The following is a 133,543-nucleotide window of genomic DNA, read 5'->3' as shown; positions in this document are numbered from 1 at the left end:
CAGGTGGCTGGACCCACAACCAAGCCTCGCTGCTGGATTAGCGAGCAGGGAGGAGGCCAGAGCCACACTGACCACCAGGCTTCAAAACTCAGGTTCCAGCAGGACGTGGTGGCGCATGCTTGTAATCCCAGCACTTGGGAGGCTGACACAGGAGGATCGCACAGGTTCGAAGCCAGCCTCAGCTACTTAGTGATGCTCTCAGCAACTTAGTGAGACCCTGTTTCCAAATAAAGTATAAAATAGGTCTGGGAGTGTAGCCCGGAGGTAGAAAGCCCCTGGGTTCCACTCCCAGTACCACCAAAAAATAAAAATAAAAAATGAAACTCAGGTTCCCATACCCCCAGCCCTGCCTGTTCCCCCGCTAGAAAGCCACCTTTCTGGAGGGCTGAAACACCTTGCTCCATGCCCTCTGACCGACCGGTCGCCTTCCCTGCGCTCTGCCCTGCCGTGGCCGAGCCTGCTCACCTCTGCCGCTTGTCTCTGCTCTCCGGGCCCTCACCCTGGTGCCAGCCAATGGACCGGGGGCTTAGAAGCAGGGCAGGGAGCCGGGGGTTAGGGCTTCCGACCCAGAGGTTGACGCCATTCATGCAGCAAATGTTTTCTGGCAGCAGGCTTCCATCCTGTGAACCAGTAAAACAAATATGGCAGTGCTGGGAAGAGGTTAGCAAGTGCTGTGCAGGCTGGTGGGAGAACAGACAGGGCAAGACCAACATTACCCCGGAGAGGGAAGGAGAGCCCTGTGACCAAGGAGGTGAGCTTTGAGAGGGGTCTTCAAGGGTGAATAAGAGTCTGGCATGCAAAGAGTAGGAGAAGTCAGCTTTTACTGGGGGGGTGGGGGTGGGATCCTACACGCTAAATGCTAAATGGGAGGCACCGGCCGGGCGTGGTGGCCCACGCTTGTAATCTCAGCATTTGGGAGGCTGAGACAGGAGGATCCGGATTCGCGGACAGCCTCAGCTATGTAGTGAGGCCTTCTGCAACTTAGTGAGACCCTGTTTCAAAATGAAGACTAAAGAACAGGGCTGGGAGTGTAGCTTGAAGGTAGATTGCCTCCTGGGTAATATCCCCAGTACCACAAAAATAAAAATAATAAAAAAAAAGAAAAAGAATTTTAAAAAACTAGGGCTGGGGGTGTAGCTAGAGGTACAATACCCCTGGGTTCTATCCCCAGTATCGCAAAATAAATAAATGAATAAATAAATAAATAAATAAATAAATAGGAGGCACATTCTAGGTTTAATCCCTTTCTGCAGATTAGAAAACTGAGGCTCAGCCAGGTGTGGAGGCACACTTCAGTAATCCCGGTATTTAGGAGGCTGAGACAAGAGGATCGCGGGTTCAAGGCCAGTCTCAGCATCTCGGGCACTGTTTCAAAATAAACAACAAAATAGGGCTGGGGGTGTAGCTCTGAGGTAGACTGCCCATGAGTTTAATAGTTCAATACCCTGTACCCCCCCAAAAAAAAATAGGTTCAGAAGGTGAACGTGCCCCACCCCCACCTGACTGGCAAGTAGCGGAGAAGCATTGCAAGTCCAAGCCTGTTCTGCCTCCCAGCAACCTCAGACAAGCACCTGGACAAATCTGAAGCACACGGATATGAAAAGGTGTGCCATGTTTGATGTGGCTCAATTATATGGTACCCAAGGGAGTAGATTAGAGAGGAAACAGAGGAAAGGGGCAAGCCCAGGATCATTAGGAGCCCGAGTGCCAAGCTGAGGAGGTCTAGGCAATGAATGAGGTTGGGACCCGAGATCACTGTGTAAGCTGAGTGTGCTGGCACACGCCTGTCATCCCAGTCCTGGTGAGGCTGAGACAGGAGGTAAGCGCAGGGTCGTCAAGGACAGCCTCAAGCAGTGAGACTCTCAGCAACCTAACAAGATGCTGTTTCCAAAGAAAAAATAAAATAAGAGCCAGGCGTGGTGTTGCACGCTTGTATTCCCAGAACTTGGGAGGCTGAGACAGGAGGATCGCAGGTTCGAAGCCAGCCTCGGCAACTTAGCAAGGCCCTCTGCAATTTAGTGAGACCCTGTTTCCAAATAAATAAAATAGGATTGGGGGGTGTAGCTCAGAAGTATAATACCCCTGGGTTCAATCCTCAGTACCGCAAAATATAAAATAAAATAGGGTGGCAGGTACGGTTCAGAGGTAGAACACCCCCTGGGTTTAATATCCAGTACAAAAGAAGAAATGAAGAAAAAGAAGGAGAAGGAGGAGGAGGAGATGGAACTGTCGGAAGAAACTCCACTGTATATAGCTGTACAGGTCACACAATGCACAATCATACATGGCGACCTGCTTAGGCTTCAACAAGCTTTTCAGCGAAGGAGTGATTGACCAGATTTAAAAGTATGGCTTTAGCTGGGCATGATGGCACTCACCTGTAATCCCAGGCTCTGGGAGGCTGAGACAGGAGGATCACAAGGTCAAGACAGCTTCGGCAGTGTGGCCGCTCTTAGCAACCTAGTGAGACCCTGTTTTAAGGTAAGACATAAAGCCAGGCGTGGTGGTGCTCACTTGTCATCCCAGTTTAGGAAGCTGAGACAGGAGGATCACAGGTTCGCAGCCAGCCTCAGCTACTTAGTTGAGCGCTCAACACAGGGCTGGGTTACAAGAACGGGGTTCATGAGAAAAGGGGCCCATCTTGTTCCCCAGTGAATTCCCCACACCCAGCGCAGCACCGGCAGGCATGAGACTCGGGCAAGTATCTGCAAGAAACTTTGCCATACGTAGCCAGACGTGGTGGCGCACACCTGTAATCCAGTACTTGAAGGCTGAGACGGGAGGATCGCAAGTTTGAGACTAGAGTCAGCAACTTAAAGAAGGCCTATTTCAAAACAAAAAAATAAAAACTGGCTGGGGGTGTGGCTCGGTGGTAGGACGCCCCTGAGTTCAATCCACAGTAACCCAAAAAGGAAAGAAAGAAAGAAAGAAAGAAAGAAAGAAAGAAAGAAAGAAAGAAAGAGAGAAACAAAGAGAGAAACAAAGAAAGAAAGAAAGCAGCAGCTTTGTGGTGTTATTTCATCTTGACAACACTAGCTGAGTACTATCATTTCTCCTCATTTGATGGAAATTCAAAGATGAGGTATATTTCCTAGCATTAATAGTGGAGTGTTAAGATTGACACCCAAGCAATCAGAGCCCAAAACCATGGTGATGCTGACGGAGGCCATCGCAGACCTCTGCAGCAGGGATCAGGTCCTCCCCCACTCTGTCCCTGGCCCCAGGCTGCTCAGGATATTGAAAAAGTCACCCTCTGTCTTTCTGCCTGGACACTGGCACATCTTCCCCGCAATCTCCTACCCACAGGATAGCCAAGTGTCGCTTTCCTGTCTCACTGATATTTCCTGTCTCGGGGAGGCTTCTCCCACCACCGGAGCTGTCTTGAGGACCCACTGAGACCAGGACAGGAAGCGACAGAAAGCTGCGCTGAGCAGAGGGCTCACGTCCTGTCCTGTCCCGTTGTGCTCTCTCTGTCAGCCCCACAGCCACCTAACACCTACTCTATTCATCTGGTTTCTTATTTACATATTTATCAATTCAACAAACATTCACCAGAAACAACTGTGTGCCAGGCTCCAGAGATTCAAGTGGAAATAAGTAAGACAGTCATGTGCTTAAAAAAAAAAAAAAAAACAGAAAAAATGACAATTGTGTAAAGATAGTGTAGAAATCAAACAAGTTTGATAGAAAAGTAAGGCAGAGGGAGACACTCCTATCTCCAAGCCACACCCAGGATGGCCAGGGACGAACCCCCAAGGGTGACCTTAGGCTGCAGCTGAAAGCTGAGGAGCCAGCTTGTGAAGAGCAGGGGCAAGAGTTATTCAAGCAGTAGGAACTGCATGTGCAAAGGCCCCGAGGCTGGCAGCACTCATAATAATGGAACTGGAGAAGAAGAGCTATTGACAGAGAAACGTATAAGAAGATGCTGGGCCTTCAATGGGAGCAGGGAGATCCCTTTCCCCTCCTTCTCCTGAGTCCAGCATGTACAGACCCCATACATACACACCCCGCTGCTGAGGTGTGTGGCCCCCGTGGTGCCTGAGTACTCACACATGTCCAGACCCCTCACATAGAGTTATGATTATTTTTTTCTGTACTGAGGAGCTGATTTTTATTCTTTATTTATTTATTTATTCTTTATTTTGAAACAGGGTCTCACTGAGTTGCAAAGGGCCTCACTAAGTAGCTGAAGCTGTTGGCGAACCACGTTCCTCCCATCTCAGCCTCCCAAATGCTGGGATTACAAGCATGCACCACTACGCCCAGCTAGAGTTATGGTTCTTCTGCACAGAAATTATGCCCCCTTCCTTCCTTCTTCCTGTTGGTGTGCTCAAAGACCCCCCCTAGCCGGGCGTGGTGGCGCACACTTGTAATCCCCGCGCTTGGGAGGCAGACACAGGAGGATCGCACGGGTTCGAAGTCAGCCGCGCTGGCTTAAGAGACCCTGTTTCCATATAAAAATAAAAAATAGGTCTGGGAGTGTAGCCCGAAGGTAGAAGGGCTTCCAGGAACCCCAGTACCACACACACAAAAAAAAAGACCCCCCTAGTCCCACTGAGAGACATCAGGGCAGGAAGACTGTCCTGAGTTCAAATGTGCATCTGCTGTCAGCTCACTTAGGCCATATGACCATGAAGTCTCAGACCCACCCTCCCCCTGGCTGGCTCCCCATCTTCTGTGTGTGTGTGTGTTTGTGTGTGTGTGTGTGTGTGTGTGTGTGTGGTGCTGGGGATTGAACTCAGAGGCTTCCTATCTCCAAGCCACACCCTCAGCCCTATTTTATTTTTTATTTTGAAACAGGCTCTCACTAAGTTGCTGAGGCTGGCCTTGAACCTGAGGTCCTCCTGGGTCTGCTAGAGGAGACCATGAAGGCTGATCCCAGCCCTAGTGTTCTTGAGGATCGAGGATGGCCTTTCTTGGCCACCTCCTGCTCCTCCCACACACTCCAGCATGACACTGCCCCGTGCTCCCCAGAGCTCTGCGCACTCCTCCTCCTCTCCGGCCTCCCAGCCTAGAACCTCCGGATCTGCCTCTCAGCAGCTTCTGCTCGCCCTTTGTCTGTACCCTCAGCCACTGTCCACTCTGGATTGTGCTGACTGCCCCTTCCTCTGCCAGAGCCCACAGTCCCTCGAGGCCACTACCTGAAGAGAGGAGGCCTGGAGGCTGGACTTCCCCAGCTCACGGGCCTTCTCCCCATCACAGGGCCCCCGAGACCATCTCCAGGCACAGCTGTCAAGGCCCATTCGCCTTCCTGAGCCAACCTCCCCTCCTCTTCCACTGGAAAAAAAAAATATATATATATATATATATATATATATATATATATATATATATATATATGAAACATTTTCAACACTTTTAAAACCTCTGTTTTTATTTCCATATAAACCCCTCTGGGCCTGTTGCCTCGGATTTAGAAATCAGCAGCCCCTAAATTCATATTCTCTTTCGGGGACAGGCAGCTAAGGCTGCCCAGAGAGGGGCCCACAGACCTCTCTGGTCTCTAGAACAGACTCCAAGGACTTCTGGAAGCAGGGTGGCCACAGACCCTGGGAGCACGCGTGCTGTGCTGGCCTAGCCTGACCCCTCACACGGCCGCCGACCCGGCCCGGGTCACCCAGCAGTCACATGTCACTTTGAATGAGAAGCCTTGAACTGCTGCTAAGAAATGAAGTTGGGAAACAGCTCAGCCAGAGGCAATTGGCCTTTTTTTTTTTTAATTTTTTTTTGGGGGGAAAAAAAACCCTCTATTGTCCAACTAACCTTCCACGATGCTGGAAAATTGCATCGATTTCCTGAGCAGTCTGCTCTAATTTCCCCTGGGTGGGGACGAGGCTGAGCTCCCTTTCCAGCTGTTCCAGCTTAGACACTCTGTCTCTGCTGACAGACCAGGAGCAGGAAGGGAGGCAGAGACCCCGAGCCCTGGCCCTGCTAGACAGCAACTCCACCCCCACCCAGGCGCCTCAGGCAGCCCCCTCCAGCCCCTGTAGGTCAGGGAAGCATTCTGGGGGATCTCCAAGTTTCCTTCTCATTTCTACTCTCAGCAACCCGGGTTTTCTGGGAGACTGTCTCTGCCTGTCCCCTGCCCGGCCTGGCTCTCCGTGCGAGCCCCTCTGTGCCTGCAGGCTCTCGGGCAAGCAGACAGACAGAGATACAGCTGTAAAGCGTTTGTGTGGCTGCCAGGCTGGGAGGGAAGAGGAGCCAGCTGCAGCCGGGAGCTGCCAGGCCGAAAATGACAGGAAACTTGGCCCCAGCCTGGCCCCTGTTCCTGCTCCACAGCCCCTGCTTCAGGACCCTCGTCCAGGACCAAGTAGACAGGCATGCAGCTCCCACTGGGTAACCTGCATTTCCACTGAGCTCAGGGGCCCACGAGGGAGGTGGTGGGGGTGGCATGCTGACTCCCCAGAGGATGTCACCTCAAGTTGGAGGACCACCCACCGGAGCCCCTGTGAGAAGCTTGTCCTCCGCTGGTCACCTGCCCATGGCCACCCTCCTTAAACTCTCAGAACAAGCTTCCAAGCCACAAGCCTGGGAGGAAAGAGTACTCGCTCCCCAGCCCAGCAAAGAGGAACCCCACACACCTCTGCTGCCCTCTGGGTTATCCCTTTGTCCCTCTTGGCGAGGGGTACTCGGTACATGGGCTGCTCAGACAGGCCTCTGGCCACAGCAACACATCTGGTTCCAATCACAGGTTCCCAGGTCACAGAGGCACATGGAGAGGGAAGCCGGAAGACAGGCGACCGGCCCCAGCGCTCCCTCCCCCAGACTGCAGCCCCTGTCCACTCCTGTCTCCCGTCACCTGCCGAGTGAGTTCCATGCAGGGCCACTGGAAGAGGAGTGAGGTGGGGAAACCTCAAGGGGAAGGGGCCTCCCTTTTCTACCTGTGCTCTAACCACAGACCCCATAGTTAAACCTACAAAAACCCCAGAGGAGAAAAGCCAAGTGTGGTGGTGCATGCTTGTAAACATAGTATTTGGAAGGCTGAGACAGGAGGATTGCAGGTTCGAGGCCAGCCTCAGCAACTTAGTAAGAGAGACCCCTCTGCAACTTAGTGAGACCCTGTTTCAAAGTAAAAAGTAAAAATAGGGCTTGGGGTGTAGCTAGGAGGTAGAATGCCCCTGGGTTCAGTCCCTAGCCTCACAAAAGAAAGAAAGGAAGGAAGCCAAAAGGGAAAAGAAGCTGCAAGAAGGAGAAACAGCGAGCATAAGTCCCAGAAACCATCAGATCCTAGCCAACTGTTTCTTGCACGTGGGGAAGCTGGAGTCCAGAGAAGGACTAACAGAACTTCCAGAACCAGCCCCAAAGCTCGGGCATGTGTTATACCACTGGTCTCCACTAGCCCCGCTGCGCAGATGGGGAAGCCCAGGCTCACAGGAAGGGGAGGTCTCACCTGCCCAACTCACAGGAGTGCTGAGGAATCTGGAGGTACCTGGTCTGGGTACCAAGCTGCCCTCCAGGAAGTCATCCAGGATCTGCTCTGGGTCCCCAGCCCTTGCCCCCTACCCAGAGTCAAAGGATACAGCTTGGTTCCAGCTCTAAGCCTGGCACTTGGGGGTCTGGGCCTCAACTTTCCCGTCAAGAAGGCAGACTGGGCGGTCTAAAACTGAGTTGGACAGCGAGGCAGTGGTTCTCAGCCCTCCCCCAATTCCTATCATCCCGAACAAACCTAGAGGCTTCCCCCTGGCTTGGGTGGTCTTTGGGAAGACGGTTCTGGCCCCAAATTCAGAGTTTAGAGTTGGCAAGGAGGCCAAAAGAAGGAGGGGACCAAGCCAGCCGTGGAAGCCGCTAATCTCCAACTCCCCCCCCACCCCACCCCCGGGGACTGCATTACCGCCTCCGCTGAAAGCAATTTGTCATGCCCTGAATTAAGTGATTCCAACAAGGGTTTAATTTCAGTTTAATGGCTCTGTTTTTATGTGTAATTAAATACCATGGCATGGCAAAAATATGTTGTTTGCACTTTAGAGACTGTGTAAAGGCCCCCGGGGAAGCCAGTCCCACCAAGTTTCTGCTCCCGGGCTCCACCAGCCCCTCCCCCAGTCTGGCTGGAATTATCCAGGTCCAGGGGAAGGGGGTTGGGGTCCTGAGGAAAGGCCTGGGGAAGGGAGGAGAGCCGTGGTCTCAGCGGCGCCTGCTCGCTCAGTAGAGCATGTTTTTAATTATCTGCGCCACCCTCCCCCACTTGTAGTTTCTGACCTCAACCCTCCCCAACTCCTGGGGCCTCAGACACCGAGGGGACAGGTCACTCTGATTAGCCCCTCAGTTGGCCAGGGTGATTTCTGCCCTCCCCCACGAGTGTGACCAATGCCCTCCGTGGTCTCCTCTCCACTTATCGCCCCCATTCCCATTCTCCTGGTCCCCCTGGAATGGCTTCTTCCCCACTGTCTTTCTCCCACCGGCATAAACTACGAACTACCCCTTTCCTCTCCCCTTCCCCAGGGGGACCTGCACCCCAGCAGCTGCGCCTCCATCCAACCCTTTCTAGATGCGCAGGTCAGAGGTGAGATTGCTGGAGTGCGCGGGCAGCTCCTCTGGCTGGGAATGTTCCAGGGTCATTAACCACTCAGTTATACATCCTCTTCGTCCCTGCCAGGCAGGGGGACGAGCAGGCACCCCAAATCCCACATTGCCTCAGGACATATCTGGAGCAGCTTGGTGGCAGGATCTGTCCCAGAGGGCAGAGGGGTTGGAACAGTGGGCTTCTCCTGGTAGGAACTGAAAGGGTAGCAGCGGGAACCTCTAGACCTTGGTGGGGGGTGGGCCGGGTGCTCAGCTAGCCCTCCGGAGATGACCCCGCTGGAATTCAATGCCAGAGTCCCTCCCGTCCAAGTCTCCATCTCCCCTCCCTTCCCCTACCCCTTATTCCCGCCAGTGGAAAACCCAGCCCCCAACCCTCCGGGACATCAGGGCTTGATCTCCACTAATGAGCTGGGAAATGGAAACCAAATGCTTGTGCAGATGAGCACCAATGGGCTAGGGGATCCCGCAAGGCAGAGGGGCCCTGGCCCCCTGCTCTAAGCCGGCAGGAAGGCAGATGTGGGGCTTCAATTCTCAAGTTCACCCAGGTACGGCGGCCCCACCAGGACAAAAGAATTTACCCCTTGCCCCTCTTTCTCATGCTGCCAGAGGTGCTGCTGACACCCGGCTGGCAACTGGAGGGACCTTTGGAGGGCGTCTTGAGGCCAGAGTGGGAGGGACAACTGCTTTTGTTTTCTTCTTTTGATCCCCAGACTCAGCCCAGGAGGGGAGTGATATTTCCGTGGAATGTCCCCCAAAGCACACATCCTCCATTTTCTGGTACAGGAAGGCCCCCCTCAAACCCTGCTGTGGGGGGGGACACCTAATGAGCGAGGGTCTGCTCGGTCACAGCCAAGAGAGAAGGGACACACACATTCACAACCAGACGCAGCACACACTCAGATTCTTACAGCTCACATCCACACAGCACAGGAGTGTTCCTGCATCTCGTCTATACACACCACACAGGTACACGGTCATCCCCCCGTAAAAGCCCACTCCCACATTTCAGGCTTCATTGTGCTACACTTGCCTCCATGCACGTGCACACACACCCCATGAACACACGTATATCACAAAGCCACACCCCAGGACACACGCACAGCTACTTGCAAATCAGCTTCCTGGGTGCCTGCGTGTGTGTTCGCACGCACATACGTGTGCATGAAGAGGGCATTGGGGATAAACCCAGGCCCAGTTCTTTTCAGAAACTTGTGCAAAAAAAAAAAAAAAAAAAAAAAATCTCATACAACCTTTTGCCAAGGGCTCAAGACCAGAGCTTTGGGAAGGGGACTGGAGAGGAGGGGAATGGAAAGAGATACTTCCCCTCTATTTGGCTTAGGGAACTAAAACTTAATCTTCAAGCCGCACCACTTACTGCTCTAGCATGCTTCGACCTGGGCCCCAGAAGGAGGGAGCGTTAAAAAGCGTGGCCAGGGGCCCAGAGAGCAACTCTCAGCGCCACTCTGTTCTTTATCTCCAGCGGCAGGCAGCAGCCTGGTGCTTCCAGGCTGATGGCTGCAAGGTGCACGGCTGAGATGAGCTAGAGACTTGCTAGGCTACCCGAGAGACTGCAGCCAGAGCTGGAGATGCGGGTAGCACAGGTGGTAAGGAAATCAGGGGCCAGGGAGCGCCTGTGGAACAGAGGTGCCGGGGCCCCTGGACACACACAGGAAGGTATCCCCCAGAAGGCAGCAGATTCAGCACATGGCGTCTCCTGGGTGGCTGTGACCTCTGCAAATGGACCCCCATGTAAGAGATCAGCCCGTTCCTGCACATACACAGAGGTGCCGGAGCCAAAGGGGCGTTAGGGGCCAGCCAAGAATCTGCATGGGCGCAAATTCCGAAATAGGGGCGGGCTCTAGAGTCTAGAGCCAAGTCCAGGGTATCCCCACGCCCGACCCCTCAGAATCAAACTTCAGCACAACTCCCCACCCGCAGTCAGCAGTCTGGATGTCAGAGCTGTGGGATGGTGTGCAGAGGAGACCCCCCCCTTTCCCTAATTGTGGGGAGTATTCCCCCCAACCCCCAACTAAATTAATAAATCAAATCCAGATACAAACCCAATGTGGCCCATGCCCTAGGAAACGCCCAGCTCCACACACCAGCTCCACACTGCTCGGCCCACCACGGGTCTGGGAACCCCTTGCAAAAGGCCTGAGAAGAGAAGGTTGGCCGTTCTCCGACAGGCAGGCAGGACTGGGGACCACGCAGTGCCCACTCCTCTCCACCCCCAGGGTCATCCTTATCTCTAACTGTAAATAAATCAGCCAAACACAATGATCTGGACAGTTTTTGGTTCTGTTTCGTTTTGTTAAAAAAAAAAAAAAAAGAAAAGAAAGAAAGAAAGAAAAGAAAAGACATCGCAAGCAATCAGAGCAGGTCCCTAGGTCTCCTTCCATCCAGCAAGCCAGAAATGCTCAGAGAAGTAGGGACGTATAGGGCGAGCAGTGTAAGGGAAGGAGATACAGAAAGGGAGGCAGCGCCACAGGCTGTGAGCCCCTAGAAAGAAGAGTCACTCTGGTGACTTCATGGCCGTGACCACAAACAGGCCAGACCCCCATCCTCCAGCTGCGGGGCCTCGGCTCCTTCAGGCATGCTCAATCCAGTCTTGCTTTCTCTCTTCCCTCCTGACTGCTCCGGGAGATGGCCCCTCCTCAGAGCTCTCTGCCTTGAAAGTCTTCCTGGGACCCCTGGCCCTCCCCCACAGAGGGGATCAGCAGACAGTAAAACACCTGGACCCCAAGGTGGGTCCCTGGGGTGGGTCTGTCCCCAGGTCTGTCCCTGGGGTGGGGTGGGGGGTCTGGGGGAAGAAGAGCAGGGGAACTGGGCAAACCTAAGCCTTGGGAGCCCGTCTGGGTCTCATGGCCCTTGAGCCATCTGCCACCTTAGATTGAGGGTGGGGGGACAGTGGTTGACGCTGATGTCTCTTTGTCCTCTCTGATTCCGGGAATGAGATTTCTTTTCTCCTACAGGCTTTCGCTCACCTTTTAGGAGTGGCTCACATGCCAGCAACCAGAGGAAATCAGAATGAGGGCTCCCAGGGCTGAAAACTAGAGCTGGCACGTAGTATGTGGCCAATAAATGTTTTTAGATGGCTGAATGCATGAATGAATCCAGGACTGATTTGGAAACACAACAGGGCTCCCTGTGGCCGCTCTTAGACCTCTTGGGCTATCTAGGCCCAGAGAGGACACTCGAGGCTCCGACTGACCCCAAGGGCATGCTCATGCCCACAAACACACACGCACGCACACACCCCACCCCAAGGGAAACTTCTGGGTCAGAGGCAGAGCTGGAACCCCGAGTCAGATTCCATTCCAGGTCAACTCTGCAGCCCCCAGAGGATGGGGGTGCAGGGGCCACTGAGCCCCTGCCTGCTGGCAGGCCTCACTCTCGGAAGCTGTCGGCCAGCTGGTGGCAGTCCAGCTCCCCCTTGGGCTCCAGGCTCCCCGGAAGCTTCACCCCGGTCTTCCGGTCCACACACCAGCACTTGCCGCGCTGCCCATCCAGGGCCGGGTGACACTGCCAAGACAGGGGCGTGAGGGGTCAGATCCAGGCAGGAAAAGCCATCCCAGAGACCCGCCCATCTCAGCCCAGCCCCTGAGGGCCAAGGCTCTCTCTAAGCACTAGTACCCTGAGCTCCCTGGAGCCAGGAGGCTTAGTCAAGGAAGGGACCACAGAGCATGGGGCAGTCAGGGCCCTGGGGTTTAAAGGGGTTTAAAGACACAGCTGGATGTGAAAGGCAGGGTTCATGTTGGAGATGTTTCAGGTGTGTGTCCGGACTGAGATGGAACTTTAGGAATGGGATTAGAGCCGAACATGGTGGTGCACGCCTATGATCCCAGGGGCTCAGGAGGCTGAGGCAGGAGAATGGAAAGTTCGAGACCAGACTAGGCAATTTAGTGAGATCCTGTCTCAAAATAAAATAAAAATTTAAAAAGGGCTGGCAACATAGCTCAGTAATAGAGTGCTTACCTAGCATGCACAAGGCCCAGGGTTCAAGCCTCGGTACAATAAAAAGAACAGAGAAAGCCGGGCGTGGTGGCGCACGCTTGTAATCCCAGCATTCGGAGGCTGAGACTGGAGGATCGCGGTTCGCGGACAGCCTCAGCTACCTAGTGAGGCCCTCTGCAACTCAGTGAGACCCGGTTTCAAAATAAAGAATAAAAAATAGGGCAGGGGGTGTAGCTCGGAGGTCGAATGCCCCTGGGTTTCATCCCCAGACCCGCAAAAAAAAAAAAAAAAAAAAAAGAAAAGAAAAGAGAAAGGGGGAAGGAAGGAGAGAGGAAGGGAGGAAGGAAGGAAGAAAGGAAGGTAGGTAGGTTATATGTTAAGAACAGGATACAAGTTGGGGTTAAGGTAGGATTAGGATGACTTGCAGTTGAGTTAGGAATTACAATTAAAGCTTGAGTTGGGTCAGGTCCTAAAGAGAATCAGGATAAAGATATAGGTCAAAGTCAGTACAACCAAAGTCGGGCTAAAGTTTGGATCAGAATTAAACAGAGGGAGCTGGGGTGTAGCTTAGTGGTAGAGTGCTTGCTTAGCATGTAATTCCCAATACCAGAAAAAAAAAAAAAAAAAAAGGCCTAACTGTATAGTAGCTCAGAGGTAGAATGCCCTTGGGTTTAATTCCTAGTAGTTAAAAAAAAAAAAGCAGTAGGGGTGGGGCCAAAGTACATTTCAGAGTCAGATTTAAAGTTAGAATAAAAGTTGGTTTAAAGATCAGAATTGGTCTGGGGGTAAAGGGTCAATTTAAAATTTTGTGGGGTATGGTGGCACAGGCTTATTAATCCCAGTACTTAGGAGGCGGAGACATGAGGATTGCAGGTTGGAAGACAGCCTCAGCAAGTAGTGAGATTCTCCTCAATCTAGTGAGACCTTGTTTCAAAATAAAAATAAAATAGGGCTGGGAGTGTAACCCACAAAATGCCCTTGAGTTCAATCCTCAAGACCACAGAAAAAAAGATAATAAATAGATAAATAAATAAACAAAATTTTGATAAGGAATCACAATTTGCTGGGCATGGTGACACATACCTGTAATCCCAGTAATAAGAAGGCTGAGGCAGGAGAATTGCAGGTTCAAGGTTAGTCTCAGCAATTTAGCAAGGCCCTCAGCAACTTAATGAGATCCCGTTTCAAAATAAAATAGGGCTGGGGGTATAGGTCAGAGGTAGAATGCCCCTGGGTTCAATCCCCAGTACTGTCAGGCATGGTGGGGCACGCCTGTAATCCTCACACTTGGGAGGCTGAGACAGGAGGATCGTGCAGATTCAAAGCCAGCCTCAGCTACTTAGTGAGGTTCTTAGCAACTTAGTGAGACCCTGTTTCCAAATAAAATATAAAATAGGTCTGGGAGTATAGCCTGGAGGTAGAAAGCCCCTGGGCTCCACCCCCAGTACCACCAAAAAAAAAAAAAAAAAAAAAAATCCCAATACCCAAAAAAAGTCACAATTTTTACTGTGATTAAAAATTGGGCATATGCCTGTAATCCCCATAATTCAAAGACGGAGACAGGAGGATCACAAGTCGGAGTACAGCCTCAGCAAATAGTGAGACTCATCACCTACCAAGACCTTGTTTCAAAATAAAAATAAAATAGGGCTAGGGCTGTAGCTCCAAGTTAGAATGTCCCCTGTTCAACCCCCAGCACCACAAAAAAAAAAAAAAAAAAAAAAAAAAAAAAAAAATGGGGAAGAAAATACACATAGAATAATACAACACAAAAAGTAAAAACTAAAAACTGATACAAATTCTGGACTTCAGCTAATAATAACATATTAATAGTGGTTCACAACTGCATAAAATATACCACGCTGATGTGTGGTATTGGTAACAGGGGACTCTAAGGTGAGCACGCAAAAATAGGAACTGTACTTTCTGCTCAAATTTTTACGCTCAAAAAATAGCCAATTTTTTTTAATTAGAAGGGAAAGATTAAAGAGCTGAGATGAAGATAGAATTTGTGTTGGGGTAAAGGCTGGGCACAGGCCAGGCACTGGTCTGGCCCTCCTTGTGCCTGCTGGGATCCGCGGACCCAGGGGCGGCCTGTGCCCTCCCACGGGGGCCTCTGCTGGCCAGGTGGTCCCCAGGGTGCAACTGTGTCCACAGCACATAGAGTGAGGGGACCCATGTGCTTATGCCCAGTAAAACTGGAGGAGACGCAGGCCGGGACTGCCCAGGCTGCACCCAGCACTAGTCACCCAGACACCTTGTCCAAAGACGCCACACTCTCAATGAGCCAGAGATGGGCTGCAGAGGCCAACCCTCCGGAACAGCCCAGCCTCCTGCGAGCTTGTCAGGGGCCGCCTGACAATTTTTCAAGGCCAGGAGGGAATACAGAAGCTGCTGCCTTCCCACCCTCTCGCCTGCCCCTCCCTCCTCTGCTTCCACTCAAGGTGCCTGTTTCAGATGCCAGGTCTGGCTCCAACTCCGTTCTTTTCTCTCCGTGTGTATGTGTGTGTGTGTGTGTGTGTGAGAGAGAGAGAGAGAGAGAGAGAGAGAGAGAGAGAGAGAGAGAACACAAGAGAGAGAGAGACAGACACACAGATAGACTGACTTGAAATTGAACCCTGGGGCATTCTTTTTTTTTTTTTTTGCAGATCTGGAGATGGAACCCAGGGGCATTGGACCTCTGAGCTACACCCCCTGCCCTATTTTTATTCTTTTTTATTCTTTTTTTTTTTTTTTTTTTTTTTTGGTGGTACTGGGATGGAACCCTTCTACCTCCAGGCTACACTTCAGACCTATTTTATATTTTTATTTGGAAACAGGATCTCTTAAGCCAGCAAGGCTGGCTTCAAACCTGCACAATCCTGTCTCTGCCTCCCAATCGCGGGAATTACAAGCGTGCGCCACCATGCCCGCCTTATTCTTTATTCTGAAACGGGTCTCACTAAGTTGCGGTGGGCCTCACTAAGTAGCTGAGGCTGTCCACAAACCTCGATTCTCCCGTCTCAGCCTCCCGAATGAACTCCGGGGCATTCTACCTCCGAGTTATACCCACCACAGCCCTATTTTACTTTTGCTTTTGCAGCAGGGTCTTGCCAAGTTGCCAAGGGTCACTCTAAGCTGCGGAGGCTGGCCTAGAACCTGTGATCCTCCTGTGTCAGCCCCTCAAAAGTGGGGATTGCAGGTGAGCGCCGTGACGCCCAACCATTCTTGCTGTGCCGCCGTGGTCCTGCCCCTCAGCCAAGGGGAGGGTGCACTGACTTTCCTCATGACTTGGGCCCTCGAGGCCCTGAGGAACTGTCAGACACCAGTGACAAGGAATTCCTAGGACTGCAGCAGGCTGAGAGGCAGCAAAGGCAGACGGGGAGTCTTTGGGGGAGACAATGGAGAGCAGAAGAGTGCTCTGTGATCTGGGCCAGCCAGGGGGCCCTCTGACTCCTCTCTGGGTCCCAGTGCCTCCATCTCCAAAAGGAGGGAGGCAGGCAGAGTAAACTGAGGATCCGAGGCTGGGGAGGCCGCAGGGGGTCAGTTTGGGTTGAGGACCTTCCCCATTCCTAAGATCTCTACCAGGGACCATCGGGCGCGGAGAGGCCAGGGACACCTCGGGAGGGGAGGTCAGGGCTGAACAGCCAGGAGACGGAAACCCACCTGTTTGGGGTGGAAGTTGCCGTTGCGATCGCAGTTGGGGATGGGAATGATGAAGAGGTCTTCGTGGGTGCGGCTCTGCGAGGCGGCCAGCCGCTCCAGGGCCCGATGCAGCTCACTCTGGCAGGAGCCCTGGGGCTGGAGAGGGGAGGACAGAAGTAACTACTCAGCAGAAGGGAAAGAGGAGGGAGGACCGGGGCTGGGGCTCACAGATAAACAGGCTGAAGGCCCCTAAACAGAGGGTCAAGGGCTAGAGGCGAAGCCATGGCAGGCCCAGAAGAGGCAAGGCAGCTGCTCAGGACTATGGGGCAATGGTGGGGAGAGCAAAGGGACACGGAGGAGCACTCTAGAGCCAAGGACCCTCCAGAGGAAGGGCATGAAGTCAGGGACCCGGGCGGGGGGGTCGGGGGTAGTGCTGTGGGGCAGGGGGATTTCTGAGCAGGAAAGCTAGACAAAATCATACAACTAAGGTCTTGTGAAACCCAGGCACAGGTCCATCAGAATCATGCATCCAAAAGGACATTAGCCAGACCCTGCAAGGCCCTCTGCTAAGGTCAGTGTTAACCCTTTTGTTACTAAGGTCTAGAGCGGGGAACCCAAAAGAAGGGCCTAGGAACACCAAAGGGCTTGGGACCCTGCCTTTTACCCATCACCACAGAAGCATTTCGGTATTTAACAACCATTTCGGCTGTACCAACGCATACAGCTGATGAGCAGGAAAGGGATTGAAAGGAAAAGAATAGGATTCTCTCTAGGCCCAGATGACGTGCACCAGCTGCATCTCGCACTCAACAGGCATCCAAGGATGTTTGCTGAAGGAACAGAGTTGTCTCTGGTGTGTGGGGGGTGCACTGTGTGGCTCAGGGTCCTCACCACAGGCCGGGTGTCCTCCCGAGGTGCCCCGATGACTTTCATCTTGCCCCCGCTGGAGCTGCGGTCCCGCAGTTTGGCGAAGTGCTTCTGTAGGCACCTGCGGTCGTGAGCACTGCAGGGGCTGAAGCTGTTGTTGGGGTGGTCACCTTCATCCTTGTCTGCAGGCAGGACGAGAAGGGCAGAGGTCGGCATCGGAAGAGACAGGGCTTCAACACCGGCCTTCTCCTTATCGGACATTCCCCAGCCTGGTACTGGAGAAAAGCGAGGGGGCCCGGAAGGCGGGAAGAAACCAAAGCAGCCCCCCGTCAACGCCCCACATCCCTGGATCTCCTCAGGAGACTATTCCTCTGGAAGCCCTTGACTTGTCCCTCACCCCACCCAGTCCAGCCCTCAGATGAGTCACCATCTACAGCTGCCCACATGGCAGGAGAATCCCCTCGGCCCTACAGGGAGGTCTGAGGCAGACAGGAGGCCCTCTACCGGATCTGGACCCCCTCTCCGTATCCCTCTCCCAGTAGGCTGGCTCTTCCTTTCTCCTTCCCAGCTCTTTCCAGTGCTTGGCTGAGCCTGCCAGGGGGGTCCCCAGGGCCAGAATCAGACTTTCCATGAGTGAAGAGAAATCTGGCCCCAAAGACTCTCCCTACTGCCTGGGTGGGAGTTAGTGTGTGTGCCTGCGTGGGAAAGCATGTGTGCATGTGTGTTTATGTGTGTGCACAACACCCTGTGTAGCCCTAGGTCCAAGGGAACAGCTGCACACATCCCTTCAGACCTCTACCTCGAAATGATCCATCCCTAGTTAAACTTCAGGCTCCATCGTCAGAGTCAGGGCACGGGGCCTCTGGAGACAGCAGTACCCCATCCGTGGGCTCTCCTGAAGGTTCTCTCTAAGCTCCAGAGAAACCCTATCCAGGGGACCCCAGCTATAACAAGTTCCTGCCTCCAAGCAGCCAGAGCTGGGATTCAGGGCTGATCTGGAGAAGGAGGCTGGGTTGGAAGACCTCTCAGCACATCAGAGCCACCTCTGAAATGCTCGGGCTTGGCAGCTCGCTGTGGGCCTGAGTACGGAGCCCCTGCCAGCATTCCAGATGTTGGCAGCCAGACAGGAGGTTACATCTGGTTTGCGTCAGGATTTTTTTTTTCCTAAGGAGCTAGCAGGTTCCTCCACGCGTGGCAGCCATCCCAGAGCTGCCTCTGGGTCAAATGGTATTTTTTCTGCCCAGTCGAAGTGGAGGCAGGGGTTGGGGGAGTGTTGGTTCTTCTATTTTCTTCTTCTAATTTGAAGGATGTGAGGATGGGGAGGAGCACGTCGACAAAGGGAAACCAGGCACGAAGAATCTAGACCATCAGAAAGTCTTTGTCAAGATCCCACACCAAAGGTTATTCGGCACCAAGAATGGAAGATTTTGCAGGCAAGCAGAGGGCTAGCTTGGAAAGAAGACTCAAAGGGAAGGGATAAAAGGAGCAGACAGAAAGAATTCATCCTCCTTCTGCACATGAAGCGGCCCAAGGACAGTCCTGAGACGATCCCAGCTGCCCAGCAGGGTCCAGAGTCAGCCAGGGAGGAGACGCTACAGCAAGACCACGGAGCCAGTACCAGCAGCACGGGGGAGACCAGGGCGTGCCAGGGGAACCATAGAAAGATGCACCCTGTGCCCTCAGCTAGGAGCCAGGGAAAGATCTGGAAGCCAGGCCCTTTCTTAAGGATCCTCTCTGGCCAAAAAGATTCAGCTGGCCAGCAACTCCTCTCTCTTTCTCTGTCCCGACCCTGCTCAAAGCCCTGAGAATAGAGTCAGACGGTTGCAGGGGTGTAGACTGGAGCTTGGGAGTAGACAAAAAGAGGGAACAAAACATCTCAGAAGAGGAGTACTGCCAGGCACGGTGGTGCACGCCTGGAATCCCAGTACTTGGAGGCTGAGATGGGAGGATCATAGGTTCAAAGACAGCCTCAACAAGTAGTGAGACTCTCATCAACCTAGTGAGACCCTGTTTCCAATAAGAAATAAAATTGGGCTGAGGGTATAACTTGAAGGCAGAATGCCTCTGGGTTCAATCCTCAGTACCACAAAAAGATGAGCACCGAATCTTTTAAGGACAGAGACCCCCGCCATTCCAGCTGGGTAAGGCTGGAGGAAATCTCCAACACTTGTGGGCCCCAGCCCAGGCGCCACGAGCCAGGGGGCACCCTTCCCACCCAGAGGCTTTGATTCAGCCTGAGTGTGCTTTCTTTTCCCCACCATGAGGGAAAGTGTGACTTTATACCAGGGATTCTTAACCCTCCTAGTGAATGGGAAAAAATATTCTTGGCTCAAGGAATTCAAGGAATAAGGAAACATTTTCTTTTTCTTTTACTGTGTGTGTGTGTGTGTGTGTGTGTGTGTGTGTGTGTGTGTGAGAGAGAGAGAGAGAGAGAGAGAGAGAGAGAGAGAGAGAGAGAGAACGGTACTGGGGATGGCACTCAGGGGCATTCTACTTCCAAGCTACACCCCCAACCCTATTTGTTTTTATTCTTCATTTTGAAACAGGGTCTCACTGAGTCTCAAAGGGCCTCACTAAGTAGCTGAGGCTGTCCTTGAACCACTATTCTCCTGTTTCAGTCTCCCAAATGCTGGGATTACAAGCGTGCATCACCACGCCCAGCTAAGGAAAGGTTTTCTAAAGAATGGGGTTGCTGCACGGGTTCAAGAGTCCCCCACCTGGGACAGGCGGCCCCTTGGCATGGGGGGAGAACTTTAGAGAGAGACGGAGCCTTGACCACAGCTGTGCTTTCCAGTCTTGCTCTATGAGTGGAGACTCACAAAGACCACCCCCAAGGGATCGCCCATGGGTACCTGGGATGTTCACTGTCAAGGCAGAGGGGAATCCTGGAAGCATAACCTCGGCTCTTGTGCAGAGATGGCCCACGTCACGCAGAGCGGGTTTATCTAGGCAAAGCTGAGCTGGTAGCCTGCCTGGCTTCCCACTGTTGGTCTCCCCACAACCAAGCCACCGATCCCTAGTTCATATCTAAGTGTAGAGCAGAACCCACCAGATTGAGAGAGTAGCTCCTTACTTACTGATCTGGGGACACAGGTATACAGAGTAAGTCCGTACCTGCCCACTTACACACAAGACAGGCTGGGACTCAAGAATCGCAGGTGTAGACAAACAATCATGTTTCCAAGACACACACTGGTCCACGCAGGCAGACACATGCACTCTGACCCTGTCTTGGTCAGAAACATGGGCCCAAAGCAGGGCACACTGACTTCCCTGTGTCTCTGTATCATATTTTGTTGACTTTCCATTTAATCTGTAACTTTTACTTGCCCAACCTTGCTTAACTGGCAGGCTAAGGAACCACCCCAGCAACCACCCCTAGGCACCAGGTTTGGGGAGTAAGGGTTATGGTGCTGGATGTCTTGAAAACATTAACGCCCCAGTGCCATTTGCCCTGGCTATGCCCTCTGCAAAAGTCCCAAGGCCCCGGGTCCCGTCTGTACAGGAGCTGGATGGAGTCAGACCCCTCCCTCTGAAAGATTTGACCTTTGAGAAGATTGTTTGAAAGATGAAACTTCCAGGGTCTACTCGATCTTCTCCAGACCCCTGCTTGGAGCCAGGCCAACTGCCATCCTGCCGTGGGAGAAGCCTGCTCCGAGCTCCAGCAGCAACAAAAACAAAGAGCCCAGAGGAAGAAGAGGCCGCACAGCTTGGGCATCAGCAGCTGCAAAGTTTCTGCTGTCTGATTCACCCCATGATTTCCACTCAGCTCCAGCCCCTGCTCCTGCGAGATACTCAGGCTACGAACTGGGTGGCCCCAAATACAGAAGTTTTAGCCATGATCCGTAGGGTCACCAATCTCCCCCATCTTTTCCTTCTTTCCCTGGACTCTGGCTGGGGAAGCCGAGCCCTCCTGTGCCAGGTGCCAGGCCCTTTCTTTTTTTTTTTTAAGATTTAAAGAAGTTTATTAGAGAGAAAATAGAAATACAGCCCCATGCCAAAATGGCATGGGGCGGGGGGGGGGGGGGGAGTGATTCAAAATGAATACACCCTCAGGCCCTTTCTTTGAGGTGTAGCTTAAGGGATGTCTCCTCACCGTTGTTCCAGATAAAGCAAGTGGCTCCACCCACCCCATGTATACCGCAGAAAGAGCCCCCAGATCAACCAGCCCTTCTCAATGCCTCGGAATGGTCCCCTCAACTTTGCTCCCTTGCCCTAGTGGCCCCCAAAGTCCCAGCAACCAGCTTCTTCAATGCCATCCTTATGGCTCCAATATTTGGAGCCTTCCATCCATGACAGCCACACACCCCAACACTGTGAGACAGGTCCTGTTCCCATCCTCATCCCATAGATGAGGATACCGACATTGCCTGCGTGGAGAAGAGGCAGCAGGTGTCCTCTCTGACACTCCTGTCTTTAAATGGAAAGGCTTCTGATAGCCAAGGCACCAATAATTTGGACTTTGCCAATCCTAAAGAAAAAAAAAATGCTAAGCAGCCATGCTCCTCCTTCTCCCTCCCCCAAGACACAGAATTTCTGGGAAGGCCCTGTTCCCATGACATGACTGGATTCCCAGTACTGAAATAGGGGAGGACAATATTTGCTGCGTTGACTAAAAATTAACCCAGCTCGCTTGTTCCCTAACCCTGTCCCGGAGGGACCCAGAGTCCGGCTTCAAAACTCCCCATGCCAGGCCTGGTCTCCCCAGTGGACACTCTGCCAGCTTCCACAAGTCAAGGGTCAGGACCAGGGCCCAGAGTTGTGGACTTCTGACGCACATGCCCACCCCTGGCTGTCTGGGAAAGAAGGGCAGGACTGGCTGGAGATGGGAGAGACCCCACCCTGGGGCAAATAGAAGGTAGCTGAAGCATGGCAGGTCAAGAGAGGGAGCGTGCCAAATGGTCATCCTCCCCAGCACCGCTGAAGCTCAGCCCCAAGAGGGAAGCACAGAACTACCACGTGAGCTGGGCCTGGTGGTGCACATCTGTAATCCCAGCACTCGGGAGGCTGAGACAAGGGCGATCCTGGATCTGAGAAGAGCCTCATGGTGGGACTCTCAGCCACCTAGAGAGACCCTGTTCCAAATAAAAAAACCAAAAAGGCTGGGGGTGTAGCTTCGAGGTAAAACACCCCTGATTTCAATCCCAGTATCACACATACAAAGAAAAGAGTAGGCTGGCACCCTCTATAAAGCTATTCCAAACCAGAGGGCCCAAGCCTTGGGACCTATGTGGGAGTCACTTGTTAGCAGTGTAAGGCTAAAGAGGATCGAGGGTACATGCCCATCTTATCTCACCCTGTGGGGCTGCTGCAGGTGCACTCTAGAGGGTGCCCCTCCCATGGTGCAGTGTGGCCCAGGCTGTGGCACAGGGGTAATGGCTCAGAGGTCAGAGGGCTTAGGCATAGCTGCCCAGTAGGTACCTATGTTCCCAGTGTCCTCCTAGCGCCCCCTTTTCCCTCTTCCTATATCTGCATCAGCGATCTGGGTGAAGGACAAGGCCAGGAAGGGGGTCACTAGAGACCTGAGTCCTGTAATCCCAAGCCACCCCATTCCTAGACTCTTCTTAAGGCCAGCTGGCATTATGTCCACAGGACAATCACAAACCATTCATGCCAGGCGATCCCCTGGGAGGATCCAGTTTTTCTTCACTGGGCTACTGCTACCCAGAGAAGACGCTCAGAGGGCTCTCCTGCCTTGTGTTCAAGTTGGTGGGAGAGAAGGCCATCGGCCCTCCTTGCCTGCTGCCGGATACTCGCTGGCTGGGGAGGGTGGAGAGTCAAAGGGGAAGGGGCCCTGTTGTACCCAGGGACTCAGCACTCACTCCCAATGTCACTGCCGCTGGTATCTCAGCCCCAAGATCAGCGACGTACTCCCCGAGATTCCCCTCCCCAAGAACCGCTGGGTGCCAGGCTGGCATTTCTCCTAGAATGTTTTCTGCTGACCCATCTCTCCCTGCCCAGGGTTCAGGAAGGGCAGAGAGGCCCGGGGCCCAGACCCCTGGAGTCCTCCTCCTTCCTGTTTTCCCTGCATCCTGCTCTCCTCCAGCTAACAAGCTACCAGAGAAATGAGGAAGTGGAGCCGTCTGTGAAGGAGGGCAGGAAGCACGGGGCCGGAGTCCCAGCATCCGGACTGTAACAATGGAAGCTTCAAGCACCAGGAAAAGGGAGAGACACTGGCAGAGAGGCACGGGGAAAGAGCAAAAGAGTCAGGAGGGAAGGAGAAGCAGAAACAGATGCACAAAGGCAGAGCCAGTCCGAAGGCAACAAACGGAGGCAGACACAGAAAAAGAGCGGGACGAAAGCGAGAGGAGTGGGCCTGCAGGGAAAGGAAAACAGAATAAGCTACAGAAAGAGAAAGAAACTGACCGTGTGCAGAAGACGCTGGGAAAAAAGAGAACTCAAGTCTGCTGTGAAACCAGAAGTTGAAAGGCACAGCAGGAAACAACAAAAAAGCAAAGGAAGGAAGGAGAGGGCTGGAAAAGGTTAGAGGGAGAAACTGAGAAACGGACAAAGAAAGTTTAAGGATGAGGTGAGGACAAAGGGCCTGCCTCAGCCTCTCTCATCTCCACTGCCTATCCTGCAACCCCCAGGTTTCTGAAACCCTGGGTTAGGAGCCATCTCTCCCTGCCCTGGGGCAGGAAGGGCAGAAAACATCTCTTCTGTCACCTCAGATGGCACCTGCCAGGAGAAAGAACGAGAGCCTGCCTGACACCAGGGCAGTGCGGGAGGCTGGAGATGGAGGAGCCAGGCTGGGGCAAAATACCCCTGTCCCTCCACCCACCACGCCCTCTCAAACAGCAAGGGGGCCTGGCCCCAGGCTTTGGGGAAGGGCAAGTCTGGCGCCCCTCACCCCCAAAGTCCCTCTGATTTGCAGGTCCCACTCCACCACAGGATGATGTGAAAAAATCCCATTTCCGGCTCCTGGAGTTCCACCTGTGGCCAGGGAGAGGGCTGGGCCCCTGACCGCTGACATGGCTGGACCAGGCCACTAGATTTGTCACTCTTGCACCGGCAGCCAGGCCTACCATTAAGACTCAGCTTCCCAAACAGGCACCGCGGGAGGCTTGAGGTGGAGGGATGCCACAAAGTTCCCCTTGACGGTGGCAACCAGCGGCTGGGAATTCAGTAGCAGTTTCCTTGGCTGAGTCTGTCCCAAGCCAGTAGGGCCCTGCCACGTACCTGCCTGTTCCTCAGTTCGCTGGGGATTTTCAAGGGCCTTCCAGGCCAGCCAGAACCGGGACGAAGCTGCTGGAGGGACAGAGCCCTAGGAAGTGCGAGGGAGGGCAGGGAAGCCTTACCAGAGGGCTGCAGGCTCTCCTGGATGGCCTCGATCTCCGCCAGCTCCATGCACACGCCTTGTCCGTGCATCAGCGTGTGCAGGGGCTTCTCCACCCCCCGGGGAGGGTAGCATCGCAGGCCGGAGCCGCAGCGCGGGGTGTACACCCCGCAGGGCATCCCCAAGCCCAGGGCGCAAGTGGCGCAACAGCCGCAGCCGGGCTCCCGCACCAGCTCGTCGCAGCCCACGGGGGGGCGGCAGCGCGCCAGCTTCTCCTCGGAGCAGGGCGGGCAGTGGATGGCTTCGTCGCCCAGGATCGGCCCGGGCCCTGCGGCCAGCAGCAGGGCGGCCACGAGGCAGAGGGGCAGCATGACGGAGCGGGGACGGGGCGCGGGCGTGGGGCGCGGGCGGGCGGGCGGGCGCAGCGGGAGCTCGGGGTGGCGGCGCCCAGCGAGCCCGGAGGAGCCGACCCGGAGGGCGCGGGCGCGGGGAGACGGGGCGGCCCGGCTGGCGGGCAGGGGCGCGGCGGGGGAAGTTAGCAAGCGCGCCGGAGCGGAGCGAACCTGGCCGCCGAGGCGCTGCGCCGCATCCTCGGCCCGGCCCGGGAAGGCGGCTGGCGGCAGGGGGCAGGGGGCTGAGCGGCTGCCCGGGACCGGCTCCCCGGACTTTATACCGGCCCCTGGCCACACCCCCAGCGCCTTCCCCGAGGTGGGGGAGCCCCGGCGGGCGAGGGGGAGCGGGAGAGGCGGCCGTCAGGGGGAGGGGGCGCTGCCCAGAGCCGCCGCGCCGCCGCAACATCTCAAAGTCCTTTGCTCCGAAGAAAGACGCGGCGCCTTTGGGAAGCGATGGCGGGCTCCGGGCGCATCTCTGAACAGGGCCCAGGAAGGGGGACGGGGAGACGGACTACTGCTTGGTCCCCTCTCCGACCTCGGAGGATTCTTCCCCAGCCTTAAAGAGGCTGCCCTCCATCTCCCGCTAAGAACCTGACCTCCTAGTCTGGACACCAGCACCTGCGGTTTTTGTCTCCCTGACCAGAGTCCTTTCCACCCCATTCCCGCGCTTGCGGTCTCAACCGTTGGAGACCATGCTGGGTGAGGTGGAGCAGGGCCTACAGTCACCTAAGGAGGGCCACGGAAAGGCCTGGTGACCCTAAGACACTACTAGGCTCTCCCCCTTGCCCCTGAGAACCTCTCCACTTTAATCTCCCCAGGGCCCTTGGGATGGACCCGGGTGCATCCTGCCTCTCCAGGATGGAATCAACCCAGCTCCTGGAGAGAGCGGTGCCAAGCCTCTTCCTGGTTGGTTCGCTGAGGTCTTCGTCTACTGCCCACATCTGCTCCTAGAGGGAGACTGGCCTGGGAGGTTGCCCCCGGTGATGCCCAGGTTGCTTATTGAACAACTCCGGGGGGGGGGGGGACGACTGTCGTTGTAGTCATTGTATATGTGTGTAGTCGTTGCAACAGTTTCTCAGCAGGTAAGAGTCAAGGATTTTGAGGAAGGAGTGCCTTTTTCTAGCTCATCCAGTGCCACTCCAGTGCCACTCTTTGGGAGATGGTTACCCTGGCTCACTCCTCCATGAGAACATCCTGGTACCCATAACCCACCCTTGTGCCTTAGTCCTACTGGGATTGGAAGGAGACCTAGAGTAGCATTTGGAGCAGAGACCCAGCCATCTCCTAGCTGCCCCCTTCAGGTCCCCCGATACTCACCCATCCTCCCCCCGCCAAGCTTGCTGCTACCCTGGAGCTGGCTTCAAGGCAAGGGTGTTACCCACTGTGGATTTGTTTGGGCTTGGCCTTGAAAGCTGAGGAACTGCCAAGCTGAAGCGAAATTCATGGACTCCTTCCTGCCTCTTCTCCCAAGGTGGGGGTCTTTCAGCCCCACACAGGTCGGGACACCTCCTGCTTTCTGCAAGTGCAGGCTGACCCGGTGATTGGAAGAGGGAAGCTGGAAGTCAGACCTGTGCGAACCAAAAAGTTGCGAACTGACGGCACCTACTGGCAACTCTCAAGACTGCAGAGGGCCGGGGAGTTTAAGGCCAGGGGACAAGATTCTAGGGTTTGTAGGTGAAGTTGGGTCCATTCTGTCCCATCTGGCTTTGGAGAAGGGCAAGCAGAGCCAGGTTCCTCTAATCACTAGGGGAAGCACAATCCGTACCTGATTCAGAAAACTGGCCCCGGACCCCATTCCCCTCCTTCATCATCGCTAGACCCATTTCCATCACCAACTTACTCAGAGAACTTGGAGTTTGTCCCTAAGATGGAGGTAGATCATCACTCATTCCATCTCTTAAAGGTTTTTTTTTTTATTGAACACCAATCATACACGGGCTTTGGGCTCCATCCTGGGGACAGAGAGATGGCCAAGTCTACTCTGTGCCTCAAGGAACTCACTGCCTAGTAAGAGAAGACAGGTGTGGAAACCAAATGATTGTAAGAAGTGTGCTGTGGCCTGGGAGCTGTTCTGTGGGACACTATGGGAACCCAGAGATACAGTGGTTAGTTCTACATACAGGACTTGGAATGCCTCCATTGAAGAGGTGGCCCTTCTATGGCAGAGAAAAAGCCCAGGTGTCAGCATAGTCAGACTGGATGGGATTATAAACCCAGTTTTCTCACTGAGAAAATATTGGGGACCCTAAAACAAGTTAACTAAGGCCTTGTCTGGAAAATAGGACTTTGCAGTAAGAGAAACTTGTGCAAAGTGCCCAACACATGGTAGAAACCGAGTGTTTTCTCCCTTCTCTTCTTGTCTTGCTAGAAACTGTGGCTGGAGATCCCTGGTGGCAAACCTGTGCCCCCTGCACTGACCTAGAGGCCATCAGAAGGCTGGGCTTAGTGTCCCCCACCCCCAGCTTGGAATATTTGGGAAAGAGAATGAGATTTAGAATCAGAGGGCCTAGCCGGGCGTGGTGGTGCACGCTTGTAATCCCAGCATTTGGGAGGCTGAGACAGGAGGATTGCAGTTTGAGGACAGCCAGAGCTGCTTAGTGAGGCTCTTTGCAACTCATTGAGACCCTGTTTCAAAATGTTATCCCCGCACTTGGAAGGCGGAGACAGGAGGATCATGCAGGTTCAAAGCCAGCCTTGCTGGCTTAAGAGATCTGTTTCCAAATAAAAAATATAAAATAGGCCTGGGAGTGTAGCCCAGAGGTAGAAGGGCTCCATCCCCAGTACTACAAAAAGAAAAAGAATAAAAAATGGGGTTGGGGGTGTAGGTCAGAGGTGTAGGTCGGAGGTAGAATGCCCCTGGGTTCCATTCCCAGTACCACTAAAAAAGAAAGAAAGAAAGAAAGAAAGAAAGAAAGAAAGAAAGAAAGAAAGAAAGAAAGAAAGAAAAAATAGGGCTGGGGGTGTAGCTCAGAGGTAGAATGCCCCTGGGTTCTATTTCCAGTACCGGGGGGGGGGGGGGGGGGGGGAGGGAGAAAAGAATCAGGGGGCCTGAGTTCAAGTTGCAGCACTGCCACTTTAAGAGCTGTGTGACCTTGGACCTGCCATTTAAAATCTTGAAGGGTCATTTCCTCCTCTCCCCCTACTGTGCTTGGGCTCAAACCCAGGGCCTCAGCATACTAAGTAAGCACCCTACTACTTACTGAGCTACACCCCTAGCTTGTCCTGCCTTCCTTCCTTCTTCCTTCCTACCTTCCTTCATGGTCTTGCTAAATTGCCCAGGCTAAACTCAAACCTGGGGACCTTTTGTCTCTGCCTTCTAAGTAGCTAGGATTACAGGCATGAGCCACCATGCTGGACCCAACCATTTAAAAGAAAAAAAAAAAAAAAGAAAAAAAAATATATATATATGAATAGTTTTTAATATTTATTTTTGCCATGCTGGGGATTGAGCCCAGGGCTTCACACACACTAGACAAGTGCTTCCCCTAAAAGAGGAACTCTTTCAGAAAGAGTTCTTGTTGATACAGTTTCAAACCTCTGCTGGAACCAGGCATGGCAGACAAGCCTGTAATCCCAGCACTTGGGAGGCTAAGACAAGAGGATCTCAGGTTAGCAGCAGCTTAGCGAGACTCAAGACTCAGCAACCGAGAGAAATCCTGTTTCAAAAACAAAAAATAAAAAGGGCTGGGGGGTGTGGCTTGGAGGTAAAATACGTGTGGATTCCATCCCCAGTACAAACAAAAACAAAACTCTGCTGGGCTCAAGTTGGTCTCCTTAGAAATAGGAAAAAAGAGAACTAAGCCTGGGGGGGGGGGGGAGGGATGATTTCTGCCCTCAGGGAACCCCAAAAATGATGGACTTGCCTTAGAAAGCATCTTATCTGATAGACTGGAGTGACAGCACTTAATAAGCACAGATCTTGTTTTGTCACTTCAGGAAATAGCTGCTATCATCATCCTCTCTAGCCCGGGTGGGCGCACGCTTGTAATCCCAGAATTTGGGAGGCTGAGACCAGAGGATCGCGGTTCGCGGACAGCCTCAGCTACTTAGTGAGGCCCTCTGCAACTCAGTGAGACCTGGTTTCAAATAAAGAATAAAAAATAGGGCAGGGGGTGTAGCTCGGAGGTCAAATGCCCCTGGGTTCCATCCCCAGACCTGCAAAAAAATAAAAAATAAAAAAACTGAAAGGGAGACACAGAGAGGTACATAACTTATTCAAAGTCACACCATAAGTAAGTGGAAGAACAGGGATGTGAACCCAGGCACTCTGGCTCTAGAGTCTGCACAATTAACCCCCATGCCTTCCCAAACACCAAGAGTTAGAGGACTGTGACACAGAGTTCATGCTTGGCTTGGGAGTCAGGCCGAGGTGACATTGGTATGGGACTAGGTCCCAGACCTCCTCATACCTTTGGCTTCCCAGTCCTCTCCCGACTGCCCTGGGCCATCCGTTGTCTCCCTGAGGAGGGGCGCAGCTCCCCTCATGTCAGCTGACAGCCGGGTCCCAGGCAAGGCATCCCCTGCAGTGGTCCCAGGTGGGGACTGAGTGATTGCCCATCGGTACAGCCACCTTTCTGCCCACTGGGGTCTCATCCGGAGAGCCAGGAGCCCCACAGTGCAGAGGAGTGTCTGGCCCCAAAGGCTAAAGCCCAGGTCCTCCCTATAGGACTAGTGGCTCTAGAGCGAACACCAAAGGGGCTGGGGGGCAGGGGGCAGGAGACTAGCCCATCTGCAGTGGGGCTGGCCAGAATCTGTTTTCATATCTCCAGAACAGCCAGCTCCTCTTGCCGGCTTAGTGAATACTTCCTCTTCCTCGGCTTCAGTCTCACCACCTGCACAAATGGGGGAGGGGACCTTGCTCAACTGTGAAGCCCCTTCCAGCCTAGGAAACTGGGGCCTCTGGAGTCCTTTGCAAGGTGTGAGGCCCCTGGCTGATGTGGCTCTTAACCCCCCAGGGTCAGCACTATTTCCAGGATGACTGGCACCAGATACAAGCCAAGGGAAGAATGTCAGGCCCTGTGAGATCTCTGTCACTACTCAGAGAGGTGGCGAGGCTCACCCAAGAGCACACGGCTAGCAAGTATAAGCCCCCGGGACTCAGCCCTTCGCATGCCACCCCGCCTCAGCCACCAGAACCATGGACAGCAAGCTGCAGGCTCAGCTCTCTAGGAGTGGTGGTGCACCCTTGTAATCCCAGTACTTGGGAGGCTGAGACAGGAGGATTGCAGATTCACGGCCCACCTCAGCTACTCATTAGTAAGGCCCTCCCCGATTTAGTGAGACCCTGTTTCAAAATAAATAATAAAATATAGGGCTGGGTAGGATGCCTTTGGTTTCAAACCCCAGTACTGCAAAAAGGGGGGGGGGGTATCAATATACCAAATATACCAAATTTGTAAAAAATTTGTAATCTCACACATTAGTGAGATTGGTAATGATGCTTTCATATATGTACTTAACGTTATTTGTTTTGTTTTTGTGGTAATAGGGTGGAACACAGGGGCTTTTCTACCTCCGGGCAATACTCCCAGACCTATTTTATATTTTATTTGGAAACAGGGTCTCACTAAATTGCTGAGAGCCTCACTAAGTAGCTGAGGCTGGCTTTGAACCTGTGTGATCCTCCTGTCTCAGAGCCTCCCAAGTGCTGGGATTACAAACGTGCGCCACCACACTCAGCTTGGATTTAACGTTATTTGAACTGCTTCCTTCCTCTATCCTCCTTCTCCCCCTCCCCAATCCCTCACCCAATACACTTCTGCTATCCTATTAATCTCCTCGTTTATCTAAGGTCCTTTAAGTTTTCTACTTTCTCTCTAGCTTCCGTGTGTGTGTGTGTGTGTGTGTGTGTGTGTGTGTGTGTGTAAGTGTGCGCGCGCGCTACTGGGGATTGAACCCAGAGGTATTCTACCTTTGAGCTACACCCTCAGCCTAATTTTATTTTTTTTTTGGAAACAGGGTCTCACTAAGTTGATGAGTCTCACTACTTGCTGAGGCTGTCCTTGAACCTACCATCCCCCTATCTAGCCTCCCGTGTATTGGGATTACAGGCATGCGCCACCATGCCCGGCTGGCTCTAGCTTCTACACGTGAGATAAAACGTATACCCCTTTACTTTCTGAGACTGACTGAGCTCGGAATAATATTCTTTAGTTCCATCCGTTTTCCTGCAAATGACATAATTTTGATCTTTCTTATGGTTGAATAAAATCCCATTGTTTTACTTGTTTTGCTTTTAGTACTGAGGATTGAACAGTATAGGCATGAGCTACCACACCCAGTCTAATCTATGATTTTATTTATTCATTTATTTGGTTCTAGGGATTGAAGACAGGCATTCTGCCTCTGAGCTCCACCCCCAGCCCTATTTTATTCTTCATTTTGAAACAGGGACTCACTAAACTGCAGAGGGACTAAGTTGCTGAGGCTGGCTGCAAACCTGTGATCTTCCTGTCTCAGTCTCCCAAGTACAATTCAAGCACAACTCAGCTACTTAGAGAGGCCCTCCCGGATTATTAGTGTATACCACCATGCCCAGCTTATTTTGTATTTTGAAACAGGGCCTTGCTAAGTTGCTGAGGCTGGCTTCACACCTATGATCCTCCTTTCTCAGTCTCCCAAGTCCTGGGACTCTAAGTATGGGCCACCACACCCATCTATACTTTTTTTTTTTAAAGAAAAAACATTTGTTTAAGTTTATAGAGTGCTCATTTTTTAGTTGGACTGCCTAAGCTGGATTGCTGGCAATCAGCTCCAGATGTTAACATGTGCCTCAGTATCACCTTTTATTTATTTATTCGTTTATTTTTTTGTACTGGGGATTGAACCCAGAGGCACACTCGTAGCCTGATTTTTTTTTTTTTTCTTATTTGGAAACAGGGTCTCACTAGGTTGCTGAGAACCTGGTTAAATTGCTAAGGCTGGCTTCAAACCTGCGATCCAGATCCAGTCTCAGCCTCCCAAGTACTGGGATTACAAGCATGTGTCTCCACGCCCGGCTGATGTCATCTTTTATATCATGTAAACACCATATAGGGTGATACTATGAAAATTAAATGAATAAATGTGTGTAAAATGCTTTAAGTGGTGCCTGCCTTGTGGTAAGTACCCAATGAGTGTAAGTTATTGGCCCTGACCAGCCAAAATGCCTGCACTGACAACTGGTTTTGCCATTAACTTGCTCTGTGACTGGCAAAGTAACATCTAGCCTCTTATCCTCAAATGCCCTCAGTTGTAACAGGGAATAACGTCAGCCCAGCCTTACAGGACTGTGCAAAAACCTGCCAAGACGATGTGTGGAAAGCATTTAACACTGCTTGGCACCGATGAAATCTCAATACATGTTAGCCATTATGATCAGTGGACACCATGGTAATCCTGTAAAGCCATTTTATAGATAGGGTTCCGGGCAGTAAAGAGACCAGCCTAAGGTCACATGCAGCTAAATGTGATTTAAACCCATTTGTGAGACAACAGATCCTGTGCCCTGCGTTAGCTTTTTTCTTTTTTTCTTTTCTTTTTTTTTCTTTTCTTTTTGTCTCTAGGACTAAAGTACCTGACAAGAACAACTGAAAGAAGAAAATGTTTATTCTGGCTCACAGTTTCAGAGTTTTCAGTCCATAGGTAGCCAGCTCCAAGGCAGAAACATGCGTGTGTCAGAGCTTAAGAGAGGAAAGCTGCTCCTGGCAGCCAGAAATTAAAAAGAAGAAGGGACCAGGACATATAGATTCGCCAGAACCATGCTCACAGTGGTCTGCATCCTCCAGGCATGCCCTACCCGCCTACAGTTACCTCCCTAAAAATATATTCAAATTAGCCGGGCGTGGTGGCGCACGCTTGTAATCCCCGCGCTTGGGAGGCAGAGACAGGAGGATCGCGCAGGTTCGAAGCCAGCCGCGCGCGCTGGCTTAGGAGACCCTGTTTCCAAAATGAAAATAGGTCTGGGAGTGTAGCCCGGAGGTAGAAGGGCTTCCAGGAACCCCAGTACCACCAAAAAAAATAAATAAATAATATATATATATATATATATATATATATGTATATATATATATATTCAAATTATTAATCCCAGCTGGGTGTGGTGGCCCACATTTGTAATCCCAGTACTTGGGAGACTAAGTCAGGAGGATCACAGGTTTGCAGACAGCCTCAGCTACTTACTGAGGCCCTTCGCAAGTCAGTGAGACCTTGTTTCAAAAATAAAAGAAAATAGGGGTGGGAGTGTAGCTCAAAGGTAAAATCCTCCATACTGGGAAATAAAAAACAAAGAACTGAGTTCTTTTTCTCAGAAGTCGAATGCCCTGGATTCAATTCCCAGTACTAAATAAATAAATAATAAATAAGCAATTCTGAACATGTACCTTTGCATCACTGTGGGACTGTATTCAACTCGTAGAAGTTAAGTTACTGAGTTAAAAGGTGTACATTTAAAAAAAATTTTTTGGGTGATGGTGGTACTGGGGTTCCTGGGAATCCTTCTACCTCTGGGATACACTCCCAGACCTATTTTATATTTTTATTTGGAAACAGGGTCTCTTAAACCAGCGCGGCTGGCTTCGAACCTGAGGGATTCTCCTATCTCAGCCTCCCAGGCACGGGGATTACAAGCGTGTGCCACCACACCCAGCTCTTTAAAAAAATTTTATTATTTATTTATATACCTTTTTTGTGGTACTAGGAAAGGAACCCCGGGGCATTCCACCTCCAATCTACACTCTAGTCCTATTTTATTTGTTTGTTTGTTTTGTAACAGGGTCTCTCTTTATTTTTACTTATTTATTTATTTTTGTTTGGTGGTACTGGGGTTCCTGGAAACCCTTCTCCGGGCTACACTCCCAGGCCTTTTTTTTTTTTGCGGGTCTGGGGATGAAACCCAGGGGCATTCGACCTCTGAGCTACAGCCCCTGCCCTATTTTTTATTTTTTATTTTGAAACCGGGTCTCACTGAGCTGCAGAGAGCCTCACTAAGTAGCTGAGGCTGTCCGCGAACCGCGATCCTCCGGTCTTAGCCTATCGAATGCCGGGATTATAAGCGTGCGCCACCACACCCGGCTGTCCCAGACCTATTTTATATTTTACTTGGAAACAGGGTCTCTTAAGCCAGCGCGGCTTGCTTTGAACCTGCGCCCTCCTCCTGTCTCCACCTCCCCAGCGCAGGGATCACACGCGTGCGCCACCACGCCCAGCTCTTTTTTTATTTTTTGTTTTGAAACAAGGTCTCACTAGTTTTCTGAGGTGGCCCTCGAACCTGAGATCCTCCTGTCTCAGCCCTTCTCAGTAGGATTACATGCCTGACCGTTTCTGAAATGTTGATAGATACAGGTCAACCAGAAGCTGAGTAGATTTGGGGACCAATCTCTGGTCCTGAGGTATTTCTCTCCGCACCTCCCTAGCTCTCTCCGGTGGCCCTCCACCTCCCTTTGCCACCCAGAGGTTAAGCTCTAATGGGATATTTTAAGTTTTGCTGGTCTCCTCCAACCCAAGCCTGGTATTCGGTATTCCCTGTTTAAAAAAAAAAAAAAAAAGACTGACCAGGCCCTGCCAATGGTCAACCTCAAAGTAAACAGAGCCTCTCCATCCAGCCCTAACCACCTGAGTACCCTGGCGCTGGCCCAGCCTCATCCAGAAATCCCCAGTGTGGGCTCCAGTCTAGCCATCACCAAACCCCAAACACTGAGCCTAACTTCCAGTCCAGCCCCCTTGCTCGGTCCACAAGAAGGAGAGACCCTTTTCCTTCTCCGGAAGCTCCCAGATTGATGATGATGATGGAGACACAAGGCCTACAGGGCCTTCCCTCCTACTGCTGCGGAGCTGGGACACCAGAAACACTGGGGAGAAAACGATCAAAGAATACTTAAAAAAAGAAACTCATGCACATGTGCTAATTCACTCTGGTACACTTGAGTGAGTTTCCATGCAAGACTGTCAGAGAAGACACCCTGGAGAGGGGAATTTGGAACTGGTTTTGGAGGAAGTTGTGAGTCTGACTGGGAAAGTCCTGGAGGAGACAGAGGTAAAAACTGCAGCTAGGCGTGATGGTGCACACCTGTAATCCCAAGACATGGGAGGCTAAAACAGGAGGATCACAGGCTCAAGGACAGCTTCACCAATGCAGCCAAATTCTCAGCAACATAGTGAGACCCTGTTTCTTTTTTTCTTTTTTCTTTTCTTTCTTTTTTTTTTTTTTTCCTTCCTGTATTGGGGATGGAGCCCAGGGGCATTCTATCTCTGAGCTACACCCCCAGCACTATATTTTATTCTTTATTTTGAAACAGGGTCTTACTGAGCTGCAAAGGGCCTAAGTAGCTGAGGCTGGCTGCAAACTGCAATCCTCCTGTCTCCGCCTCCCAAATGCTGGGGTTACAAGAGTTCACCACCACGCCTGGCTTCTTTTTTTTTCCTTTCTTTCTTTTTTGTTTTTCATTTCTTTTTGGTACTGGGTATTAAATCTAGAGGCATTCTACCTCCAAACTATGCCCCCAGCCAGATTTTATTTCTTTATTTGCAGGGTTGCACTAAGTTTCTGAAAGCCTCCCCATATTGTTGAGGTTGGCTTTGAACCTGTGATCCTCCTGTTTCAGCCTCCTAAGTACTGGGATTACAAACCACCATACCTAGTCTTGAGAACCTGTTTTGAAAAAATAAAAAAAGGGGTTAGGGGTACAGTTCAGAAGTAGAATGCTCCTGGGTTCAATCTCCAGTACCACAAAAGAATGAATGAATGAATGAATGAATGAATGAATGAATGAAATAATTGAAAAAATATTTTGAGCTCTTGCTTTTAAGCAGGCAATGCACTAGGCACTTTATCTGTATTCTTTTACCCTAGGAAAAGGAGGTACTCCCATAATTCCCATTTTAGATGAAGAAACTGGAAGCCCAGCAAGACTGAGTGACAGAGCCACATCCCCACAGGTGGGGGGAGGGATGGGGCTAAAATCCTGAGAGCTACTTTGGGTCCCTGCAGAGTGGGAGAGGGGCAGTGGTGAGGATGAAAAATTTCCCTTCCCCCAGCCACAGCCCTCTGGAAGTGAGTCCAGTCCCTTGGCCCCCTCCAGGACTGGTATCCAGCAGGCACCTGGAATTCCCCCAGTGTGCAATGCCTCCCAGGCCCACCCACCTACTTCATCCCTCAGTGGTCCGCTCACATCCCTCAGTGGTCCGCTCACATCCCACAGGGCTCCCTGTGATAGGCTCTGGGAAGGGGTAGGATTGGCAGAGAAAGAAGGGCTGCACAAGATGAGCCTGTGCAGGTAGGATTGTCCTAGGCGCTTCCTTTAGCTTTCTGTGCCGTTGAGACAAGAGAATGGCGTTGGGAGGTGCAGGACTCCCAAGTCCTTTTGACTCCATGGCTCTGTTTCACGAGTTTTAGAACAGATAGCCACAGTCGGGACCAAGCTGAACTTCAGGGGAGATTTAAAGTTGGGTCCCAGGAAATAGCGCCGAAGTTGCTTATTAAATTCCTGTTTTAGGAGCCGGGTGTGGTGGCGCACGCTTGTAATCCCAGCATTTGGGAGGCAGAGACAGGAGGATCGCGGTTCTCAGACAGCCTCAGCTACTTAGTGAGGTCCTCTGCAACTCAGTGAGACCCGGTTTCAAAATCAAGAATAAAAAATAGGGCAAGGGGTGTAGCTAGGAGATAGAATGCCCCTGGGTTCCACCCCCAGACCCGCAATAAATAAATAAATTAATTAATTAATTCCTGCTTCCAGGCCAGGCGTGGTGGTGCACGCTTGTAATCCCTGTGCTTGGGAGGCAGAGACAGGTGGATTGTGCAGGTTCGAAACCAGCCTTGCTGGTTTAAGAGACCCTGTTTCCAAATAATAAAAAATATAAAATAGGTCCGGGAGTGTAACCCGGAGGTAGAAGGGTTTCCAGGAACCCCAGTACCACCAAAAAAAACCAAAAAACCCACAAACAACAACAACAACAACAAAAAAAAAACCAAAGCCTGTTTCCGGGCATGGTGGCACAAGTTTGTAATTCCAGCATTTGGGAGGCTGAGACTGGAGGGTGACAACTCGCTAACAGCATCAGCTACTTAGTGAGGCTCTCTGCAACTTAGTGAGACCGTTTCAAATAAAGAATAATTAAAAAAAAAAAAAGGCAGGGGGTGTAGCTTGGAGGTCAAATGCCTCTGGGTTCCATCTCCAGACCTGCAAAAAAAAAAAATACTGTTTCCTGCATTCCTGCACGCTTGTAATCCAGCATTTGGGAGGCTGAGACAAGAGGATCACATAGGTTCGAAGCCAGCCTCAGCTACTTAGTGAGGCTCTCAGAAACTTAGTGAGACCTTGTTTCCAAATAAAATACAAAATAGGTCTGGGAGTATAGCCCGGAGGTAGAAAGCATCTGGATTCCATTCCCAGTACCACCAAAAAGATTTTTTTAAATAACAATAAAAGCTGATGCTGTTTCTTCCTAAAAAATGGAGGATCTCCCATTTCTCTCATTAACAATCTCAGGACGGTGGATGCTTTTTATTATTATTTTGAGGTACTGGGGATGGAACCCTGGGGCATTCTATCTCCGAGATACACCCCCAGCCCTATTTTTTATTCTTTATTTTGAAACAGGGTCTCACTGAGTTGCAGAGGGCCTCACTAAGTAGCAGAAGCTCTCCAGGAACCGCGATCCTGTCTTTGCCTCCCAAATGCTGGGATTACAAGCATGCACCACAACGCCCGTTAGGTGGATGCTTTTTTATTTTATTTCATTTCATTTCATTTCATTTCATTTCATTTCATTTCATTTTCAGGGTTCTGAAGTAAGTTAGTAGTTGCTGAGGAACAGATAGTCTCCTTTTCTTTCCTCTTTCATTCCAGCAGGCTCCTCAGGAAAGCCCGATCTGCTTCCATAACTCCTACTCACTAAGGTTTTCCGCTTGGAGAAGACAGCACTTCATTGGACAGATTCCCTGTCAGTCTCTCCATTACGACGTCGAGTGGTGCGATTTGAAAGCCCCACTAGTCCCGCCTCCCCTAACCAATTGGTTCATTTGAACAGGACGGCCTACTCCGCCGGTCATTGGTGGATATAAAAGACTAGGTGCGATTGGTCTTTCTAAACAGTGTCAATGAGAGCCAGTCGGTGATTGGTTCGCCTGATTCGGGCGGGCTAGGTGTAGGTTCAAAAGAAAGTAGAGGCGCTCTCCTAACCGACGCGCGTCTGAGGAGAAGCGACGGGGCTCCCGGCAGTCTCGTGGGTCCCGCCGGTTTAGTCGCTTTCGGGGTTCTCGAGCCCCCTCCCGACCGTCACCATGGAGGTGTCGCCACTGCAGGTACAGCTCGCGGAAGGGGCCGGGTGGTGGAGCCTCAGCGCGGCTCTGGTGACTCCAGATGCGCAGAGGGGTGAGGCTCCGGGGCGGTGCGGCCCGCGACGCGAGGGGGCCGCTGCGGCCCCAGTTTCCCGGGCCCCGGGCGCCGCGGACAGGCCGAAGCCCCTTCCGGGGCTAGTACTGAAGTCTCACCGGGAAACTGCCTTCTAGAGGCTTCTGTGGTGGTTCTGTATTTTAATGGCCCCTGTGTGGCTTTAAAGCCCCCGCCCTCGCTACGCCCCTGCCTTCGGGTTGAAAATGAGATTACGCCGGGCGTGGTGGCGATCGCCTGTGGTCCCAGTCCTCGGGAGGCTCGAGGGAGACTCTTCATCAACCGAGCGAGACCATGTTTCAAAGTAAAAATAAAATCGGCCTGGGGGTGTCGCTTGGAGGAATAATGCCCTGGGTTCGATCCACAGTGCGACAGAAAAGAAAGAAAACGAGATTAAATGTTGCCCCCCTTGGAAGGTGCGGAGCAGTGGCTCTGTTCCCATCGAAGAAGTTGGCCCGCCCCAGTGCGACGAAAAATGTCCTTCCTATAGTTCAGAGCGTTAACGTGGCCGTGGGATTGAAGCGATGGCATCCAAACTGATGCTGCTGAACTAGAACGAGCTGCTGTGTGCCTGGGACGTCATAGGCACCCAGTAAATGTTTATGCATTAAGTGAAAGAAATTGGGTGGATTTCTATCATTGACATAAAAAATAGGTACAAGAAATTTCCATCCAGCAGTTGTCAGCTATCCAGGCTACTGTGATGCCTGTGGTTGTGTTACACTGCTGGAAGAGCAAGCATTGTCTTTTTTGAGGTTTGGCTCCTAGCACTGTTTTGGTGCTAGGGCCAAGAACCTAAGGACAGTGTTCTGAACCTCTGAGAGTGGAGTGACTCCTCTTGTGGAGTTGGTCCTAGTCTGGGTGCAAACAATTTTGTGGGGGAAAAAAGGGAAATTTCCTTGTCAGGTACACACTTGGTGCAATAAAATGTCTATTTAAACGAACACCTGAGAATCTGGCTGCAGTGAATTTAAATTACTATGCCTATGCTGGGCGTGGTGGCACACGCTTGTAATCCCAGCACTTGAGAGGCTGAGACAGGGGGATTGCACAGGTTTGAAGCCAGCCTCAGCTACTTAGTGAGGCTCTCAGCTACTTAGTGAGACCCTGTTTCTAAATAAAGTATAAAATAACTCTGGGAATATAACCCGGAGGTAGAAAAGCCCCTGGGTTCCACCCCCAGTACTACAGAAAATTTTAAAAATGAAAAAAAATTACTATGACTGGTTAGGTCTATGTAAAATCCAGCAGTACCCACTAACATTGCAATTTATGATTTAGTATGTTAAAGTGTGTCATTATGATAGTTTATTCATTGTTTCTGATAAAAAAAATCTCTTCTTTTTTTAAATTACTAGCCTGTAAATGAAAATTTGCAAATGAACAAAATAAAGAAAAATGAAGATGCTAAGAAAAGACTGTCTATTGAAAGAATATATCAAAAGAAAACTCAGTTGGAACATATATTGCTCCGGCCAGACACCTACATTGGCTCTGTGGAATTAGTGACCCAGGTACAACCAAGCTAATGAAATGCAGTTACTTAGGCGAAATACATACTTTTCCAGATTAATTTTCTATACCTCATTTTATGAGGAATTGGGCTGTAGTTCATATACATAATACATATAGTATGTGTGCATATGCATAACTATATATTAGTATTTAATCTAGAAGATGTTATAGCAATGACAATAAATATAGAATAACTATATATTTTTTACCTTATTTCTAGCAAATGTGGGTTTATGATGAAGATATTGGCATAAACTACAGGGAAGTCACATTTGTTCCTGGTTTATACAAAATTTTTGATGAGATTTTAGGTGAGTAAATTTGTTTCATTTAAACTTACTGGTCTGCCAGGCATAGTGGTGCATGCCCGTATTCCCAGTACTTGGGATGGGAGGATCACACAGGTTCAAGGGTCTCACAACTTTAGCAAGACCAAGATCCTATTTCAAAATAAGAAGATCTGAGTATATAGCTCAGAGGTAGAATGACCTGGGTTCAATACCCAGTACCTCCCTTCCCACAAAAGAGTTATTGGTCAAATGCTCATAAGAAGTATTATTCCTACCAAATCCTCTATAGCCAGAGCTTCTGTGATTTCAAATAATTGTTTGGCATAATTGAGGCAGTCTAAGAAGTTGCGCTTTTTTTTTTTTTAAGAAACTCTTCTAAAATTCATAGAGTTAATTGCTATAAATTAACACCTTGTTAATGCTGTTCCTTGGTAACTTGAGAATTTATTTCTGTATCCTAGAATTAAAAATATATATATATAGTGTGTGTGTGTGTGTGTGTGTGTGTGTGTGTGTGTGTGTGTGTGTGTGTGTGTGTGACAGACACCAGAGATTGAACCCAGGATCATTCTTCCTCTTAAGCTATACCCCTGACCCTATTTTTGTTTTTGGAACAGTCTCACTAAGTTGCTGTAATTGACTGCGAACCTACAGTCCTCCTGTCTCAGCCTCCCAAGTACTGGGATTACAGCATGTGCCACCATGCCTGGCTAGAAAAATGCTTTTAAAAACACTTTAAATCGGGCCTGGTGGTACACACTTATAATTTGGAGGTAGAATGCCGCTGGGTTCAATCCCTAGTACCACAAAAAAGAAAGAAAAAAACATTTTAATTTCTTACACCTGTGTATTTTGTTTTCTTTCAGTTAATGCTGCGGACAACAAACAAAGGGATCCAAAAATGTCTTGTATTAGAGTCACAATTGACCCGTATGTTATTTACCTAGTTTTTTGTTTGATATAGCTTGTTGTTATTGTTAGTTGCATTTATTTTGATTTCTGGTGAAGTTGGCTTTTTTCAAACGGTTTACAGAAATACAGAAAGGCATAATGCAAAAATGAATAGTTTGTAGATAACCCACCACCTAGAGCCAAACAGTTGTTAACATTTTCCCATCTTTTCTTTACCTGTACTTTTTTTCTGGATAATTTCAAAATAAACTGTAAACATAGACAATCCCTAAATACTTTAGCAAGTATCTCCAATAATTACTCCAAGCATCTGGAGTCTAAACTTTTTCTCATGATGCCATTCAAACAGTAAACCAGTAGGTGGTGGTAGAGAATAATTTGATATAACATTATTGGTTTTAAATGCTGGTATTCCTTTGTTGAGTGGTCAAGGTGTTTCTTTTTTTTCTTTTTTTTTTAAGCCTGGTTAGTTATGACATAAACTAAATACTTAAGGTTCTTTTTGGTGGTGTGTTAATCATGACATACTTGAATGTTTCTAAGGTCTTGATATAATATTTCATAAAGTATTGTGATAGTTTTAATTAGTCTTTTTATAGACAATATTAAGTACCACTTGGAATAAGAACCATAGTGTATGTCTATAGTTATAATAGTGTAAGTTATAATAGTGTATTATAATAAGCTGGACGTGGTGATGCACGCTTGTAATCCAAGCATTTGGGAGGCTGCAACCAGAGGATCATGGTTTGCAGACAGCCTCAGCTACTTAGTGAGGCCCTCCACAACTTAGTGAGACCCCGTTGTAAAATAAAGAATAAAAAATAGGGCAAGGTGCGTAGCTCGGAAGTCAAGTGCCCCTGGGTTCCATCCCCAGACCCACACAAAAAAAGTGTATTATAATGTATCCTATAGTTATAATAATGTATTATAGCTAAAATCTTGGGCGAGTTTAAAAAATAAAAAGATATGTAAGTTTTTAGCATTTTATTGGTGAGTAGGGCAGTTTATGTTTTTTTTGTTTTGTTTTGTTTTATCTCTTGCATTGCAATGTGCTTTGTTGGATAGGAAAGCTAAGGGACTTAGGAATATACCAATGCTGTGGGGGGGGGGTACTGGGATTGAACCCAGGGACATTTCTACCTCTGAGCTATACCCCAGCCCCCCCCCCCCTTTTTCCCCTCTATTTTTAACCAGAGTTTCACTAAGTTGTGAAGGGCCTAAGTAGCTGAGGCTGGCTGTGAACCTGTCATCCTCTTGTCTCAGCCTCCAGATAATGGGATTACAAGTGTACATCACTCCAGCCTCTGATGATCCTCTTAGAAGTGGTAAACTAGCTGGGCATGGTGGTACACACCTATAATCCCTGTACTTGGGAGACTGAGACAGGAAGATCACAGGTTTGAGGACAGCCTCAGAAAGTAGTGAGATTGTCATCAACCTAGTGAGACCCTGTTTCAAAATAAAATTTAAAAATGGGGCTGGGGATATAGCTCAGAGATAGAATGCCTCTGGGTTCCATACCTAGTACCACCAAAAAAAAAAGTGGTAAACTAGGTGTATTGGCATACAACTGTAATCCCAGTAGTTGGAAAGGTAAAACGGGAGAATCGCAGGTTCAAAGCCAGCCTCAGCAACTTAGACCATTTCAAAATAAAAATAAAATAGAACTAGAAGTGAAGCTGGCAGCCGGGCGTGGTGGCGCACACTTGTAATTCCCACGCTTGGGAGGCTGAGACAGGAGGATCACGCAGGTTCGAAGCCAGCCTCAGCTACTTAGTGAGGCTCTCAGCAACTTAGTGAGACCCTATTTCCAAATAAAATATAAAATGGGTCTGGGAGTATAACCCGGAAATAGAAAGCCTCTGGGTTCTACCCCCAGTACCACCCAAAAAAAAGAGAAGTGAAGCTGGAAGGTAAAATGCCCCAGGGTTCATTCTCCAGTACAAACAAAAAATGGTGTAATATTGTTTCCAAATTTTGCCCTTTTCTTTCCATTGGGCATAATTCATTTTCCTTTGTTATTCTAACATTTTTTAAATTCCACTTTTTCAACATTATCAGTGTGTTTACAGATATTGGAAAAGGTTTCTCCCTTCCACTTCTGGCTCTTATTTCAGGAGTGTCAGGAACTAAGCATGGTTGGAAAAATTGTTCATGCTCAGTTTCAGAAGCTATCTATAAAAAAAGTCATAATGAATTTGAGACTTGAGAATTTATACACATTGAATTATAGTATTTAAGTGTTTTTAAGTGTTAAGCATTTCTTTAACATTTGCTTTATAATGAAATTTTCAATCTTAGAGAAAACAATTTAATCAGTATATGGAATAATGGAAAAGGAATTCCTGTTGTTGAACATAAAGTCGAGAAGATGTATGTCCCAGCTCTCATATTTGGACAGCTCTTAACTTCTAGTAACTATGACGATGATGAAAAGAAAGTAACAGGTAGAGTATTGAGGGAAAATAACATTTAGTTGCTAAGAAAAAAGTTTTAAATGGTTATCTATAGTGTGAGGGTTAAATATATGGGAATAAACTTATAATTGAATAGTTTTGCCAGTGATTAAGAAATAAAGCTGTCAATGAGGTAATAAGATGTTTTATATTTATTTGCCTAGGTGGTCGAAATGGCTATGGAGCCAAGTTGTGTAATATATTTAGTACAAAATTTACTGTGGAAACAGCCAGTAGAGAATATAAGAAAATGTTCAAACAGGCAAGTAAATAACTATCTTGTACCTTAATCATAAAATGTGACAGAGCCATTTATAATGAAATTAATGGTTGGTCTAATTTAATATTTGTAAGCTATTAGGTCATACAGAAGTACTCATGAAAAATATTAGAGTATTTTCCAGGATTTGTACATTTGTATTATTTAGTTCCAGTTTGTGAAATGACTTGAATTTTTTACATTTCTTACTCTACCTCCCTAGACATGGATGGATAACATGGGAAGAGCTGGTGAGATGGAACTCAAGCCCTTTAGTGGAGAAGATTATACATGTATCACCTTCCAGCCTGATTTGTCTAAATTTAAAATGCAAAGCCTGGACAAAGATATTGTTGCACTGATGGTTAGAAGAGCATATGATATTGCTGGATCCACTAAAGATGTAAAAGTCTTTCTTAATGGAAATAAGCTGCCAGTGAGTATTTTCCTGGGCATGAGGACAGAGAGAAATTTATGATCATTGTCAAGTATAAATTCGGTACTTTTCGTCTCCTCTCTTTTGAGGGTCTGGGGATGGAACGCAGGGGTATTCGACCTCCGAGCTACACCCCCTGCCCTATTTTTTATTCTTTTATTTTGAAACCGGTCTCACTGAGTTGCAGAGGGCCTCACTAAGTAGCTGAGGCTGCCTGCGAACTGCGATCCTCAGGTCTCCGCCTCCCAAATGCTGGAATTACAAGCGTGCACCACCACGCCTGGCTCGAAGGATTTCTTAAAAGAAGCACCTGAAATACTTTTCTGCTCTTTTTTTAATGACTATTTTTTTAGTCTATCAACATCATTTCATAGATTTTTTTTTTAATCCTGTCTGTTAACTTTAATTTTTACAACTTTCCTTAATACCGTTATTTTTAATTCCTATACAGGTAAAAGGATTTCGCAGTTATGTGGATATGTATTTGAAGGATAAGTTAGATGAAACTGGCAATCCATTGAAAGTAGTACATGAACAAGTAAACCACAGGTGGGAAGTGTGTTTAACAATGAGTGAAAAAGGCTTTCAGCAAATTAGCTTCGTCAATAGCATTGCTACTTCCAAGGTAATTTTATGTGTTCTTACTGTCTTTTTTGGTACTGGGAATTGAAATCAGGTGTAGTCTACCTCTGAGGTATAACCCTAGCACCCTGTTTTTTTCTTTCTCTCTCTGTGTGTGTGTGTGTGTGTGTGAGAGACAGAGACAGAGACAGACACTGAGGGTGGAACCTCTGGGCTACACTCCCAGACCTATTTTATATTTTTTTATTTGGAAATAGGGTCTCTTAAGCCAGCAAGGCTGGCATCAAACCTGCACAATCCTCCTGTCTCCGCCTCCCAAGCACGGGGATTACAGGCATGCCCAGCCTCCCAGACCTATTGTGTGTGTGTGTGTGTGTGTGTGTGTGTGTCTGGGAATGGAACCCAGAGGCATTTGACCTCCAAGCTAATGCTGGGTTTACAAATGTTGCCACCACGCCCAGCTTTATTTTATCTTCTTTTTTTTTTTTTTTTTTTTTTTTTGGTGGTGGTGGTACTGTGGTTCCTAGAAGCCAGCCCTTCTACCTCCAGGCTACACTCCCAGACCTATTTCATACTTTTTATGTGGAAACAGGGTCTCTTAAGCCAGCGAGGCTGGCTCCGAACCAGCGTGATCCTCCTGTCTCTGCCTCCCAAGCGCGGGGATTACAAGCGTGCGCCACCACGCCCGGCTTTATTTTATATTTTTATTTGGAAACAGGTTCTCACTAAGTTGCTAAGAGCCTCACTAAGTAGTTGAGGCTGGCTTTGAACCTGTGCGATCCTCCTGTCTCGGCCTCCCAGGCGTGAAGATTACAAGCGTGCTCCACCATTCCTGGCCCAATTCTATTTCTTATTTGGACACAGTCTCTAGGTTCTGAGTGCCAAGGCTGGCTTTGAACTTGAGTTCCTTCTGTCTTGTCATCTCAAGTACTTGGAATTACAAGTGTGTGCCTCTTTTTTTTTTTTTTTTTTTTTTTTTTTTTTGTGTGTGTGTGTGTGTGTGTGTGTGTGTGTGTGTGTGTGTGTGGTATTGGGGATAGAATGCAGGGGCATTCTACTTCTGAGCTACTCCTTCAGCCCTATTTTAGTCTTTTATTTTGAAACAGGGTCTCACTAGGTTGCTGAGTCTTAACTCTGAATCTTCCTTCTTCCTGTCTCAGCCTCCCAAATACTAAGATTTTAGGAGTGTCAAAATGTTCAGCCTAAATTATCTTTTATGTGTTTGATTGCTATTATAATTTTGAGGATACTGAGTTTTACATTTTGATTTTTCTTCATTAGGGTGGCAGACATGTTGATTATGTAGCTGATCAGATTGTGACTAAACTTGTTGATGTAGTAAAGAAGAAAAACAAAGGTGGTGTTGCAGTAAAAGCACATCAGGTATGGCATTTTAGCAATTTTCTTTATCTAAAGTCAAGGAAAAGAAAATAAATCATGTGGATGTTTTTGTGACTTGATATATCAACTTTTATTACAGGTGAAAAATCACATGTGGATTTTTGTGAATGCCTTAATTGAAAACCCAACTTTTGACTCTCAGACAAAAGAAAACATGACTTTACAAGCCAAGAGCTTTGGATCAACATGCCAATTAAGTGAAAAATTCATTAAAGCTGTGAGTACTTAGAAGGAAATAAAAATGAAAATACCCATTGCCCTTTTCAGCTCTACCAAAGTGATTTTTCCCACATTACACTTCTCTAAGCCTTCTTAAAGGAAGTAAAAAATATGCCTGTGATTCACAAGTTAACACAAACTAATTTAGTTATTTCTATACTCACTGACCTTCATATCAGGAACTCCTATACTTGAGAGGCTGAGACAAGAGCATCACAGGTTCAAGGACAGCCTCAGCAAGTAGTGAGATTCATCAACCTAGCCATACCCTATTTCAAAATAAAAATAAAATAGGGCTGGAGATGTAGCTCAGAGGGAGAATACCTCTGGGATTCAGTCCCCAGTACTAAAAAAAAAAAAAAAGCCCCAACTGACCAAGTGTGATGGTATGCAACTATAATTCCAATAATTTGGGAGGCTGAGGCTGGAGCACCAAAAGTTTGAGGCCAGCTTCAGCAACTTAGTGAGATCCTGTCTTAAAAAGGACTGGGGCTATAACTCAGTAGTAAAGAAACCCTGAATTTAATCATTAGTAGTACCACAAAAGAAAAAAGCACCAACCAACTTCTAGGTTAGATAAACAACAAAGGCAGGAGTCTTGTTTTTATCCCTCTCTAACCAATAAGAATTATCTCTTGTTTATCTTAGTAGCCTCCCATCATTGTGTCTTTTCTGAAGTACTGTAACAGGTTCTTAACCTTCATATTGTTTGAGTCCTTGTTGATGCTTTTGAGTGACCTTTTTGTGTTAAAGCATACATTTTTTTCATTTTGACTCTTGACATCTTTCAGTGATTTCCACTCAGGAAAAGTCCAAGTTCCATTTCCTCAAGAAATCCTTTATTAGCCAAGCATGGTGGTGCACACTTGTAATCCCAGCATTCGAGAGGTCTTAGAGGCTGAGACCTGAGGATCACGGTTTGCAGATAGCCTCAGCTACTTAGTGAGGCCCTCTGCAACTTAGTGAGACCCTGTTTTAAAATAAAGAATACAAAATAGGGGTGGGGGTGTACCTCAGAGATAAATACCTGAAGGTTCCATCCCCAGACCCACCAAAAAAAAAACCTTTATTTTTTACCCTTCCCCCCAACTAAGTTGGTTCCAATACAGCAAACTCTTCACTTAATCATAATTCTTATTACATTTGTAGCTTCTTAAATTATTTCTGTCGTCCACGTTATACCTTACATGAGAAGGACCATTTCTAATTTTTTTCAACTAATATACCTCCAACAAGTAATTCAGTGCTTAGCAATATAGGCACATTGTTTTGTTTTGTTTTTGTTTTATAGTACTGAACATTGAACCCAGGGGCATTCTACCTCTGAGCTATACCCCCAGCCACAATTTTATTTTTACTTTGAAACAGGGCCTCACTAGGTTGAGAGTCTCAATACTTGCTGCGGCTGTCTTTGAACATGTCTCCTTGAACAGTCCTGTCCCAGCCTCTAAGTACTAAGATTATAGGCATGTGCCATCATGGCCAGCTGCATATATTAAATGAATGAACCAAAAGGAACCAGCTTCCTCACTGGTGATAACTTAACATGGGGAGATCCAGAAATTATTTTGCCACCTTCTATTCAGATATTAAACTACCTCTTTTCAGTCTTTAAATTTGACTTATTTACCTGGGGGCACATTTGTATTTTAGATTTCTGATAAAAACCCTTTTTCCCTAATAAGAATTTTTTTGTTTTCAGGCAATTAGCTGTGGTATCGTAGAAAGCATACTTAACTGGGTAAAGTTTAAGGCCCAAATCCAGTTAAACAAGAAGTGTTCAGCTGTAAAACATAACAGAATCAAGGGAATTCCCAAACTTGATGATGCCAATGATGCAGGTACACATTTAATAATGTTTTTAAACTTTGAATCTTGTACTTGAGTTGTTCTATTTTATTAACAACATACTATGGGTATTTTTTCCTTGACATTTAATATTCAATAGAATACTTTGTTAAAAATAAACCAATTCCAAGCTGGGTGTGGTGGTACATGCTTGCAATCCCAGTACTTGGGAGGCTGAGACAGGAGGATTGCACAGGTTCAAAGTCAGCTTCAGCAACTTAGTGAGACCCTGTTTCCAAATAAAATATAAAATGGAGCCGGATGTGGTGGTCCATGCTTGTAATCCCAGCATTCGGGAGGCTGAGACTGGACGATTGCAGTTCATGGACAGCCTCAGCTACTTAGTGAGGCCCTCTGCAATTTAGTGAGAACCTATTTCAAGATAAAGAATAAAAAACAGGGCAGGGGCTGTAGCTTGGAGGTCGAATGCCCCTGGGTTCCATCCCCAGACCCCGAAATAAATAAATAAATAAATAAAATGGGTCTGGAAGTATAGCCCAGAGGTTGAAGGCCCCTGGATTCCATCCATAGTACTACTAAAATAATAAGTAAAAATAAACCAATTCCCTGTTATTGAACATTTGGGTCATTTTCTATTTGAGGCTATTATAATGTTGAGATGGCTACTTTGGAATATAAAACAAGAATGTTTATATAGTTATATAGTTATCTTCTATTACCTAATGAATACTTTTTTTTTTTTTTTTTTTTTTTTTTTTGGTGGTACTGGGGTGCAACCCAGGGGCTTTCTACCTCCAGGCTATACTCCCAGACCTATTTTCTATTTTATTTGGAAACAGGGTCTCACTAAGTTGCTGAGAGCCTCACTAAGTAGCTGAGGCTGGCTTTGAAACTGTCCCAAGCGTGGGAATTACAGGCATGCGCCACCATGCCCAACTCTTCCTGATAACTACTTTGAAAATAAAATAATCAAATGAGCTGAGAATGGTGGCACATGCTTGTAATCCCCAAATTTGGGGGGCTGAGACAGGAGGATAGGAGGTTTGTGGCCAGCCTCAGCTACTTAGTGGGGCCCTCTGCAATTTTGTGAGACCCTGTTTCAAAATAAAGAATAAAACAATAGGCCTGGGGATATATCTCAGAGGTGGAATGTCCCTGGGTTCAATCCTCAGTGCTGCAAAAAAAAAAAAAAAAAAATTTAAATGAATGTTTAGCAGCAGTATAAGTATTATGAGAAATTAATTTAAGAAACTAAGGCATAATAGTCCTCCCTTATCTGTAGGAGATATATTCCAAGACTCTCCAGTGGATGCCTGAAACCATGAATAGTATCAAATCCCATATATATTACTTTTTTCCTCTACATACTTAATGTTAAAGGCCAAGTAAAAGATTAAAAATAGTAAATAATAAAATAAGCCAATTATAACAATGTACCGTAATAATAAGTTATATTATTACATCTTATACTATACTCCCCTTTTCTATCAAATAATATTAACAACATTTATGTGATAAGTGAAGTTAATAACAGGCATTGTAGTGTAGCATTTGGCTACCACATAAGGGCTATTTAGAATATAAGTGCTGAGATACCAAGACAGTTGATCTCATAACCAAGACAGCTACTAAATGACTGACAGATGGATAGCATATATAGTGTTTAACAGCTCAGGCAATACTATGTTTGGCTTCCTTGTGTCACTGAAAACATTAGACAGTTCAAACTTATTGTTTGGATCTGGAATTTTCCATTTAATATTTTTGGACCATGGTTGACCATAGGTAAGTGAATCATGGACGAGAGCGGGGCGAGGGGTATCTACTGTACACGTTTTAGTTGCTATGAGCTTTTAATTAAAACACATACAAAATATAATATTGGCTCGATTTTACTCTAAGCTACTTGTTATGAATTATAAACCATTTGTATGGTTACTAACAGCATTTCTGATTTAGTATTTAAGGTTGAACTAAATGTTCTAAAAATAATTTGTGTGTTTTTATTTTAGGAAGCCGAAACTCCACTGAGTGTACACTTATCCTGACTGAAGGAGACTCAGCCAAAACTTTGGCTGTTTCAGGCCTTGGTGTGGTTGGAAGAGACAAATATGGGGTTTTCCCTCTTAGAGGAAAAATACTCAATGTCCGGGAAGCTTCTCATAAACAGGTAGAATATAAAACTAACTTAGAATCTAAATCTAGTTTATGATGCTGGATTTCATGCTTATATTTCATTTTCTCATTGAGTGTTTTGAAATTTATATTGTTATTTTAAGAAGCTGGGAGTGGTTAACATGTGTGAGACCCTGGGTTCTATCCCCACTACAAAGAAGAGAAGAGGGAAGGGATGTAGAAGTACATTATAGCATAAGAGACCTTTCTGACTTACTAAAGTATAGACTAATATAATTCAAAATATAGGAGCTTAAAAGAAACTCACGCCGGGCGTGGTGGCGCACGCTTGTAATCCCCGCGCTTGGGAGGCAGAGACAGGAGGATCGCGCTGGTTCGGAGCCAGCCTCGCTGGTTTAAGAGACCCTGTTTCCACATAAAGTTAAAAACTAGGTCTGGGAGTGTAGCCCGTGGGAGTGTAGCCCGGAGGTAGAAGGGCTTCCAGGAACCCCAGTACCACCACAAAAAAAAAAAAAGAAAGAAACTCACATATAGTTATTTCTTTTTTATTTCTTTGTTTTTTTCAAATTTATAAACATTACTCTTTTTATGGTATATGTCCATTTCAGATCATGGAAAATGCGGAAATCAACAATATCATCAAAATTGTGGGTCTTCAGTACAAGAAAAGCTATGAAGATGAAGATTCATTGAAGACTCTTCGTTATGGGAAGATAATGATTATGACAGATCAGGTCAGATTTGTTATCAAATATTTTAGATTGAGCCAGGTGTGGTGGCGCACGCTTGTAATCCCAGCATTTGGGAGGCTGAGACAGGATCGTGGTTCACAGACAGCCTCAGCTACTTAGTGAGGTCCTTTACAACTCAGTGAGACCCTGTTTCAAAATAAAGAATAAAAGCCGGGCGTGGTGGTGCACACTTGTAATCCCCGCGCTTGGGAGGCAGAGACAGGAGGATCGCGCTGGTTGGAAGCCAGCCGTGCTGGCGTAAGAGACCCTGTTTCAAAAATATAAAATAGGTCTGGGAGTGTAGCCCGGAGGTAGAAGGGCTTCCAGGAACCCCAATACCACCAAAGAAAGAAAGAAAGAGGGGGGGGGGTAAAAAATAGGGCTGGAGGTGTCGCTCAGAGGTAGAGTGCCCCTGGGTTCCATCCCCAGTACTATGAAAATTATTAAACTAAGCATTTGTTTGTTTTGAGGCAGGGTCTCACTATGTTTCCCATGGGGGCTAGTCTCCAAACTCCTGAATTCAAGCGATCTTCTTACCTCAACCTCCCAAGTCATTGGTACTATCGGCTCATATCAAGCATGGCAAAGCACACTTTGATATAAGTGACATTGCTTTCCTGCCATAAAGAGAAATATTTAACTAGAAGCTTTGTTAGTTGTCTCTAAGAAAATCTAACCAGATATGTTTGTGTTATATATGTATTACATATATAGTGAGTTTAGACTTGAACCACTTTTTAGTTTCTAAGTATTTTTTGTTCTTTGTCAAATATTTTAGGACCAAGATGGTTCCCATATCAAAGGCTTGCTGATTAATTTTATTCATCACAATTGGCCCTCTCTCCTGCGACATCGTTTTCTAGAGGAATTTATCACTCCCATTGTAAAGGTATACAAATTTCTAGAATACAAAATAATAGCTACTCTAAGGCTCTACTTGAACCTGGATTTACATATAAACCAGTGATGTGTGAGGGTATACAGGGGAGCCCACAATGTACAAAGCTGAAACATCTGTTCTTTATCATAGGTGTCTAAAAACAAGCAAGAAATACCATTCTACAGCCTTCCTGAATTTGAAGAATGGAAGAGTTCTACTCCAAATCATAAAAAATGGAAAGTCAAGTATTACAAAGGTTTGTAATGAAATCCATATGTAATATCTCAATTTTATTATATACTTTTATATGATTATATGGGGGTAACATGCTATATGCTTGGTCTTGTAGGTTTGGGCACCAGCACATCAAAAGAAGCTAAGGAATACTTTGCAGATATGAAAAGACATCGGATCCAGTTTAAATATTCTGGGCCTGAAGATGATGCTGCAATCAGCCTAGTGAGTTTGAGGGTTTTTTTTTTTTTATTGTTTGTTTTTTGTTTTATTGTTTTGTTTTGTTTTCATGTCTGGGGATGGAACCCAGGGGCATTCGACCTCCAAGCTACACCCCCTGCCCTATTTTTATTCTTTATTTTGAATCAGGGTCTCACTGAGTTGCGAAGGGCCTCGCTAAATAGCTGAGGCCTGATTTCATTTATTTACATTTTGGTAATGGCAAGTGAACCTAGGGACATTCTACCTATGAGCTACATTCCTAGCAGATTTTTTATGTGTTTTGGGTTTTTTTTTTTTTTGGCACTGGGGTTTAAGCCCAGGGGCATTCTACCTCCAAGCCACACCCCCAGCGCAATTTTATTTTTATTTTGAAACGGTCTTGCTAGTTTGGTGAGAGTCTTGCTGCTTGCTGAGGCTCTCCTTGAACTTGTAATCCTCTAGCCTCCTAAGTACTGGGATTATAGGAGTGCTACCATGCCCAGCCAGGATCTAGATAATTTAGAAAACCTTTTTTTTTTTTTTTTAAGCGGGTCTAGGAATGAAATCCAGGGGCATTCGACCTCCAAGCTACACCCCCTGCCCTGTTTTTTTATTCTTTATTTTGAAATAGGGTCTCACTAAGTTACAGAGGGCCTCACTAAGTAGCTGAGGCTGTCCACGAACCGTGATCCTCCAGTCTCAGCCTCCCGAATGCTGGGATTACAAGTATGCACCACTATGCCTGGCTAGAAAACAGAATTTTGGTTGTTGTCTATAGAAGAGACATGATTGGAACCTATATTAGTTAACAATGATATCTTCTCATTTGTAGGCCTTTAGCAAAAAACAGGTAGATGATCGAAAGGAATGGTTAACTCATTTTATGGAAGATAGAAGACAACGAAAGTTACTTGGCCTTCCTGAGGTGAAAATTTTAATTATTTTCTACAAAATTTGTTATCTGACCAACTTTTTAGAGTTAATTTTATAGCAACTTAAATTTAATAATTATTTCAGTATGAAATTTAATTAAAAAATGATGGTAATGTTCCAGGTAACAATGTTTTGGTTGGTAATAGACCCATATGCAGCACTGATCCTACATTGTCTTGGTGGAGCTGCACATTCTCATCACCTAAAATGTGCCCATGAGGTCTCAGGGCAAGGCCTGCTTGTGTTTGTGGCAGTGCTGGTGTGAACAAACTGATTGTCAGCGTAAGGAGTGATGACAGATGACTATGTATTGACTATTATTACTTAATTGTATGCTTTTCTCTTACTGGTATATTGTAGGCAAGCACCATGGTGCCCGGCTTCATCCATATTTTAAATCTTAAAACTTAAGGTTCACTGTGAAACATCATGCTCTGTTATGCCAGTGTCAGCCTCATGTCTCAGGTTTACCAGCTTTCAGGGAAGCATAATTTTCTCTTGTGCTTGATTTAGTCTCATGTTCATCATCATTGCCTTAGATGCAATAGGTTTTGCCATATAAATATGGTACATAGCCTGGGTGTGTGTGTGTATGTCTGTACTCTCTAGGTTTCCTAGATGACAAATCACCTCATAATGTATTTCTTAGTATGTATCTTCTTTGTTAAATGAAAGATGCAGGACTGTTTATATTCTTAGACTACTGTGTAAATGTACTGGACCTGAAAAAAATTAAATGGCAATGCATTTTTTTTCCTTAACTGTAGCAATTAAGATTACTGTTTTGTTTTGTTTTTTTCTTTTGAGCTACACTCCCAGCCAAATTTTATTTTTGTTTTGAAACAGGGTCTTGCTAGGTTTGATGAGAGTCTCACTACTTACTGAGGCTATCCTCAAACTTGCTGTGATCCTCCTGTCTTAGCTTCCCAAGTACTGGGATTATAGATGTGTGCTACCACACCCAGCTTCCTTTATCTTTAAAACATGGAATACTTGTGCATGATTATATTTTTGATGGACTTAAGAATTCTCATAGAAATGATAGTTTAAGAAGTTTAAGGCCAGTATTTTGTTTTAAACCAAACCCTGTAATATTCTCTTTGGTCCCTCAGGATTATTTATATGGACAAACTACCACTTATCTGACATATAATGACTTCATAAACAAAGAACTTATTCTCTTCTCAAATTCTGATAACGAGCGATCTATTCCATCGATGGTGGATGGTGAGTTCCAGTTTTTTAGTCTGTCATAAAATGGAAATCATTGCCCAGAAATGGTTGAGAGTGCTAATGTTTGTTCTTCATTTTAAAGGTTTGAAACCGGGTCAGAGAAAGGTTTTGTTTACATGTTTCAAACGGAATGACAAGCGAGAGGTGAAGGTTGCCCAGTTAGCTGGATCAGTGGCAGAAATGTCCTCTTACCACCATGGTGAGGTAAACACCCAATCCAGAAAGCAGAAATAATTGCAAAGTTATCCTCCAAATATGTTTGGTGCAAGTATAAACTGCTATGTACTTAGTACAAAATAATTCAGTAAAATCTATCAAACTATGATTACCCTTTATCCTAACAGTTTTATTTCTAGAAATATTCCTACAAGGATATTTATTTTAATATGATATCAGAATTTAGGCATGCAGACTGACTACCCAGTTAGAAAATTGTTATAAGTTGTGACGCATTTTTGTGTGGAATTAATGATATAGCTTAAACTCAGCACTACTGCTGATGAATGTCTTTTGGCAGGTGGGGAAAAAAATATGCAGAAAAATGCTTACAGAAAAATGTCTAGAGGAATACATTCCCAAATGATTACTTTCATTAACCCTAGGAATTGGAAAGGGCAACTTTCACTTTTTACATATATCTGGATTGTTTTACTTTACATGAACATATTTTCATTTTGTCATTGATTTACCTTTTTTGCACTTGTTATATAAAACAGTTTTTGTTTTGTTTATTTTTTGTGGTACTGGGCGTGGAATCCAGGGGCTTTCTACCTCCAAGCTATACTCCCAGACCTATTTTATATTTTTTTTTGGAAATAGGGTCTTACTAAGTTGCTGAGAGCCTCACTAAGTAGCTGGGGCTGGCTTCAAACCTGTGCAATCCTCCTGTTTCGGCCTCCCAAGCCTGGGGATTACATGTGTGCACCACCACGCCTGGCTTATATAAAACAGTTTAAAAGAACTAGATTGCTTACAAGTTTCTAGAGGAAAAATTTTCTTTGAGGTACTGGGAATTGAATCGCATTCTACCTCTAAGCTACACCCCTTACCCCTCGTGTGTGTGTGTGTGTGTGTGTGTGTGTGTGTGTGTGTGTGTGTGTGTTACTGGTGGTGGAACCCAGGGGTTTTTCTACCTCCAGGCTACACACCTATTTTTATTTTATTTGGAAACAGAGTCTCGGTAAGTAGCTGAGGCTGGCTTCAAACCTGTGCGATCCTCCTGTCTCAGCCTCCCAAACACAGGGATTACAAGCCTGGGCCACCACACCCAGCTCCTTACCTGATTTTATTTCTTATTTGGAAACAAGATCTCATTAGATTGTTAAGAGCCTCTGTTAAGTTGCTGAGGCTGGCTTTGAACCTATGATCCTCCTGTGTCATCTTCCCATGTATTGGTATTACAAACGTGTGCCACCATGCGCACCTTAGAAAACTTTTTTGGTACTGGAGATTGAACCCATGGCTATTCTACTTCTGAGCTGTACCCCTATCACTGTTTTTTTATGTTTTTTATTTGTTTTGTTTTGAAACAGGGTCTCACTAAGTTGCAAAGGGCATTACTAAATTGCTGAGGCTGGCCATGACCTTGTAATCCTCCTGTTTCAGCATCCTAAATACTGAGATTACAAGCATAGGCCACCACGCCCAGCTAAGTTTCTAGAATTTTATTTATTTATTTAGTACTGGGGATGGAACCCAGGGGCATTCTACCTCAGAGCTGTACCCACAGACCTATATTTTATTCCTTATTTTGAAAGAGGGCCTCACTACGTAGCTGGGGCTGGCCACGAACCTGTGATTCTCCTGTCTGTCTCCCAAGTACTAGGATTACAAAGCATGCACCACCACACCCCGCTAAATTTCTAGAAGTTTAAATTTAATGGTTTTACTCCTCATTGCTTTAAATCAATATAGTAAGGACTCAGTAAATATTTATCCAACTAACATTGGTTACGTGCCTACCTTATATCAGATCCCACCTTCATGATATCATCATAATATTTGTGTGTGTGTGTGTATGTGTGTGTGTGTGTGGTATTGGGGTTGCAACCTAGGGGCTTTCTACCTCTGGGCTATAATCCCAGACCTATTTTATGCTTTATTTGGAAACAGGGTCTCACTAAGTTGCTGAGAGCCTCACTAAGTAGCTGAGGCTGGCTTCAAACCTGTGCAGTTCTGTCTCAGCCTCCCAAGTGCGGGAATAACAAGCATGTACCACCACACCCGGCTATCATCATCATATAATCAGAGGGCCAACAGGCATACTGTAGACTAAAGTGATATATGCTATATTAGAAATGAGCTAAGTGAGCTGGGTGTGGTGGCACACGATTGTATTCCCAGCATTTGGGAGGCTCTGACAGGAAGATTGCAGGTTCAAGGCCAGCCTCTTGGACTTAGTAAGGCCTTCCACAACTTAGTGAGACCCTGTTTCAAAATAAAGAATAAAGCTGGGCATGGTGGTGCACGCTTGTAATCCCCGTGCTTGGGAGGCAGAAACAGGAGGATCGCGCAGGTTCAAAGCCAGCCGAATTGCCTTAGGAGACCCTGTTTCCAAATTAAAAAGTATAAAATAGGTCTGGGAGTGTAGCCTGGAAGTAGAAGGGTTTCCAGGAACCTCAGTACCACCAAAATAAAAAACAGGGCTCTGGGGGATATAGCTCCAAGGTAGAATGCTCCTGAGTTCAATCTCCAGCACTGCAAAAAAATAAATAAATAAATAAAGAGACAAGTGTTAATGATACAACAATAAAAATATTTCATTTTTCGGATGGTAAAGAAACTTTCAATTCAAGGTTAAGTAGAACTAGGCCGAGCGTGGTGGCGTACCCTTGTAATCCCAGCGCTTGGGAAACTGAGACAGGAGGATCACACAGGTTCGAAGCCACCCTCAGCTACATAGTGAGGCTCTCAGCAACTTAATGAGACACTATTTCCAAATAAAGTATAAAATAGGTCTGGGAGTATAGCCCGGAGGTAGAAAAGCCCCTGGGTTCCACCCCCAGTACCACACACACACACACAAAAAATTAAGTAGAACTAAAAGTCAGAAATTATTGTTAGGCAAGAGCCTTGAACGTAGAGTGAACATTTATCTTAAAAAAAAAAATCACTGTAAACATCTAGACTACATAAATCTTTACAATATTATAATGAAAGTTAGTCAAAATAATCAGTGTGTATTTTTAAAAGACTTTGGATCAGATTAATGAATCTTTTTTTCTCCCCAGATGTCACTGATGATGACCATCATCAATTTGGCTCAGAATTTTGTGGGTAGCAATAATCTGAACCTCTTGCAGCCCATTGGTCAGTTTGGTACCAGGCTGCATGGTGGCAAGGATTCTGCCAGTCCTCGATACATCTTCACAATGCTCAGGTGAGTGTGCTTTCAGTTACTAATGACTTCGTCCAGATTTAGGGCAGTATAAGTCCAAAAAAACAAAAATTCAATTAATTAGGAAATACTGATGATCTGATAGGTAGAACTCAGAGGTACTACTATAAACACCACCCTACAGCCAGGCGTGGTGGTACACGCTTGTAATCCCAGCATTCGGGAGGCTGAGACAGGAGGACTGCAGTTTGCGGACAGCCTCAGCTACCTAGTGAGGCCCTCTGCAACTCAGTGAGACCTGGTTTCAAAATAAAGAATAAAAAATAGGGCAGGGGGTGTAGCTCGGACGTCGAATGCCCCTGGGTCCCTCCCCAGACCCACAAACATATGTGTGTATGTGTGTGTATCACCCTACAGTACATAGGTTTGCTCCTTATGACAAAGAATTAGCCAGCCCAAATTGTCAGTTGTACTAAGGTTGAAAAGCCCTAAGGTAGAGTTTGTGCCTGAGTAAGGAAAACTTTGGCTTTTGCTAAATATCACAGTTGAAATTTTGCTTCCTTTATAAATCTGTACAATTTTAGGAATGGCAAATTTTCACCTCTCTAAACATTCACCAATATTCAACACTATTCTTAAAATATTTTGTTATTTAGCCTATGACAGCAGATAGACCATTGGTTCTCTTCCTTATTATCCTTCTTTTTTGGGTACTTCTCATCTTCCTAACCTCTAAATATTGGCCTATCCTTTATCAGGTCTCTATTATCTGTACTCAGCTTCCCAAATGATCTTCCATAAATCTATCTTATAGCTTTAAATCTCCAGTCCCAGCCAGGTGTGGTGGTGCAAGTTTATAATCCCAGTACTTGGGAGACTGAGACAGGAAGATCACAGGTTTGAAACCCAGCCTCAGCAACTTGTGAGGCCCTCTGCAACTTAATGAGACTTTGTTTCAAAATAAAGAATAAAATAGGGTGGGGATGTGTCTCAGCAAAAGAATGCCCCTGGGTTCCATCTCCAGTACCAAATAAATAAATAAATAAATCTCCAGTTCCAACCTCTCTCCTATCTCTAAATTTTTGTCTGACAGCCCTATTTTACTTCTTATTTGGAAACAGGGTTTCACTAAGTCGATGAGTCTCACTACCTCCTGAGACTGTCCTGAAAGCTTCGATCCTCCTGTCTCAGCCTCACAAGTACAGAGATTACAGGCGTGCGCCACCACACCCCGCCCAGCTGGTTCTGAATTTTTAACCTCATTCAGAGTAAATTTAGCTAAACGGACCTTCTGTGATCCACGTCTCCACTCCCCATACCTTTTGATTTCATATCACCTCTGCTTCAGCTCTATTGGCCTGGGCTTAGATATGTCAAGCACCTTCCCTCTTTAGGTCTGCTTGTAACACTTTTTCCAAGTATCCCTCAGGCTTTCTCTCTGCTCAATTATAATCTTACCAGAATGCACCTTATATATTTATTTTTTGAAACAGGGTCTAAGTTACTGAGTTGTAGTCTTGAACTGTAGTTGTAGTCCTCCTGTCTCTGCCTCCCTAGTTCTGGGATTACCCCCTCCACCACAAAGAGATGGGTCATGCTATTACCGAGGTTGTTCTTCAATCTCCTGGGTTCAAGCAATCCTCTTGCCTCAGCCTCCCAGCTAGCTGGGAATACAGGCACAATCTGTTGTGCCTGGCTTCTTTTCTTACCACACTTTTAATATCTTTTCTATTTTTCTTCTAACATTTATCCTAACCACCTGACAAAAATGTATGTTTACTTTCTGTCTTTCTATACTAAAGAATGTACTTGTGTGTGTGTGGCACTGGGGGTGGAACCCAGGAGCTTTTCTACTTCCGGGGTATATTCCCAGACTTGTCTTATATTTTATTTGGGAACAGGCTCTTACTAAGTTGCTGAGAGCCTCACTAAGTAGCTGAGGCTGGCTTCGAACCTGTGTGATCCTCCTGTCTCAGCCTCCCAAGTGCGGGGATTACAAGCGTGCGCCACCACGCCTGGCAAAAACGTACATTCTTTGAGAGCTAAAGTTTTATGTTTCTTATCTCTGGCATAAAGTACTCATGACTTGTTAAATGAATATTAGCAAATAAAGCCAAGGTCATTTTCATGTGGGTGTGAAATAACACCTATTCTTTCCATAAAAGCTAAGTGTCAAAGCCAATATTCTTTCAAAATAACATTCTTTCATTGTTTCCTTTAGCCCCTTGGCTCGGTTGTTGTTTCCACCAAAAGATGATCACACATTAAGGTTCTTATATGATGACAATCAACGAGTTGAGCCTGAATGGTACATTCCTATTATACCCATGGTCCTGATAAATGGTGCTGAAGGAATTGGAACCGGGTGGTCCTGCAAAATTCCCAACTTCGATGTTCGTGAAGTTGTAAATAATATCAGACGTTTGATGGATGGAGAAGAACCTTTGCCAATGGTGACTATTCTGTGCATGTTAGAAACTCTTATTTTTTTCTGTTTCAGTTGGGTGGACTATATGGATAAAGAGGACAGAAATATAAAATTTACTTCATTCTTTATAGTTAGACTTATTGTTGGATACCTTTGTGGTTTCTGTCTTTATTATCACATTTTGAATATATTCTTTTTTAAAATATCAATTTAGCTTCCAAGTTACAAGAATTTCAAGGGTACTATTGAAGAGCTGGCACCAAATCAATATGTGATTAATGGTGAAGTCGCTATTCTTAATTCTACAACCATTGAAATCTCAGAGCTTCCGATCAGAACATGGACCCAGGTAAGTAACTGGGTTTCCTTTTTGGTTTTGTGGTCAGGAGACCTTTTGTACTATTGCTCTTAACTGTTCAAGAGATTCCTTACAAAAGGATTATTTCTTTCTTTAGACATATAAAGAACAGGTTCTAGAACCTATGTTGAATGGCACAGAGAAGACACCCCCTCTCATAACAGACTATCGGGAGTACCACACAGATACCACTGTGAAGTTTGTCGTGAAGATGACTGAAGAAAAGCTGGCAGAGGCAGAGAGAGTTGGACTGCACAAAGTCTTCAAACTCCAAACTAGCCTCACCTGCAACTCTATGGTATGTCTTATGAGAGATTTTCGACTTAAATGAAAAATTAATTTAATAAAGTTTACCAAATTTGTTAACTCTTGGCTCTAATCTTATTTTCCTTTCCAGGTGCTTTTTGACCACGTAGGGTGTTTAAAAAAGTATGACACTGTGCTGGATATTCTAAGAGACTTCTTTGAACTCAGGCTCAAATATTACGGATTAAGAAAAGAATGGCTTCTAGGAATGCTTGGTGCTGAATCTGCCAAACTGAATAATCAGGCTCGCTTTATCTTAGAGAAAATAGATGGCAAAATAATAATTGGTATGTTTTTTAAATAACTGCCTTTACTAAAACTAGTTATGCTAAAGTTTATAAATACTTTTGGTGAGCATAATAATGAGGAGGAAGGAAAATAAAATTTATTTCATTTACCTGATTACTTATATTTTTTAAATATCTGATTAGGTATTTATAGTTTGTGATAACTTTTTTTTTTTTTTTTTTTTTTTTGTGGTACTGGAGGTGGAACCCAGAGGCTTTCTACATCTGGGCTATACTCCCAGACCCATTTTTTTATATTTTATTTGGAAACAGGGTCTCACTAAATTGCTGAGAGCCTCACTAAGTAGCTGAGACTGGCTTTGAACCTGCGCGATCCTCCTGTCTCAGCCTCCCAAGCGTGGGGATTACAAGTGTGTGCCACCACGCCCAGCTCTTGAGATAACTTTTTTTGGGGGGAGTACTGAAGATTGAACCAAGAGGCATTCTACCCTCTAAGCTACATACCCAGCCATGGCCGTGTGTGTGTGTGTGTGTGTGTGTGTGTGTGTGTGTGTGTGTGTGTGTGTGTGTTGCTGCTGCTGATGCTGGGAATTGAATCTAGTGGCATTCTACCTCCAAGCTATACCCCCAGCCCTATTTTATTTTTATTTTAAGAAGATATTCATAAAGCCAGGTATAGTGGCAAATGTTTGTAATTCCAGCACTTGGGAGGCTGAGACAGGAGGATTGCAGTTTCTTGGCCAACCTCAGCTACTTAGTAAGGCCCTCCACAATTTAGTGAGACTTTGTCTCAAAATAAAAAATAGGGCTGGGGGTGTAGCGCAGAGGTAGAATGCCCCTGGGTTCCATCCCCAGTAGGGGAAAAAAAAGGTTGGAGGAGGAGCTTAGAGGTAGAATGCCTTTGGGTTCAATCCCAGAAAAGAAAATGATTCACTAGGTTGATGAGTCTCACTACATACTGAGACTCTTCTCAAAAACTTGTAATCCTCCTGTCTTAGCCTCCCAAGTACTGAGATTACAGACAACATTCACCAGCATGTTTGGGTATGTTCTCTTTTTTTTCTTTCTTTCTTTTTTTTTTTTTTATTGGTACACTGTATTCATACATCTTAGTGGGATACAAACTTTTGTAGACATACATGCACACATCGCCCAGTCAGCCCCCACCCCATTCTCTCCCCATCCCTCCTTCCCATGCTTGGCTTAGTGGTTGACATCTAGTATTATAGCAATTTATCCAAAATTAAAAATGATAATTTCACATAACAGTTTCATTTGTCTGATACCAAGCTTTTGATGACTTAAAGATAACATTTCAATATTTCTTTTTGCTTTCTTTCTTACCAGAGAATATTTTTATTCTATTTTTTTTAGGTGAAACTATCATATATTTATATATTTATTTTTCAGAAAACAATCTATCCTAATATGGAATATGGACTCTAGATACCCAAAATGATCTTGAAAAAGAACAAAGCTAGAAGATATATATTTTCTGATTTCAAACCATATAAAGCTACAATAATTGAAACAGTGTAGTACTGTTCTAAAGGCAGATATATAAACCACTGGAGTTAAATAAAAGCCTAAAGCTAAATTCTTCCCTATATTGTCAAGTTATTTTTGACAAGGTTTCCACGAACATTTGGTGGTGGAAATAATAATCTTTTAACTAAATATTGTCAAAAAATAATACTTACATGAAAAAGAATAAAATTGGACCCTTACCTAATCCCATATACAAATATTAACTCAAAATAGATAAAAGACCTAAATATAAATCTTAAAACTATAAACTTTTAGAAGAAAATCTGGGTCATAAAACCTCACAACATTGAAATTGGCAGTGATTTCTTGGATATGATTTCAATGGCACAGGCAACAGATGAGTATACAAACTCCCTAAAAAATAAAAAAAAATATTGTATATCCAAAGACAATGTAAACAGAGTTAAAAGTTACTAATAGAATGGGATAAAATATTTCCAAATGCTATATCTGAAGGTATATTAATATTCCAACTAGACATCCTAAAAATTAACAATAAAGGCAAACAATACAATTAAGAGATAGGTAAAAGACTAACATAAAAAATGAATCTCCACAGATAACCAATCTTAGTTGTCTTTTGGATGGAAAATCTTGTTTCACTGGATCTGGTGTGTGTTACTTTTTTTCTTCTTTGTAGTTAATCTCTTTGAGTATTTGCTCTAGTGCTGGTTTTGAAGACATAAATTCCTTCAGTTTCTGTTTGTCATGGAAGCTTCTTATTTCCCCATCTAATTTGATAGAAAGTTTTGCTGGGTAGGACATTTTTGGCTGGAAGTTGTTTTCTTTCAGAGTTTGGAATATGTTACTCCAAGCCCTTCTGGCTCTCATGACTTGGTTTGGGAAGTCTGGAGTGATTCTAATTGGTTTGCCTCTGAATGTCACTTGGCCCTTTGTTTTTGTTGCCTTTAAGATTCTCTGCTTGGCTTCCACATTGGTCATTTTGACAATTATGTGGCGTGGGGATCCTCTTCTCCGATCCTGTCTAAAGGGAGTTCTATAAGTTTCCTGGACCTGTGTATCAACCTCTTGCTCTATGTTTGGAAAATTTTCTGCTATTACTTTCTTGAAGAGACTGTTGATCCCTTTGGTTTCACTTTCTTTTCCCTCCTCTATTCCAATTATTCTTAGGTTAGCTCTCTTAAAATGGGCCCATATTTCTTCAATGTCAGATTCCTGCTGTCGGATATTTTTTTCTAGATTAGAAACTATGCGTTCATTTTTGGAATGATCATCTTCTAAGAGCGAGATTCTGTTCTCCATGTGGTCTAATCGGTTGTTCATGCTTTGAATTGAGGCCTTTACTTCATTAGTTGCATCCTTTATCTCTTTTTGGCTCTCTCTGAATTCTTTTCGAAGCACCTCTATTATTTCTACAGTTATTTTCCTGATTTGTTCTTCTAGAAATCTCTGATTTTCTGTTTTATCGGGTTCTGATGTTGTGGGGTTGTGGGCATTCATTGCTCCAGTGTTATTCCTCTTTCCCATGATTTCGGAAGTTTGTGCCTTCTCTGGGTTCTTCCCTTGGGTCACTATGACTTCGCTTAAGGTGCTCTGGATCTCGAGTCTGTAGTATCTTTGACCCCACTACTCCTTTACTGAGTTGTATCACAGAGTCTCTGACCCAGGGAGTCGATAGAGGCTGCTTAAGACTATGGGGGGTGCCAGGTTGCACGTTCTCCTATGGTGTGATATCTCTGCCACCGCCACTCCCCCACTGGGTCAAGTCCCAGGGAGTACAGTACTGGGATTTCTCCTCTGTGGCCCGCAATTTGACTCACTGTTCTTGAGTACGCAGATGTAGCTGTACTGGACTCGGTGAATTCACTGCTGCTGCCGCCGGTGGCAATATGGCGCTGCTGTCACGCCCTTGGCCGTGAGGCTGGCGTATTTTTTCTTCTCTGGTTTTGAGTTCCACTCTGAGTCCCTGCAGTGTGTGCTGAGCTCAGCCACTGGGAGCTTTAGATGCTCCCTGCGCCGAAAGATCCTGCCTGGCTGCTCTGCAGCGGCTCACCTCGGCTTACTGTAGCTGTCCGGTGAATTCGCCGCTGCTGCCGGCAGTATGGCTCTGTTGCCGCGTCCTCGGGCGTGAGGCCGGTGTATCTCCTCTGTGGCTCTGAGCTCTGTTCTCAGCCCGCTTTCTCTCTGGAGCCTGGTGATTTTTTTGTTTCTCTGGTGATGGTGTTTTCTGGCTATGAAAGGCGCTGATTTTGTGGTAATGGAGATTTGTTGTTAGCGGGGCTCTTAAGCCCCGCTTTTCTCGGTCGCCATCTTCCCGGAAGTCTTTTTTTTTTTTTTTTTTTTTGGTGGTACTGGGGTTCCTGGAAACCCTTCTACCTCCGGGCTACATTCCCATACTCCTGTTTTTTATATTTTTATTTGGAAACAGGGTCTCTTAAGCCAGCAAGGCTGGCTTCGAACCTGCGCTATCCTCCTGTCTCTGCCTCCCAAGCGCGGGGATTACAAGCGTGCACCACCACGCGTGTCTATGTTCTCTTTTTTTAATCAGGATCTTAATAGAGAGTCTTTCTGAGAGTCTTGCTAAGTTGTTGAGCCTATCCTCAAACCTGCAATCCTCCTGTCTCAACCTTCCAAGTACTGGGATTACAAGCATGTGCCACCACACCTGGTTTTTAAACTTTTGTCTTTGTATTTGTGTGTGGTACTAGGGATTGAACCCAGAAGCATTTTATCTCTGAGTTATACCCCAACTATATTTTATTTTAATTTTAAAACACAGTCTCGCCAGGTTGATGAGCTACTTGGCAAGGCTGTCATCACACTCACAGTCATCTAGTCTCAGCCTCCCAAGTACTGGGCTTACAGGCATGCACCATCACACTTGACTAATCTTTTGTCTTAATGTAATAAAACCCATCCCTTTTCTAAAATCTTGCTCAAAACCATATCTTTACTTTTATTTTTTCATAGAAAATAAGCCTAAGAAAGAATTAATTAAAGTTCTGATTCAGAGGGGATATGATTCTGATCCTGTGAAGGCCTGGAAAGAAGCCCAGCAAAAGGTGATCTTGTTAGTGCTTTGGTTAGTCTCATTGGCACTTTTGTTTGTATGTTTTGAATTTCCTGTTGATCCTCATTTTAATATGCCCTTCAGGTTCCAGATGAAGAAGAAAATGAAGAGAGCGACAATGAAAAGGAAACTGAGAAGAGTGACTCTGACTCTGGGCCAACCTTCAACTACCTTCTCGACATGCCACTGTGGTACCTAACCAAGGAGAAGAAAGATGAGCTGTGTAGACAGAGGAACGAAAAGGTGGCTTGATGGTGGGGTGGGACGCGTTGGGTAGCATCGATCTAATACTAAACCTAAAAACTGCGCTACATAAAATGCAACTTATATGCATGTCTTGACTCAATTTTTTGGTAATGTTGTGAAGGAGCAAGAGCTGAACACATTAAAGAAAAAGAGTCCATCAGATTTGTGGAGAGAAGACTTGGCTGTTTTTATTGAGGAATTGGAGGTGCGTGGCTTACAATACACATGTTAAAAGTTTTTTTAAGAATTTTGTTATTGGTACATTATAATTACACATGATAATAGGGATTTTCTGTTTAATATTTGTACATGCACATAACATAATCTGGTTATTTGGTTATTTCTTTTCCCAGTAACTCCCTTTCCTTTTTTTCCCCTCTCCCTATTGTCCCCTTCTGCTCTACTTTACTGATCTCTCTTCTATTTTTATAAGGTTTCCCTGCCCCTGGGTTTTTTTGTTTGTTTGTTTGTTTGTTTGTTTGTTTGTTTGTTTGTTTTTTGGGGTTTTTTTTTTGGTACTGGGGGTAGAACCCAGGGGCTTTTTACCTCTGGGCTATACTCCCAGACCTATTTTATATTTTATTTGGAAACAGGGTCTCACCAAGTTGCTGAGAACCTCACTAAGTAGCTGAGGCTGGCTTCGAACCTGTGTGATCCTCCTGTAGAAAACCCCTGGGTTCCACCCTCAATACCACAAAAAAAATTTAAAAATAATATTCTTTAGTTTGAAATAGGGTCTCGCTGATTTGCAAAGGTCCTCATTAAGTAGGTGAGGATGTCTGAGAACCACGATCCTCCTGTCTCAGCCTCCCTGAGTGCTGAGATTCCAAGCGTGCATCACCATGCCTAGCACCATGTTAAAATTTTTAATGTAAGAGCCGGGCGTGGTGGCACACGCTTGTAATCCCAGCGCTTGGGAGGCTGAGACAGGAGGATTGCACAGGTTTGAAGCCAGCCTCAGTTACTTAGTGAGGCTCTCAGCAACTTAGTGAGACCCTGTTTCCAAATAAACTATAAAATAGGTCTGGGAGCATAGCTCAGAGGTAGAAAAGCCTCTGGTTTCGCCCCCATTACCACCAAAAAAAATTTTTTTAATGTAATAATGTATTTCTGCAATACACCTCTTTGTCCAGAAATTTCACAATTGACAATAGAAAGAATATAGATGACATAAGGATACTTTCCAAAATAACATAAAAGAACAGATAATTAAATATTAGTTAAATAAAACAAAATGGAGGGCTAGGCTTGTAATCCCAGCATTTGGGAGGCTGAGACAGGAGGATTGTGTTTCGTGGACAGCCTCAGTTATTTAGGCCCTATGCAACTCAGTGAGACCCTGTTTCAAAATAAAGAATAAAACATAGGTCTGGGGAGTCTAGCTTGGTGGTAGAATGCCCCTGGGTTCCATCCTCAATACCAAAAAGAAAGAAAAATAAAACTTGCTTTTTTATATCCTTTTTTATTATACATACTAATTACACAGAATAACAAGTTCTTCCATCACTTTTGTAGGCTGTTGAAGCCAAAGAGAAACAAGATGAACAAGTAGGACTTCCTGGAAAAGGAGGGAAGGCAAAGGGTAAAAAAACACAAATAGCTGAAGTTTTACCTTCTCCACACGGAAAAAGAGTCATTCCCCGAGTGACCACAGAGATGAAAGCAGAGGCAGAGAAGAAAATTAAAAAGAAAATTAAGGTAATACTCCTGAAAATATCACACACAAAATGCTTTAAGGCTGGAGTGCGGCTCAGTGGTAGAGTGCTTGCCGAGCACGTGCAAGGCTTTGGGTTCAAGCTCTAGCACTGCAAATAAAGACATTTTTAAAAATAAAATACTTTCAGTATATTTCCACTTAAAATTGATCAAATTATATTGTTTATAACCCCATAACTTGGAATGTATCCTATATCTAACTGTAACTTTCATTCTTAAGTACCTGATTTTTTAATATTTAAATATCCTTTTAAAATCAGACCTATATTTTTATTATTTGGAGCTCTTAACCCAAAGACAAAGAAAAAAACTCTTTGACTGTATATTTATTTGTATATTTGATTGCATGTTATTCCAAGTAATAATGTGGTGGAACTTGCTATTTATTTTATTTTGTTCTTTGTTTTTGTTGTCTTCTAGAGTGAAAATACAGAGGGAACTCCTAAAGAAGATGGTACAGAAATAGAAGGCCTAAAACAAAGATTAGCGAAAAGGCAGAAAAAAGAACCAGGTATTACAATATTTTTTAAAATGCTATAAAGTTGAGATTAAATTGTGTTTTTGTTAGCATTTCACATAGATGTGTCTCAATAATATGTGAACCTAGCTAGATTTTTTTTGTGTGTATGTGCGGAGGGGGGCATTTGTGGTACTGTGGATTCAACCCAGGGGCATTCTACCTACAAAATACATCCCCAGCCCTATTTTTTGAAACAGGGTCACTAAGTTGCTTATAGCCTCACTAAATTGCTGAGACTGGTTTTTGAACCTGTGGTCCTCCTAGTTTAGCCTCTCAAATAGTAGAATTACAGGTGTTCGCCAACATGCCCAGCTTAACTAACCTATTTTTGTCTTCAAGATTTAACTTATTTTTAAAAGAGGTCATTTTGTAATGAAATAGTTGTTAATTTGGTAACTTGGATTCCTTAGTTGGGATCTAAGAAAATATTCACCAGTTTATTAAATTTCACTTTCTAGCCAGTTAATGATGTTCTAGTACAAAGGTTTCTTGAAGGCAGTGAACCACATCTTACTGGGGATGGATCCCAGGGGCATTCTACCTCCAAGCTACACCCCCAGCCCTATTTTCTTTTTATTTATTTTGAAACCAGAGGGTCTCACTGAGTTGCAAAGGACCTCACTAAATAGCTGAGGCTGTCCTTGAACCTTGATCCTCATCCTCTTGTCTCAGCCTTCCAAATGCTGGGATTACAAGCATGTACCACCACACCTGGCTCTGCTTTTTTTTTTTTTTTTTTTTTTTTTTACAGTACTCTAGATGGACCCAAGGGACATTATACCTGCGAGCTACACCCCCAGCCCTATTTTCCAGTCTTTATTTTGAAACAGGGTCTCACTGAATTGCAAAGGTGTCCTCACTAGGTAGCTGAGGCTGTCGGTGAACCGTGATCCTCCAGTCTCAGCCTTCCAAATGTTGGGATTACAAGCGTGTATGCCACCACGCCCAAGATTCTACTTTTTTAAAACATTAAGATAGTCACATATCAGCTGGACTTGGTGGCATACGCTTAAAATTCCAGTACTTGAGAGGCTGAGATAGGAGGATCATACAAGTTCGAAGCCAGTCTCAGCTTCTTAGTGAGGGGGTCACTCAGCAACATAGTGAGACCCTGTTTCCAAATAAAATATAAAATAGGTCTGAGAGTGTAGCCCAGAGGTAGAAAGCCCTTGGGTTCTATCCCCAAGACCACACACACACACACACACACACACACACACACACTCACACACACACACACACACGGCAAATTTGATGTGTGTGTGTGTGTGTGTGTGTGATATTAGCATTGATCCCAAGGACATTCTACTCCTTAACTATACCCCAGCCTTATTTTACTTTTTATTTTGATTTTTTTTTTTTTGTGTGTGTGTGTGTGTGTGTGTGTGTGTGTGTGTGTGTGTGTGTTACTGGGGGTGGAACCCAGAGGCTTTCTACTTCCAGGCTATACTCCCAGACATTTTTTGAAACAGGGTCTCACTAAATTGCTGAAAGCCTCACTAAGTAGCTGAGGTTGGCTTCGAACCCTTACGATCCTCCTGTCTCAGCCTCCCAAGCGCAGGGATTACAAGAGTGCGCCACCACGCCCAGCTTACTTTTTATTTTGAAACAGCCTCTCTAGGCTGCTGAGACTTGCTTTGAACCTGCAAACCTCCTGTCTCAGCTTTCCAAGTACTGGAATTATAGGCATGTACCACCTTAGCATCCTGTTCTTAAGCCTGATATTTATACATATATACCAGATGCCTTACAGAAACATGTTTTATTTGCTGGATGTGCTAGCGCATGCTTGTAATCCCAGTACTTAGGTAGCCAGTTCCAACAACTTGTGAAGCCCTTTGCAACCTAGTGAGACCTTGTTTCAGAATAAGGAATAAAATAGGACTAGAGGGATAGCTTGGAGGTAGAATGTCCCTGGGATATGGAAGGAAGGAAGGAAGGAGAGATGGAAGGAGGGAGAGATGGAAGGAGGGAGGGAGGGAGCAAGTTGCATTTAGGTATGTGGTTAAATAAACAAGCCATTGGCTCCACAGGAACAGGGACTGTGTCTGTTTTCTGCACACCATGCTATTCCCAGAGCCTTTGTAGTGCTCAGTGAAGGATGGATGGAGAATATGAAGAAACTGAGTCTTAAGACTATAGAAAGGTGGTTAAATTCTATTTTCCTTCTAGATACCAAGGCAAAGAAACAAACTACATTGCCATTTAAACCTATCAAAAAAGGAAAAAAGAGGAACCCTTGGTCTGATTCTGAATCAGATATGAGCAGTACAGAAAGTAATTTTGATGTCCCTCCACGAGAAATCGAGCCACGGAGAGCTGCAAGTAAGGAAAATGCAATAACATGCTAGGCATGCTGTAAGATTTTCATGGCCGGTAACTTCAACATTGGGAACTTAAACCCAGCAATTACTGTCTTAGAGTAGTAAATCCTATTAAGCTGTTGAAAAACAAGCCATCTTTTAGAAGAGGATATTAAGTTGAAATATATTCACAAAATCTCAGTCTGTGAATTAAATGTTTCTATTGTTCTCTTTGATTTATTGTATATGTATGTTTTTATTAATAGCAAAATCCAAATTCACAATGGATTTGGATTCAGATGAAGATTTCTCAGATTTTGATGAAAAAATTGAAGATGATGATTTTGTCCCATCAGATACTAGTCTACCTAAAACCAAAACTCTCCCAAAGTAAGTATTTAAGTATTTTATCTAGGAGAGGTTTCAACACAATTGTTGGTGGTGGTGGTTTTTGTTGTTGCTGTTTTGTTTTGTTTTGTTGTTTTGTTTTGTTTTGCGGTACTGGGGGTGGAACCTGGGGGCATTCTACTTCTGAGCTACACTCCCAGTCCTATTTTTTTAGTCTTTTTTTTTTTTTTTTTTTCCTTTGGTGGTGGTACTGAGGATGGGACCCAGGGGCCCTCTACCTCTGGGCTACACTCCCAGACCTATCTTATATTTTATTTGGAGATAGGGTCTCTTAAGCCAGCATGGCTGGCTTCGAACCTGAGCAATCTTCCTGTCTCAGCCTCCCAAGCGCGGGAATTACAAGCGTGCACCACCACGCCCGGCTTTTTTTTTTTTAGTCTTTTTAACTTTTTTTTATGGTACTGGGGTTCCTGGAAACCCTTCTACCTCCAGGCTACACTCCCAGACCTACTTTTATACTTTTTTAATTTGGAAACAGGGTCTCTTAAGCCAGCGCGACTGGCTTCGAACCTGTGTGATCTTCCTGTCTTGCCTCCCAAGCTCGGGGATTACAAGTGTAATTACAAGTGTGCGCTGCTACGCTCGGCTAGTCTTTTTAACTTTTGAAACAGGATCTTATTGAGTTGTGAAGGGCCTCACTAAGTAGTTGAGGCTGTCGCAAACTATGATCCTCCAGTCTCCACCTCCCAAATGGTGGGATTACAAGCGTGCAATACCACGCCCAGCTTCAAAGTTGGTTTTTTGTTTTGTTTTTGTTTTTGTGGATCTGGGGATGGAACCCAGGGGCATTCGGCCTCCGAGCTACACCCCCTGCCCTATTTTTTATTCTTTATTTTGGAAGCAGGTCTCACTGAGTTTCAGAGGGCCTCACTAAGTAGCTGAGGCTGTCCGCGGATGGCGATTCTCCAGTCTTAGCTTCCCAAATGCTGGGATTACAAGCATGTGCCACCACACCCAGCTTCACAGTTGTTTTTAATAGAAGATATGTTCTTTGTTGTTTGACATACTTAGAATACTATTCAGAATGTTATTTTTTTTCCTAGACATACTACAAAAGAACAGAAGCCACAGAAAAGTACCATGTCAGGTATGTATTTAGTAAAAATTGTAAGACATTTGACTAACTGGGACACATGAGTCCAACTCAGTTCTAATTCTGGCTACAATATTCAAGTACTTTGTTTGAAAATAAAATTGAGTTATTGCCGGATGTGGTGGCGCATGCTTGTAATCCCAGTACTTGGGAGGCTGAGACAGGAAGATCACAGGTTCATGGTCAGCCTCAGCAACTTGTTGAGGCCATCCTCCGCAACTTAATGAGAGTCTGTTTCGAAATTAAGAATAAAAATAGGGCTTGGGAGTATAAATCAGAAGTAGAACGCCCCTGGGTTTGATCCCAGTTCTGGAGGGGGGGGGTGAGTTCTTGTTAGGATTATATTGCTATTGTTTATAGGTTTAGTTTTAAACATAAATAGGTTCCACATTCAATATACTGTAAGTAATCACATTGCTTGCCTCAGACATTATGCTAGGTGCTTAAAGAAACAAAAAATGAAACTGTCTTGCTGGCAAAGAATTCAGAAATTGCTGGACATGGTGGCATACACTTGTAATCCCAGCATTTGGGAGGCTGAGACAGGAGGATCACAGTTCACGGACAGCCTCAGCTACTTAGTGAGGCCCTCTGCAATTCAGTGAGACTCGGTTTCAAAATAAAGAATAAAAAATAGGGCAGAGAGTGTAGCTTGGAGGTCGAATGCCCCTGGGTTCCATCCCCAGACCCGCAAAAAAAAGAAATCAGAAATTAGCCAGGTATACTAGTGCATACCTCTAATCCTAGTACTTGAGAGACTGAGACAAGAAAATCACAGGTTCAAGAACAGCCTTAGCAAGTAGTGAGACTCTTATCAACCTAGTGAGACCCTGTTTCAAAATAGAAATAAAAAACAGGGCTGGATATGTAGCATGGTAGTAGAATGCCCTGAACTCCAGTCCCATCAAAAAAAATTTTTTCCATAAATTAGAATAAAGTGATATGTTTAAAATATTCCAGGAAAGTGTTTTAAATAGAGATTCATAGCAGGGACAAAGCTGTAAATGGGCCAGGCGTGGTGGCACATGCTTGTAATCCCAGCATTCGGGAGGCAGAGACCGGAGGATCGCGGTTCTCGGACAGCCTCAGCTCCTTAGTGAGGCCCTTTGCAACTCAGTAAAACCCTGTTTTAAAAAATATAAAGACTAAAAAATAGGACCGGAGGTGTAGCTTGGAGGTAGAATTCCCCTGGGTTCTATCCCCAGTACTGCAAATAAATGAAAGAGAGAGAGAAAGAAAGGTAGGTAGATAGGTAGATTAGGGCTGGGCGTGTCACTCAGAGGTAGAATGCCCCTTAGTTCCATCCCTGGTGCCCGAAAAAAAAAGCTGTAAATGGTGTTTCATGTGTCTTTACTATTTTCCTTTCCACTTGAAGTAACTGACTTTGAGGCTGATGATGCTAAGGACAGTGTACCACCTTCTTCAAGCCCTCCTGCAGCTGACCTCGCAGGTGAAACTGAAACCATGGACCCCCCTTCTAAAAAGAGCACAAAAGTGAAGAAGACAACAGCAAAAGGTAAGCCTAAATCTTGAGATGGATTAATACTGGGGTTAATACCTATATTCCCCTAGCCAACTTGAATTATTTTTTTTTCTCAGTACTGGAATGGAACCCAGGGGCATTCTACCTCTGAGCAACACCTCCAGCCCTATTTTCTTTCTTTCTTTCTTTCTCTTTATTTATTTTTGCAGGTCTGGGGATGGAACCCAGGGGCATTTGACCTCCGAGCTACACCCCCCTGCCCTATTTTTTATTCTTTATTGAAACCAGATCTCACTGAGTTGCAGAGGGCCTCACTAAATAGCTGAGGCTGTCCGTGAACCACAATCCTCCAGGTCTCAGACTTCCGAATGCTGGGATTACAAGCGTGTGCCATCTCTCCCGGCTTTATTCTTTATTTTGAAATAGAGTATCACTGAGTTGCAAAGGGCCTCATTAAGTAGTAGCTGAGGCTGTCCTCAAACCTCGATCCTCCTGTTTCAGCCTCCCAAATGCTGGGATTACAAGCGTGCACCACCACGCCTGGCCATTTTCTATTTTGAGACTGAGTCTGGCTAATTTTCTCAGGCTGGGCTCACACTTGCAACCTATGAGCCAGGGGTGGTAATGTATGCCTGTAATCCTGGTACTTTGGAGACTGAGATAGGATTCATTACAGGTTTGAGGCCAGCCTCCGCGATAAAGTAAGACTCTTTGCAACCCAGTGAGACCATGTTTGCAAACAAAAAATAAAAAGGGGTAGGGGTGCCGGGGTGGTGGCACATGCTTGTAATCCCCGTGCTTGGGAGGCGAGACAGGATCGCGCTGGTTCAAAATCAGCCTCGCTGGCTTAAGGGACCCTGTTTCCAAGTAAAAAAATAATAGGTCTGGGAGTGTAACCCGGATGTAGAAGGGTTTCCAGGAACCTCAGTACCACCACCAAAAAGGGGGGGGGGTCGCTCAGAGGTATAATGTCCCTAGGTTCAATCTCCAATCAACAAAAAAAACTTGTGATCCTGTCTCAGCCACGTAAATCACTTAAGATTATAGGAATGTACTGCTGTACTCAACTGAAAACTTACTTTTGAATTGAAATTAAACATTTTGCAAATGGAAATAATTTCTCTTAGATCTTTATAATCAAACAGATAGCATAGTTAAAAGTTTTTTAATTGGCATTTTTCAGCCAGGCATGATGGCATATTCTATAATCCTAGTACTTGGGAAGCTGAGACAGGAGAATTACAGGTTTGAGGATAGCCTCAGCAAGTAGTGAGACTCTCATTAACCTAGTGAGACCCCTGTTTCATAATAGAAAAAAAAATTGGTCTGGAGCTGTACCTTGGAAGTAAAATGCCCCTGAGTTCAATCCCTAGTACCATAAAAGAAAAAAAAAATCAGCATGTTTCTCAATTCCAGGCAGTGTCTAGCATCTAGCTCCTTTCTGTGACAGGGAACAGACTTAAAAGCAGTTGCAAATGTTCAATATAAGGGATAATTTAGAATTTGAATGCTTAAGAATACTTTGATTCTCTAAGATTTTCAGCTCTATTGGATTGTCTTTTCCTGTGTCAAATACACAGTCATAACTGTCATAACAGCAAGCCGGGCATGGCAGCACCCGCTTGTAATCTCAGTACTTAGGAGGCTGAGACAGGAGGATCACAATTCACAGCCAGCCTCAGCTACTTAGTGAGGCCCTCTGCAACTTGGTGAGACCCTGTTTCAAAATAAAGAATAAAATAGGGATGTGGATGGAGCTTAGAGGTAGAATGCCCCTGGGTTCCGTCCTCAGTACTGCAAAACAAAAGTTCACAGCAATAAAAATTCACCCAAGAGTGACCATGATGAATGCTGTTGTTGACTTGCAGGTCAGTCTTCCACCTCAACTACTGGTGCCAAAAAAAGGGCTGCACCGAAAGGAACCAAAAAGGATTTAGCCTTGAATTCTGATGTCTCTCAAAAACCTGATGCTGCCAAAACCAAGAGTCGACGCAAAAGGAAGCCATCCACTTCTGATGATTCTGACTCTAATTTTGATAAAATTGTTTCTAAAGCAGCTACAAGCAAGGTATGTATACCTCTTTGGTCCTTGTGCTATCGATGTATTGAAACAACTAATTAGGCTTTTATGGGGATTGTTTGCTTGCTTGCTTGTTTGTTTGTACTGGGGTTTGAACCTAGGAGCCATTCTACCTCCAAACCATATCCCTAGCCCCATTTTTATTGTTGTGGTACAGGTTTTGCTGGGTTGCCCCCTTTTTTATTTTTGGTTTCAAAATAGGAGTCTTTCTGGGTTGCTGAGAGGGGTGTGTGTGTGTGTGTGTGTGTGTGTGTGTGTGTGTTACTAGAAATGGAAGCCCAGGAGCATTCTACCTCCCAGCTAATAGCCCCAGACCTATTTTTATTTTTTATTTTGAAACAGGGTCTTGCTTGGTTGTTGAGAGTCTTGCTACTTGCTGAGGCTGTTCTTGAACCTATGACCCTCCAGTCTCAACCTTCCAAGTACTGGGATTACAGGCATGTGTCACCACGCCCAGTTGCTTTTTTTATTTTTTATTTTGAGACAATTTCACTAAGTTGCAGAGGCTGGCCTTGAACATGTCATCCTCCCCTCTCATCCTTCCCTCAGATACTGAGTTTACAACGTAACATCATGCTCAGCCTTTTGTTCTTTTTTATGACTTTTTTAAAACTTTTTGGAGCTGGGAAATGAACCCAGGACCCATTCTACTTTTTTTTTTTTTTTTTTTTCCTTTTCTTTTTTTTTTTTGAAACAGAATCTCACTAATTTGCTAGTACTGGCCTCAAAACTGTAATTAATCTTCTTGTCTCAGCCCCCATGGACTGGGATTACAGGTAAGTAAGTACCACCATGCCTGGCTAAGAAAATAAATCTCCTAATTTACTAGTTATTACTGTATATAGTTTAATTATAACAAAGTTAAGTATGCTACTTAATCAATGGTATAGTTGCCTTGGATCTATTTCTTACAACTTTGTAAGAAGATGGGAAACTTTTTTTTTTTGCAGGTCTGGGGATGGAACTCAGGGGCATTCGACCTCTGGGCTACATCTCCTACCCTATTTTTTATTCTTTATTTTTGAAACTGGGTCTCGCTGAGTTGCAGAGGGCCTCACGAAGTAGCTGAGGCTGTCCGCAAACTGCGATCCTCCGGTCTCAGCCTCCCAAATGCTGGGATTACAGCGTGCACCACCACGCCTGGCCGGGAAACTTTGAACTATAGTCTAGAAATTATGCTGTCAGTTTTTCATGACTCAGATTACTTGGCTTTTCTCTTTAGAAACCCAAGGCGGAGGGTGATGACTTCCTTCTGGACTTAGACTCGACTATGGCTCCTCGGGCAAAATCTGGACGCACAAGGAAACCTATAGTGTATCTTGAAGAGTCAGATGAAGATGATCTGTTTTAAAAACGGTCTTACTGAGCCAAGACTTGTTTTATTTAGAGTTTACTTGAAGCTCTTAATCTCCTCCCCTCTGAGGTGAGTTTTGGGAAGGTATTTTTAATACAGGACTGTCAAAGTGAAGTGAGTGGAGCCCGAGCATCCTTGAACTTCTTACCTGCCCTACTGTCTGAGTAATGACCTTGTTTTCTTCTCTGTTTTGTCCATGTTTTAGTCTGTTTTTGCTGGTCTTTAAAATCTGGTTTTAAATTCTTCTGTACTCTAGAACTAGTTATATGGTCACTTCAGCATAAAATAGTTTATTGACTACTCATTAAGCTAAAACTAGATAAATTTTTCATTTAAACTGTCACTCTGCCTCCTTTCCTATTTTCACTAAATATAAGATAGAACATGATTAGTTCTGTTTTATCTTAGTTTTATAGGTATTATTTCATCCAATAGAATTTGACAGTTCTAGTACAAAACTGCTGAGTTTTTGTTTAAGCAATGAGAAATTGCTCATATTCCTCTGAGTATCATCAGAGGCTGAAGAAACCACCTTGGCTGTGGCCTCAGCACAGCAGAATGGAGCATAGTGGGCCTGTCATGTGACTCAGCTTGTGACTTGTGCTCTCTACTACTGAGTTAACTCTCCCGAAGGACACGTTTCTAGGAAGCACCTGTATTGCAAAGTGTGAGGTGACATTTCCTCAGAGAGCCATTAGATCCATTTGGGGAAGTCTCCATAATTTTAATCTCTAAACCTTTTAAGACTTTTCTGCATTGTTGTGTGTTACTTGAGTGAAGTTGTCAATGTTTTTGTAAATATTTACTATGTTTTTCTATGTAGCTTAATTCCAACATTTTGTACTTAAATAAAATGTTCTAAACATTGCAAACTATTGCCTGTTTTTTTCAGCCTGCACTCAGCCCGTGTGTGTGTGTGTGTGTGTGTGTGTGTGTGTGTGTGTGTGTGTGTGTGTGTGTGTTTTACTAGGGATTGAATCCAGGGACATTCTACCTCCAGACTCTATTCCCCTCCCTATTGTATTCTTATTGAACCCAGGGCATTCTACCTCTGAGCTACACCTCCAGCCCTTTTTTGTTGTTGTTGGTTGGTACTGAGGGTGGAACCCAGGGGCCTTCTACCTCCAGGCTATACTCCCAGACCTATTTTATACTTTATTTGGAAACAGGGTCTCACTAAGTTGCTGCGACTGGCTTCGAGCCTGTGCAATCCTCCTGTCTCAGCCTCCCAAGCACGGGGATTACAAGCGTGCGCCACCACGCCCTGCTTTTTTTTTTTTTTTTTTTCCTTCTTTATTTTGAAGCAGGGTCTCAGCTGCAGAGAGCCTCACTAAGTAGCTGAGGCTGGCCACAAACCCCGATCCTCCTGTCTCAGCCTCCGGGCTGGAATTACAAGCGTGCATCACCACGCCCCGCTTGTATTCTTTTTTTTTTTTTTTTTTTCTTTCTTTGTGGGTCTAGGGATGGAACCCAGGGGCATTTGACCTCCGAGCTATACCCCCTACCCTATTTTTTATTCTTTATTTTGAAACAGGGTCTCACTAAGTTGCAGGGGACCTCACTAAGTACCTGAGGCTGGCCTCAAACCATGATCCTCTGGTCTCAGCCTCCCAAATGCTGGGATTACAAGCAAGCATGTGACACCACGCCTGGCTTCCTCATATTCATTATTTTGAAACATGGTTTCACTAAGTTGCAGAGGGCCACAGAGGTTGCTGAGGCTGGCCTTAAACCTGCAATCTTGTCTCAGCCTCCCAAGTACTGAGATTACAAACATGCACCACCACACCCAGTTTATTTTTATTCTTGAAACAGTCTCACTAGGTTGATAAGAATCTCATTACTTGCTAAGGCTGTCCTCTAACCTGCGATCCTCCAGTCCTATCTTAGCTTCCCAAGTTTTGGAATTACAAACAAGTGCCAACATACTAGGCTTTTTTCCTTATTTTAAAATATAGCCCTTTTTTATTTCCTTTTCAAAACTTCCAATCCTCGTCTGATGAGCCATGGAGATAGATCCAACAATTAGGTACAGCGAAGGCCAATAAAGTTTTGTTTTCTGTGCTACTGGGGATCGAACTCAGGGACATTCTGCCTCCAACCCCCAGGCCTTTTTTATTTTTTGCTTTGAAACAAGGTTTTGCTAAGTTGTTGAGAATCTTGCTACTTGCTGAGGCTGTCCTTGACCCTGCAATCCTGCCTCAGCCTCCCGAGTATGCCATCACACCTGGCTCAAGGTTTTTTGAGGGCCTAAGTAACTGAGGCTGTCTGCAAACAGTGATCCTCCCGTCTCAGCCTCCCGAATGCTGGGATTATAAATGTGCACCGCCGCACCTGACTTTTTTACAGTACAGATGATTGAACCCAAGGGCATTTTTTTTTTTTTACTACTGAGCTATATCAATAGGCCTTTTTATTTTGAAATAGTTCATCAAGTACCCAGGCTGGCCTTTAACTTATGATCCTCTTGCCTCAGCCTCCTGCATCACTGGAATTATAGGTGTGTGCCACCGTGCCTGGCTGTCTTGCCAGAAAGACTTAAACTGAACTCAATCACAAGCAATTAGACAAACTGGATTATGAAACGAATTCCTACTGAAAGGATGAGCTTAGAGAAGATTCCCACTGTCAAAGCAGACAGGCTAGCCTGGGGGTGGCACATACTTATAATCCCAGCATTTGAGGGGCTGAGACCAGAGGATCGCGGTTCGCGGACAGCCTCAGCTACTTAGTGAGGCCCCCTGCAACTCAGTGAGACCCGGTTTCAAAATAAAAGAATAAAAAATTGGGCAGGGGTGTAGCCTGGAGATCAGATGCCTCTGGGTTCCATCCCCAGACCCGCAAAAAAAATAAATATAAATATATATAATAGGCTCGCCGGGCGTGGTGGCGCACGCTTGTAATCCCCGCGCTTGGGAGGCTGACACAGGAGGATCGCACAGGTTCGAAGCCAGCCTCAGCTACTTAGTGAGGCTCTCAGCAATTTAGTGAGACCCTGTTTCCAAATAAAATATAAAATCGGTTTGGGAGTATAGCCCAGAGGTAGAAAGCCCCTGGGTTCCACTCCCAGTACCACCAAAAAATAAAACAGGCTCAACTATTTAAAAAAAAAAAAAAAAAAAAGCAACTTGGTCTTCAACTTCAGCCTTGAATCTCTAACCCTTAATTTTTATTTATATTTTTTGCAGTACTGGGGATGGAACCCAAGAGCATTCTACCTCTGAACTACATCCCTAGCTCTATTTTATATTCTTTATTTTGAAACGGTCTCACTGCAAAGACCTCAATTGCAAAGGGCCTCACTGAGTAGTCACTGAGGCTGTCCGCAAACCATGATCTTCCTGTCGCAGCCTCTTAAATGCTGGATTACAAGCATGAGTCACCATGCCCAGCTCTAACCCTTAATATCAATCATATATTTTTTTTCTTTTTGCAGTACTGGAGATTGAACCCAGGTGTACTCTGCCTCTGAGCTACACCCCAGTCCTAATTTAATTTTTTACTTTGAACACAGTCTCGCTGGCCATGAACTTGGAATTCTCCTACCTCCATCTCCTAAGCAGCTATGATTACAGGCATGTCCACTGCCCAGCTCTCAGTCTTTATTTTTTGTATTGAGAAATTTCTAATCCTTCTGACATGATTAAACTATTCTGGGTTGGACAGATCATTTCACAAATTTGAAGGTGAAAAAATAAATGTAGAAACAAAGTGATCACACCTATAATATATATAATTTTGTGTTAAATTTAGGGGAAAGACCCACAGTCATTAGGATAAGAGTTTGCTTTACATATTGTAAATGTTCCTGATGCTTAAGAGAATCATCTGACATTAGGAAATTGAACAGTTTAGCTTTGTACTTTCAATTTAAACGTGTAATTTTATTTATTTTTTTGTGGTGGTGGTACTGGGGGTTGAACTCAAGGAGCTATACCTCTGGCCCTATTTTATTTTTATTTTGAAACAGGGTCTCACTAAATTGCTGAGGCTGGCCTTAAACCAGCAATTCTGTCTCAACCTCCCAAGTACTAGTATTACAGGCTCTTAAATGATCTCTTTTGCACACATAAATGAACCCATTATCATAAGAGTACAGACTGATGGCTTTTGGTAGATCTATTCTCGTGCATAGCCACCCTAACAATCAAGATGGAAAGGCTTTCCACCACCCCAAAACATGCCTCTTTAATCCCAAACCCTAATTTGATTTCTAGCACTATAGGTTACTTTTACTAACTATTCGAGATTTTCAACTGAGGAGAATCACACAACGTGAACACTCTTGTGTTTGGCTTATTTCATTCAGCTGAAGAGGTGTTTGTTTGTGGTACTGGGGATAGAATCCCGGGGCATTCTACCTCTGAGCTAAATGCCAGTCCTATTTTTTATTTGGAAACCAGGTCTCACTAAGTTGTAGAAGGCCTCAGTAGGTTGCTGAGGCTGACCTCGAACCTGTGAGTACTGGGATTACAGACACACACCACTGAGCCTGGCTTCAAGTCTTTCAAATATTAAAATAATATCTGAAAGACTGGCTTAGCACAATGTTTTTAAAATCCACCCATGTTGCATCTATTAATAGTGCCTTCTTTTTATTATTGCTGAATGTTATTCCACTGCATGGATTTGTTTGTCTAGTCACCTGTTGATGGACATTTGGGCTGTTTCCAGTTTGGGCCTATTATGAATAAAGCTGTTATCAACACTAGGGTACAAATGCTTTTTCAACATATTATTTCACTTCTCTTGGATCAATCATTAAAAATAGCATCTTCAAGTGATATGTTAAGTGTATATTTATATTTGTAAGAAGCTGAAGAAGCCAGGTGTGGTAGCACATACTTGTAACCCCAGTAGTTGGGAGGATTGCAGGTTTGAGGACAGCCTCAGCAATTTAATGAGACCTTGTTTCCAAATAAAAAATGAAATAGGGCTGGAGGTATAGCCCAAAAGTAGAAGTCCCCTGGGTTCCACCTTAATACCAAAAATAAAATAAAATAGGTCTGGAAGTGTAGTTTTAAGGTAGAACACCCTTAGGTTCAATCCCCAATACAAAGAAAGAAAAAGAAAGAAAGAAAGAAAGAAAGAAAGAAAGAAAGAAAGAAAGAAAGAAAGACAGATTAAAGAAAAACAGATGTGGTTTACAGGCCTGTAATCCCAGGACTTTAGAAAGTTGAGACAGGAGGATCACAGGTTTAAGGCAGCCTCATAGAGACCCTGCTTTAAAAATAAAAAAATAAATAGGGCTGGGGGTGTAGTTCAGAGGTAGAATGCCCCTGAGTTCAATCCTTAGTACCACAAAAATAAATAAGAAGTTGAGGACACTTCTTCAGCAGTTCGGTACTTTTCTATTCTCCCTTTAGAGTTTTCCTCAGCACCTTCAGGGGCCAGATTTCTTTGGAGTCAGACAGTATATTCTGACCTCAGTGGATACTGGTCCCACAGTGTCCCCAGTACATTCTGATGTCTAAAGAGTGTCAAAAGTTAGGCCAGCCAATTTCATTTTAGCTGGAAGAAAGGAGGCCCAGTCCACAGGTGGCCTGTCTCTACCCCTGGTAGTTCCAGCCATTTGCGAGGGTCTGTGCCAAAAGCAGTCCCGTGGATGCAGGGGAATTGCTTCGGGGTGGGGGGGATCTGCTCTGCTCTGCTCTGCCAGGGATCTGGAGCTGCCCTGAGAGATGCTAAAAGGATGGGGTCTTAGAGGACTCCTTTGGTACCACTGCAGCCTAGAATCATGAGGGTAAGATGACGGTGGAGGGCCAGGACCTCTGGTCTAGACACTGATTACTACTGCGTGTGTGTGTGTGTGTGTGTGTGTGTGTGTGTGTGTGTGTGTGTTTACACCCCAGCTCTATTTCTGTGTGTGTGTGTGTGTGGTCCTGGGGTGGAACCCAGGGGCTTTTCTACCTCCCAGACCTATTTTATACTTTATTTGGAAACAGTGTCTCACTAAGTTGCTGAGAGCCTCACTCAGTAGCTGAGGCTGGCTTCGAACCTGTGAGATCCTCGTGTCTCAGCCTCCCAAGCGCTGGGATTACAAGCGTGCGCCACCATGCTTGGCTCATTTTTTCTTTCTTTTGTTTTTTTTTTTTTTTCTTCTTTCTTGAAACAGGGTCTTGCTAAGTTGTTAAGTTGCCGAGGCTGGCTTTGAACTTGCTACCATCCTGTGTCAGTACTGAGATACAGGCATGCACCACAAGGCTGGCTGAAAGATGCTTCTTGAAGATTCATCTCTTTCCCCACCCCAGACTCGTAGCGGTTTCTCCCATCGGTCAGTCCACTCGCTGAGAAGGGAAGCGGGAGAGAGGCCTAAGCTTCTTGGTCACTCAGCGGGGGCTACTGCAAGGCCCAGTCACCTCGGGCAAAGTTGCTCTCCTTGGAGTAAGGATGCTGCGTGTGCAAACGAAAATGGGTGAAAGTCAGAAAAGAGACCGGTGGGGGCCTCCTCTTGGAGGTAGTGACTCTTCTGCCCAAGGACAGGGAAGAAGGGCCGGAGCTCGACAGAGGCAGAACTAAGGCCCAGAGGTTGCTGCGGTTCGGAAGGGCCTAGGGACAAGGTGACCAGCCGCACTGGAAGGCCTCCCTCTTCCCCCAGGACAGCTGTGCAGGAGCACGGAGGCGTGCAGGAGAACAGCTGGCGGGGACAGAGATTTTTGGGGAGCTGAGTGTTCCCATACCCCACCTCTGCGTGGAAGGCCAATACCGGGAAAAGATCCATGGCCGCAAGTGCTTACCTCCCCAGGCGTAAGACCCCCAAACAGACTACATCCCCCAACCTCTCTAGCGGATAGGCGGGGCCAGGGAAGCTCACCTGGCCAATGAGTACGCAGCATGCGGGTCACGTGGTGGTTCTGGACTTAACTGAGAAGGGCCCAGGGAGAGCTGGAGAAGGGTGTGGTCGCTCCTCGCCCTCCACCCTCCTTAACACAGGAAAATGAGTTTCTCTCCTGGTTAAGCCACTGTTTTGTTTGGGTACTGGGGATGGAACCCAGCGGCATTCTACCTCCGGGCTACACTCCCAGATCTACTTTATATTTTATTTGTAAACAGGGTCTCAAAGTTGTGGAGGGCCTAAGTAGCTGAGGCTGACTGAGAACCTGCGATCCTCCCGTCTCAGCCTCCCAAGTACTGGGATTGCAAATGTGCGCCACCACGCCCAGCTCCCAACCCTTTTTTGTTTTTTTGAAACACGGTCTCACTAAATTGTTAAGGATGACCTCGCACCTGCCATCCTCACTCAGCTTCCCAAGTACTGGGATTACCGTCGTTTGCTACCACGCTCCGCTACACTGCTTTGTACCGCTGCAACAGAAACTAATCTTAAATAATTCTAGAGGCCACCGCCTGCATCCTCCCTTTCCCCGCCTAGGGCCCTGGCCCAAGCCCACTGAGCAGGGCAGAATATTCTGACCGTGAACCCACTTTGGAGCTCTCCTTTGTACCCAGGACCACACCCTCTTGTGTACTGATATAAAACTGAGTTGGCCACTTGCGTGAGCACAAACCCTAAAGACCACCGGAAGTATGATTAAGAGGATCAATGGTGTGCCAGGCGTGGTGGCGCACACTTGTAACCCCAGCATTCAGGAGGCTGAGACAGGAGGATCACAGTTCACCGACAGCCTCAGCTACTTAGGCCCTCTACAACTCAGTGAGACCCGGTTTCAAAATAAAGAGTAAAAAATAGGGCTGGAGGTGTAGCTTGAAGGTAGAATGCCCCTGGGTTCCATCCCCAGGATGGAAAAAAGAAATGAATAAATAAACAAACAAATAAGTGTTTTTTTGTTTTTGTTTTTGTTTTGCAGGTCTGGGGATGGAACCCAGGGGCATTTGACCTCCGAGCTACACCCCCTGCCCTATTTTTAATTCTTTATTTTGAAACAGGGTCTCACTAAGTTGCAAAGGGCCTCACTAAGTAGCTGAGGTTGTCCCGGAACCGCCATCCTCTGGTCTCAGCCTCCTGAATGCTGGGATTACAAGCGTGCGCCACCACGCTCAGCTCAAATGGCAAGTTTTCAATAGAGACTCAAATTTTTTTTTTTTTTTCCCAGCACTGGGGATGGAACCCAGGTATATTTTACCTTCGAGCTACACCCCCAGCCCTATTTTTTTTTATCTTTTAATTTGAAACAGGGTCTCACTGAGTTGCAAAGGGCCTCACTACATAGTAGCTGAGGCTGTCTTTGAACCCTGATCCTCCTGTGTCAGCCTCCCAAATTCTGGGATTACAAGCATGTGCCACCACACCCAGCTCCTATTTTTTATTCTTTATTTTGAAACAGGGTCTCACTAAGTTGCGGGCCTCACTGAATAACTGAGGCTGGCTATGAACCTGCAATCATCCTCTCTCAGCCTCCCAATTATTGAGATTACAAGCATGTACCACCATGTCCAGCTTTTTTCTTTTTTCTTTTTTTTCCTGTACTCAGGATTGAACCCACGGTCTCCTATATGCCAGGCAAAAGCTTAATGAGCTACATCCTCGACCTTCCTCGACATTTTTATTTTGACACAGAGGTCTCCCAAATTGTTCACATTGACCTGGAACTTGCAATCCTCCTGCCTCATCTCCTGAGTAGCTGGGATTATAGGTGTGCACCACTGCACCAGGCTCTGTAAAGACTATTTATTGATTTATTGGTACTGGGATTAAAACTAGGGGCATTCTACCTCCGAGCTACACCCTGGCCCCTTTTGATCTTGAAACAGGGTTTTTTTGTTTGTTTGTTTGTTTGTTTGTTTGTTTTCAGTGAAACCCAAAGACATTCGACCTCCAAGCTACACCCCAGCCCTATTTTTTATTCTTTTGTGTGTGTGTGTGTGTGTGTGGTACTGAGGATGGAACCCAGGGGCTTTCTACCTGTGAACTATACCCCAAGACCTATTTTTTATTCTTTATTTTTGAAACCGGATCTCACTGAGTTGCAAAGGGCCTCACTACATAGTAGCTGAGGCTGTCTTCCAACTGCGATCCTCCTGTCTCAGCCTCTCAAAATGCTGGGATTACAAGTGTGCACCACCTTACCCAGCAAAACAGGGTCTTATTAAGTTGCTTGAAGGTCACTCTAAATTGCTGAGGCTGGCTTTGAACCTGTTATCCCCCTGTCTCAGCCTGCCATATAGTGACATTAGAGGCATGTGCTATCATACTTGGCTCTGTAAAGACTTTTTTTCTTTTTTGGTTGTACTTGGAATTGAACCCAGGGGCCTTCTCCAAGGTGCCCAGCCCTATTTTATTCTTTTTTTTTTTTTTTTTTTTTTTGAGGGTCTGGGGATGGAATCCAGGGGCATTTGACCTCCGAGCTACAACCCTGCCCTGTATTTTATTCTTTATTTTGAAACAGGGTCTCACTGAGTTGCAGAGGGCCTCACTAAGTAGCTGAGGCTGTCCGCGAACTGCAATCCTCCAGTCTTAGACTCCCAGACGCTGGGATTACAAGTGTGCGCCACCACGCCTGGCTCTATTTTATTCTTTTTTAATTTTGAAACAATTTCTCACCAGGCTGATGAGAGTCTCACTACTTGCTGAGGCAGGTTTTGAACCTGCCATCTTCCTGTTTAGCCTCCCAAATAGTGGAATTACAAGTGTGAGCCACTATGTTCGGCTTTGTAAAGACTTTTTCTTAAGTTAGGTGTAGGGGACAGAAAATACAGTTGTGTCTCCATTCTGGCACTGGTATTAACTTACTAGGTACGACTGACGCAGAAAGAAGCTCTCAGAGGGCCAGAGCGACGGTCTGGAGTGGAGACTGGAGCAACGCAGGACGGGCCTCTAGGCCCAGCTGTCTTCAAGCCAGGCCAGGAGGGGCCGGTGCCCTGCGCAGCATCAGCAACACCTCTGTCAGGCTGGACAGCGCTATCTGGGCAGGAGGATGCGCCCTGGCGACTGCAGAGTCTCCTGTGTCTGGCCCTGTGGTATCCGGGGCTGGGGGACAGTGCAGGAAGACATGGGCTCTCCACCTCGGCCTCTCTCCAGCCCCTGCAGCCGCGCAGGGTCCACCAGGATTTTTCCAGCAGACATGGGGAAGGGGCAGGGACCATCCTGAACAGTCAGGAGAGGTGAGTGGGACCCTGAGCCCCTGGGGCTAAGGGCAGGATGGGCAGCAGCTTTGCCAGGAACAGGTGGACGATGGGGAGGGGGAGGTCAGCAGTGCCCCCACCCCACATCCTGTTTTCAAAACGTGGGCCACCAGCACGTGCTATTTATTCCCCTTGGACTTTATCCAGGACACCATTTCCCACCTAGGACCACTCCCAAGGGACCCCGCAGGAGGGTGGGGAGGTTCCCGGCACGCCCAGGCAGGGGTTAAACTAGGGTTTTTCCAGGCTGGACTGGGCCCCTGAGCCAGTGGGGTGGAGGGCACATTTCCCAGCCCTTCCTGAACGCTGGCCAGGGGGCCCTATGGGCAGATGGAACACCATACGGTCCCTGTGGCTGCCCAGGAGAGGAAACATCACGGGGGAGACAGGCCTGGTGTCCCCCTCAGAGGGACACATGGCCCACCCCCAGCACCTACACCTGGCAGCCACACACAAGGCCCTGTCAGGCCCTGGAACCTCACCTGGGAAGTCCAGCCAGGCTAAGGAAGAAGGGTTCCTTGGCAGGATTAGGAACAGGTGTCCAAGTCCAGCGAGGTGGCGCACACTTGTAATCCCAGCCTTTGGGAGGCTGCAACAGGAGGATCGCGGTTCTAGGACAGCCTCAGCTATTTAGGCCCTTTGCAACTCAGTGAGACTCTGTTTCAAAATAAAGAATAAAAAATAGGGCTGGGGGTGCAGCTTAGAGGTAGAATGCCCCTGGATTCTATCCTCAGTGCCACACACACAAAAAAATAGCAGGTCCCAGACTCATTACTCCGCTGACTGGCTCTGAAACACCTGTTTGTTTGTTTGTTTGTTTGTTTGTTTGTTTGTTTGTATTGTTGTTTTTGCTCTACTGGAGATGGAACCCAGGGGCATTCGACCTCTGAGCTACACCCCCAGCCCTATTTCTTATTCTTTATTTTGAAACCGGGTCTCACTGCGTTGCGGAGGGCCTCACTAAGTAGCTGAGGCTGTCCGCAAACCAAGATCCTCCAGTCTCAGCCTCCTGAATGCTGGGATTACGAATGTGCGCCACCACACCCGGGTAGAATGCACCTGGGTTCAATTCCCAGCACCACAGCAAGAAAGAAAGAAAAGAAAAGAAAGAAGGAAGGAAGGAAAGAAGGAGGGAGGGAAGGAAGGAAGGAGGGAGAAGGAAAGAGAAAGAAAGAGGGAGGGATGGAGGGAAGGGAAAGGAGGAGGAAGGAGGAAGGAAAAAAGAAAGACAAGAAAAGAAAGGAAGGAAGGTGGGAGAACTGAATGAACAAATGGGTTCACTGGGTTTCAAATGGGTTCTGGCCTAACAGGCGTGCGGGTGTGCAGGCGTGCGGGTGTGCAGGTGTGCAGGTGTGCAGGTGGGTGGAGCTGTGTGCCAGTGGCAGACTCCAAGGAAGGCAGACGGGACAAAGAAAACCTCTGAACCCGAGGGCCCCTCCCCACAGGACAGCCTCTGCGGCCACGCAGCGCAGTAGCAGACCCTTAGTTCAACAGGTCCCTGGGGAAGGGAAGCCTTTCTATTTGTCATTCACCTTATAAAATAATGTGCTCAGCCAGGCGCAGTGGTGCACGCCTGTCGTCCCAGTACTTGAGAGACTGAGACAGGAAATTTGTAGGTTCTAAGTCAGCCTCAGCAACTTAACAAGACTTTCAGCAACCTAGCCAGACTGTGTTTCCAAACAAAATAAAATAAAAATAGGACTGAGGGTATAACTTGAAGGTAGAATACCCTTGGGTTCAATCCCAGCACCACAAAAATAAGTAAATAAATAATTTAAAAATAAAAAGGGCTGGAGATGGGGCTGAGGCAGAACACCCCTGGGTTCAACCCCCAGTATTGTAAATCTAGAAATTACAGAAGAGCAGGAAGGAAGCCGAAGTCTTTGTTTAACTAACAAAGCTGGCCACTCTTGAAACCTTCAGGTTTTTCTACATGGGGTTTTCGGTTTTCTGTAAGAGACCGGAGCATTAAGACAGAGAGCGCACCAAACCTGGGGGTCAGCTGGGACAGACTTCTGGAATGACAGGTCAGGAGATCCCGACCCGGAAGCGCAGGATGACTTGTCTGGAGTCAAATAGCGGTGGAGTTTGGTACCTGGGAGGTAAGACAAAAGGATCGTAGTTCGTGGCCAGCCTCAGCAACTTAGTGAGACCCTGTTTCCAAATAAAAAAGTAAATTGGCACCTGGGTTCTATCCCCACTAACACACACACACACACACACACACACACACACACACACACACACACACACACAAATAGTGGCAGAGTTGGAACCAAAATTCATTAATGTTTGTTGCTTCCTAAACACCAGCATGACCCCCCTGTGGCACCAAAGACTCCCTTCCAAGGGACAGTCATTCATAGCTGATCTAGGCCTTCCAGTCTGGGGCAGTCTGTCAGACGTGTGCTTCCATGAATGCCCTGGTTCCCTCAATGAAGGCTGTGACTCAGCCGGGCATGGTGGCGCGTGCTTATAATCCCAGTACTTGGGAGGCTGAGACAAGAGGATCACAGGTTCAAAGCCAGCCTCAGCGACTTAGTGAGATCTTCTGCAACTTAGTGAGACCCTGTTTCAAATTAAATGTAAAAAAAAATAGGGCTAGGGGTGTAGCTCAGAGGTTCAATGTCCCTGGGCTCAATCCCCAGTACTGCAAAAAAAAAAAAAAAAAAAAAGTCTGCGACTCTGCCCCATCTCTCATCTCCAGATACAGACATATTTAAGGGGTGGGAATGGGGGTGTGAGGGAGGGTTGGCAGAGTTCAGCAAGGGGCGTGGCCTTGGATCTGTTCCCAGGGTGGAGCCAGACAGCAGGGTCATCCTGTTCCTTTAAGAGAAGGGGGAGAGCTAGCCCCTCTCAGCCATCCTGTCCTGTCACCCATCCCGGCCAAATCCAAAAGGGAAAATGAAAGAGGGACCCGGAGGAACAGGTCCCAGCTGTCTCCTAAGGTCCCGAACTTGTCTCTGAGGCCCCAACCCAGCTCAGGGTGAGTGGGTCTCTGGCTCGGGTGCAGGGGTCAGGGGCACCAAGGGCGCGTTTGGACCCAGAGGAATGGGGAGGCTCTCGGAGATGCCCGAGGGTGCCAGGGAGGAGCCGGGAGGAGGCTGGGCTGCGTTCCCAGGGTAGCTGTGGGAGAGAACTTCCAGGACAGGAATCCTGAGGGGTTAGGGAGTGGGGGCTGCTTCTGTATGAGCCCCCAGTCCTAAGAGGAGCTCACTGCAGTGAGGAGGGTAGAGAAAGGCGGAGGTGGGGTCTCACTGGGCCAGCTGCTCCCCCTCAACACTCCCAGAATCCCAGGTGGGGCCTAGAGGCACAGCGAGCCTCCCAGCGCGAGTCAGGGGCTGGCCCTGCGAATCCACAAGGGCTTCCCAAGGCTCCGGAACCTGCAGCAGAGCAGGCCCACGGGTGCGTGGCTTCAGCCAGCCCCGGGAGAGGGGTTCCCGCCGTCCATCAGACTCGCCGTCGGGGGCGGGGGGGGGGCTCCGCGGTTAACTCATGAGGTTCTCAAACCCTGCGGAACCCAGGCCTCTCTGCCCCCCGGCTCGCTCAGAAGTGAGAGAGATGGTGGGGACCCCCGCCCCGGCGGGCGGGCGGGCGGGCGTGGAGGGGCGGGGGTCTCCACGGGCCCCAGCCCCTGACCGCCCCTCCCGTCGTCGCCAGCCAGCGCCATGGGGGAGTGGGCGTTCCTGGGCTCGCTGCTGGACGCCGTGCAGCTGCAGTCGCCGCTCGTGGGCCGCCTGTGGCTGGTGGTCATGCTTATCTTCCGCATCCTGGTGCTGGCCACCGTGGGGGGCGCCGTGTTCGAGGACGAGCAGGAGGAGTTCGTGTGCAACACGCTGCAGCCGGGCTGCCGCCAGACCTGCTACGACCGCGCCTTCCCGGTCTCGCACTACCGCTTCTGGCTCTTCCACATCCTGCTGCTGTCGGCGCCGCCCGTGCTGTTCGTCATCTACTCCATGCACCAGGCGGGCAAGGGCGCGGGCGGCGCGGGGGCGGCCTGCCCCCCGCCCGGGGCGCTGCGCCGCTGCTACCTGCTGAGCGTGGCGCTGCGCCTGCTGGCCGAGCTGGCCTTCCTGGGCGGCCAGGCGCGGCTCTACGGCTTCCGCGTGGCCCCGCACTTCGCGTGCGCCGCGCCGCCCTGCCCGCACACGGTCGACTGCTTCGTGAGCCGGCCCACCGAGAAGACCGTCTTCGTGCTCTTCTACTTCGCCGTGGGGCTGCTCTCGGCGCTGCTCAGCGTGGCCGAGCTGGGCCACCTGCTCTGGAAGGGCCGCGCGCACGAGGGGCCGCCCAAGCTGCGCCCCGGACCCCCGCCCGCCTACGGGCCCGCGCCCCCCGCCCGGGACCGCGACGGCGAGGGCGGCAGCGGCCGCAGCCAGGGGTCGCCGGCCACCGCCCGCCCCGACCTGACCATCTAGCAGCGCGGACGTGGACCCCAGCGCCCGGCGGCTCCCCCCACCCCCAGCAGGGACGCACAGGGCGGTGGGCGACGGCGTTTGCAGTTCGGGGGTGGGGGAGGCACCGCGTGGACTCGGGCGGGTGCCTGACGCCCGGGTGGTTCCCAGGCGGGCGGGGAGGGCGCCAGGGCCCCCGCCCCCGAGGGAAAGCGGGTCGGAGGAAGGCAGGCGGTGGCCTGGTGGCTTTACTGGGGACAAAATTCACATCGCGTTCCCAGGTTCTCCTCGATCTTGTCCGGAGAGGAGCGGCCTCCCTGTGTGCCCCCAGCACGTGTGCACGCATGAACGCATTGTGAGCTGCGGGCGTGCATGTGTGTGCCCTGCGTGAGGTCCATGCATGCGCGCGCACGCGCACACACACGGGTATCATCTGTGCCCGTGGCAAATGAGTTGTGTGTGCATGCATGTGCCTGCGGACACGTGTACCTCCTGGGTGAGCTGTGCGGGCTCACATATGTCCTTGCGAGCTGTGTGCGTGCCTTATGGACATAGGGCACATCGCAGCCTGCGTTTACATCATGTATGTACCCGGGTTCACCCTGCGTGGGCTCTGCGTGGCTGCAGCCTATGGTGTGCACTGTGGACAGCGGGATCCAGGGCCACTGCCCCCACAGTGGCTCCCTCCCTTGGCACTAGCCCTGCACCCGGGAGGGCTAGGTAGGAGCCCAGGTAGGAGCCCAGGAAGGAGGGAGGGCAGCTCATAGCCCTCCGCCCTGTGCTGGGGCAGCGTGGCTGGCCCTTTCAGGGTGGAGTATTGGAATGGGCCGCAGGCTGCAGTGACAGGTAGACTAGTAGTTACTCCATTGTCTCTGTCTTTACCCTCTTCACTTGCTGCAGGGACCCCAGCTAGTAAACGTGGTTAAGTCTCTTTCAACCTCAGGGGAAAACTACCCCCAAAAGACTGGCTCCTGGGCCCGCATTTCCCTCCAGCTACACCTTCCTCCCGCCCTGGCACCAAAGGCCTGTGTGCACAGCCACCTCAGGCCTCCCGTCTCCTCGGCCCCATCGTCTTCCTCCTCCACCACCCCAGTGGGGGCACTCCGGGGTGACAGATCCAGGGCCCATCATCTGGACCCCGCATCCTGCTAGCCTGTCTCTACCTTTGGCCAGCACACCCCACCTTGCCCATTTTCCCCTTATCCCTGGTGTCCCCCTGCCCTTTCCCCCTCCTCCTCAGTGTGCCTCCTGTGCACAGGGCAGCTTTCTTAGTAGCCCCCTAGTAAAACCCTTGGGGGCTCCCTGCCTCGGGGCAAGGCCAGCATGGTCCGTCCTCCAGCCCCCTACCAGCTTCCCGTGGACTCTTAACAAGCACTGTGCCCACTGTGGCTCCAAGAGTTTCGACGCACAGGTCTCTGCCTGGAGCAGCTGCTGCAGCCCTCTCCTCCCCAGCTAATGCCCGGCTGCCTTTTGTCTCACTTGGGAGAACACAGATGCCTTCAGGAAAAGCTCTTCCCGAAGGGAGAGCCAGGTCCCCCAAGCCCCTTGCTTGCCCAGGGAGAGCTCTTCCTCTGCCTGATGGTGTTGCTGTCTCCCTGCTCGTGGCACACAGTAGGTGCTTAGTAGAACTATGTGGGATAAAGCTGGGCATGGTGGCACAGGCCTATAACCACAGTACTTGGGAGGCTGAGACAGGAGGATCACAAGTTCAAGACCAGCCTCAGAAACTTAGCAAGACTCTCAGTCATCTAGCAAGACCCTGTTTCAAAACAAAAGACGGGCTCCATCCTCAACATCACACACAGAGTGTTGGATGAGAAACCGAAAGGCTCTCTGGGCCCGTGGCACTGCCATTGCCAAGCGCAGCGGGCACCTCTGTCTCTCTGACAGGTTTCCTGTCTGCAGCCTGAACCTCTCCACACAAACACAAATAGGGATGTCTAGCTGTTTCCCAGATACATTCATTTGAAAGATATTTGTTGAGCACCTACTGTGTGTTGAGACCAGCGCCATTTGAGAGTGGCATGTGCAGAACCAGGCCCAGACCTGCAATCCCAGCAACTCAGAAGGCGGAGGCAGGAGGTTCATGAGTTAGAGGCTCTCCTTGGCAACTTACTGAAACCTTGTCAGAAAATATTTTTTTAAAAAAGGGGGCTAGCCGGGCATGGTGGCTCATGCTTGTAATCCCAGTGCTTGGGAGGCTGAGACAGGAGGATGGCACAGGTTCAAAGCAGCCTCAGCTACTTAGTGAGGCTCTCAGCAACGTAGTGAGACCCTGTTTCCAAATAAAGTATAAAATAGGTCTGGGAATATAGCCCGGAGGTAGAAAGCCCCTGGATTCCACACCCAGTACTGCCACCCAAAAAAAAGAAGGGGGGGGCTAGGGTATAGCTTTAATATAGGACATTCCTGGGTTCAATCTCTGGGGGGGGGGGATTTTTTATTTAGCCAGGCACATCCCATTACTTCTGAATCACAGGGATGAGACCAGCCTTGGCAACCTACTGAGACCCTGTTTAAAAAAAAAAAGTGGGGGCTGGGGATGTAGTTCAGAGGTAGAATGCCCCTGAGTTCAATCCCCAGTACTGAAAAAAAAAAAAAAAAAACCCAAAAGTTACAGGTGCAGTTAATTGTGGTGTTTTGTTTTGTTTTTTTTTTATGTGGTGCTGGGCATTGAACCCAGGAGGGGCATTCTACCTCCAAGCTACACCCCCTGCCCTATTTTTTTTTTTTTTTTTTTTGCGGGTCTGGGGATGGAACCCAGAGGCATTTGAGCTCCGAGCTACACCCCCTGCCCAATTTTTTATTCTTTATTTTGAAACAGGGTCTCACTGAGTTGCAGAGGGCCTCACTAAGTAGCTGAGGCTGTCTGCGAACCGCGATCCTCCAGTCTCAGCCTCCCGAATGCTGGGATTACAAGCATGCACCACCACGCTGGGGCCCCAGCCCTATTTTTTATTCTTCATTTTGAAACAGAATCTCACTAAGTTGTGGAGGGCCTCACTATATAGCTGAGGCTGTCCATCAACCCATCCTGTCTCAGCCTCCCAAGTACTGGGGTTACAAGCATGTGCCACCACACCTGGCTAGCAGGTGCAGTTAAATTTTCTTTAACCCAGCCGGGCGTGGTGGCGCACGCTTGTAATCCCCGCGCTTGGGAGGCTGAGACAGGAGGATCGCACGGGTTCGAAGCCAGCCTCAGCTACTTAGTGAGGCTTTCAGCAACTTAGTGAGACCCTGTTTCCAAATAAAATATAAAAAAGGTCTGGGAGTATAGCCCGGAGGTAGAAAGGCTCTGGGTTCCACCCCCAGTACCACCAAGAAAAAAAAAAAAAAAAAAAAAAAATTTTCTTTAACCCACTAAATAGTTTAATTTCAGCTCATTGTCAAGTGTTAAGGTATTTTACTCTTCTTTTTTCTGAAGTCTTCCAGATCTGGGGCACATAAGTATACACTCAGCCGGAGTGTATCTCAGGCCGGAGCCGGAGCCGGCATCTCCAAGGCGTCCGCCTCCTGCAGCGGGGCAGAGCACAGACCCAGCCGGTGGGCTGAGGGGTGACGCCACTCGCCTGGTGGAGCTCACTGGGGGCAACAGCAGATTACAGATAGCTGTCAGGTGGTGGAGGAAGGGGAGAGAGCCGGGCGTGGTGGGGCACACTTGTAATCTCTGCATTCAGGAGGCTGAGACCAGAGGATCACGGTTCGCAGACAGCCTCAGCTACTTAGGCCCTCCGCAACTTAGTGAGACCCTGTTTCAAAATAAATAATAAAAAATAGGGCAGGGGGTGTGGCTTGGAGGTCGAATGCCCCTGGGTTCCATCCGAAGATCCGCAAAAAAATAAAAAAGGGGAGAGAGTCACATCCCCAAGGGGTGACACTTACACTGAATGTAGCACAGGCTAGCCAGGCCCCATTCCGAGGGAGGGAATGGCCAATGGCAGGTGCAGCAGCACTTCCTGAGGCAGAAGCGCGAGTCCCCCCCCCCACCAGGAGGCTGGGCGGCTGCGGGGGAACAGACAGCGGTAACCAGTGCCTGAAATGCAACCCCAACTTCCAACTTCCTTGCAAGTGCTACATCCGGGCCACCTCCCCTGCTCACAGCCCCTCCGCCCCGCCCTCTCCTTCCACCCCCTTGGGGCTCCTCCCCTTGTCCACCCTTCGCCCACCTACAGAGGCTGCGAGGGTTGCCCCATCTCCAATGGATATTGGAGAACTCCCAAACTCTGCTTCCAACCCTCAAGTCATCAATTCAAACGCCTAGCTTGCTGGCTTAAAACTCTTTATCAGCCAGGCGTGGTGGTGTACACCTGTAATTCCATTATTTGGGAAGCTGAGACAGGAGGATCGCAGGTTCGAGACCAGCCTGAGGCAATTTAGCAATCCTGCTTCAAAATAAAATTTTAAAAAAGGACTGGGGGGTGTAGCTTAAAGGCCCTGGGTCCAAATGTCAATACAAAAAACAAAACAAAAAAGGCAGGTGACACAGACTTGTAACTTAGGAGGCTGAGACAGGAGGAACACAGGTTCGAGACCAGCCTGAGGCAATTTAGCAATCCTGCTTCAAAATAAAATTTTAAAAAAGGACTGGGGGGTGTAGCTTAAAGGCCCTGGGTCCAAATGTCAATACAAAAAACAAAACAAAAAAGGCAGGTGACACAGACTTGTAACTTAGGAGGCTGAGACAGGAGGAACACAGGTTCGAGATTCCGTGTTTCAAAATAAAAAGTGTAAAGGGCTGGGGATGTATCTCAGTGGTACTGCACCTCTGGGTTCAATCCCCAAGGTGTATGTTGGGGGGTTGGGGGGAAGACGAGTAAAAACGGGATCACACATTAATTTATTGAAATACAGAGCACTTCCCCTTGCCCCTGCTTTATAATACAGTTGTGATTTCATATGGATTTGTAAAGCATGTGTACAGACTGTTATATTAAATTTTGTCTCGTGAAGGTGTTAGAAAATATTTACTAAAGGAAAAGCGCCTCTCCCACAGGCGCCGGCGGCAAGTTAGGTGAGGAGCTGCTGCCACCTGGCGGCCGAAGTAGACATGGCTGGGGCCTACAGGGAAGAAACCCTTCCATTCTCCTTCCGGAGGGCCCGGTCCCCGCACACTCCTTCTCCTGCCACCGTCCCGTGTGTGATGTTTTTCTGGGGTTTGAGGGATCCAGGAAAGAGCCTGGGCTGGGTCGTGGGAGCCCCGAGTGCACCGAGTACCGGTACCGGATTCACCACTAACTCGCTGAGTGGCACTGCCCCCTCCTGGCTGAGACAGGGAGTGTGAGAGATGGACAAAACTGGCGGGTTGCAGGGTCTGGGCTCGCCTCTATCTGACCCAGATAGAGAGGTCGGGGGAGGGCAGGACTTCGAGAGGTCGGGGGAGGGCAGGACAGTCCTCCCTGGAGGCAAAGGGCTAGGGGGGACTGGCTGCCTAAAACTTCCATCACAATCCTGTTAGGTTGCCGCGAGCCTCGTCTGTGCCAGGTGCCACCTGGGCCGTGAAGACCAAGTCTGGTTACTCCCAAAATAGAACTACTCTGGCTGCAAGGCATGGTGGTGCACGCTTATAATCCCAGTACTTGAGAGGCTGAGACAGGAGGATCGCAGGTTCAAAGGCAGTCTCGGCAAGTGGGGAGCTTCTCATCAACCTAGTGAGGCCATCTCAAATTTTAAGATATGGCTGGGAATGTAGCTCAGAGGTAGAATGTCCCTGGGTTCAATCCCCAGTACCAAAAAAAAGAAGGAAAAAAAAAGAAAAAGAAAGAAAAGATTGTACATGTTCAAAGCCAGCCTCAGCTACTTGGTGAGGCTCTCAGTAACTTAGTGAGACCCTGTTTCCAAATAAAATATAAAATAGGTCTGAGAGTGTAGCCCAGGGGTAGAACCAAAATTAAAAATAAAAAAACACTCCTTTGGCTTCCCAAAGACCAGGGGACTCTGGGGCCATCCTCCCTCAGATGAGGGTTACCAAAGGCTTTGGGAAAATCTCTTGCCCCCACACACTCCCAGCCTAGGGCTCCCTGACAAGGCAGTGTGGACTCCCGGACTAAAAGCCTGAGACCAGCCGGTCTCCTCCCCAGGGTCTCCAGAGACCCCCGCCATGCTGGAGGGCGACTCATAGGGTCACATGGAGCAGGCCACAGCCCCCAATGCCCACACCTGACCAGGGTGAGTCACCTCTGTGGGGTGCTGCAGCTTGTTGGGAAGCCCCCGGCCCCAATCCCCCAACCCAGACACAAGAGAAAGGGTAGAGGCAGCGAAACAAGGCACGTGTAGAATAAATATAACTTTATTCTTTATCCAGTAGATCTCAGTGGAAAGTCCAACAGTATCGGGTGCACCAGCGGGCTTCAGGGGATGAGACCCCAACACCGGGGCCAGGAGGGCAGGGCAGAGCCAGCTCCCCAGCCCAGGGCTGCAGGGGCAAGGGGCCCCCCACAGGCCCGTCCTGCGGGGCAAGGAGGGGGCAAGCCAGGGGAGGGGGGCGGGTCAGGGAAATGTAGGAACTCAGGCCGTGTGTGCCAGCCCGTCTACTGCCGTGCGTGTGTGTCTGTGTGTGTGTGTGTGTGTGTGTGTGTGTGTGTGTGTGTGTGTGTCTGGGGGCCCCATGGGGGTGCTGGTGGCTGTGAGGCTAAGGGCAGGAATCGCTCAGACGGCTCCAGGGCCCCTTCAAAGTGGGGCTGGGGGTTTGGGTAATGCAGCCCTAAGGGCAGACAGCTTGAGCAGAGAGTTCAGTCTGCATGTCCCCAGGGCCCGGCCTCCCCCCACCCACCCACTTCTCTTAGGCAGAGGCAGATGCCCAAGGCTAGGGCCCTCCTTCCAGGGGCGGCACCGTCCACGCCCAGTGGTTAGGCAGAGGGAGAAGGGGGCTGGCTGCTCCCCCTGCAGAGGAGGGAAAGGCAGGCCTTGGAAAGTTAGTACTTCACAGTATTAAAGAGGACACTGAGGGGGAAAAGGCTGATGAGGAGGGCTAGAGAACGCAGGGACGAGGGAGCACGGAGAGCGGGGCCTTCCCAGCCACTCCCCTCCCCAGGGACACCCTCCAGCTCCGGATCCAGCTCCCCACACACACAGCACAGATTCCTTCAGTATAAATGTGCTTAAAATGAAAATTCTTATTAAAAAATCAAAACCAAAAAAAAAATTAAAAACAAAACCAGCGAGAATTAATAATACCTGGGTGTTGGTATGGCAGGGTATATACAGGGGGAACCCCCCGCCCCAGCCACCCCTCTGTCACCAACCGAGGCAGGGGGAGGTTCCCCAACCGGGGAGCGATGGCTTGAGTTCGGAGGACAGGGCGCCAGGTCCCGGCTGTGCTGGTGATGAAGGTGTGGCGAGGCAGGCAGGCGCCGTCCCCACGAACATGAGGCCCGGGCCAGGGTCCTCCCTCGGCTCAGCCCAGGCTGTGGGAACAGGGCAGTCCAAAGAGCCGCTGCCTCCTCCCTCCTGTCCCCCAGGAAGGTCTCCAGTTCTGTCTGGGAGGACGGGTGGGGACAGGGCCGGCAGGGATCGCACAGTTGGTAGAACGCAGAGAAAGCCGGGGCGTGGGTGAGGGCTATGTCCACGTGGTGCGGTGGTCACGGCGAGTGGGTGGCTGGGCTGCTTCTGTTGGAACTGGGGCTGAGGCTGGGGCTACAGCTGCCTGGCGGGGGGGCCAGGCCACCCCCGTCCCGCCCCCCGCCCCCCGGCTGTCCGCTCAGAGTGTCCAAGCCCTCCGAGTTCTCCAGCATCTCCTGGATGAGGGGTGGCATGGAGCCCGGAATCTCCATCTTCAGTGTGATCACCCGCTCGGCCCCTGTGGGAGGGAGGCAGAGCTCAGCCCCAGGACCCATGTGAACAGTGTCTGCCACACGAACTCCCGGGCTTTTTGTTTATTTTTGGTTTGCTTATCGCGGTATCAGGGATGGAACCCAGGAACATCGTAGCTTTGAGCTATACCTCCAGCCCTATTTTTTTTTTTTTTTTTTGCTATTTGTTTGTTATTTACTTTGTGGTAGTATGGATTGAACCCAGCTACACATCCACCCTATCTTATTTGAAAATAGGGAGCCAGGTGCGGAGATACACGCTTGTAATCCCAATACTTGGGAGGGTGAGACAGGAGGATTGCAGGTTCAAGCACAGCCTCAGCTACTTAGTGAGGTTTTCTGCAACTTAGTGAGACAGTTTCAAAAATTAAGAATAAAAAACAGGGCTTGGGGGTGTAGCTCAGAGGTAGAATGCCCCTGGATTCAATCCCCAGTACCACAAAAGAAAGAAAGAAAGAAAGAAAGAAAGAAAGAAAGAAAGAAAAAAACAGGATTTCACTAAGTTGAGGATGGCCTCAAGAGGTTGCTGAGGCTAGCCTAAAACCGGCGATCCTCCTGTCTCAGCCTCCCAGATACTGGGATTACAGGTGTGTGATACCACACCTGGACTTATTTTTAATTTGGAAGCAGGATCTCACAGAATTGCTGAAAGCCTAAGTCGCTAACGCTGATCTGCCTGTCTCAGCCTCTCCAGTACTGGGATTACAGGCATGGGCCACCACGCCCGGATGGGCTCAGTTATTTGACATTTCTTGAGCCCCTGAGTCTGGGACCTCATGGCGGTGGAGGCTCCAGGGCCACAAGCCCATCTGGATTTGGCACCAGGTCCGTCCCCTGGGCTGCATGCAGTGGGTTCTCCCAGGGCCACCTGTACACACTACTGCTGTCCCCACTCCTCAGACGGGAACCTGAGGTTCAGCTCTGCTCAAGTGGCCTGACGCGCACCAAGCCCGCGTGGCCTGGTTCTGGAGCCACGCTACCTGGCAGTGGTGAGTGGCCGCGGGCTCCAGGCACCAAGGCGCCCTCCGAGGCCGGGACACTCACCCTTAGCACTGATGCTTCGCAGATCTGTGATCTTCATCAGCATCTTGGGGAACATATGCGGGCGGCTGGGCCTCCGTTTCCGCACATAGACCTTCAACGCCTCAAGCAGCGGCTCCTGCAGCATGTCCACCCTGTCTGGTTGCTCCAGGTCCTGCCGGTCTGGGAAGCACAGGACCCTTCCCTGAGCAGCCGCCCCCCAACTGGGAACACAACTACATCCCAGCCTTGGCCACTGGGGGGCGCGCCTGAGCAGGAGGCTCACAAGGCCTCCCCGCAGGGCAGGGCAGGGCAGGGCAGGGCAGGGCAGGGCAGGGAGGGGTCTCTCTGGCCTGGCATGGGGATAGAGGATAGAGAATCTTGAACGTAAGCAAAGAGGAGGTGAGACCGGGCTTACCCAAACCCTTTTGTGTGTGTATGTGTGATACTGGGCTATGCTCCCAGTCCCCCTTTTTTTAAATTTGGAAATGGTATCATTAAGTTGACTAGAGCCTCGCTAAATTGCTGAGGCTGGCTTTGAACCTGCGATCCTCCTATCTCAGACCCCCGCTAAGTTGCTGAGGCTGGATTTGAACCTATGATCCTCCTATCCCAGACCCCTAAATACTGGGATTACAGGCGTGCACCACCACATCTGGCTCCACAGCCCTCCTTCAGAGCCCAGGGCTTCCAGCACATGCAGTACCACCCTCAAACTAAGGAAGGATTCCCAGCACACCTCCATGCCCACCTGTCATTACTTGGGGAAAACAGTAATATGGCAGAAATCACAATAAAATAGTCACAGCCACTGGGTCTTACTCTGGGATACACTGGGCCTTATTTCTTCCACCTTAATCCTCCCTTCAACTTCAAAGAAGCACACTTACTGCCCACTGGACAAAAAAGGGACTTAGAGGAGTTCAGCGACCTATTCAAGGTCACAAAGCTGGCCAGGACTTGACACTGGGGAGATGTGACCCTCTAGCCCTCACTCCTGACCCCCTATAAAAACCAAGAAATCAGAGCCAGGCCCCTGCCCCTCTGGGCCTCACTGTCCCCCCTCAGAGGCACCTGTCAAATGCCACCTGAGCTTCTCCGGGGAAGAGCTCCAGCCCCTGCCCGCCCAGCCCCAGCCCCTGCCCACCTCCACAGATGAGGCAGATGGCGCTGAGCAGCCCGGTCTCAGCATCGTCCATCTCCAGCGGCAGCAGCTGGTTGGCGAAGGCGAAGACCAGGTCGGTGAGGGGGCCGAAGCCGGCGTTGTGCATCTGGGTCCGGTTCAGGGTCAGCCCGTCTGAGAAGGTCATCGTGTCCTGCTCAGGCGTGTACCGCGTGCAAATCCGCAGGATCTGGGTGCAGAGGACGCGCAGGCTCAGGAACTCCCACCCCATCCGCCCGGGCACTCCAGAACCAACACTCCCCGGAGGACCACCTGGCCGGCAGCCAGGGCACTCTGTCTGACAGAATTCTCTGCGATGATGGAAAGGTTCCATCTGCGCTATCCAACACAGTAGCCACCAGCCTCCTGTGGCTACTGAGTACTTAAGATGTGGCTAATGCAACTGGGGAACTGAACTGGGTCTAATTGTAATTAATTTTAACTTAAATAGCCACACATGGTGAGTGGCTACTGTACCGGGCAGTGTAAATCTAGGTCATCCTGCCTCCAAGCGGAGCATTCCAAGAGACAGAAATTTCCAGGAGGTTGGGGAGGAGGAGGAAATGTGTCCATGGTTCCCAGGGCAAAGCTCATTCCAGGTGCCCGGCCTGACCCATGTGGATGCTGGACACGCCTCCCTCATCTGGGGACAGGGACAGGGACAGGGGCCGCCCTATGGACAGCACACTTTTTTTTTTTTTTTTTTTTTTTTTGCGATACTGGGGTTGGAACCCAGGAGCATTCTATCTCTGAGTCACACCACCTCTTTATTTTGAAACAGGGTCTCACTGAGTTGCAGAAGGCCTCACTAAGCAGCTGAGGCTGTCCGCGAACCGCAATCCTCCTGTGTCAGCCTCCCGAATGCTGGGATTACAAGTGTGCGCCACCACGCCCAGCCAGCAGCACCCTCTTTACCTCCCACCCCTTCAGCCTCACCGAATTCCTGAATCCCTATGCTGGACAAGACTTAGAGGGACCAGGTGCACAGAGCCCTTGTCAGGCTCGGAGTGACAGGGAGGGGAGTTCCCTTTCCAGCCTTGGCTTGAGAGGTTCCCTCCGCCACCCCTGCATCTGGCTTGCGGCTCAGTCCACTCTGGTGGCCACCAAGTGCCTTGCAGACCCAAGCAGGCCTATTGCCTCCTGCTGCTAGGAGAAGGCTCACCCCTCCAACCACCCCCAGTCCTGGAGGTCACGCCTCCCCTGCCCTGCTGCCCTCACATCTACAGCACTCCCCAGCTGCCAGACCTCTGCTTACTCATCTGTGGCTGCCTCCCTTGGAAGGTGTTGGACAGAGAAGATGGCCTGTGTCTGCCCCTGAGGTCCTGACACCCAGAGGGGCCTAGGTGAACCTTAGCATGAACTAAGCGGTAGATGACAGATTCCAGGGACAAGAGCCGGGCGTGGTGGCGCACGCTTGCAATCTCAGCACTTGGGAGGCTGAGACAGGAGGATTGCACAGGTTCGAAGCCAGCCTCAGCTACTTAGTGAGGCTCTTAGCAACTTAGTGAGACCCTGTTTCCAAATAAAATAAAAGGCTGGGTGTGGTGGCGCACACTTGTAATCCCCGCGCTTGGGAGGCTGAGATAGGAGGATCGCACAGGTTCGAAGCCAGCCTCAGCTACTTAGTGAGGCTCTCAGCAACTTAGTGAGACCCTGTTTCCAAATAAAATATAAAAAAAGGTTTGGGTATAGCCCGGAGGTAGAAAGCCTCTGGGTTCCACCCCTAGTACCACAAAAAAAAAAAAAAAAAAAAAAAAAGAATAGGTCTGGGAGTATAGCCTGGAGGTAGAAGGCCTCTGGGTTCCATCCCCAGCACCACAAAAAAAAAAAAAAAAAAAGAAAAAGAAAAAGAAAGATTCCAGGGACAGACAGGGAGGAGAGGGTGCGTGTCTATGGGTGACTGGGCGAATGTGCACACACCTGGGTGCAGAGTGGCCGGGTGGCCACGTGGGGAAGAGGGGCAGGTACCTGGGTGGTAGACGTCTGGGCACTTGGAGGGGTGGATTCCCCTGCAGGGGGTGGACAGGCAGAGGGCAGCCAAGGGTGGGCAGTGCGGGCAGACCCTCACCAGGATGTCCAGGCAGGCGGCCTTGAGCAGGGTGATCTGGTCGGCGATGGTGAGGGTGGTGAAGCCAGGCAGCTGCTTGGCAAACTCCACAGTCTTGATGATGCACTTGGTGGAGAGTTCACTGAACTTGTCCCAGAGGTCGATGTCCAGGGAAACCCGCTGTTCCGAGCTGTTGTTCTGGGGGAGGGAGGAGAGTGAGGGCCTCCTCCAGGGCCCCGTTCTCGGCCTGGCTCTGCCAGCCTCCCCGGGCCTGCCCTCTGCCTGGCCCGGAGGAGGCATCAGGAGAAGGCTGGAGAGGGGAAGCCTGGCGGTCCAGCCAGGACAGAGGGGGAAAGAGAGGCCAACGGATGTCCCGCCAAGCCCGGGGGCGTACCGTAGTGTATTTGCCCAGCTGGCAGAGGGCAGGGAAGGTCTCCTGGTGCGCCTTGCGCACCTTCTCAATGAGCTCCCCCACCTCCGGCGTCAGCGTGTAGCTCTCGGAGCACTCAGGCTTCGGCGCCTCCTTCTTCTTCTTGTTCCGGTCGTTCCTCACAGCTGTGGAAGGCCCGGGGTGGGTGAGCGGGCAGCTATGGCAACGTCCACCCCAGGCCCAGGCCCAGCGCTTCCCACCAGGTGGAGCTCCAGCTGCTCAGGAGGTCTCCCTGGCTGGTTCATGTGCACAGGAACACACACACACACACACACACACACACACACACACACACACACACGGCATCGCCAGGCACTCTGCCCTGTGTCCACCTAACCTGCATGCTACACGCTAAGTCCTGTCCCAGGGGCCCTAAAGACCACATCTGTGGCCATGCACACACCTGCCCAGGACAGGCCCTGGCCCAGCATCCACTGGAGCCTGCGCCCCAGGAGCATGATGCGGCTGGAACCCTCCTCCCTGCTCCTCTGGCCTCCACACCCAGCCTTCCTGGCAGCAGTCTCCCAGAGAATAGCCCACAGTAGCTGTTCAGGCAGGTGGGGAGAAGGGCTCCCCAGCCCGAGAGTCGGGGGCCAGGCAGGAGAATCTCTCGGCCCATTAGCTGGGGAGCTGACAAATTACCAGGGGCGCTGAGCCGCACACACCACTCGGCTTTAAAGAAGCGATGGGGTCGTTACCAGCCGATTATCCCAGACACACAATCACTCACAGGGCCGAGGTGGTGGCTGCTGACGCGGGAGGAAGGGAGGGTGGGGGTGGGGGCCCAGGGAGGGGGCAGCAGGGGGGGGGAGCTGGCATAATTTGGAGATCACTCATGTCGATTCTGCAAATTCAATAAAGTGCAGGGGAGAGAAGGGAGAGGGAGAGGGAGAGTGGGGGGATAATTTGGGAAGAGAAAATTGCAGCTGTGACAAGACGTTTATCATTCGGAAGCTTTAATTCTATTGAAATGGCAGCTGCTCAGCTCCGGGGCACAGAGCAGCCGGGAGAGGGGAAGGAGGGAGAGAAAGGGGGAGTTGTCCGTGGGAGGGAGAGGGGGTCCCCATCCTGGTCCCGCTGTAGTGAAAAGAGCGGAAGGTGGCCCAGAGGGAGGAGGCGGCGACAGCCCTTTGGTGCAGGGTCCCAGGCCTGCAGGCCCCAAGTTGTCACCCACTCTGCAGCAGGGAGCTACCACTTCCCCAGCTCAGGACCACGCACCCCAGCCCCCTGTGGCAGGAGGTGGTAGGACACACCAGGTCCCCCCAGTTCCCATCTGGGGCTCCTGATGCATGAGTCAGAACCAGCTCTCTCCATGTACTCACCCCACTTCCCTCTCCACAAAGGGCCAGGGGGTCCTGCAGCCCCCTCCCCCACCCCATCCCCCAAGGCTCAGGCTCCATAGCAACGGCCACGCAGACAAGGAGGCGTCTGTCAGCGTCATTTATCTCTGACATCATCAATCACCGGTCACCACGGCAACACCCATGATTCAACACAAGAGGGTCTCCCTGTCCAGCCTTCCCCTCCCTCCCTTCCTTGGGGCTCAGCTGAGCCCAAACTACAAACCGCTGTTCCTCAGGGATCTGAGAAGCCCTAATTCTCTCTTCTAGCTCTGGGTCTCAGGCTTACCCAAACAATTACTTCCGGATCTTTGTGTCAGTCCTACACACACACACACACACACACACACACACACACACACACACACACAGAGCAACCTAGCAGCCCCCAGATTTTAGACCCTTTCCAAAGATACAAAGATACATAATCAAACTCAGATGTGCTTCTGAGCCTCAAAGCCAAGCAGGCCTGGAAGAAGGAAGAAAGTCACCTCCCTGGGACAGATATAAACACACACACACACACACACACACACACACACGTCATACAAGCAGCTGTGCGAATGCAATATGCAACGGTTACATATCTGCACACAGACGCACAGCCAGCCAGACTCCTGGGCAGGTCCCTGCTGCTACACACACTACACACACGCCATCCTTAACACTCACGCTCGTGAGTACCCACGCGGCCCAGCCCCCACCCCTGTCCTCAGGAGCAGCTCAGGCCCCTGCACCCCACAGCACTCACACTCCTTGGACATGCCCACTTCGAAGCACTTCTGTAGCCGGCAGTACTGGCAGCGGTTCCGGGTCACCTTGTTGATGATGCAGTTCTTGTCCCGGTGACAGGTGTACACCATGTTCTTCTGTATGCTGCGGCGGAAGAAGCCCTGGGTATGGAGGGCAGGGAGTCAGGTCATCCACACCCCTGGTGGGAGCAGCGCCCGACCTGGAGTCTCAGCCTGGGGAAGGGTGCCAGCCAGCTGCTGCCCCCGAGCCTCCGTCCATGACCTACGTAAGCGGGCCAAAGGGTGAGCGGATGACTCACCCACCAGGATCTGCCTCAGCCCTGCACAACGGGCAAGGGTCTTCCCCAACCTACACCCACAGACCTGCCCCCTGCCCTTTAGGGGAAGGACCTCGACTCTGCCGCAAGTCAGGGCTAGAATGAATAGGGCTGGACAGCAGAGACGGAAACCTGCAGACACAGCCTGGGACTCAGAATGCAGGAAGAGAGGACAGGCAGCAAGAGCCGAAGAGCGTGGAGAGAAAAAGACACACGCGTGTACGGGGGTGGGGGGGCACGGCAGCAAGACACGGCAACCAGACGGATGTGCACAGAGGGAGACCTGGGCTGCCTGCAACTCCACACACAGCCTACCCCGAGAGTAGTCAGGAATAAGTCAGGAACAACCACAGGAGACAGACACACCACTTTGCCCCTGACCTCTGTCCCACTTCAGGACAGAGGAGTGGCCCAGAGTCACAAGCCCTGAAGCCATGCAGCTTCTAAGCCCAACAGCTGGAGGAAGAAACCAGCACAGAGGCTCAGGCCCAGAGCTGCCAGGAGGGGAACGCCACCTCTGCACCCTGGAACCCACCATGAAGGTGGAGCCACCCAGCCAGACGCAGGGAGCCCACCGCCTGGGCGCCTGAAGGGGAGTCCAAGGCAGGGTGCCTGCTCCTGACTGCCTTCCGCCAGTCTGCCATGGTGAGGCTGAGGCAGAGCCATGGGGCAGGCCTCCTGGGTCCCCAGCCAAGAGCCAGTCGACAGCCAGCTCACCATGGCAACCTGGGCAGCGGTGGCGGAGCGGCATTGCCCGCCAGCTGGAGGATGGAGACAGGCAGGAGGATTCCTCGGTTTGGGGGAGTCCTGCTCGTCAGGGGAAGGTACTGTCGCAGGCACCCCTCCTCTTCCTCTGCCACCGCCAAGGCCCGCACAGAAGCCAGAGTGGGCAGGCGGCTTCAGGGACATCCTCTGGGAGAAGAAGGGGTCATCCCATTTATCTGATCAAGTCTGCCCTTCCCGATGATGACCTCAACTCACCTTGCAGCCCTCACAGGCGCTGACCCCATAGTGGTAGCCTGAGGACTTGTCTTGACAGACAAAGCAGGGCTTGTAGATGCGGGGGAGGGGGGGCGGCGAGGGGGGGCTGGGCACTATCTCTTCCGAACTGCTGCTCTGGGTCTCAATGGCTAGAAGAGAAGAGGGAGGGAGCAGTTAAGAGACCTGGGGCATCATCCTTAGTACTCTGTCCCACCCAGCGGGTAGCCTCCTGGACTAGAAGCCTACCCCAGCCTGGCAGGATTCAAAGTGTGGGGCAGAGACAGTCTCAGGAAAGCTGGGACTCCCCAACCAGGCTTACGGAAGGAGGCTACAGCCCCCATCTTCAACAGCTTGAAGATCAGATTATAAACCATCAGACCCATGTGCTCAGGCAGAGCCCTGCTTGGGAACAGGGACAGTGGGGGTCCTTGGCCCAGGCACCCCAGCCCCAAGGTAGGAAGGAGTTAAGGCTTGATGGGGAGGGAGGGGAAAGGACACTAGCTGGGGGCAGAGGAAACTGGGGTCAACAGGATATTCAAAGTCAGCCACTCCCTTGCCCCTCAGCTTCCGCTCCCCCCTCCACCCCCTCTGTCAGCAACCACAGCCCCTCCTCAATCCAAACAATCCCCTGGCCAGGGAGGGGGAGTGAGGAACAATCATAAATGTTGGGGCAGAGTGGGCTAGGCTGCCCTGAGATAGATAGGGGGATCCCCTGAAGCCCAGGAGAATGGCCCCCAGAAACCCATGGCTCTGGGTGCCCCATGTCCAGGGAAGACAGCATGACAAAAGGGGTTTGTTCCCATCAATGCTCTGTCTGTCTGGCCTCAACACTGCGTCCGGGTTACTGTCCCCTCCCCTCCTGTTATTCAGCTCCAAGAGGGCGACTAGGGCAGCAGGGCAACCCCCACTGGCCAAACCTCCCCACTGCCTAGATCCATGCCCACCGCCCCAGGAAGAGCAGGATGGCCTGGGAGGGGGGGTGTCTGTGCCCAGAGGCAGGCCAGCTGGGGTGCTAGAGAAGAGCTAAAGCCGGGGCAATCCCAGATCCCCAAGGGGCCACCCAGCATCCTCCCAAGGCCTTTGCCACATCCACATGTCCAGGGCCAAAGACGAGCAGGAATGCCTCCCTGGGTACGTAGGTCCCGCTTCTTCCCACATGAGAACCAGTATCTAAAGGTGCCAGGGCGTGGTGGCCAATGCACGCTCTAATCCCAATACGTGGCAGGCTGAGACAGGAGGATTGCAGGTTTGAGGATAGCCTCAGCAAAATTTAGTGAGACTTTTAGTAACCTTAGCAAAATCTTTTTCTTTTTCTTTTTTTTTTTTTTTTGTACTAGGGATTGAATTTAGGGACATTCTACTCCGAAGCTTCACTGTCAGCCCTATTTTATTTTTATTTTTTTTGTGTGTGGTACTGGGGGTGGAACCCAGGGGCTTTTCCTCCTCCGGGCTATATGCCCAGACCTATTTTATACTTACTTGGAAATAGGGTCTCACTAAGTTACTGAGAGCCTCACTAAGTAGCTAAGGCTGGCTTTGAACCTGTGTGATTCTCCTGCCTCAACCTCCTAAGCGCTGGGATTACAAGCATGCGCCACCATGCCCAGCTTTTATTTTTATTTTTGAAACAGGGTCTCACTAGGTTGAAGAGATTCTCACTACTTGTTGAAGCTATCCTTAAACCTGCAATCCTCCTGTCTCAGTCTTCCCAGTACTGGGATTACAAGCCTGTACCATTTTGACCTTGTTTCAAAACAAAACAAATAAAACAGAGCTGGGAGTGTGGCATGGAGGTAAAAGGTCCCTGAGTTCAATCTCCAGTATTTAAAAAAAAAAAAGGTGCCCCCCCCCAGTTCCTTACACACATCAATCCTGTGGCCCCACAGTCCAACCACTGAGGAAGTGGGGTGGGAGACAATGGTTGCATGCTATCCCCCCACCTGCAAACACACCAGGAGCCAGGCGGCTGAGGATGGGGAGCCAGGCCAACAGCCTTGGCAGGGCTTTCGCGGCTCCCAGTCGGCATTTGCCCACACCACCTCACCAGCCAGCCACGCTGACCCACACTGCTGAAGCCCATGGCCCCTTTCTCCCCAGAGACCAGCCTACAGCAAAGAGCCAGTCTGCCTATCCCCACACCGGTCCAGCAGAATCTTCACCGACTGACCTCCCAAGCCTTCTCTTCCTCACCCCAAAACCAAACCATCCTGGCCTGGCTTTCCACCACCTCATTCTCCCCAGACTAGACTGGCAAATCAGACAGCCAGGGAGGCTTGAGAACAGCTGCTGGGGGGGCAGTGGGGGGCCTGGGTGAGGCCAGGAGGCTGAGGGGTAGCCACAAAGGAGCCCTTTGTTGTGCTAACTTTTTCCAAGATGTAAAAACTGTAACAATAGACAATGGGGGGGGGTTCAAGGACAGGGGGTGTGGGGGGCCATGGCCCAGAATTCTGGTCAGCATTCCAACTAGAAGAGGAAGAAGGCTTTGACCTCCCTGCCCCTACTAATCCACTCTTTGCCCAGGGCCCTCCAGCCCCCATCCCACTCCCACCACAAGCCAGACTGGAGGTGGAGAGAGGACTGAAAGAGCTTTGGGGTACAGAGAGGAGGGAGAGAGGTGGGGTGCAGAAAGACCCAGAGGACACCAGGATAAGGAGCAGCCAGCCAGGGGCAGACGAGAGGGGCAAAGGCCCACAGATATTTGGAGCTAAGACAAAGTCCAAAGAGTGTTTATGGAGCTGAAAGAATGTGCTTTTTTAATTTTTTTTTTTTTTTTTTTTTTTTTTTTTGGCAGGATGGGGGAGAAGACCCAAGGCAGGGCTACAGTTTGGGCTGGGTGAGGCCTCCTTTCAGCCCACCGGGCAGTTGGCTGGTGAGGATGTAACTTGGTCTGCAACCCCACCCCAGCATATCCGCACCTGTCCCAGGTTTTCTGCTCCGCCCTTTGAACCCAGAGACTGGAGACCAGTCCACACCTCCCCGAGCCTCCAACCAGCAGCCCAGGCTGGTGGAAGGAGGACTCAGGCAGCTCAGGGGCACTCTGGGCCCCTCGCGGCCTCTGCAAGTTAGCACACAGCTCTAGCTCTGCAAGCACGGGAGAGTGGGGCGACACCACCCGGCCCAGCCCGGCCCCTCCTGCTGGCCTCCCTCCCCAGAGGGCTCAGCCCACAAACCTCTCCTTTTCCTGCAGCAGGGCTCAGGCTAAAGAACGACCACACCTTCTCAGCTCAAAGTTCCAGCGCCAGGCCCAGCAGAGGGCTGGAACGGGCCCAGGAAGCCGGGTGTCCCCTCCCGCCAGGGGGCCCTTCCCCCCACCCCCATCATGGGCGGGCGGGCAAGCCCAGCACTGTGGAGTCCCCACGCCCCAGAGCCGCTCGCAGGCTCGCAGGCTCGCGCAGGGGCCAGTTTCCTGGAGGAGATCAGCAGGAAATCAGCCGGGCCCCCGGCCAGCGGCTCCCCTCGCAATCCAGCTGGCGCACTCTCCTTCGCAGCTCCCCTCTCAGTCTCTGGGGAGGGCTGGGGAGGGGGCGCAGGGCCCTCTCTGCCGCCCCTCCTCCTCCTGGGTAGGCGGTAGAGGTGGCTCTGGGTGCAGCGCGGGTGAAACCCGGTCCAGCTGCGGGATGAGGCCGAGCCCAGCGGCCGCGCGCCCGATAAGCATCTCTCCCCTCCCCTCCCCCACTACGGGCATCCACGTGCTTCACATTCTTGGACGTCTGGGCGCGGGCGGAGGCGTGAGCGGCGGCGATTGGTAGGGAACAGATGGGGAACCACATCCTGTGCACCCCTGGTCCTCCAGTGTACCGAAATGGGGACTCTAGGGAGGGGCCTAGGCTCCCAGGGCCCTGCAGGATCCAGCAGGCCTCCCATCCTCTTCACACCAGTGGTGAAGACTAGGGGGGAAGTGGCGCTTTCTCTAAGAGGGGGCAAGAAGACCACTCCAGGGCCCAGAGAGCCTCTACACCCCAAGGGGTTCCTTCCTAGGTAGTCATATTGGCCCAAGCACCCTAGACAGGGTCCAGCAGCCACCAGCAAGCTCCAGGTCCTTCTGGTCCACCTCAAAAGCAACCTCACACCTCCTCTCCAGACACCCTGGGGAGGATATACACACACCTCCAAGCCAACTAGGGGAACTGGAGCCCAAGCCCCTAGCTCTACCCTCTCAGCCTGTGTGTCTGTGAATAGGTCGGGGAAGTGGGCTCACCAAATTGGCTGCCTACAGGACTCTCTGTGATCCTCCTCCCCTCCAATTCTGAGCCAGGAAGAGCTGAGCAGTCCCCATGGGCTAAGGGAGACAGAGGTTGGAGCCCAAGGCTCAGAGCCCAGCTTTCCCCCAGTGTGCTGGGGCAGGCCCTGTTGTCCTGCTGGAGGAGGTCCTTCCAGTGCTGGATCTGGGAAGGGGTTCTGTGGCACCTCTCACCTTCCCTTTTTCCAAAGCCACTGGCCTCACACCCACCCGCCCAGTCTTCAGCCTCCCAGCTGATTCAGCCGCAGAGGCAAAGGTTAGGGGGCAGGACAATAGGAAAGGCTGGGGTTGAGGTGTCTCTGGGAGGACAGAGGTGGGCTGTCTGTCCACCTCAGTTCTCTCTTCCCGGAGCAAGAAGGACTGCAGGTCACTTCCCATCTGCCAGGCCCCCAGGGACCCACCCCACCCCTCCTCCCTGGAAGGCAGAAGGGGGCAGCAGGTCTGGGAGGTGGGAGAATCTCCTGGGCAGAGAAGAGCCCAGAGCTGGATAGAGGAGAAACCTGAGCTACCTAACAATAACCCCCTAGTGCCTGCCCTCCTGCACCCAGCATGCACACCTCTGGGTATGCATGAACACCTGCATAGGTCCTCGGTGTGCACAGAACCCCTCCCTCCCAGAAGAGACAGATGCCAGGACACCAGGGTTCTCACCAGTGCTGCTCCCAGGGGCAGCACAAGGCTAGTCCCTGGACAGAGTAACAAAAGGACTTGGTGGCTGAAGGGGCTAAGAGGAGATGGTGCGTTCCTCATTTCCAGCGCGCGCGCGCACACACACACACACATCCCCCAGAGCCAGATTAGAAAAAGGGTAATTCTTCCCAAAAGAGCAGCTTCTCCATTCCTGAGGTCTCTAAGATGTCAGCTAAGTGTCTAAAGCCAGGATGACCCTCAGATGAAGTGGGTGACTCTTCTCAAAATATAAGGGTTGGTCCAGACGATGGGTGAAGTTACCCCTTTCTACCACACCCCACTGTCAACACCAGAAAAAGGAGCACTCCCCTGGCACCCACTCTTCACGATGCACGAGCAGGAGCTGGGGCGGCAGCTGTGCACAGGAGGGGCTCTCCCTTAGGCTTTGGCAGGGGTGGGGTCTGGGGAGGCAGCCCCTCCTCCTAGAAGCAGGCAAGCCCACAGGGAGGGTTTTCACCCCCTCCTCCAGCCTGCTGTGAAGCTATGGGATTCTAAGCAAGATGGTACAAACGGGGCCAAGAGGCTGGGGCGTCGTGTCCCCCGGAAGAAGTGGAAGACAGTAACGAAGGTTTCCTTGAAAGGAGGAGCCCTCAAAGTTCCTCGGCCCTATTGTAACAGGAATAGCGCCCCGAGGACACTGGGGGCGATTGTCCAGCTAGGGCACCCGAGCGCAGCAAGAGATAAGGGAATCTCAGGGTAGGGCGAGGCGGGCACCGCGCCCGGCCGGCATCCCAGGGTGGAAGTGGAAGCCCAGCGCCCCCGCCCCCCACAAAAGCAGAGCGGGGGGCCGGTACGTACAGTGGTTTGAGCCATTCCAAAGCGGAGTCCGGAGCGGGGTGGAGTAGGGACCAGGGGCTGGGAGCCCCTTCTCTGGGAGCAAACAGGCCCGGTTCTGGTTATAAAAATCCACCACTAGGAAGGGGCTGGGGGCGGGGGCGAGTCCCCCCACTTCCACACTCTCGTACATCTTCCCCCGCGAAGTCAGGAGGTCCTGGCGGGGCAGTCCTGCACGCCGGCCCCTCACTCAGCCCGCGGCGCCATCCGAGCGGGGTGGCGGGGGGCCGGGCCGCGTCCCCCAGCCCCGACCGGCGGCCCGGGCGGCGGGGCGCCCCGTCCTCAAGTGCCAGCGTCTAGGGCGGCCGATCCCTCCGCGTCCCAGGTGAAAAGCGGGAAGTTGCGGGCGGAGCCGGGGGTCCCTGGGCGCTGCGGGGCTTCGGCGGCTCCACCTGGGGGACGCTCCCGGCTCGGCCCCCGGGGTCGACGGCAGAGTCCGGCGGCTCCCCAAGTCCGCGGGCCGGAGGCGGGGTCGGCACGGGCGGGGGTCACCGCGCACTTCCTCCTGCGCGCCGGGGCTCCCGGGCTTCTCCGGGGCGAGGACTCCGGGTGGGGGTGGGGGTGGGCGCCCCGCACGGCCCCGCCCCCGCCAGGCCGGGCCGCCTCTCCGGGGTCTCAGGCGAGCGCCGCCCCCCACCCCGCCCCGGGCGCCCCGGCCCCGCCCCCGCTGCGACCACGCCCCTCGGGCCGCCCCGCCCCCGGCGCCGCCCGGCCTTAACCCTTTCCCTGCCGGGCGGCTGCAGCGGGGAGCCGCGGGCCCAGCCGCGCCAGTGGGGGCCGACAGAAGAGGGGAAGGTAGAGGAGGCACGAGAGGAGCGCGCCGAGCACCACCGAGGCAGGGTGCGGGCCGGGGGCTGCGGGCGGAGGCAGGGCGGAAGAGGGGCCGGCGACGCCCCCATCCCAGTTCCGTCTCCAGCCCCCCGCCCCCCAGCCTCGCTCCGGCCGCGGCGGCAGGGGACGTGCGGGGGGTGGGGGGGTCCCGCGGCCTCCCCGACACCCCCACCCAGCCCCGGCCTCATTTGCCTAATGCAATGCGGCTGAACTCTCGCTGAACTCGCCCGCGGCGCCTCACCTCCGGGTGACCCACCCACCGCGGCCCGTGACATCACCCTCGCCAGCCCCCTGCCCGCCGCCCCGACGCGGAGGGCGCCCGCGGGGGCCGGGGTGCCCGGGGGCCGGCGTCAGAGCCGCGGGCGCGGGGGGCCCCGGGCGGGACATGGTGCAGCCCGAGCCCCGGCGTGTCACCGTGACATCACGTGTGACTCGGGGCAGCCCGCGCCGCCCAGCTGGGGGTTCTCCTCCCTCCCGGCTTCCGGGAGCTGAGCCCCGCCCGGGTGTCTCCCCGCCGCCCAAGGCCCATCCAGGCAGAGATAAAAGGGGGGTCGGCTGCCCGGCCGCTGACCACTTCCTCCCGGAAGTCCTCGGGATGCCGCGGTTGCCGGTTTCATTGGAAGGGAGGCCTAGTTTCGGTCATCCCCGGGATGAGGGATACCCTTGGAGGGTGCCCTTGCTCACAGAAGGAGGGATGTGGATTTACACGATTCGCAGCCACACTCTTCGAGAAGCCAGGTTCTTCCCTTACATTATCATTCTCGTTATCACAAATAAACAGGTCTCAGCAAGGTCAGGTGGGTTCTCCAAGGTCACACTAATAGGAAGGGTAGAGAAGGGGCTTTCTGTCACCAAAGCCCATGTTCCTACCAAGCCAGGCCAACTCAAGATGGGTATTATATAAATATGTCAAACTGAGAAGTGATACTAATGCCTTTTTTTTTTTTTAATGTGGTACTGGGGATTGGACTCAAGAGCACTCTATCTCCAAGCTACACCCCCAGACCCCCTTTTTCTATAAGCAGGATTTTGCTGAGTTGCTGAGGCTGACCTCAAACCTGTGACCCTCCTGTTTCAGCCTCCCAAGTACTGGAATTACAGGCATGTGTCACCGAGCCCAGCAAGAAGTGATATAACAACACAAGGCTTGGCGTGGTGGTGCACGCCTGTAATCCCCCCCGCTTGGGAGGCTGAGACAGGAGGATCACACTGGTTCGAAGCCAGCCTCAGCTACTTAGGCTCTCAGCAACCTAGTGAGACCCTGTTTCCAAATAAAATATAAAAAAGGCCTGGGAGTATAGCCCGGAGGTAGAACGCCTCTGGGTTCCACCCCCAGTACCACCAAAAAAAAAACAAAAAACAAAAAACAAAACACAAGTATAGTGTGCTCTGAAGGAGAATTAGTGTAGTGTGCTCTGAAGGAGAATTAGTGCAGGCTGCAAGGGTCAGAGAAGAACTCAAAGCAGAGACTTTAAAAACTCAGAAGTCAGGCAAGGAGTAGGAAGGAGTACAGTCTCAATAAAAAGAACCAGGCATGGTGGCATATTCTTGACATCCCAACACTTGGGAGGCTGAGACCGGAGGATTGCCGATTCAAGGACAGCCTCAGCAACCTAGAGAGACTGTTTCCAAAGCAAAAATTAAAAGGGGAGGGATGTAGCTCTGAGGTTGAATGACCTTGGGTTCAGTTCCCAGTACAAAAGGAAAGGAAAAAGGATGAACTTATGCAAAGGTTCTGGGGCTGCAGAAATTGACAAATTCATCCCAAGGAACTGACAGGCAGATTACTAGGCTGGATACAAGCATAAAATATAAGGGGAAAAGAGACACAAGACCAGGCAGGAGAATGAGCTGAAAGCAGACCGGGTGGGCTTGCAGGTTTCAATAAGGCTTTTGGAATTTATCCCAAGTGCAAGGAGAAGCCACAGAAGGGTCTTTCCAAGCAAAGAAGATGCAAGTTGTGATTTATAGTATAAAAAGGTCTTTACAGCCACGGTGTGGAGAGCGGATTACAGGGTAGTAAGGATGACCACTCCGTGGCTATGGCAGCAGTCCAGGCGGCAGACAAGGTGGCCTAGCCTAGGAACATAACTGGCCCGTGCTGAGGGACAGAGAAAGGTGGACTCATGAGATCATTTAAAGGAAGAATCAAGCCAGGTGTGACTGAGGCAGGAGGATCACAGGTTCAAGACCAGCCACAGCTACTTAATGAGATCCTCTGCAACTTAATGAGATCCTGTTTCAAAATAAAGAATACGCCGGGCGTGGTGGTGCACGCTTGTAATCCCAGCACTCCAGAGGCTGAGACAGGAGGGTTGCGGTTCGCGGACAGCCTCAGCTACTTAGTGAGGCCCATTGCAATTCAGTGAGACCCGGTTTCAAAATAAAGAATAAAAAATAGGGCAGGGGGTGTAGCTTGGAGGTCGAATGCCCCTGGGTTCCATTCCCAGACTGGCAAAAAATAAAAATAAAAATAAAAAAATAAAGAATAAAAAAATAGGGCAGGGGGGTGTAGCTCGGAGGTCGAATGCCCCTGGATTCCATTCCCAGACTGGCAAAAATAAAAATAAAAAAATAAAGAATAAAAAAATAGGGCAGGGGGTATAGCTCAGAGGTCAAATGCCCCTGAGTTCAATCCCCAGTACCACAATAATAAATAATCAACAGGGGGGTAGGAAAGGCAGTATCTAGTGCTCATCTTACACAGAGACAGCAGAGAAGTCCACCTGCTACTGGTCAGATGGGTGAGGGGCTCCAAAGTGAGGCAGGGGCTGCAGGTGGGCTGCAGAGGCTGGGCCAGGGTGTGAGCCTCTGCGGTGCTGCTGTGCGAGAGGCTAGAGTACCTCTGTGCCCTTGGTATCTATCTCCCCACCCAATGATGCAGCTCCGTGGCACCAGTGATGTGCTAGTTCTGCGCGCGAAGCTGCAAAGTGCTAAGGGGCCTGAGCCTGTCTCTGTGGTCAGGAGAAGGTCTCCCAAATGCTCAGAGCTCATGGCAGGAACAGGGGGAGAGCGACCTTATGGTAAAGAGATGCACGTTGGGAGGGGAAAAAAGAAAGTGAGGAGCTACAGGCACTCCAAGGAGGGAGGGAGAGTGGCAGGGAACGGGAACATCTGTGCAGGATCTGGGGAAGAGGCGGCATTCAAGATGTTCCTTGAAGGACGGATAGGATTTCCGGAGCTAGAGAAGAAAAGCTGGGGTGAGGTGCCTGTTCTGGGCAGCAGCAAGGTCGTGAAGCAGGTCAAGGCGGAACACAGCGTCCTGGGGCAGTGGGAGAAGCCGGAGAAGACAGGCTTTGGCCAGCAGCAGGGTGTGGAGGCCTCTGGTTGCAGCAGTGTGCAGGCCTGGGCCCCATCCTCCTCTGCCTGCCCGAGCCCTGGCTCCAGCTTAACAAGCCCTCTCAGCAGGTATGGGCTGAACTAGCCCCCACTGTGCCAAGCAGTGTTCCCTCCCATCCCCAGTCTCATCTAAAGAAGACAACACACCACAAGCCCACTGCCAGCAGGCTCTAACGCAGGGTAGCCACCCCCCCACACAAGGGCCACTCCACCCTGCCCTCAACTGTTCTTGCAAGGCACTTGAAGCTGAGGCCTTCACCAGCAAATGGGTCACTGTGGCCTCATAGCAACTAGCCCAGCCAGGGGCAGACCAGGAGTCTTGCTTATATAATGGAGGAAGCAGGCTGAGAGAGAGGACGGGTGACCTGCCCCAGCCCATATGGGAAGAACTATATTTTAAGACTTCTGGCCAGGCATGGTGGTGCACACATGTAATCCCAGTACTTGGGAGGCTGAGACAGAAGGATGGCAGGTTCACAGCCACCCTCAGCTACTTAGTGAGGTCCTCTGCAACTTAGTGAGACCCTGTTTCAAAATAAAGATTAAAAAATGTAGGGCTGGGGGTGTAGCTCGGAGGTAGAATGCCCCTGAGTTCAATCCCCAGTACTGAAAAAAAAGAATCTGGACAGGCATAGTTGCACTTACTTGTAATCCCAACAACTCAGGAAACTGAGGTAGGAGGATCATAAATTCAAGGCCAATCTGGACAACTTATACCCTTTCTCAAAATAAAAAGTAAAAAGAAGCCGGGCGTGGTGACGCATGCTTGTAAACCCAGAATTCAGGAGGCTGAGACCAGAGAATCATGGTCGAGGACAGCCTCAACTTCTTAGGCCCTTTGCAACTCAGTGAGACCCTGTTTCAAAATAAGGAATAAAAAATAGGACTGGGAAGCAGGGCGTAGTGGCGCACGCTTGTAATCCCAGCGCTTGTGAGGCAGGTGTCAGGTCACCTTCAGGCTGGCTAAGCAGCCCAGAATTCCAAACGGAGACAGGAGGGCCTCTATTTCTGCTATAGCCAGACCTATGCTACATGGCCTCCAGTCTATGCCTGCCATGGAGGGGAAGGAGGCGCCACCCCACCATGATTTGGAGGAGGGTGCCACTTCCTCTTTCCACAGCTGCTGCCCCCCAAAGGGCAGCCAGGTCCTGCACTGGCACAGCCCACCCAGCCCTTAGGGTAGGGTGCACACAATGCCTCTGGACCTGAAGCCCCTAAGAGGAAGATACCCCTCTCCTAGCCCATGCAGGACCCTGGCCTAAGGGAGGGGTGTGTGCTTTTTCCATACAGAAAGATAAAAGGTGAGGGGGTCTCGTTTTCATTCAAAACCCCCATGTAAAAGTCTTTCAGCTGACTCTGCAGGGTAGCACCCACGCCCCCTAGGCTGTCCCTCCTGTTGTCCAGGGAGAGTGAGAAGAAGAGAGGGAGGGAGGGACACAGGGAGGAAGGGAGGATGCACAGACTGCAAAGAAGAGGAAGTGGAGGAGGAGAAAGGCAGACCCCTCTTTGTCTCCTGCCCAGGATCACCCAGACCCTGGGGCCATCCTCCAGCCTCCTGACACAGGCACAGAACCCGGATGCAAAATCTGAGGCACCCTTTTAGGCTCCCATCCCTGGCTCCTGTACTGACTGCTTTGAACTTCCCTGCCCCCTACCCCACAAATTGAAACAAAATAAGAATCGCCACTGTGGCTTTTACACTCTGTTCCCTAGGAGTCTCTCTGAGGATGGAGGGAAGGTGCCCATGGAGCTCTGCAAACTCCCCTGGGCTGCAGCCGGCAGCGTGAAGGCAGGGTCCGAAGCCGGGATGGGCGTGAGCAGACTGTATCCACAGCTTCCAGGACAGGATGGAGAGATCTGGCCAGGGCGTCTTTCTCTCTTTCCTTCCAGCCTTCAGGATGGGGGGGGGAGCTTGGGGCTTCCTGCGCCCCCTACTGGAAGTCCTAAGACAGCAGCAGGACCCCAGCCAGGAGAGCATTTCAACTTTGGTGCAGAATGACCTCCAGGCTCCCCACACCCAGGAGTGCCCCCCACAGTCCCCTTCCAAAGCTGCCTGTTTTGTTTTTTGCAGTACTAAGGATAGAACCCAGGGGCATTCTACCTCCAGCTCTATTTTCTATTCTTTACTTTGAAACAGAGTCTCATTAAGTAGCTGAGTTGTGGAGGGCCTCAGTAAGTAGCTGAGACTGGCCAAGAGACTGCGATCCTCGGCCTCCCAGGTACTGCAATTACAAGTGTGCACCACCACAGCTGGCCCAAAGCTGCTTATCTGGATGGTCAGAAACAGCACAGCTTTACAACCCTCCAGTTCTGCCCCACCTTAACCTCCCTCCTTGCTTGCTCCTATGTAAATGGGAATAAAAGTCCCTCTCCCAGGATCATTGGGATTTGTAAAACATAGATAAATCCCTGACCCACAGTAGGTGCCTCGCAGGCTCCCTTTCCAACTCCCATCTACAAGTGGCCTGGGTCCCAATCCTCCAGGATGCCACCTGACTGAGCTTTCTAAGGTAGGTTCAGTAATATCCCTGTTTGACATGCTCAGAAAGAGAAGGGCATGCAGCAAAGCTGAGGCTCACAGAGCCCATGACCAGAGAGACCTCCAGGAGTGTCCATGGCAGCTTCTAAGCCACAGCTCGACAGCTTGAGTTCTCTCTTGGCTCTAAAATTTAAGAATCATGATAAATGATTTTTCTTTTTCTTTTTTTTTTTTTTTTCAGGTCTGGGGATGGAACCCAGGGGTATTTGACCTCCAAGCTATACCCCCTGCCCTATTTTTTATTTATATTTATTTATTTATTTATTTATTTATTTATTTATTTATTTTGGTGGTACTGGGATTCCTGGAAGCCCTTCTACCTCCGGGCTACACTCCCAGACCTATTTTTTATACTTTTTTATTTGGAAACAGGGTCTCATAAGCCAGTGCGATCCTCCTGTCTCTGCCTCCCAAGCGCGGGGATTACAAGCGTGCGCCACCACGCTCGGCTATTTTTATTTTATTTTATTTTTTGGGGTGGTACTGGGGTTCCTGGAAGCCCTTCTACCTCCAGGCTACACTCCCAGACCTACTTTAACATTTTTATTTGGAAACAGGGTCTCCTAAGCCAGGGTGCGTGGCTGGCTTCGAACCTGCGGGATCCTCCTGTCTCTGCCTCCCAAGCGGGGATTACAAGCCTGCGCCACCACGCCCGGCTTTTTTATTTATTTTGAAACCGGGTCTCACTGAGTTGCAGAGGGCCTCACTAAGTAGCTGAGGCTGTCCACGAACCGCGATCCTCCAGGTCTCAGCCTCCCGAATGCTGGGATTACAAGCGTGCGCCATCACGCCCAGCTAATGATAAATGATTTTTCCCATGGACCTCCATAAGTCCATTTGGCCCCTGAGGTCCCTTCCAGGCACAGCATGATCCTATTAAGTAGCCGGGATGTACATGTTTTAACTGGGAAGCTCCAGTGCCCACCCCACAGCCCCCAATCAGATCCCGGGGGCCCAAGGCCAGAAACAATCTGAGAAGAGCCAGAAGAATTAGAGGCCTTAGCCAGGCGTTGTGTGAACGCTTGTAATCACAGCATTCGGGTAGGAGGCTGCAGCAGGAGGATCATGGTTTGGTTTGCAGACAGCCTCAGCTACTTAGTGAGGCCCTTTGCAACTCAGTGAGAAAAATAAGAAGTAAAAAATAGGGATGGAGGTATAGCTCAGAAGTAGAATGCCCCTGGGTTCCATCCCCAGTACTGCAAAAAAAAAAAAAAAAAAAAAAAAAAAAAAAAAAAAAGAAAAAAGAAAAAGAAAAAAGAAATGAAAAGAAAAGAAATAGAGACCCCCACGGTTGCATATGGATTGCCCAGTGGTAGAGCATCTGCCTAGCAAGGCCCTGGGTTCAATCCCTAGCAAATCCCAAGAAAGAGAAGAAAAGAAAAAGAAAACCAGGAAACCTCTCCTCCCAAACACAACACATCTGAAGCCCACTCCCCCTTATGGTGTGTGCCCCATATAGTGCCCTGCCCCCAGCCCCCGCACACAACCCCTTCCAGGCCCTCTCTTAGAAGTCATTTTCCGCCGGGGCCGGGCGTGGTGGCGCACGGTTGTAATCCCCGCGCTTGGGAGGCAGAGACAGGAGGATCGCGCAGGTTTCGAAGCCAACCGCGTGCGCTGGCTTAGGAGTCCCTGTTTCCAAATAAAAATGTAAAAATAGGTCTGGGAGTGTAGCCCTGAGGTAGAAGGGCTTCCAGGAACCCCAGTACCACCAGAAAAAAAAAAAGAAAGAAAAAAAAATAGAAGTCATTTTCTGCAAACATACTCAACTCTGGAACCCTCTCAGCCAACACACACATGCCATTAATCCCCTTTTCAACTCAACACACACACAACCCCTTGACCTCCCCACCCCTAAAACACACACAACCCTGACCCTCTATAATGCACACAAAATCCCAAACCTCTACAGCAAACATCAGTCCTCAGAGGGCAGCGCAAGGGAAGAGGGGGAGCGTCTACTCTCTGGGGCCTCCCATCCGGCTCCCTGGGAGACTGCAGCAGAACAACACCTTCCCGTGGTGACCAGGAGAGGAGCTGTCCTCCCACTGGCCATCTGGTCTGTGATGGGCACACCCGGACGCCTAAGGTGTTACTCCTCCCCAACTGGGAGAGGGCTTAGAAGGGGAGGAGGCCTCATGCTACAAAGAATGGCAGAGCCAGGCAGGTGTGGTGGCGTACACCTGTAATCCCAGTACTTGGGAGGCTCAGACAGGAGGGTTGTAGGTTGAGGTCAGGCTCAGGAATTTAGTTAAGACCTTCAACAACTCAGCAAGACTGTTTCAAAATAAAAAAATAAAGGCTCAGAGAGAGAATGGCGCATGCCTGTAATCCCAGTACTTGGGAGGCTAAGGCAAGAGGGTCACAGGTTTGAGACCAGCCTCAGCAACTTAGTGAGACCCTCAAAACCTTAGCAGGACCCAGTTTCAAAATAAAAAATAAAGGCCAGGCATGGTGGCACATGCTTGTAATCCTGGCATTTGAGAGGCTGAGACCGGAGGATGGCGGTTGGTAGACAGCTTCAGCTACTTAGCGAGGCCCTTTGCAACTTGGTGAGACCCTGTTTCAAAAATAAAAAAGATGCCAGGCATGGTGGCACATGCTTGTAATCCCAGTATTCGGGAGGCTGAGAATGGAGGATCTCGGTTCCCAGATAGCCTCAGCTACTTAGTGAGGCCCTGCACAACTTAGACCCTGTTTCAAAATAAAAAGAATGAAAAATAGGGCAAGGGGTGTAGCTCACAGGTTGAATGCCCTTAGATTCCATCCCTAGACCCGCAAAAAATTAAAGAAATAAATAAATAATAAAAATAAAGAAAAAAGACAGCTGGGGATGGTGGCGCATGCTTGTAATCCCAGCATTTGGGAGGCTGACACTGGAGGATCGCAGTTTGCAGACAGCCTCAGCTACTTAGCAACTCAGCTCTTTGCAACTCAGTGAGACCCTGTTTCAAAATAAAGAATAAAAAATAGGCCTGGGGGTATAGCTCAGAGGTAGGATGCCCCTGGGTTCCATCCCCAGTACCACAAAAAAAAATAAATAAATAAATAAAACAAAATAGAGCTGGGGCATGGCTAAGAGGTAGAATGCCCCTGGGTTTAATCCCCAGTACCCCCGCCCAAAAAAAGGGCTGGGGGTATAGCTCCCCAGTATCAAGGCAGAGCTATCATTCCTCTGGCAGGAATGGAAAGTCATCACTCCCCACCTCTCCTGACCCCCAGGGCCAGTCCTAAGAGGAGGCTGAGCCTCCATCTCTAGGGCAGGTGTGTGACAAATTTATCTCTTCTATTTCCCTACCCTGGGCTGAGAGCACTGCTCACCAGGCACCCTTAAGCACTACAGGGGAAGGAGAGGGCTGCCCAGCTCCTTCAGACCTGAGGCCCGGCTCTGGTCCCAGGAAAGGAAGCTCAGGAGCTGGGGGTCCTGGGAGAAAGAGAATCTGTTGTTTACTTGGAAGGTGGGAGGAGCTGGGAAACCAGCAGGCTCAAAGAGGAGGGGGCAGGAAGGCGGCATTGCTTAACCTGAGTGCACAAAGCCAAAGGAGGCCACATTTGCCTTCAGACACCCCACCCTGGGGGTAGAAGGTTACCAGGGTAGGAATCCCTCCCCACCCACCTCTAAGAAAGAGGAAGGAGCTTGCAACATTCGGGGGAGGGCAAAGCATTTGCTCTGTCTGGCACAGGATGGGCAAGAACAGAAGCCAGGCCCCAGCCCCCACCTTCACAACTCCAGCGAGGGGCAGGCCCCGGGGAGGGAGCTCCCTTCCTATCACCTGGGAAAAGACAAGCAGTCCACAGGATCCAGGCTGCGGGACCCCACTCCTCCCCACCTGCAACCCCCCCATCACCGGCACAGGTTCGAGGGCAGCCTCAGAAAGCAGTGAGGCTCATCAAACTAGTGAGACTCTGTTACCAAATAAGAAATAAAATCAGGCTGGGGGTATAGCTCAGAGGTAGAATGCCTCTGGGGTTCAATCCCTAGACACACACACACACACACACACACACACACACACACACACACACACACAACCACCCTGGCAGGAAGCAGATGCTAATATTGCTCCAGTGACCCAAGACCAGAGTACTAATCCCTCCCACTGCAGCCAATATTGCATACAGATGCGCCCACCAAACCCCCAGCAACCCCGAACTCCAGAGGCTGGCCTCCACTGTCACCAACACCCACTAGCAGGCTGGACCAGAATCAGGGTTCCCAGACTACACCTGCCTCATGCTCCTCTGAGAGGTGGAGAGGAGAAAGGGCAAAAACAGGACGAAGGTGTGAGAAGGGTGACAGGGAGGCTGAGGCAGCACCTGTCTCTGCTCCCTAGGATAGGGGGCATAAAGGATTGCAGACACAGAGTCCCGGCTCCCCCGGCGGGCAGCTGGAGGGGCCTGGACAGGAGGGGGCCGTGGCAGAGCCAGAGGAGGCGATCCAGGAAGCAGCAGTGGCAGCAGGCAGAGGGCCAGTGCGGGCAGTGAGGCACCCAGCCAGGGCCTGCCCAAGGGACAAAGAGACTCCCTGGCTCCGGGGAGAGAGCACTGCCCCCACACAGAGAAGGGGGCACTGACCCAGCCCAGCCGGGCACATGGGGCAGTGGTGCCAGGCAGCTTGCCAGCAGCTGTGGGGGTACTGGGTGCCCAAAGCAGGCTGTGCATCTCTGCTGGCCAGGAGAGGTGGGACACGTTTCCCAGGTCAGCAGCTGACCAGCCAGCCAGCATCCGTGGCCTGCTCTGCTGCCTCCACCCCCTCCTGCCTCGGGCCAGGCCCGGCTCCCTCCTCCCCGGCCCTGGCCTGGGGCCCAGCTGGGCCCTGGGGGCCAGAGTTACTGTAAGCGGCCTGGCAGGCCCCAGGCCTGGACTCTGCCAGCTGGCCGCGGCCTCCGCCACCTCCCACTACCTGACTTGGCCAGCCAGGGAAGGGTCTGAGACCCCCGCCCAGCCAACTGGTGACCCTCATGGCAGAGGGTGGAGGCAGAAAACACAGGGCCTGCCAAGATCCTGCATGTGTCCAAGGCCAGAGTCCAGGCCCAGCGCCCCCTCCTGGGATACTTAACCCTATCAGCCAGGGAACTCTCTCTTGTGCTCCCCACACAGGGACGCTTGGGGGAGGGCTGGCAGGGTGACAAAGGGGCTCCAGCCGCCTCCAGCTACTCCCTGAAGCCCTTTCCTGCAGGGCACTGGGGGGGTAATAGAGTACGTGGGGTGCAGCTCTTGGTCTTGGTGGAGCTGCCATTTCTACCAAACGTTGAGAGGTTTGTTTACCCATCTCCAGCCTCTGTGTCCAGTCCTTGGAGCTATTTATAAAAGCCCTCAATGGCAAAGCACAGGAGAGGGGCACAAGGGATTCTGCGGGCTGGGAACAGCGTGATTTCATCTCTCCCTCTGCTACCCCCAACATCAGGCACAGCCACCTTAGTCAGCCTACAGGCCCCCACATGATGGTTGGCCCCCCTTGTCTGCACTCCCAGCAGAGCAGAAGTGCCAAGAGCTGGAGCCCTGAGCCCTGCTGCCCCACGCAGCCCCCTCCCACGATGCCGCCCCCACACCCAGACTTACTGGCTGGGGACGGCGTGCTGTATCCACTGACTGGAAGCTGGTGCTGGAGACTGGTCAGAGCGCCTGGCGGGGAAAGTCCACCCAGCATAGGAGGGAAGAAGAAGGCGTAGGGGGGCACCGGGTACCCATTGAGGTGCCCGCCCCCAGGTGTCGGGCAGGAGCTGCTGTTGCTGGCCATGCCAAGCAGCCAAAGCCAGGAAGGCGGGCAGGCAGTCCGGCAGGGAGCTGTGGCGGGCTTCAGGCCGCCCCTCCTCGGGGCATGGGGCCTGGGCCCGGAGGGGGGCTTGGGTGGTCAGCCCAACCCCCCTTCTGTCCTGGAGCTGCTGCCCGAAGTCAGCAAGCCAGTCTCAGCCTTCTGGAGCCCCCGCCCTAGCTGGAGCCTGGCGAGTTGGGGGATGTTCCAAGAGTTGGTCCTTTGGTTAGGCAGTTCTGTGAGCTGTCACTGTCCTGGGAAGATCCAGAGCTGGTCTTCAGGGCACCAAAAGGGATTCCACCCCTAGATGGGCCCCTGGCTAGGCAGTTGGGGGGGCCATGTCCTGTGGTGCTGCAGAAAAAGGAAAAGACAGGTGAGTGGGCACAGAGGAGCAGCACGTGGGATTCCCCGTGGAGCTCCCCAACCTGGGCGGCCGGAGGTTTTCTCGTGGCACCCAGCTGAGCAGACAGCTGGCACCATGCCCGGCTGGCAGAGCCAGCCTGGGAGCAGGGCCCAGACACTGCTGGGGATATCAGGACAGCACAGCCAGGCTGGGGAGATGGGGACACAGCCCAGAGCATCAGAGGACCTCTCACCCAGAATCCTCAGAAAGAGGGTCCACAGTGCCACCCCAAAGGGTGACTGCGGCAGAGGCAGGCAGCTGGCTCCTTCCCCAGTGCGGGTTACCTGAGGTCAAGATACAGAGAACGAATGTGTGCTGGGGGAGGGGGAGGAAAAGCCGCTTCCCTAAAGCATCGGTACTTCTCAGAAAAATGACTCCCAAGCCCAGGGGCCACTCTTACACCACTTCCCCCCAAATCCAAGCCCCAGCACCCCAGATGGGCAGGTCCCACAGGCCTGGAGATGAGGCACATTTACCTGCACACAGATAAGTAACCTAAGACTCCTAGTCATCACCTCCAATGCTTAACACCAGGGACCGCCCAGGGGAGGGCAGGGCCGGCCCAGGGTTGGGGAGTCCCACCAGGTGCAAAGAAGGGGCAAGGAGCGACTGATCTGAGTTTCTTATGTACTTCTGTTTGCAGAAGCAACACAGGACTGGAATGGGAGAGGGCAAAGGATGCAAGGCCAATGCTCCCCTTACCAGGTGTGCACAATCCACATTCTACCTAACGGGACAGAGACAGCGAGGAACCCAAAGACTCCAGTAAGACAGACAGGCAGCAACCAGGCCAGCAGAGGGAAAATCACAAGAAACACACCCACAGGAAGAGATTTCCAGTCCATCTGAGTATAGGTCAGAAATACATGTACATGAGCCAGGCATAGTGGTACACACCTGTAATCTCAGGACCTGGGAGGCTGAGACAGGAGGATTGCAGGTTCGAGGACAGCCTCAGCAAGTAGTGAGACTCTCATTAATCTAGCAAGACCCTGTTTCAAAATAAAATAAAATAGGGCTGGATGTGTAGCTCAGAGGCAGAATGTCTCTGAACTTAATACCCAATTCCCCAAATAAATAAATACAAGCCAGGCATGGTGGCACACACTTGTAATCCCAGCATTTGGGAGACTGAGACAGGAGGATCATGGTTCATGGACAGCCTCAGCTACTTAGTGAGGCCCTTTGCAAAAAACAGGGCAGGGGGTATAGCTCGGAGGTAGAATGCCCCTGGGTTCTATCGCCAGTACTGCAAAAACAAAAATACATACATACATACATACACACATACATGTAAACTGGGCCTGGTGCTGCACACTTGTAATCCCAGTGCTAGTATGGGATCTGGGAGGCTGAAACAGGAGGATATCTCAGGTTCACAGCCAGACTCCACAATTTAGTGAGCCCATTTACAACTTAATGAGTCCCTGTTTTCATATAAAAAATAAAATAGGCTGGGCGTGGTGGTGCACGCTTGTAATCCCAGCATTTGGGAGGCTGAGACAGGAGGATTGCAGTTCATGGACAGCCTCAGCTACTTAGTGAGGTTCTCTGCAACTTAGTGAGACCCTGTTTCAAAATAAAGAATAAAAAATAGGGTTGGAGGTGCCACTTGGAGGTAGAATACCCCTAGGTTCCATCTCCAGTACCAAAAAAAAAAAAAAAAAAGAATATCCCATAATAGTGAGGCCACAATGACACAGGCCTATAACCTATAATCTTAGTACTTGGGAGGCTGAGACAGGAGGATTAGAGGTTCAAGGCCAGCCTCAGCAACTTAGTACTTCTACAACATAGCGAGATCTTGTTTTAAAATAAAAAGGTCTATGGGTGTAATTCATCAGCAGAATGCCCTTTGGTACAATCCCCAGTACCATACACACAAAAAAAGAGAAAAGAAAAAAAAAAAATCAGGCTGGGCATGGTGACGCACACTTGTAATACCAGCATTCAGGAGGCTGAGACAAGAGGATCACGGTTTGAGGACAGCCTCAGCTACTTAGCGAGGCCCTTCGTAACTCAGTGAGACCCTGTTTCAAAAATAAAGAATAAAAAAAAAATAGGCCTGGGGGTGTAGCTCAGGGGTAGAACTTGGGAGGTTGAGACAGGAGGATTCATAGCTTGGAGGGGGAATGCCCTGGGTTCCATCCCCAATACTGCAAAAAAAACCCAAACATACAATATACCTCTTTTATTGGTTTCAAGGTTTACTCATAGTGTGTATCAGTACTTCATTCCTTTTCTTTCTTTCTTTCTTTTTTTCTTTCTTTCTTTCTTTCATTCTTTCATTTCCTTGCTTTTTCTTTGTGGTGCTAGGGATAGAATCCAAGAGTGTTCTGCATCCGAGCTACAACCTTGCCATGTTTTATTTTTTTATTTGGAAACAAAGTTTTGCTAAATTGCTGAGAACCTTACTAAGTAACTGAAGCTGGCTTCAAACAAGTGATCCTCTTGACTCAGCCTCACAAGTACTGGATTGCAAGTGTGTGCCATGACGCCTGGTTACTTCATTCCTTTTTGGGCAGAAAAATATTCCATTATATGGATGTATAATATTTTATTTATCCTTTATATTAGCTTCTTTCTTTCTTCCTTTCTTTCTTTCCTTCTTTCTTTCTTGTGGTACTGGGGATGGAACCCAGGGCATTCCACCTCCAAGCTATGAATCCTCCTGTTTCAACCTCCCAAGTACTGGCATTACAACTCCCTAGCCCTTTGGTTTTCTTCTGTTTTGTTTTGAAACATGGTCATCTAGTTAGATTGCCTAGAGTCTCCCTACATGACTGAGGCTGTCCTTGAACCTGTGATCCTCCTGTCTCAGCCTCCCCAAGTGCTGGGATTATAGGCTTGTACTACAATGTCCAGTGTATGATTCTGTTTTATGAAATATTTAGGAGAGGCAAATCTATACGGACAGAAAGTAGATTTGTGGTTACCCGGGGCTATGGTATGGATTAAAAGGAGACGAGAGGTATTTCTGAGGGGCTCTTCTGGGGTTAAATGCTCAGAAGTTGACTGCAGTGATACCACCCTATGAAAACACTAAAACCACTGAACTGTACAATGGTTTGGGTCATGGGTGAATTTTATGGTATATGAATTTTATCTCTTTAAAAGAAGGAGGAAGAAGGGGTAGAAAGAGAGAAGGAGAAGCCGGGCGTGGTGGCGCGCGCTTGTAATCCCAGCATTTGGGAGGCTGAGACCGGAGGATCATCGTGGTTTGCGAACAGCCTCATCTACTTAGCAAGGCCCTTTGCAACCCAGTGAGACCCTGTTTTAAACATAAAAAAAAAAAAAAAGACTAAAAAAATAGGGCTGGGGATGTTGCTAGGTTCAATTCCCAGTACCACAAAAATAAAAATAAAAACAAAATAAAATCTTTCTTCCATTTCCACCCACCAAACCCAGGACACATCACAATCCAAGCCCAAGCTCCAGGCTCAAACCTGGACACCAGGGGACAAACACATGGCCAGCATTTGACTGAGGACCGACCAGGCCCGGGATGGGGGAGTTCCTGCCAAGGCCACTATGAAAGAAGCCAAGACTCTGGGCCCAGCTGGACCCGCCAGCCAGCCTATGTCAGAGGATGGAGAGAGGGAGAGAGGAAGGGAGGGCGGACACAGGTACCGGCTGGGGAGGAGGTAGCTGCCTCTGGAGTGTCTGGACTTTCCTAATGATCAATGTTTTTTTCTCTCCTGGCTCCCCCACGAGGTGCCCCCTTCCCTCCCCAGCCCCTGTTGACTCCCTCCCAAGCAGAGAAGTCAGAGGAACAGGGGCCCCACCCAGCAGACCAGCTGCCGCCCTGCCCCCCTCCCCCTTTGGGGCCCCACACAAAGGGAACTTGAGCTGGGGGAGCCAGGCAAGGGAAGGAGGGGCTGGCTGAACCTCATCCATGTCTACGATTGGACCCTCGCACACACCCCACACACTTGCAGAAACTCACACATGCAGGTCGGCAGAAAGCTTGTGGGTGGGCAAGAGCATGCTTGCAGCCCCAGCCTGTGTGTGCAGGTAGGCATGCGAGGAGAGGGAGCCTGGAGATACCATCTCTCCACACCTGGCCTCCACCGCACAAAGAGCACAGCTCAGGACTTGCATGCAAGGACTCTCAGAAGACACAACCACAGCCCCACGCTTTCGCCTGCTCTCACACAGCCCGGCGGCCACTATACCTGCCTCCTCTGTCAGGAGATGAGCCCCGCCCTGGACAATGCCCCCAACACACACCAGGACCATGAGGCCCAGAGGCAGCTGACCCAAAGTAAGGCCTCCTGGGCCAAGGCTGAGGCTCAGATAAACACTCACTCCAGACCCCAGGCATCCTGACCCAGCTTTGGGGGGTGCAGGACACTCAGCTTGGACTTTCTGGAGCTCAGCCTTGCTCCCAGAAAAGGAGTAACTATAGCCACCTTAGAATTAATGCCTTGGGCCGGGCACTGTGGCGCACACTTGTAATCCCAGCATTTGGGAGGCAGAAACTGGAGGATCGCGGTTCGCGGACAGCCTCAGCTACTTAGTGAGGCCCTCTGCAACTCAGTGAGACCCTGTTTCAAACATAAAGATTAAAAAATAGGGCAGAGGGTATAGCTCGGAGGTCAAATGTCCCTGAGTTCCATCCCCAAACCCACAAAAAAATTTTAAAAAAATAAAAATAAATAAAAATACTAAAAAATAGGGCTGGGAATGTAGCTTGGAAGTAGAATGCCCCTGGGTTCCATCCCCAGTACTGAAAAAAAAATAATAATTAATTAATGCCTTGAGCTAGGTGTGGTGGCCCACTCTTGCAATCCCAGTACTTGGGAGGCTGAGACAGTAGGATCACAGGTTCGCAGCCAGCCTCAGCTACATAGTGAGACCCTCTCCAACTTAGTGAGACCCTGTTTCAAAATAAAGAACAAGCTGGGTATGTTGGCGCACACTTTTAATCCCAGCGCTTGGGAGGCTGAGACAGGAGGATCACACAGGTTCGAAGCCAGCCTCAGCTACTCAGTGAGGCTCTCAGCAACTTAGTGAGACCCTGTTTCAAAAAAAAGTATAAAATAGGTCTGGGAGTATAGCCCAGAGGTAGAAAAGTCCCTGGGTTCCACCCCCAGTAAAACACACACACACACACACACACACACACACACACACACACACACACACTAACGATAAAGGACAAAAGCCAGACATGGTGAGCACACTTGTAATCCCAGTACTTTGGAGGCTGAGACAGGAGAATTGCAGGGTGGAAGCCAGCCTGGACAACTTAGTGAGGCCCTCTGCAACCTAATGAGACCTTATTTCTAAATAAGAAATAAAATCCACTAGCCAGGCGTGGTGGCACACACTTGTAATCCCAGCATTTGGGAGGCTGAGATGGGAGGATCGCAGTTCTTGGACAGCCTCAGCTACTTAGTGGGGTCCCTTCTAACTCAGTGAGACCCTGTTTCAAAATAAAGAATTTTTAAAAATCAGGTTGGGGGTGTAGCTCAGAGTTCTGCCTCTCTGGGTTCAAGTTCAATCTCCAGTGCTACCAAAAAAAAAAAAAAAAAGAATTAAAAAAAATAGGGCTGGGGGTGTAGCTCAATAAGAATGCCCCTGGGTTCCACCCCCTAGTACCACAAAATAAATAAATAAATAAATAAATAAATAAATAAATAAATAAAATGATAATGCTTTGACTCTGCCCCTGAAGAATTTGAAACTGGACCAAATTTCAGCACACACCCCCCTCCTCCAGACACACTCCAGGGAGAGGCTGGGAGGCCTCCCTCACCCCCATAAGAACCTCTAACAGCCTAACCCAGCTCAGCTTTGCAAAACTTCAGTGCAAAGTTGATCAGCTCTCCCTGGAGAGGGAGGGCCCTGAGCTGAGGAAGGGGGCAAAGGTCACAGAAATGGGCCAAGGGCCAGGCTGACCAGGGAACAGAGACTGGCAAGTATGCTGGGGGATGGGGCTAAAAGAGCGCCAGCTCTTGCCTGGGAGGGGCCTTTGGGAGCCGTGACCCTCATGGAGATGGCTGGGCCCCAGTGCCCTGTACCCAGGAACAGAGAAGGCCCCATCAGAGAATCGAAACCAGCACCAAAGAGAGGGAAAACAAACTACCCACATCCAACCCCCACCCTATGCCAGCCACCTCCACTGCCCACGGGCACCCTACCTCAAGACAGAGAAAACCACAGGCCCACACCTCCAAGAAACAGAGCCCAGCAGAAAAAGGGGTAGGGGCTGGACTGCTTGCCACCAGCCACACACCCCTCCTTACTGGGGCCTCTCTCACCCCAAAAAGGTGCCAGGACACATTGCCAGGGTCAGGCGTCCCCAGCTGCCCACACATTCTACCCCAGAGTCACACCCCTAGAGAAAAAGGTGAGAGTTGCCTGAGCCAGGCAGATGGTAGAAGAAAAACCCAGAGGTCTGAAGGCTCAAATCTCAGCTCTGTCACTCTGGGTGACCTCAGGCAAGTCACCCAACCTCTCGAAGCATCTGCTCACTTGCTTATGAACGTGCCCACCTCAACAACTGGTTGTGGGATTTACGATACAAAGTCCTGGAAAGCACCTCGCACAGCCCGGGGAGCCCGGGGAGCCCGGCAAGCCCGGGGCCACAGCAGCCGGCCTCCATCCCTGGCCTCTCCCCAACCAGGACTCGCATCTGCAGACAGAGCCAGAGCGAGGGGAAATGTTACCCATTTTCCAGGGTCCGCTTCCCCCCAGACAGAGGGGAGGGATGTGGGAGAGGGATATTAGGGGTGTGGGTGGAGGCCTGACCACAACCCTTTCCCAAACTCCCTTCTTGCATTTCACAAACCAAAAAAGGGAAATCTTTGGATTTGGGGAGGGGAGAAGGGGAAGAGAAATAGACCATTTCCTCCCCTGTGCCCAGGGGAGTGGAGGAGGGATCCCCAAGCCCAGCCTGATCCAGCCTTCCTTCTACATTCATGCTTTCCTCTCTGCTCCTTCCAGCTCCCCCAAATCATAGCTCCCCAGAAACCCAGCAGTCCCCCTTGGAGGGGCTGAGAAGTGGACCAGGATTGGGGAGCTTAAAAGAAGGGGGACGGGGGTTTCCTAAGCCTACTAGACAGTTAATGAATCATATGCAAATGACACTCAGGGCTCCAGCTCAACTTGGGCAGGAGGCTCCAGCCTGGCAGACATGAGCGCTGCCTCCCTGGGACCCCCTACTCTGCCAGGAGCTGGCCAGGCTGGCCAAGCAGGGCGGTACAGGGCACATTTCAAACTAGAACAGTGGGTTGGAACTATTTATAAACTTTCCAGGAAAACACACTCACACACACGAAGCCACAACATCTCCCCTCTCCCTCACCCTCCTCCATCAGTGATAACCACTACTCCGTTTCTCTTTTTTGTTATTTGTTGTTGTTTTCTTTCCCAGGGGGGCTCCCCTAGCCATGACTCTCACTCTTCCTCCCAGGCAAGCCCGGCCTCTTTTTCAAAGGGACCATCCGAAGGGGGCCTGAGGAGGGTCACCTGCGGGAGGCAGGGCCAGGTGAAGGGCCCTTCTTCCCCACCATCTCCCAGAAGCCCAGCCTCTCTGAAGCTAGGACTGGCTTGAAACCCACCCCAGTGTGTGCAGGCCTTAAAGGGGGTCGGAAGCATGTACCACTCACTGCCCACCCCTCAAGACCCAGAGCCTAGTCCCAGGAGAAGGGATCTGGTGTGGCCGCCATTGGTTCTCAGCACTGCCAAGGGTCCACCCCAGCTCCACCGAGCTGCCTGGCCCCCAGACCCCACGAGCCATCAATGGCTGACCGACTGCCAGGCAGGGACAGCGACAGGACAACCCACGCCCAGGACAGGTCGAGTTCTAGGAAGAAGTGAGGATCTCTGCAGGTTCCCCCAGAGCCTGCACCCCAGAGGGCCCTGGGGGACATGCTCAGGCCCTC

At 49.4% G+C, this 133,543-nt stretch overlaps 4 protein-coding genes across 8 annotated transcripts; 2 read left to right on the top strand and 2 right to left on the bottom strand.

Moving 5' to 3' along the window:
* Nucleotides 1-11,907: 11,907 nt before the first annotated feature.
* IGFBP4 (insulin like growth factor binding protein 4) lies at nt 11,908-24,612 on the bottom strand (the record flags this gene model as incomplete). Its single annotated transcript, XM_080713798.1, has 4 exons — nt 11,908-12,042; nt 16,120-16,254; nt 16,990-17,147; nt 24,264-24,612. The coding sequence occupies 4 exons, from the start codon at nt 24,610-24,612 to the stop codon at nt 11,908-11,910; spliced, it is 777 nt and encodes a 258-aa protein (XP_080569924.1).
* Nucleotides 24,613-37,891: 13,279 nt separating this feature from the next.
* Nucleotides 37,892-76,686, top strand: TOP2A (DNA topoisomerase II alpha; the record flags this gene model as incomplete). 2 transcript variants are annotated; one of them, XM_080713775.1, is made up of 35 exons in its annotated part: nt 37,892-37,912; nt 39,359-39,514; nt 39,736-39,826; nt 40,672-40,735; nt 43,022-43,167; nt 43,341-43,438; nt 43,659-43,871; nt 44,323-44,496; nt 45,735-45,836; nt 45,934-46,071; nt 47,776-47,914; nt 49,895-50,052; nt 50,627-50,752; nt 51,528-51,638; nt 51,780-51,885; nt 51,979-52,088; nt 52,897-52,989; nt 54,110-54,224; nt 54,313-54,434; nt 57,461-57,609; nt 59,789-60,020; nt 60,210-60,344; nt 60,451-60,651; nt 60,751-60,946; nt 65,387-65,478; nt 65,571-65,729; nt 65,854-65,937; nt 67,248-67,430; nt 67,869-67,959; nt 70,141-70,293; nt 70,538-70,661; nt 71,723-71,766; nt 73,148-73,288; nt 75,124-75,323; nt 76,558-76,686. In XM_080713775.1, the coding sequence occupies 35 exons, from the start codon at nt 37,892-37,894 to the stop codon at nt 76,684-76,686; spliced, it is 4,596 nt and encodes a 1,531-aa protein (XP_080569901.1). The 2 variants fall into 2 exon arrangements, with proteins under 2 accessions (XP_080569901.1, XP_080569902.1); XM_080713776.1 differs by lacking the exon at nt 73,148-73,288.
* A 13,754-nt stretch (nt 76,687-90,440) lies between these two features.
* On the top strand, nt 90,441-91,190 carry GJD3 (gap junction protein delta 3; the record flags this gene model as incomplete). The annotated part of the gene is made up of 1 exon (XM_080714244.1): nt 90,441-91,190. One exon carries the CDS (start codon nt 90,441-90,443, stop codon nt 91,188-91,190), a length of 750 nt encoding a protein of 249 aa, XP_080570370.1.
* Nucleotides 91,191-98,743: 7,553 nt separating this feature from the next.
* On the bottom strand, nt 98,744-125,233 carry RARA (retinoic acid receptor alpha; the record flags this gene model as incomplete). Of its 4 annotated transcripts, none has more annotated exons than XM_080713540.1 (8): nt 98,744-98,961; nt 100,019-100,177; nt 101,142-101,346; nt 103,225-103,401; nt 103,598-103,758; nt 105,725-105,866; nt 107,024-107,172; nt 125,056-125,233. In XM_080713540.1, the coding sequence occupies 8 exons, from the start codon at nt 125,231-125,233 to the stop codon at nt 98,744-98,746; spliced, it is 1,389 nt and encodes a 462-aa protein (XP_080569666.1). The 4 variants fall into 4 exon arrangements, with proteins under 4 accessions (XP_080569666.1, XP_080569669.1, XP_080569667.1 ...); XM_080713543.1 differs by lacking the exon at nt 125,056-125,233 and adding an exon at nt 113,860-113,899; XM_080713541.1 differs by lacking the exon at nt 125,056-125,233 and adding an exon at nt 112,752-112,920.
* Nucleotides 125,234-133,543: the final 8,310 nt, after the last annotated feature.

The sequence above is a fragment of the Muscardinus avellanarius genome (genome assembly GCF_963383645.1).
Source record: "Muscardinus avellanarius genome assembly, chromosome: 16".
NCBI lineage: Eukaryota > Metazoa > Chordata > Mammalia > Rodentia > Gliridae > Muscardinus > Muscardinus avellanarius.
The sequence above is the reverse complement of the archived record's forward strand: the minus strand, read 5'-3'. Positions and strand labels throughout refer to the sequence as shown.